Here is a 144,179-nt window from a genome sequence, read left to right on the forward strand (position 1 = left end):
TAATTGAATCTGAGTATGGTCAACTGTAGTACATACGTATATAATTCATTTTAATTTTTTTATGCTAAGATTGAAGCAATGCCTGTCTTGGTAAATGATAGATCAATGTGCTAAAATACCTATTTCTATATGCTATGAGAACAGTTTTAATCTTGGTAGCATTATTGTCACTGGAATCAATCATGAAGAGTATGGGGGCATTGCTGATTAGCTTATCAACTCTTGTATTGAGTTACCTAGAGTATATTGACTATTATCTCTTTGAATCCAATATCTAGGTTACTGTTGTATTAGCTACAAGCTTGCTTCCTAATTTTTGGGTAATCTATCATTTCATTATCATTAACATGTTTAAATTGTGTGACTTGTAGCTACTTTTAATTGTATGTTTCAGTTAATTCATGCACGCAAAAATATGCATCCCTGTCCTAACACAGTAAACGACACAATGCCTAGCTGGTGCATTTGTATCAAAGCTCTTCACTGGAGACTTTGATACTGCGATGCATTCCTTCTTTTGCTTTTTTTTTGAAAGTTGTATTGTAACAGCATTGCATTTTAGAACAAATCTCCTAGGCGCCTATTCCTGCACCGAATGGCACCGCCGTTGCTATTGCTGGTGCTCTCTTTGTTGGTGGCAACAACAACAATGGAGACATCAGAAAGGGAGCGGATGGAGAAGCTAAATAAGAAAAAAAAATAACACTCAGGATTAAAAAATTTGTGTTCTCTGCAAGGCATTTTATTCTACCCCACTGATGCTTGAAACTCGTTTGCAAAAAAACCTGATATAGGTGTCATGTACATCAGGAAAGGAATCGCGTTAATCAATGTGATATGATGTGACAGAACAGTAAAATAACAACCAGTCATCACATAATGCTAATTTCGCAATGAATGTGTTTAATGCCTCCTATTAACTGCTTTGTCCTCGGCCATATGCAGCATCAACAAATAGCTCGTAATACCTTACAGAAGGGTAGCGAAAGCATCGCGTGTCTGAAGAAAAATGATTAATTGCGTGGTGGGTGCTATTTTACTTCACAAAAAGTTATGATTTATGGCGTGGTCGATACCTTGCTAGATAGCTGAAGCTGCAAAGACAGTTTGCCTTGCCTCAACATGAAAATACCTTCTGAGTTCGCATTAAGTGGTGCACTCAACCTTCATATAACGAATATGTATATACTGAAATACCAGTTATAATGAAGTAAATGAAAAATAGTCTTGTAATAGTATTTGGAATTAACTTCTGTAACAAATTTTCAGATCTAATAAACTTAATTTCGTGTAATATGCAACTATGTTATAATGAGGTTTCAGTGTATTGTAATCATTGATTTTTTATGTACTTGTCACTTGGTTCAGTTAGTGCAACTTTTGACAAGAGCTATCTATTTGAGCAAGCTGTGAATGTTTAACTGTCATGTTTACTCCATGACATGCAGACCAAATGCCAGCAGTACTGGCCCTCTGATGGAGAGCTTATGTGCGACTACGTCAAGGTCAAGTTTGTGTCTCAAGACAATGGCAACTACTTCATAAAACGCGAGTTTGACGTCATCAATGTAAAGGTAATGCCAAACCTGGATTGTATGACTGCTTGTATTTTAATTATGTCCATTGTACAGTGATCTGTCATTGTACAGCATGCAACGATGTTATGGATGTTGTTAAAAAGCAAGAAAGTAAATATGTATTCTGTGATATGCGTAATAGGAAAGCAATTGACTCGAAACTTTCTGTTGTGCAGTATATGTAGTCTTGTTTTTAGCATTGAAATTACATGTGTGCTGAAATTTTTATTATGTTTTGAAATTTTCAGTTTAGTCAAGATTTCTTGAGAGTACTTTTGATTGTGTTGCAGCCTGCAGTATCGCTGAGCTGATCAAATTTTTTTGTTTGTTTTGTATGTTCTTGCAGGGGCCAAATAATTTACTTCACCTGAAATTTATTTTTTTATCACACTTATTACAAAATATGCCAACATGAAAGTTCATTCATTCATTAACGTTCTTTAGTAAGTTTTATGGCACCACTGCACAATTTTATCAAGTAGCACACCTATTATGAAAACTCCTTTGTTATGGATGATAATTATTATAACTGTATCTGTTACATGCCGATACCACATGAAAGTTCATTTTGCTTTGAAGTCTATGACGATTTCTTCCATTAATGTTGATAATGCGAAAGTGTGACTGTATCAAGAAATGTAGACATCTTGCCAGAACCGACTGTATTTCATGTACAGTAACTATTTCAAGCAAAGTATTCTCACAACATTCCTACATACCTGAGAAAGTTACCTGGTGTAAGTTGATGTCTGAAGGAATTAAGGTACCAGTGATGCATACTGTCATCGTAAAAATGCATTTAGGCATAATATAGTATGTTCACTCTTTCTGTGATCACTTCACCCTCTACATCCAACCAGAAACATAATGCTTCCTGCAAAATATGAGCCAGATATTGCACTGCTTTCTGCGGCAATTCACAATATCACATCAAAGTCGGTAGACTCTCAGCAGACAGAAAACTGTCAAATGAAGCAGTTGCTTAAATGAAACAGCTACTTCTGATATGGTTCGTTTCTTGCCTGAATGTTCATCTCTTAGAACCCCTGTTCATCTCTTAGTAAACAGTGCTCCTTTTAAACAGGGCATATTTTTTTCGTCCCTTCAGGTTCCGTTTAATGAAAGTCCACTGTACAGGGAGAAAGAATGGCAAAAGTCTTTTTGTTATTTAAAAATCTATATCATTGCTGGCGGAAGCAAGTGGGGATCGCAGGTGTTGGCTGATTTCATGAATTTTATGCCAGTATACATTCTCGGAGCTTACATGTTGTCAGTTGTCAAAGGGGAGAGAAAATTCTAGACACCACGACGCCCAGAAACGTAACTTTCAAGCTGTGCATCACAACTTGTTACTGCTGTTTATGCATTCTTTTGAAGATGAAAAAAAAAGTACCAATTGGTGTTGATAATTCCATTTAAATTTGACAAATTGGAAAAATGTTTGTGCTAGAAGATTTCTTAAGGAAACAGTGTTTGCATGTTAACTTTGAAAGGTGATGCAGGGTCCCTTTAAGCTCTGTGCAAGAAATCTTAATCTTCAGTATATATGTTGTCAGTTATTGCTTTGTTCCCACTAGATGAGTATGCACAGGTACACTAGCACAACTTGAATAAAGTGGTTGCATTAGAAGAGTGTTTGAAACAATGTGCCTTTAGTTGTTTTTTTTTTTTTGAGAAAAATGTTGTATCCTTTACAGTCTGGGGACATCCATCGTACAACACAATTTCAGTACCTGGGCTGGGTTGGGCAGCCAGTCATAGACGCTGACAGCACAGCGAGCATCATTGCCCTAATCGAGTGTGCCCAGCAGTGCCAAGCGCTACGTCCAAGTGGTGGCCCTGTCACGGTACACTGCAGGTGCGTCTCATGTGCTGTATTTGTGCAGTGCTTTTCCTGACTCCAGATTGCATCCTGAATGTACAACTGGCTCTTCCAACCATGAATGTTGGTAGGATTTCATCTTATGGGGTAGGGGGGGTGCAAAGCTATGCTACGTCGCTACTGGGTAAAGGTGACGGTGCGCCAGAGCATTGCAAAAGGGGCAAGTGCCGCTTTGGCACCCCATGCTTCCAATTATTATATATCTCTGGCTTACTTGTTTGCACAGTGGCATGAAGAATGCAGCGTGGAATACATGCCAAATTGCTTGTCTCTTTAATGACATTTGTAATGTGACTGAAACAAACATCTTTATTCTATCAATTTTAGTCTCTCTATAAGTACAGTACAGCCAAGTACAGTAAATTTAGGTTGAGATGTGAGCCTTAGCTATTCTCTGAAATGCATTTTTAGAAATTTCATTGAAGCAGCCAGATAATCTCACATATAGGCTAATTATTAATCAAAACAAATATGCATGACCTTGATGCACACTTTTATATCAAGTTTGAACATGTGCCTTCTGTTTGCCAGTACCATTTCTATTCTATTTCTTTCAGGCACTGCATTGAACTATACTAAAGTGCTTATTTGTGCCGATCGGTACATGGTCAACGAAGCGAAAAGCAGTGCCGAAACACAAGACAGTGAAAGCTTCATCAGTCTCTTGCACTGTCTTGTGTTTTCATGTTGTTTTTCACTTCGTTGAGCATTGCACCAAACCATGATGTTCGGGGGCTTAAGTTGCATGCCATTCGCCACCATTTTCTGTCTCATTTAGTGTAAGAACCAGCGGAGCAGCCCAACAAGTTGTGGTCTTGCACCAACTCTATTGTTTCCAGTTTTTGTGTAGGTGACACTAGTGCTACTATATTATGTGCTATAGAATAATTAGGTGCATCAACTGTGAATGAATAAGGTATCCTGGGATAAAGTATCCAGACACTCATGGGTTCAACTTTTTCCTGTGTTCACGTACAGTACCGAATTGACAATTAAGTGTGTTTTGACGTTATTACATAATATGTAAGTATCATCATCATCAGTCTGACAACATCCACTGCAGAACAAAGGCCTCTCCCATATTCCGCCAGTTAACTCGGTCCTGTGCTTACTGCTGCCAATTTATACCTGCAAACTTCTTAATCTCATCTGCCCACCTAACCTTCTTTCTCACTCTAACCCGCTTGCCTTCTCTGGGAATCCAGTTAGTTCCAGTTAGTTACCCTTCACGTGTAAGTATAGTAATTTTTAAAACATACCTTATTGTGCTGCTTACATTTCGAATCGCACTGCTATACAAATGTTGCTGGTATTATTTCCCACTTCATTTCAAAACAACAAAAAATGTCGCAGCGTATCCATGCAGTGAATAACAATAAATGGGCAAAGCTCTGGAGGTACAGATAAATGTTCACAAAGCGATAACAAGGTGTTCTAAGCAGCTGAACAGCAATATCGTCTTAATCCTCAAACAGCCAGAGGCTCACTACGTACGCTAAATCCCTTCATCGTCGTTTTTGTCCACATGTATACACGTGCATCATTTGTCGATCTCCCTCTCAAAAAGCATTGCCCCAATGCCAAATAAGTAGTGCAGATCTTTTTTGTTTTTTAAGTCTTGCGCAATCACTCGCTGACATGGGTTCATGCTCACGACATGAACGAGTTCAGAACGGTGCTTTTGATTCCTCACACTATACAAACTGTCTGAAATGACCTCGCAATTAACATCACTCAGTCGTTGCAGTACTAGATATGGTACAAAGTATCTACTTAACAGCGTTTGGAAGAGTCATTTTCGTATGGGCATTCAAACCCTTACTCTGTCACTGGTTTGGTGAACGACTATTCTGCGGTGAGCACTGTAGCGGCCTGCATCAAACTCTTGCTGCTGGCAGATCCGTAAGCATGCAAGTTGCCTAGCTTGTTCCGCGCATTCTGTAAACATCTCGTCATCCGAGTCAATGTCGTCACATTCGCGCGGTAGCATTGCATCTAGCATAGTTCGTACTTCCCGTCTATGAACAAGACTGAATGGGGTCATGCGAGGCTGAATGGGGTCATGCAAGGCTGAATGGGGTCATGCGGCTTGTTTCTTGCTTGGCCATGGTGTATGCAAGAGTGATGTAAGCCAAGATTTTGTACATCTTTCAATGTACGTCTACATACATTGAAAGCACGTCTTCGATTGTTCTGTTTAAACGCTCTGTCAGCCCGTTCGTTTGAGGGTGGTAGGCAGTGGCCTTACGGTTTGTTGTTCCGCTCCACATCAAGACATGATCCTAAAGAGCTGCCGTAAATGTGGTTTCTCTGTCTGTGATCAGGACAGTTAGTGCACCATGCCTCAGTACAACACTCTCGATGAAAAATTGTGCAATGTAACCTGCTGTACCTCTCTGGATAACGGGTAAGATAATCAGGCACGACGATAACCCAGCATTTTCCGGCAGTAGAAGTAGGAAGTGGGCCTGAGAATTTGGGCCTGATCATACCACAATGTACACATAACGTAATTTCATTCATAAATGGCAGCTTTGGGCTCTAGCTGTCGCCTGTCACACTAGCACACATCGGCGTGAGCACATTCATTCAATCAGTGCAGATGCGCCATCTAGTGGTCTTCTATCACATTAAAACACGTCCCTCACATATCAGTGGAGCAAGTTCCGCAGTGCCACTTAATTAGCACTCCGTGTACTAGAAGTGGCTACTACGATGGATGACGAGGAACTAGCTTACACCCTAAGGATTTTCACTCCTAAAATGTCGCTATCACACATACCTAGTTTTAATTTTTAAAGATATTGCCCAAGTTAGTGCGGGGTCATGACACAAATTATACTTTTTTTTAATATGTGACACATACTATTTGAACTATACAACTTAAAATTCAATCAAAAAAACTATTCACTTCAAATTAACTTCGAACCTTAAACTTGCTGTTCGTCCGTCCCAAGTGATACATTGTCAGCGAGTCTAATTGTGTGCTTGACTCATTGCCATTTTTTTCCACATTGCAGTGGTGGTGGCGACAGGAGCAGTGTGTTTGTGACGCTGAGTGTGTTGATACAACAGCTCAAAGCCGAGGAGAGGGTGGATGTTTTTCAAGCAGCACGCTACACTCGTTCCCAGAGGCACTGTATGCTACAGACACCTGTGAGTCAAGATCTTTTATGAATAATTAAAATATGTTTGAATTTGAAGTCTTAATTTGCACTGATTGATATTTCGAAGCAAATTCTCAAGAGATAATCAGGGTGCACTATTGTAAAATGTTTCACAGACAGCCGGTGTCATAAAAATTGAGTACAGGTTGTGTGCAGCTTTGTTTTAAGTTGTAATTCCCAATATAACTGGAATTTTTCTCTTTATTGTTTGCTTGAGAAAAAAAAGAAAAAAAGAAAAAAAAGCTATTGCATAGCTACCGTATTTACTCGATTCTACCGCGCCCTCGATTGTAACGCGCACTCGGTTTTCACGATGAAAAAAAAAAGGTAAGACATCCATTGCAATGCGCACCCATTTTTCTTGTTGGCCCGCACAATCGCACTACTCGGGAATACGACTCCTTTCGGGAGCGTCTTCCATTTAAATATGAGTTACGGGGGAAGCTTGTGCCTATCTGACGTGCAACGGAACATTGCCGTCACTCTTGTTTTACTGTGGCCCGATGTCAGCAAGCGAACTTGCTTCGCCCTCTTCTTTTCGATGGTTGTGGTGCCAGGCATGTCGAAGTAAAGAGGCGTCTGATCGGCATTCCGATTTGCCCAAGCAGGCAGCCGTTGTTGTGCCGCAAGTTTAGGACGAACCTCTGAAAACTATGAAGCTTTTCTTCGTACTCCTCCGGCAAGTTTTGGCCCATGCCCGTTCGCTTTCGGAGGGAGAAGCTTTTCCTCTTCATAAAGTTAGTTAGCCAGCACCTTCTCACTTTGAACTGGCTCCGCGATAGCCCTTTTTCTAAAGCTAACTGCATAGCCCGCACTTAGAGCAGTTCTGTCGTCACGGGCCGCTGTGCCGCTCGCTGCTCAAGCACATACTCAGCGAGCAGCTCTTCAATTTGCAAAAACCGACCCTGCTGTGGTCCACTGAAGCCATTGCGTGAATCTTTGCTGTCGACAATCTTCTGCTTTTGTTTCCGCCAGTCCTGCACCCACGTTTCGGGAACTCTAAACGACCGCGATGCGGCCCGATTTCCGTCTGTTTCAGCACACGCGATGACTTTTCTTTTAAAAGCGGCATCGTGGTGCCGCTTTTACACACAGGCATAAATGGCCGACGCGCCATGCCGAAGCACGTATGGGGCTGCCATTTTGGAAATGCCGATGGCAATAGAAGGATCGTATTCATTTTTTTTTTCGCACTCGATTTTAATGCGCATGCGACTTACGAACTCGCTTAACCGGAAAAAAGGTGCGCGTTAGATTCGAGTAATTACGGTAATTGTCAGTGATCTGAAAGAGACAGATCTGTTTTGCTGCCTGTGATAAGCGGGAAGTGCTGATGTGCAAATCAAATAATTATGTGCAGGGTGTCAAGTGGGATGCAGATCGGGAAATAACTTCATCTGGTTGCATAATATTATAGAAATGAAAGCACAGGTTCTTAAGGTAGGATGGAGGAAATGCAGGTTGCCATATATAGTTAAGCTGCTAACTTTGACTTCAAAACCTTCCACACTGTCAAAAAAATAGGAGGTGCCCTATGCACCAGGTGATTACGAGCGCATTTGTGATAGTTTATTCCATGTAGCTGAATAAAGGCCTTCCCTTCTAAATATACACTGTGTTTTTACGTAGTCTAGCTGGAAATATTCATTACACGAGGTGTTTGGTACTTCACATGTCAACTGACAAATTTGAATGAACATAAATATCCACAACACATTAATACACATAAGTGAAACAATACTTCAACAAAGCATCTACAAATCTACAAAAGTGTAATGAAGGTAGTGGACAGGAGGTTTGATTAAGAGAGAAGAGAAAGACGTGTGATCACTGTTCCTTCACTCCTGCCTCTAGATAGCCCTTGTAGCAGGCAAACCAGTGTTCAACTGTGACAACTATCATTAGAACAATTCTGTTTCAACTGGTGGAGTTTCGGGATTTTAAGGCCTTGTTTTTCATCGTTATACACAACCTTAATGAAAAAAATAACGAACAATGAAGCCAAGAAAGGTATGGAGGTCGTTATTTTAGTCTTTTGACTTTATTGCAGTAAATATGATTAAATGTGAAGAAAAAAAAAGTGGACAGCAACTTTCCCTGACCAGGGACGAAACCTTAAACCTTGGGATAATATGCCCGATGATTTACCAACTGAGCTTCAGTGCTGACTAATACTCCCAGGTTTGTATGTACAGAAATACCTGCTAAAGTGCACAGGATGATGACTGACACTGTAGCTCAATTGGTAGAGTATTGAGTATGTGATCCGATAGTTGCAGGTTTCTCCCTTTCAATGAGTTGTCTTTTCTTCCGCTTTAATTTCTTCGTGTATATTACATTCACTGTAATACAGTTAAGAAACTGCAATAACGTCCCCTATACCTTCCTTAGCTACATTTTTTGTTGGTTTTTATTGAATTACAGTTAAGCCCCTTTATATAAGGCACGCTATGAGCAACAATTGTCTTTTATATTATAAGATGTCTCTTGTGAGCAGGGCACCTCATATGCATTTTCTTATCAACTCGTGTTTTACTGTAGGCATACTAGCGTCTCTTATACCCATTGTATCTTATATCAGTATCTCTTATAAAGGGGTTCGACTGTACTAAATGTAAATGTCAAACCTAAGTGTAAATCGATCTCGCACTTCACCTCGAGTGCCCTGTGTTTTTCAGAACCAATACGAGTTTCTCTACCGTGGCCTGCTGACATACATCGAGTCGCACAATCTTTGCAACATGGGCGACACCCAGCTATGAGGGCTACACATGCTAGGATGTTCCAAGGTCCACCTTCACCATGAGGCACGCACCAGCAACTGTGACTGCGAGCCACATGTGCACGCGCCTCGCCCAAAGGGCATGCCCCTACCGCGGCACTGAGGCCAACTTCCGACCAGCTGGACTGGTGCTGGAAGAAAGGTGGCTTTTTTTTTTTCAGTTGTTGTAGGCTGCCGACAAGCAAGACACGCACGTCAGGACAGGAACTCGGAAGTGCGCGTTTTATTAGTTTTTTTTATGACCGTGTCGACAAAGAAAAAGTGGACAAACAACTCGCTTACGAAGAAGCCAATAACATAGTGCAAGTGTTGAAATGCAGTACACGAGTCTCTCCTGCCTTGGTAAGGCATTGGAGACAAAAGAATATGCTTGCTGAGAGACCTTGCAGCCCCTTTTTTTCTTCAGTAGCACAAGCTGAGGACATCTTGAGGCTTCTGCAAGAAAACTTCTTTTAAAAAAATGGCAAGCAGAAGATGCCATCACTTCTGAACTACACTTCTGTTGTGCTCTGCCAGTCGTCCATGTTCCGATTTGTTTCGTCACAGGTGGAGTGCTTTATGAGTGGGTATTGTGATAGTCAACTGTTTGCATTAGTTTTGCAGTGAGTCACTGAAGCCATCTGGAACTTTGGTGCCCATAAGAACAGTGTTTTTTAGGAAAATGCTTACAAGCTCTTCGAAGTGTGCATCCTAAAGACTGTGGTCACACAGGAGCACCCACACTGGCAGCACTTGGGAGCAGTGCTGTTTCGGCCTTGTGTATTCTCATGGCGTCCAAATGGCTTGAGAGCACCTTCCATCCTGAATGCTTCAAACAAAATGACAATGCAGTGTTTAGGTGGACTATGACCGACTTCCCCATGAGCTGTCTGTGCCCTGAAAACTCTGATCATAGGCCCACGACAAAATATTTGCAGCCTAGGTTGCACCTCTGGCTGTAGAGCTTGGGCTAGGTTTCTAGCTGACCTAGTTCAGGTTGTGTTGGCTCTGCCTGGGTCAAGCCTTAGGTGATGTTACTGTCAAGGTCACGGTTTGTTTTTGTGGACACTCGCATAATATTATACAAGACAACAAAAGGCAGGAACACGGAACAGTTTTTGCTACATTTTTGTTACGCCTGTCCGAGTTAATTTTTTATTCTAATCCAGAACCCACGTAAATGTATTTTATAAAAATGCAAGTTCACGTGAATGTGTTTCAGCATGGACAATTGTAATAACTATGTGTTAAGTGAGCTCATAATTACTTTGATGTTTCGGCCTCTCAGTGTGAGCATTTTTTTTTCATTGTCTCAATGGCAATTGAAGCTTTGTAATTTTACTTGTGTTGTGAAAGCATTTAATTTTACATTTTCTAATTTTTTATATATTGCAAACCAGGAATCATGGTTTGCCTGTGGAACAGGGAAACGTTGATTTCACATGTGCTCTTTTTTTTTTTGTCGTTTTGTAGATTACCATATGCCATCACACAGCTTTTATCTTTCTTTAGAGCTTAATGCTGGTTGCAAGACATCACTAAATACGGCTTCACAAAGTTATATTAGCAATCAGTCACATACTATTAAGTGGAAGATCTGGTGTTCCTTTTCGAGGTGGACAGATTGGTGCTAGTACTGTACTAGTATCACAATAACTTCTATTTATTTCTGCATATTAGATAGATGCCATTCTGAATTTATATGATGAAGGTGAAATTCAATTTTTCATTTCAATTTGTCTTCTTGCTGTGGTAAGTTTGACTTTTTTTTGGTAAGGAATATCGTTATGGTCACTGATACAACATTTGCCCGTTGCATTGCGTAAAATCTAGTGTTATCCAGCGCCTGCAAGTCCAAGAAGTGTATACTTTGCAAAAACAGGCATTTTAGTGTATGCGTATTTCACAAATGAGAACACACTTGTTTTTATGAGCAAACATGACTTACTCACGCCGTGAGCCAGCGTGGGCAAGCTCTTCAATATCCTAGGCAAAGTTGTACTAGTCACATGCTTTTTCGAGATCAACTTTCAGTCCTGGCTTTTTGTTAAGGGATTGTCTCTCAATCTTTGCATTGTTATACAGGTTCATGAAGTTTGTACATTTTGCTGGGAGACAAGCAATGCCATATTTCTTCAATCGTTGCACTGATTTCATGTACACGGTATGCATTTGTGTTTTGGTTTAATGTTTGCAATGTGTTCTCTTAACAACTTAAGATCCTGCTGGTGGGCTAGTTGGTTTCTCATGATAGCACACAACAGAATGACTAATGGAAATGAACATACTGATGGACAAACATAAGCGCTGAACTTCAGTTGTAGTTTATCGCTGGTGGACGAGCTCAAATGTGCGCTTCTGTGAATTCATTGTGTCGCTTAAAGAAACACCAAGAAGAATCGGGTGCACAGATTATAAAATCTAGCCATTTCGCGGTACTCTTCTCGCACACGAAAAATACGAAAGATAGGCAAGCCAGCTAACAGTGCCACGTTTTGCTGCACCGACATCTTATTCATCACGTTAGCAAATCGAGGGGCAACTGACTACTTAGCTCCCATAACGTTTTCGCTCAACCTACAAAAACTTGGCCGCAATGTTGATGTGATTTTGTGCTCTCTGCACAGTATGGCTTTCAGCACTTTGAAAAAGAACATTTTCTCTGAAAATCAATGGAAGTGTATTTAATTCATCAAAAGAGAACTTATGGCACCTGCATGAGTGTGTTTTACTCTGGGAAAATATGTTCCATTGAACAGGAGTTCCGTTTACTCAGAGGTGAACATGAGTGCAGAATACAAGCCCGAAACCAAGCATTGTAGAGGAAATAGTTCCGTTTAAGCAGTAGTTCTGTTTAGCAGATTTCCGTTTACTGAGAGTCTACTGTATAAAATGCCCAAAGACCACGACTATCGCTGCTCTTGGTAAAATAATGGCCACACTGTCTTCTGTTTCATGGATTGTCGCTAAGTATTAAATGAGGTGTCATGCAAACGAAAAAGCATATCAGTGCCATGTTTTGCTGCACCGGAGCAGTGTAGATTTTAAAATGAGAGAAAAGTTTCTCACCAGTTGCCCCTTGGTTGCCCAATCTGACTCGAGAAAAGACTTTTCTGCAACATGTGTCATTGTTAAATTACTCTCATAGCTTCCATTTCTGCTGGTACAGCATGATTGCTATTGCATGACTTTATTCTATAAATCTGTGCTTGTGATCTTCTCATTAGGTTTCTCTTTAGGCGATTCAATGCATGCACTGAAGCGAATTTCAGCTTGTTTACTAGCAACAAACAATGCTTCAAGTTCAGTGCTTTTGTTTGTAGATTCTTAGTTTCTGTATCTGTTTCTTCACAACATTGTGGTAGCTTCATGACCACTTAAGTAAGTTGTGGTTAGTTCACAAAAATAATAATGTTGAGCTAGTCTTACCTGTGAAACAGCATTGCCTGGTTCTTTTCACAATTTTGCTTCAAGACCCTCCAGTTAAGGTGGTTATTTTAAGCTCTTTTGAGGAACGCATCGAGTCAAGGCTTAATTTATCTCGGGGCATTTAATGCCTGCAAAATATTGACAACTATCTTATACATTGTGCCCTTTTAAATTAAGTCTTCTGTTCATAACTAAAAAGAAAGTAAAATGCCTGGAGAATTGTATGCACTTGGCTGCTTCATATACAGTATACACATCTGTATGTATACACCATTTGACACTGACAAGATTGAGGCTACAATGCTTTCGAGAAGTTGTGAGGCTTCAAGAATTGTAGCAAATTAAGCAAGAGCACTGTATTTTCGTTTTGTTTTTTAGAGTTCTTAGCATTCCTCTTGGCATACGACTGAATTAAATTAGCATTGTTATGACCTCTCACTGCACTAATGATGGACGTTCCAAAGAAAGGCCAATCATCTTGACTATAGACATTGCTCATTTCTTTTTCAGCAATGCCAGTACTTCAAACACAATCAGAACTACGCTTTGTATATTTATAACAGTACTATGTCGCAATCTATATTGACGGCTGTTGTGATCTTGGAACTCCTAGAACAAGGTCGTGTTCTTGTTTTTTCAAACCTTACGAATAATAGACAGAGAAAACAGCACTAGTTTAACATACACCAGGGCTCAAAATTATTCAGAATATTTTGTGAAATAGTGCTTGCTTTGAATAAATTATTATGCTTGCTTTATTTTTAATTTAGTAGGATTGACCAGCAAGTGTCAAAAGCAATGTTGAACAAAACTTGCCCGCTCTTGATACTGAACACTTGTCCTTGACAATGGCTGTATAAAACGAAATTGCAAAATAGAATGAATGGGTTGTCTAATAAAAATGAGCAAAGTATAATGTCTTCACTTATAAACATAAAAATTTTCAAGTGATAAGAGTTAAGCTGGTAAGTATATCCTTTTTATTTATTTTCACTTTAGCGCTAAAAAGCGGCTAAACCGCGTCTAGGCTCGGAGTACCAAAGAGCAAAAAGCGTATACTTGCTTTCGGCTTTACTGGGTGTCTCACATAACTTGAGCCAAGAATTTGAAAATGAAAGTCACCTCAGTGGCGATTTGAACCAAATGCAAACACTAGCCTGCTGGTACTCGGGCAATTTTTAATTTATTCCCATGCTAATAAATCAATAATTCTTAATTACTTTTTAAAATTATGGGCGGGTAACCCAGAATATGAACACTGATATGTAGAGCACTTTCATAAACCACCAACGAAATTGTTTCCTGTACACTACGTCTAGCGCTGTGATCTTTTCCGTGTTGTAAAGAAATTTAGCCTATAGCAGCACTATAGCAGTGAGTTAGCAGCCCGTCGCACGGCTTCTTTTCACATTTCGTGGGTTTTCTTTCATATTTCGCGGGTTTCCTGAACAGGCCAAATTGCCTGGTTCCAAAGAGAACGAGTGTCCCCGCTGTGGTTCAACCACTCACCGTTGGTGGCGCTATCTGTGACATGTTCCTATAACAGTGACATCAGTGGTCTACAGGCTGGCGATGCAGATTATAAAGGAAAGACTGCAGGCGTGGATAGAGGATGAGGGGGTGCTGGGGGAACTGCAGAATGGGTTTCGGAAACACAGGAGGTTGGAAGACAATGTGTTCTCACTGACGCAGTCCATCGAAATAGCAGAAAAGGAACACAGGCCCCTGTGGCTAGCATTTTTGGATATCAAGGGAGCGTACGATAGCGTGGTTCAAGAGGAATTGTGGGGAATACTGGGCACACTAGGCGTGGAACATGTAGTCACTAATCTTTTAAAGGGTATCTATAAAGGTAACAAGGTAGTTATAAAGTGGGAAAAACAGGTATCCAAGCCTGCAGAGGTAAAACGGGGGCTTAGGCAGGGGTGCCCCTTGTCACCCTTATTATTCATGATGTACCTACAAGGATTAGAGGCAAAATTAGAGAGAAGTGGACTGGGCTTCAACCTCTCTTTAGTCAAACAAGGAAAACTTATTGATCAGGCACTACCAGCATTAATGTACGCAGATGATATAGTGCTAATGGCCAACAACAAGGAAGATTTGCAGAGATTGATGGACATCTGCGGTAATGAGGGAGATAGGTTAGATTTCAGATTCAGTAAGAAAAAATCAGCAGTCATGATTTTCAATGACAACGAAGGTAGTGAGCTTAGAATACAGGAGATCACGCTAGAGATAACAGATAAATACAAATATCTGGGCGTATGGATAAGCAATGGGACCGAGTATCTGAGGGAACACGAAATATACGTGACGACTAAAGGTAACAGGAATGCAGCAGTCATGAAAAATAGGGCACTGTGGAATTACAATAGGTATGATGTTGTGAGAGGAATATGGAAAGGGGTCATGGTTCCTGGGCTGACGTTCGGCAATGCGGTCTTGTGCATGAGATCAGAAGTTCAAGCAAGATTAGAAATTAAGCAACGTGGAATAGGTAGGCTTGCTTTAGGAGCTCACGGGAATACACCAAATCAGGGAGTACAAGGTGATATGGGATGGACATCATTTGAGGGCCGGGAAGCTAGCAGCAAGATAAAATTTGAGAAGCGATTGAGAGAAATGGGGGAAGAGCGTTGGGCTAGGAAGGTTTTCAGCTACTTGTACATAAAGAATGTCGATACAACATGGAGGAAGCGAGCCAGGAAGTTGACTGGTAAATACTTAGAAAACAGCAGGTGGCCAAACCAAAAAGAACTATCGGTTAAGAAGAAAGTGAAGGAAACGGAGACTGACATGTGGAAAATGGGCATGATTAAGAAGTCCGCACTAGAGGTCTATCGAACGTTTAAGCAGGAAATTGCCAAGGAAAGGATCTATGATAATACTCGGGGTAGTTCTCTACTGTTTGAGGCCAGAACGGGAGTACTGCGAACCAAGACATATCGGGCCAAATACGAAGGGGTAGACACAGTATGCAGTGCGTGTGGAGAGGAAGAAGAAACTGCCGAACACTTGATAATGTTCTGTAAAAGGCTTCACCCTATAGTTCAGGATGATGGCGCAGAGTTTTTCAAAGCACTGGGGTTTAGGGACCGGGAGGGCAAAATAAACTTTAAGCGGGTAGACTTAACTAGAAGGAGGTTATCTGATTGGTGGCTAAAGTCAAGGCGCGAGTGAAAATTAAACTCTTCACTGCAAAGTACGAATCCTCAAACTCTTTTTTAAGGAAAAAAAAATAAATATAGTTTTTGGTTCATTAGATATTACGGCTTGGTGGCGCTAGCCACCGCCCGATCTAAAGGGTACAGCCATATTCATCCATCCATTCATCCATCGTCTGCTATGTTACGGCGGTTTGGACGGCGCCAGAGTAAGAACAGCTGCGCTCTGGGATAAACGGCCTGACTATATTTGATTATTTAGTCACTTAGATGACTGGTCAAGTACGCCGTGCGGTTATATAATTATTCCACGCTTGTTGACAAACGTAGGAACACGTAGATTTATAGAATGAAGGATGGCCTATGTGAGGTCACGTCCTTTGTAATGCAAAGAATTCTTGATGACTGAATTCTGAATATATCTATATATCTGACTTGTTTTTATTTGTGCATAATAATAATGCACTATGAGAGCTCTGTTGGCCAAAATGGGACCACGAACGCTCAAGGAGACGTCAGCGAACAGGTGTTGACTAGCGCCACACCGCCCGTAGGTTACGGCTCTAGCGGCAGAAGGTAAAACTAGACGTGGGCGCTCGAGAAGGGCTGCCTGGGCAGGTCAGGAGCCGAGTAGGTCGTGACCACGAAGACCGCTTCCCAGCTGGAAGTTCCCCTGGTTGGTTCACTTCTCCGCAATGAGCAAGGAAAACAAATCGAAAACTTGATGCTCGTATAAACCCCGATATGCCCAATTTTCGTCCTAAAGGACACTATGCGTTCTGGGAGTTAACCACGAACTTGGTTCGGCTTCTTGGAGCGACCGGTTCCGGATAAGTGTAAGCTCTTTTTAAACTTCGCGCCACCGCACCCATACTGCGCTACACTGCAGGTGGTTGGTTTCTCGTCATAACAGACCGTGGGAAAAAATGTTTGCCCATTTCTGACACCTTTGGACGAAAAATGAACAAGGGAGTATCGCGTAGTTTGAGCTTCCCGCTGGCATGTCGGCTGTGCGGAAATTTACACAAAACAGTTCATCAAGATAAGGGGCATTTAGAGTTGATTTTAATTAAAAGTACTGTACTCATAACTGCAAAGAATGATTAAGGCTATACCAATAACATACACATTGTATATTCTTTGCGTAAGCTTGCTGTACATTGGCTTACACCCGGCACCACCCAGAGGTCGCTTTGTGAGGGCTATATATAGCCGATTGCGAGTGTACCTTTTATCACCTTTCACTTCGCACTTTAAAACGTGCCAAAAACGCGTTAGGCTTAGCGTCAGAGAACGAAGCAATAAAAAGACAATACTTGCTTTCGGCTATATATATATACCCCGGCCTAAGCGACCTCCAAGCGGCCCCGGTTGCGTCAGTCGCGGACGCACGCTTTACGCAGTAAGGACCCCAGGTTTACCTCAATGGTTACGGCATACATGATCTATGTGATAACAAGCGTAGTATTTTATTTCAAACAAACCTCTATGTCTCCCGTTTCCTGGTGTTTCCGGCAATATGAGCCCACCAATGTTTGTGATCGTTTCCATAAATACGCCCTACTTGTACTAACCTGTCCAGATGGCGGTGCTCCTAAAGGAGCGAGTGTCCCCGCTTTCGTTCCACCGTGCACCGTTGGTGGCGCGAGGTAGAGCCGCCGAAGTGGCAGGTTGGATCGATGGAAGTGCCTGCTAAAACCTTTAGATCAGGCGGCGAGTAGCGCCACCTAGCCTTAATGTTAACTACTATCACTATGGTGGCTATAGGTAGCGTCGCTACGGCAAGCGGAAAACAAATGGAAAGAGGTGATGGGCTTATCAGCCCCGATACGCCCAATCTTTTGTCTTAGGGCCCACCAAGCGTTGATGGAGATAACTGCATACTTGGTTGGGCTTCTTGGTGCGATACGTACCGATTAAAGGCAAGGTTTTTTTTCTTTTTAAATTTCGCGCCACCGCACCCGTAATGCATTACAATGCAAGCGGTTGGCTTCTCCTCATAACAGACCGTGGGAAAAATTTTTTGCCCGTTTCTGGCACCTTTCGATGAAAAAAGAACAAGATAGCGTTGTGCAGTTTGGATTTCCCGCTTTCAAGCCCAATCAACGGAGATTCACACAGGGAAATTAATCAATATAAGGAACCTGTAGAGGTGTGTTTCATTAAAGGTAGTGTGCTGATAATTGCGTTGTATAACAGCGGCAAGGCCGTTATCATGCTCCTCGTATATTCTTTGCGTGAGCTTGCTCTACATATGCTTAAATCTGGCACCAGCCGGAGGTCGCTTTGTGAGGGCTATATATAGCCGATTGCGAGTATATACCTTTTATCACCTCTCACTTTGCACTTTAAAACGTGCCAAAAACGAGTTAGGCTTAGCGTCAGAGATCGAAGCAATAAAAAGATAATACTTACTTTCGGCTATATATAGCTCCGCCTAAGCGACCTCCAAGCGGCCCCGGTTGCATCAGTCGCGGGCGCACGCTTTACGCAGTAAGGACACAAGGTTTACCTCAATGGTTTCGGCGTACATGATCTATGCGACAACAAGCGTAGTATTTTAATTCAAACAAACCTCTATGTTTCCCGTTTCCTGGTGTTTCCGGCAATATGAGCCCACCAATGTTTGTGATCGTTTCCATAAATACGCCCTACTTGTACTTCTGACCTGTCCAGATGGCGGTGCTCCTATGGGAGCGAGTGTCCCCGCTTTCGTTCCACCGTGCACCGTTGGTGGCGCTATGTAGAGCCGCCGAAGTGGCAGGGTGGATCGAAGGAAGTGCCCCCTGAAACCTTTAGATCAGGTGGCGAGTAGCGCCACCTAGCCTTAATGTTAACTACTATCACTATGGTGGCTATAGGTGGCGTCGCTACGGCAAGCGGAAAACAAATGGAAAGAGGTGATGGGATTATCAGCCCTGATAAGTCCAATCTTTTGTCTTAGGGCGTTGATGGAGCTAACTGCGTACTTGGTTGGGCTTCTTAGTGCGATACGTACCGAATGATTGCAAGGTTTTTTCTTTTTAAATTTTGCGCCACTGCTCCCATAATGCATTACAATGCAAGCGGTTGGCTTCTCCTCATAACAGACCGTGGGAAAATTTTTTTGCCCGTTTCTGACACCTTTCGATGAAAAAAGAACAAGATAGCGTTGTGCAGTTTGAATTTCCCGCTTTCACGCCCAATCAACGGAGATTCACACAGTGAAATTAATCAATATAAGGACCCTGTAGAGGTGTGTTTCATTAAAGGTAGTGTGTTGATAATTGCGTTGTATAACAGCGGCAAGACCGTTATCATGCTCCTCGTATATTCTTTGCGTGAGCTTGCTCTACATATGCCTAAATCCGGCACAAACCGGAGGCCGCTTTGTCAGGGCTATATATAGCCGATTATGAGTATATACCTTTTATCTTTTTTCACTTTGCACTTTAAAACGTGCCAAAAAACGCGTTAGGCTTAGCGTCAGAGAACCAAGTAATAAAAAGATAATACTTTCTTTCGGCTATATATACCCCCGCCAAAGCGACCTCCAAGCGGCCCCGGTTGCGTCAGTCGCGGACGCACGCTTTACGCAGCAAGGACCCAAGGTTTACCTCAATGGTTTCGGCATACATGATCTATGTGATAACAAGCGTAGTATTTTAATTCAAACAAACCTGTATGTCTTCAGTTTCCTGGTGTTTCCGGCAATATGAGCCCACCAATGTTTGTGATCGTTTCCATAAATACGCCCTACTTGTACTCCTGACCTGCCCAGATGGCGGTGCTCCTATGGGAGCGAGTGTCCCCGCTTTCGTCCCACCGTGCACCGTTGGTGGCGCTAGGTAGAGCCGCCGAAGTGGCAGGTTGGATCGATGGAAGTGCCCGCTGAAACCTTTAGATCAGGCGGCTAGTAGTGCCACCTAGCCATACCTTTAAGTATCATCACCATGGCCGCTATAGGTGGCGCCACTACGGCGAGCGCAAAACAAATGGAAAGGCGTGATGGTCTTATCAGCCCCGATAAGCCCAATCTTTTGTCTTAGGGCACACCAAGCGTTGATGGAGCTAACTGCGTACTTGATTGGGCTTCTTAGTGCGATACGTACCAAATAATTGCAAGGTTTTTTTCGTTTTAAATTTCGCGCCACTGCTCCCATAATGCGTTACAATGCAAGTGGTTGGCTTCTTCTCATAACAGACCGTGGGAAAATTTTTTTGCCCGTTTCTGACACCTTTCGACGAAAAATGAACAAGATAGCGTTGTGCAGTTTGAATTTCCCGCTTTCAAGCCCAATCAACGGAGATTCACCCAGTGAAATTAGTCAGTATAAGGACCCTATAGAGGTGTGTTTCATTAAAGGTACTGTGCTGATAATTGCGTTGTATAAAAGCGGCTAGGACGTTATCATGCTCTTTGCATAATTTTTGCGTGAGCTTGCTCTACATATGCCTAAATCCGGCACCAACCGGAGGCCGCTTTGTCAGGGCTATATATAGCCGATTGTGAGTATATACCTTTTATCACTTTTCACTTTGCACTTTAAAACGTGCCAAAAACGCGTTAGGCTTAGCGTCAGAGAACGAAGTAATAAAAAGATAATACTTTTTTTCGGCTATATATACCTCCGCCAAAGCGACCTCCAAGCGGCCCCGGTTGCGTCAGTCGCGGACGCACGCTTTACGCAGCAAGGACACAAGGTTTACCTCAATGGTTTACGCGTACATGATCTATGCGATAACAAGCGTAGTATTTTAATTCAAACAAACCTCTATGTTTGCTGTTTCCTGGTGTTTCCGGCAATAAGAGCCCCCAATGTTTGTGATCGTTTCCATAAATACGCCCTACTTGTACTCCTGACCTGTCCAGATGGCGGTGCTCCTGGGAGCGAGTGTCCCCGCTTTCGTTCCACCGTGCACCGTTGGTGGCGCTAGGTAGAGCCGCCGAAGTGGCAGGGTGGATCGATGGAAGTGCCCGCTGAAACCTTTAGATCAGGCGGCTAGTAGTGCCACCTAGCCATACTTTTAAGTATCATCATTATGGTCGCTATAGGTGGCGCCACTACGGCGACCGGAAAACAAATGGAAAGAGGTGATGGGCTTATCAGCCCCGATAAGCCCAATGTTTTGTCTTAGGGCCCACCAAGCGTTGATGGAGATAACTGCATACTTGGTTGGGCTTCTTGGTGCGATACGTACCGATTAAAAGCAAGGTTTTTTTCATTTTAAATTTCGCGCCACCGCACCCGTAAGCATTACAATGCAAGCGGTTGGCTTCTCCTCATAACAGACCGTGGGAAAATTTTTTTGCCCGTTTCTGGCACCTTTCGATGAAAAAAGAACAAGATAGCGTTGTGCGGTTTGAATTTCCCGCTTTCACGCCCAATCAACGGAGATTCACACAGTGAAATTAATCAATATAAGGACCCTGTAGAGGTGTGTTTTATTAAAGGTAGTGTGTTGATAACAGCGTTGTATAACAGCGGCTAGGCCGTTATCATGCTCCTCGTATATTCTTTGCGTGAGCTTGCTCTACATATGCTTAAATCCGTCACCAGCCGGAGGTATCTTTGTGAGGGCTATATATAGCCGATTGCGAGTATATACCTTTTATCACCTCTCACTTTGCACTTTAAAACGTGCCAAAAGCGCGTTAGGCTTAGCGTCAGAGTTGGAAGCAATAAAAGGATAATACTTGCTTTCGGCTATATATACCCCCGCCAAAGCGACCTCCAAGCGGCCCCGGTTGCGTCAGTCGCGGGCGCACGCTTTACGCAGTAAGGACACATGGTTTACCTCAATGGTTTCGGCGTACATGATCTATGCGACAACAAGCGTAGTATTTTAATTCAAACAAACCTCTATGTTTGCCGTTTCCTGGTGTTTCCGGCAATATGAGCCCACCAATGTTTGTGATCGTTTCCATAAATACGCCCTACTTGTACTTCTGACCTGTCCAGATGGCGGTGCTCCTATGGGAGCGAGTGTCCCCGCTTTCGTTCCACCGTGCACCGTTGGTGGCGCTAGGTAGAGCCGCCGAAGTGGCAGGTTGGATCGATGGAAGTGCCCGCTGAAACCATTAGATCAGGCGGCGAGTAGCGCCACCTAGCCTTAATGTTAACTACTATCATTATGGTGGCTATAGGTGGCGTCGCTACGGCAAGCGGAAAACAAATGGAAAGAGGTGATGAGATTATCAGCCCTGATAAGTCCAATCTTTTGTCTTAGGGCGTTGATGGAGCTAACTGCGTACTTGGTTGGGCTTCTTAGTGCGATACGTACCGAATTATTGCAAGGTTTTTTTCTTTTTAAATTTCGCGCCACTGCTCCCAGAATGCATTACAATGGAAGCGGTTGGCTTCTCCTCATAACAGACCGTGGGAAAATTTTTTTGCCCGTTTCTGACACCTTTCGACGAAAAATGAACAAGATAGCGTTGTGCAGTTTGAATTTCCCGCTTTCAAGCCCAATCAACGGAGATTCACACAGTGAAATTATTCATTATAAGGACCCTGTAGAGGTGTGTTTCATTAAAGGTACTGTGCTGATAATTGCGTTGTATAAAAGCGGCTAGGCCGTTATCATGCTCTTTGTATAATTTTTGCGTAAGCTTGCTTTACATATGCTTAAATCCGGCACCAGCCGGAGGTCGCTTTGTGAGGGCTATATATAGCCGATTGCGAGTATATACCTTTTATCTTTTTTCACTTTGCACTTTAAAACGTGCCAAAAAACGCGTTAGGCTTAGCGTCAGAGAACGAAGCAATAAAAAGACAATACTTGCTTTCGGCTATATATACCCCCGCCTAAGCGACCTCCAAGCGGCCCCATTTGCGTCAGTCGAGGACGCACGCTTTACGCAGTAAGGACACAAGGTTTACCTCAATGGTTTCGGCGTACATGATCCATGCGATAACAAGCGTAGTATTTTAATTCAAACAAACCTCTATGTCTTCCGTTTCCGGGTGTTTCCGGCAATATGAGCCCACCAATGTTTGTGATCGTTTCCATAAATACGCCCTACTTGTACTCCTGACCTGTCCAGATGGCGGTGCTCCTATGGGAGCGAGTGTCCCCGCTTTCGTTCCACCGTGCACCGTTGGTGGCGCTAGGTAGAGCCGCCGAAGTGGCAGGTTGGATCGATGGAAGTGACCGCTAAAACCTTTAGATCAGGCGGCGAGTAGCGCCACCTAGCCTTAATGTTAACAACTATCACTATGGTGGCTATAGGTGGCGTCGCTACGGCAAGCGGAAAACAAATGGAAAGAGGTGATGGGATTATCAGCCCTGATAAGTCCAATCTTTTGTCTTAGGGCGTTGATGGAGCTAACTGCGTACTTGGTTGGGCTTCTTAGTGCGATACGTACCGAATTATTGCAAGGTTTTTCTTTTTATATTTTGCGCCACTTCTCCCATAATGCATTACAATGCAAGCGGTTGGCTCCTCCTCATAACAGACCGTGGGAAAATTTTTTTGCCCGTTTCTGACACTTTTCGACGAAAGATGAACAAGATAATGTTGTGCAGTTTGAATTTCCCGCTTTCAAGCCCAATCAACGGAGATTCACACAGTGAAATTATTCATTATAAGGACCCTGTAGAGGTGTGTTTCATTAAAGGTACTGTGCTGATAATTGCGTTGTATAAAAGCGGCTAGGCCGTTATCATGCTCTCTGTATAATTTTTGCGTAAGCTTGCTCTATATATGCTTAAACCCGGCACCAGCCGGAGGTCGCTTTGTGAGGGCTATATATAGCCGATTGCGAGTATATGCCTTTTATCACCTTTCACTTTGCACTTTAAAGCCTGCCAAAAACGTGTTAGGCTTAGCGTCAGAGAACGAAGCAATAAAAAGATAATACTAGCTTTCGGCTATATATGCCCCCGCCTAAACGACCTCCAAGCGGCCCCGGTTGCGTCAGTCGCGGACGCACGCTTTACGCAGCAAGGACACAAGGTTTACCTCAATGGTTTCGGCGTACATGATCTATGCGACAACAAGCGTAGTATTTTAATTCAAACAAACCTCTATGTTTCCCGTTTCCTGGTGTTTCCGGCAATATGAGCCCACCAATGTTTGTGATCGTTTCCATAAATACGCCCTACTTGTACTTCTGACCTGTCCAGATGGCGGTGCTCCTATGGGAGCGAGTGTCCCCGCTTTCGTTCCACCGTGCACCGTTGGTGGCGCTAGGTAGAACCGCCGAAGTGGCAGGTTGGATCGATGGAAGTGCCCGCTGAAACCATTAGATCAGGCGGCGAGTAGCGCCACCTAGCCTTAATGTTAACTACTATCACTATGGTGGCTATAGGTGGCGTCGCTACGGCAAGCGGAAAACAAATGGAAAGAGGTGATGGGATTATCAGCCCTGATAAGTCCAATCTTTTGTCTTAGGGCGTTGATGGAGCTAACTGCGTACTTGGTTGGGCTTCTTAGTGCGATACGTACCGAATTATTGCAAGGTTTTTTCTTTTTATATTTTGCGCCACTGCTCCCATAATGCATTACAATGCAAGCGGTTGGCTTCTCCTCATAACAGACCGTGGGAAAATTTTTTTGACCGTTTCTGACACCTTTCGACGAAAAATGAACAAGATAACGTTGTGCAGTTTGAATTTCCCGCTTTCAAGCCCAATCAACAGAGATTCACACAGTGAAATTATTCATTATAAGGACCCTGTAGAGGTGTGTTTCATTAAAGGTACTGTGCTGATAATTGCGTTGTATAAAAGCGGCTAGGCCGTTATCATGCTCCTCGTATATTCTTTGCGTGAGCTTGCTCTACATATGCCTAAATCCGGCACAAACCGGAGGCCGCTTTGTCAGGGCTATATATAGCCGATTGTGAGTATATACCTTTTATCACTTTTCACTTTGCACTTTAAAACGTGCCAAAAACGCGTTAGGCTTAGCGTCAGAGAACCAAGTAATAAAGAGATAATACTTTCTTTCGGCTATATATACCCCCGCCAAAGCGACCTCCAAGCGGCCCCGGTTGCGTCAGTCGCGGACGCACGCTTTACGCAGCAAGGACACAAGGTTTACCTCAATGGTTTCGGCATACTTGATCTATGTGATAACAAGCGTAGTATTTTAATTCAAACAAACCTGTATGTCTTCAGTTTCCTGGTGTTTCCGGCAATATGAGCCCACCAATGTTTGTGATCGTTTCCATAAATACGCCCTACTTGTACTCCTGACCTGTCCAGATGGCGGTGCTCCTATGGGAGCGAGTGTCCCCGCTTTCGTTCCACCGTGCACCGTTGGTGGCGCTAGGTAGAGCCGCCGGAGTGGCAGGGTGGATCGAAGGAGGTGCCCGCTGAAACCTTTAGATCAGGCGGCGAGTAGCGCCACCTAGCCTAAATGTTAACTACTATCACTATGGTGGCTATAGGTGGCGTCGCTACGGCAAGCGGAAAACAAATGGAAAGAGGTGATGGGATTATCAGCCCTGATAAGTCCAATCTTTTGACTTAGGGCGTTGATGGAGCTAACTGCGTACTTGGTTGGGCTTCTTAGTGCGATACGTACCGAATTATTGCAAGGTTTTTTCTTTTTATATTTTGCGCCACTGCTCCCATAATGCATTACAATGCAAGCGGTTGGCTTCTCCTCATAACAAACCGTGGGAAAATTTTTTTGCCCGTTTCTGACACCTTTCGACGAAAAATGAACAAGATAACGTTGTGCAGTTTGAATTTCCCGCTTTCAAGCCCAATCAACGGAGATTCACACAGTGAAATTAATCAATATAAGGACCCTGTAGAGGTGTGTTTCATTAAAGGTAGTGTGTTGATAACTGCGTTGTATAACAGCGGCTAGGCCGTTATCATGCTCCTCGTATATTCTTTGCGTGAGCTTGCTCTACATATGCTTAAATCCGGCACCAGCCGGAGGTATCTTTGTGAGGGCTATATATAGCCGATTTCGAGTATATACCTTTTATCACCTTTCACTTTGCACTTTAAAGCCTGCCAAAAACGTGTTAGGCTTAGCGTCAGAGAACGAAGCAATAAAAAGATAATACTAGCTTTCGGATATATATACCCCCGCCTAAGTGACCTCCAAGCGGCCCCGGTTGCGTCAGTCGCGGACGCACGCTTTACGCAGCAAGGACACAAGGTTTACCTCAATGGTTTCGGCGTACATGATCTATGCGACAACAAGCGTAGTATTTTAATTCAAACAAACCTCTATGTTTCCCGTTTCCTGGTGTTTCCGGCAATATGAGCCCCCCAATGCTCGTGATCGTTTCCATAAATACGCCCTACTTGTACTCCTGACCTGTCCAGATGGCGGTGCTCCTATGGGAGCGAGTGTCCCCGCTTTCGTTCCACCGTGCACCGTTGGTGGCGCTATGTAGAGCCGCCGAAGTGGCAGGGTGGATCGAAGGAAGTGCCCGCTGAAACCTTTAGATCAGGCGGCGAGTAGCGCCACCTAGCCTTAATGTTAACTACTATCACTATGGTGGCTATAGGTGGCGTCGCATCGGCAAGCGGAAAACAAATGGAAAGAGGTGATGGGATTATCAGCCCTGATAAGTCCAATCTTTTGTCTCAGGGCGTTGATGGAGCTAACTGCGTACTTGGTTGGGCTTCTTAGTGCGATACGTACCGAATTATTGCAAGGTTTTTTCTTTTTAAATTTTGCGCCACTGCTCCCATAATGCATTACAATGCAAGCGGTTGGCTTCTCCTCATAACAGACCGTGGGAAAATTTTTTTGCCCGTTTCTGACACCTTTCGACGAAAAATGAACAAGATAGCGTTGTGCAGTTTGAATTTCCCGCTTTCAAGCCCAATCAACGGAGATTCACCCAGTGAAATTAGTCAGTATAAGGACCCTGTAGAGGTGTGTTTCATTAAAGGTAGTGTGCTGATATTTGCGTTGTATAACAGCGGCTAGGCCGTTATCATGCTCCTTGTATATTCTTTGCGTGAGCTTGCTCTACATATGCCTAAATCCGGCACCATCCGGAGGCCGCTTTGTCAGGGCTATATATAGCCGATTGTGAGTATATACTTTTTATCACTTTTCACTTTGCACTTTACAACGTGCCAAAAACGCGTTAGGCTTATCGTCAGAGAACCAAGTAATAAAAAGATAATACTTTCTTTCGGCTATATATACCCCAGCCAAAGCGACCTCCAAGCGGCCCCGGTTGCGTCAGTCGCGGACCCACGCTTTACGCAGCAAGGACACAAGGTTTACCTCAATGGTTTACGCGTACATGATCTATGCGATAACAAGCGTAGTATTTTAATTCAAACAAACCTCTACGTTTGCCGTTTCCTGGTGTTTCCGGCAATAAGAGCCCCCAATGTTTCTGATCGTTTCCATAAATACGCCCTACTTGTACTTCTGACCTGTCCAGATGGCGGTGCTCCTATGGGAGCGAGTGTCCCCGCTTTCGTTCCACCGTGCACCGTTGGTGGCGCTAGGTAGAGCCGCCGGAGTGGCAGGTTGGATCGATGGAAGTGACCGCTGAAACCTTTAGATCAGGCGGCGAGTAGCGCCACCTAGCCTTAATGTTAACTACTATCACTATGGTGGCTATAGGTGGCGTCGCTATGGCAAGCGGAAAACAAATGGAAAGAGGTGATGAGATTATGAGCCCTGATAAGTCCAATCTTTTGTCTTAGGGCGTTGATGGAGCTAACTGCGTACTTGGTTGGGCTTCTTAGTGCGATACGTACAAAATAAATGCAAGGTTTTTTCGTTTTAAATTTCGCGCCACTGCTCCCATAATGCATTACAATGCGAGCGGTTGGCTTCTCCTCATAACAGACCGTGGGAAATTTTTTTTGCCCGTTTTTGACACCTTTCGACGAAAAATGAACCAGATAGCGTTGTGCAGTTTGAATTTCCCGCTTTCAAGCCCAATCAACGGAGATTCACACAGTGAAATTATTCATTATAAGGACCCTGTAGAGGTGTGTTTCATTAAAGGTACTGTGCTGATAATTGCGTTGTATAAAAGCGGCTAGGCCGTTATCATGCTCTTTGTATAATTTTTGCGTGAGCTTGCTCTACATATGCTTAAATCCGGCACCAGCCGGAGGTATCTTTGTGAGGGCTATATATAGCCGATTGCGAGTATATACCTTTTATCACCTCTCACTTTGCACTTTAAAACGTGCCAAAAACGCGTTAGGCTTAGCGTCAGAGTTGGAAGCAATAAAAGGATAATACTTGCTTTCGGCTATATATACCCCCGCCAAAGCGACCTCCAAGCGGCCCCGGTTGCGTCAGTCGCGGGCGCACGCTTTACGCAGTAAGGACACATGGTTTACCTCAATGGTTTCGGCGTACATGATCTATGCGACAACAAGCGTAGTATTTTAATTCAAACAAACCTCTATGTTTGCCATTTCCTGGTGTTTCCGGCAATATGAGCCCACCAATGTTTGTGATCGTTTCCATAAATACGCCCTACTTGTACTTCTGACCTGTCCAGATGGCGGTGCTCCTATGGGAGCGAGTGTCCCCGCTTTCGTTCCACCGTGCACCGTTGGTGGCGCTAGGTAGAGCCGCCGAAGTGGCAGGGTGGATCGAAGGAGGTGCCCGCTGAAACCTTTAGATCAGGCGGCGAGTAGCGCCACCTAGCCTAAATGTTAACTACTATCACTATGGTGGCTATAGGTGGCGTCGCTACGGCAAGCGGAAAACAAATAGAAAGAGGTGATGGGATTATCAGCCCTGATAAGTCCAATCTTTTGACTTAGGGCGTTGATGGAGCTAACTGCGTACTTGGTTGGGCTTCTTAGTGCGATACGTACCGAATTATTGCAAGGTTTTTTCTTTTTATATTTTGCGCCACTGCTCCCATAATGCATTACAATGCAAGCGGTTGGCTTCTCCTCATAACAAACCGTGGGAAAATTTTTTTGCCCGTTTCTGACACCTTTCGACGAAAAATGAACAAGATAACGTTGTGCAGTTTGAATTTCCCGCTTTCAAGCCCAATCAACGGAGATTCACACAGTGAAATTATTCATTATAAGGACCCTGTAGAGGTGTGTTTCATTAAAGGTACTGTGCTGATAATTGCGTTGTATAAAAGCGGCTAGGCCGTTATCATGCTCTTTGTATAATTTTTGCGTAAGCTTGCTCTACATATGCTTAAATCCGGCACCAGCCGGAGGTCGCTTTGTGAGGGCTATATATAGCCGATTGCGAGTATATGCCTTTTATCACCTTTCACTTTGCACTTTAAAGCCTGCCAAAAACGTGTTAGGCTTAGCGTCAGAGAACGAAGCAATAAAAAGATAATACTAGCTTTCGGATATATATACCCCCGCCTAAGTGACCTCCAAGCGGCCCCGGTTGCGTCAGTCGCGGACGCACGCTTTACGCAGCAAGGACACAAGGTTTACCTCAATGGTTTCGGCGTACATGATCTATGCAACAACAAGCGTAGTATTTTAATTCAAACAAACCTCTATGTTTCCCGTTTCCTGGTGTTTCCGGCAATATGAGCCCCCCAATGTTTGTGATCGTTTCCATAAATACGCCCTACTTGTACTTCTGACCTGTCCAGATGGCGGTGCTCCTATAGGAGCGAGTGTCCCCGCTTTCGTTCCACCGTGCACCGTTGGTGGCGCTAGGTAGAACCGCCGAAGTGGCAGGTTGGATCGGTGGAAGTGCCCGCTGAAACCATTAGATCAGGCGGCGAGTAGCGCCACCTAGCCTTAATGTTAACTACTATCACTATGGTGGCTATAGGTGGCGTCGCTACGGCAAGCGGAAAACAAATGGAAAGAGGTGATGGGATTATCAGCCCTGATAAGTCCAATCTTTTGTCTTAGGGCGTTGATGGAGCTAACTGCGTACTTGGTTGGGCTTCTTAGTGCGATACGTACCGAATTATTGCAAGGTTTTTTCTTTTTATATTTTGCGCCACTGCTCCCATAATGCATTACAATGCAAGCGGTTGGCTTCTCCTCATAACAGACCGTGGGAAAATTTTTTTGACCGTTTCTGACACCTTTCGACGAAAAATGAACAAGATAACGTTGTGCAGTTTGAATTTCCCGCTTTCAAGCCCAATCAACAGAGATTCACACAGTGAAATTATTCATTATAAGGACCCTGTAGAGGTGTGTTTCATTAAAGGTACTGTGCTGATAATTGCGTTGTATAAAAGCGGCTAGGCCGTTATCATGCTCCTCGTATATTCTTTGCGTGAGCTTGCTCTACATATGCCTAAATCCGGCACAAACCGGAGGCCGCTTTGTCAGGGCTATATATAGCCGATTGTGAGTATATACCTTTTATCACTTTTCACTTTGCACTTTAAAACGTGCCAAAAACGCGTTAGGCTTAGCGTCAGAGAACCAAGTAATAAAGAGATAATACTTTCTTTCGGCTATATATACCCCCGCCAAAGCGACCTCCAAGCGGCCCCGGTTGCGTCAGTCGCGGACGCACGCTTTACGCAGCAAGGACACAAGGTTTACCTCAATGGTTTCGGCATACTTGATCTATGTGATAACAAGCGTAGTATTTTAATTCAAACAAACCTGTATGTCTTCAGTTTCCTGGTGTTTCCGGCAATATGAGCCCACCAATGTTTGTGATCGTTTCCATAAATACGCCCTACTTGTACTCCTGACCTGTCCAGATGGCGGTGCTCCTATGGGAGCGAGTGTCCCCGCTTTCGTTCCACCGTGCACCGTTGGTGGCGCTAGGTAGAGCCGCCGGAGTGGCAGGTTGGATCGATGGAAGTGACCGCTGAAACCTTTAGATCAGGCGGCGAGTAGCGCCACCTAGCCTTAATGTTAACTACTATCACTATGGTGGCTATAGGTGGCGTCGCTATGGCAAGCGGAAAACAAATGGAAAGAGGTGATGAGATTATGAGCCCTGATAAGTCCAATCTTTTGTCTTAGGGCGTTGATGGAGCTAACTGCGTACTTGGTTGGGCTTCTTAGTGCGATACGTACAAAATAAATGCAAGGTTTTTTCGTTTTAAATTTCGCGCCACTGCTCCCATAATGCATTACAATGCGAGCGGTTGGCTTCTCCTCATAACAGACCGTGGGAAATTTTTTTTGCCCGTTTTTGACACCTTTCGACGAAAAATGAACGAGATAGCGTTGTGCAGTTTGAATTTCCCGCTTTCAAGCCCAATCAACGGAGATTCACACAGTGAAATTATTCATTATAAGGACCCTGTAGAGGTGTGTTTCATTAAAGGTACTGTGCTGATAATTGCGTTGTATAAAAGCGGCTAGGCCGTTATCATGCTCTTTGTATAATTTTTGCGTGAGCTTGCTCTACATATGCCTAAATCCGGCACCAACCGGAGGCCGCTTTGTCAGGGCTATATATAGCCGATTGTGAGTATATACCTTTTATCACTTTTCACTTTGCACTTTAAAACGTGCCAAAAACGCGTTAGGCTTAGCGTCAGAGAACCAAGTAATAAAAAGTTAATACTTTCTTTCGGCTATATATACCCCCGCCAAAGCGACCTCCAAGCAGCCCCGGTTGCGTCAGTCGCGGACGCACGCTTTACGCAGCAAGGACACAAGGTTTACCTCAATGGTTTACGCGTACATGATCTATGCGATAACAAGCGTAGTATTTTAATTCAAACAAACCTCTATGTTTGCTGTTTCCTGGTGTTTCCGGCAATAAGAGCCCCCAATGTTTCTGATCGTTTCCATAAATACGCCCTACTTGTACTCCTGACCTGTCCAGATGGCGGTGCTCCTGGGAGCGAGTGTCCCCGCTTTCGTTCCACCGTGCACCGTTGGTGGCGCTAGGTAGAGCCGCCGAAGTGGCAGGGTGGATCGATGGAAGTGTCCGCTGAAACCTTTAGATCAGGCGGCTAGTAGTGCCACCTAGCCATACTTTTAAGTATCATCATTATGGTCGCTATAGGTGGTGCCACTACGGCGACCGGAAAACAAATGGAAAGAGGTGATGGGCTTATCAGCCCCGATAAGTCCAATGTTTTGTCTTAGGGCCCACCAAGCGTTGATGGAGATAACTGCATACTTGGTTGGGCTTCTTGGTGCGATACGTACCGATTAAAGGCAAGGTTTTTTTCTTTTTAAATTTCGCGCCACCGCACCCGTAAGCATTACAATGCAAGCGGTTGGCTTCTCCTCATAACAGACCGTGGGAAAAATTTTTTGCCCGTTTCTGGCACCTTTCGATGAAAAAAGAACAAGATAGCGTTGTGCAGTTTGAATTTCCCGCTTTCACGCCCAATCAACGGAGATTCACACAGTGAAATTAATCAATATAATGACCCTGTAGAGGTGTGTTTTATTAAAGGTAGTGTGTTGATAACTGCGTTGTATAACAGCGGCTAGGCCGTTATCATGCTCCTCGTATATTCTTTGCGTGAGCTTGCTCTACATATGCTTAAATCCGGCACCAGCCGGAGGTATCTTTGTGAGGGCTATATATAGCCGATTGCGAGTATATACCTTTTATCACCTCTCACTTTGCACTTTAAAACGTGCCAAAAACGCGTTAGGCTTAGCGTCAGAGTTGGAAGCAATAAAAGGATAATACTTGCTTTCGGCTATATATACCCCCGCCAAAGCGACCTCCAAGCGGCCCCGGTTGCGTCAGTCGCGGGCGCACGCTTTACGCAGTAAGGACACAAGGTTTACCTCAATGGTTTCGGCGTACATGATCTATGCGACAACAAGCGTAGTATTTTAATTCAAACAAACCTCTATGTTTGCCGTTTCCTGGTGTTTCCGGCAATATGAGCCCACCAATGTTTGTGATCGTTTCCATAAATACGCCCTACTTGTACTTCTGACCTGTCCAGATGGCGGTGCTCCTATGGGAGCGAGTGTCCCCGCTTTCGTTCCACCGTGCACCGTTGGTGGCGCTAGGTAGAGCCGCCGAAGTGGCAGGGTGGATCGAAGGAGGTGCCCGCTGAAACCTTTAGATCAGGCGGCGAGTAGCGCCACCTAGCCTAAATGTTAACTACTATCACTATGGTGGCTATAGGTGGCGTCGCTACGGCAAGCGGAAAACAAATGGAAAGAGGTGATGGGATTATCAGCCCTGATAAGTCCAATCTTTTGACTTAGGGCGTTGATGGAGCTAACTGCGTACTTGGTTGGGCTTCTTAGTGCGATACGTACCGAATTATTGCAAGGTTTTTTCTTTTTATATTTTGCGCCACTGCTCCCATAATGCATTACAATGCAAGCGGTTGGCTTCTCCTCATAACAAACCGTGGGAAAATTTTTTTGCCCGTTTCTGACACCTTTCGACGAAAAATGAACAAGATAACGTTGTGCAGTTTGAATTTCCCGCTTTCAAGCCCAATCAACGGAGATTCACACAGTGAAATTATTCATTATAAGGACCCTGTAGAGGTGTGTTTCATTAAAGGTACTGTGCTGATAATTGCGTTGTATAAAAGCGGCTAGGCCGTTATCATGCTCTTTGTATAATTTTTGCGTAAGCTTGCTCTACATATGCTTAAATCCGGCACCAGCCGGAGGTCGCTTTGTGAGGGCTATATATAGCCGATTGCGAGTATATGCCTTTTATCACCTTTCACTTTGCACTTTAAAGCCTGCCAAAAACGTGTTAGGCTTAGCGTCAGAGAACGAAGCAATAAAAAGATAATACTAGCTTTCGGATATATATACCCCCGCCTAAGTGACCTCCAAGCGGCCCCGGTTGCGTCAGTCGCGGACGCACGCTTTACGCAGCAAGGACACAAGGTTTACCTCAATGGTTTCGGCGTACATGATCTATGCGACAACAAGCGTAGTATTTTAATTCAAACAAACCTCTATGTTTCCCGTTTCCTGGTGTTTCCGGCAATATGAGCCCCCCAATGCTCGTGATCGTTTCCATAAATACGCCCTACTTGTACTCCTGACCTGTCCAGATGGCGGTGCTCCTATGGGAGCGAGTGTCCCCGCTTTCGTTCCACCGTGCACCGTTGGTGGCGCTATGTAGAGCCGCCGAAGTGGCAGGGTGGATCGAAGGAAGTGCCCGCTGAAACCTTTAGATCAGGCGGCGAGTAGCGCCACCTAGCCTTAATGTTAACTACTATCACTATGGTGGCTATAGGTGGCGTCGCATCGGCAAGCGGAAAACAAATGGAAAGAGGTGATGGGATTATCAGCCCTGATAAGTCCAATCTTTTGTCTCAGGGCGTTGATGGAGCTAACTGCGTACTTGGTTGGGCTTCTTAGTGCGATACGTACCGAATTATTGCAAGGTTTTTTCTTTTTAAATTTTGCGCCACTGCTCCCATAATGCATTACAATGCAAGCGGTTGGCTTCTCCTCATAACAGACCGTGGGAAAATTTTTTTGCCCGTTTCTGACACCTTTCGACGAAAAATGAACAAGATAGCGTTGTGCAGTTTGAATTTCCCGCTTTCAAGCCCAATCAACGGAGATTCACCCAGTGAAATTAGTCAGTATAAGGACCCTGTAGAGGTGTGTTTCATTAAAGGTAGTGTGCTGATAATTGCGTTGTATAACAGCGGCTAGGCCGTTATCATGCTCCTTGTATATTCTTTGCGTGAGCTTGCTCTACATATGCCTAAATCCGGCACCATCCGGAGGCCGCTTTGTCAGGGCTATATATAGCCGATTGTGAGTATATACTTTTTATCACTTTTCACTTTGCACTTTACAACGTGCCAAAAACGCGTTAGGCTTATCGTCAGAGAACCAAGTAATAAAAAGATAATACTTTCTTTCGGCTATATATACCCCAGCCAAAGCGACCTCCAAGCGGCCCCGGTTGCGTCAGTCGCGGACCCACGCTTTACGCAGCAAGGACACAAGGTTTACCTCAATGGTTTACGCGTACATGATCTATGCGATAACAAGCGTAGTATTTTAATTCAAACAAACCTCTACGTTTGCCGTTTCCTGGTGTTTCCGGCAATAAGAGCCCCCAATGTTTCTGATCGTTTCCATAAATACGCCCTACTTGTACTTCTGACCTGTCCAGATGGCGGTGCTCCTATGGGAGCGAGTGTCCCCGCTTTCGTTCCACCGTGCACCGTTGGTGGCGCTAGGTAGAGCCGCCGGAGTGGCAGGTTGGATCGATGGAAGTGACCGCTGAAACCTTTAGATCAGGCGGCGAGTAGCGCCACCTAGCCTTAATGTTAACTACTATCACTATGGTGGCTATAGGTGGCGTCGCTATGGCAAGCGGAAAACAAATGGAAAGAGGTGATGAGATTATGAGCCCTGATAAGTCCAATCTTTTGTCTTAGGGCGTTGATGGAGCTAACTGCGTACTTGGTTGGGCTTCTTAGTGCGATACGTACAAAATAAATGCAAGGTTTTTTCGTTTTAAATTTCGCGCCACTGCTCCCATAATGCATTACAATGCGAGCGGTTGGCTTCTCCTCATAACAGACCGTGGGAAATTTTTTTTGCCCGTTTTTGACACCTTTCGACGAAAAATGAACGAGATAACGTTGTGCAGTTTGAATTTCCCGCTTTCAAGCCCAATCAACGGAGATTCACACAGTGAAATTATTCATTATAAGGACCCTGTAGAGGTGTGTTTCATTAAAGGTACTGTGCTGATAATTGCGTTGTATAAAAGCGGCTAGGCCGTTATCATGCTCTTTGTATAATTTTTGCGTGAGCTTGCTCTACATATGCCTAAATCCGGCACCAACCGGAGGCCGCTTTGTCAGGGCTATATATAGCCGATTGTGAGTATATACCTTTTATCACTTTTCACTTTGCACTTTAAAACGTGCCAAAAACGCGTTAGGCTTAGCGTCAGAGAACGAAGTAATAAAAAGTTAATACTTTCTTTCGGCTATATATACCCCCGCCAAAGCGACCTCCAAGCAGCCCCGGTTGCGTCAGTCGCGGACGCACGCTTTACGCAGCAAGGACACAAGGTTTACCTCAATGGTTTACGCGTACATGATCTATGCGATAACAAGCGTAGTATATTAATTCAAACAAACCTCTATGTTTGCTGTTTCCTGGTGTTTCCGGCAATAAGAGCCCCCAATGTTTGTGATCGTTTCCATAAATACGCCCTACTTGTACTCCTGACCTGTCCAGATGGCGGTGCTCCTGGGAGCGAGTGTCCCCGCTTTCGTTCCACCGTGCACCGTTGGTGGCGCTAGGTAGAGCCGCCGAAGTGGCAGGGTGGATCGATGGAAGTGTCCGCTGAAACCTTTAGATCAGGCGGCTAGTAGTGCCACCTAGCCATACTTTTAAGTATCATCATTATGGTCGCTATAGGTGGTGCCACTACGGCGACCGGAAAACAAATGGAAAGAGGTGATGGGCTTATCAGCCCCGATAAGTCCAATGTTTTGTCTTAGGGCCCACCAAGCGTTGATGGAGATAACTGCATACTTGGTTGGGCTTCTTGGTGCGATACGTACCGATTAAAGGCAAGGTTTTTTTCTTTTTAAATTTCGCGCCACCGCACCCGTAAGCATTACAATGCAAGCGGTTGGCTTCTCCTCATAACAGACCGTGGGAAAAATTTTTTGCCCGTTTCTGGCACCTTTCGATGAAAAAAGAACAAGATAGCGTTGTGCAGTTTGAATTTCCCGCTTTCACGCCCAATCAACGGAGATTCACACAGTGAAATTAATCAATATAATGACCCTGTAGAGGTGTGTTTTATTAAAGGTAGTGTGTTGATAACTGCGTTGTATAACAGCGGCTAGGCCGTTATCATGCTCCTCGTATATTCTTTGCGTGAGCTTGCTCTACATATGCTTAAATCCGGCACCAGCCGGAGGTATCTTTGTGAGGGCTATATATAGCCGATTGCGAGTATATACCTTTTATCACCTCTCACTTTGCACTTTAAAACGTGCCAAAAACGCGTTAGGCTTAGCGTCAGAGTTGGAAGCAATAAAAGGATAATACTTGCTTTCGGCTATATATACCCCCGCCAAAGCGACCTCCAAGCGGCCCCGGTTGCGTCAGTCGCGGGCGCACGCTTTACGCAGTAAGGACACATGGTTTACCTCAATGGTTTCGGCGTACATGATCTATGCGACAACAAGCGTAGTATTTTAATTCAAACAAACCTCTATGTTTGCCGTTTCCTGGTGTTTCCGGCAATATGAGCCCACCAATGTTTGTGATCGTTTCCATAAATACGCCCTACTTGTACTTCTGACCTGTCCAGATGGCGGTGCTCCTATGGGAGCGAGTGTCCCCGCTTTCGTTCCACCGTGCACCGTTGGTGGCGCTAGGTAGAGCCGCCGAAGTGGCAGGGTGGATCGAAGGAGGTGCCCGCTGAAACCTTTAGATCAGGCGGCGAGTAGCGCCACCTAGCCTAAATGTTAACTACTATCACTATGGTGGCTATAGGTGGCGTCGCTACGGCAAGCGGAAAACAAATGGAAAGAGGTGATGGGATTATCAGCCCTGATAAGTCCAATCTTTTGACTTAGGGCGTTGATGGAGCTAACTGCGTACTTGGTTGGGCTTCTTAGTGCGATACGTACCGAATTATTGCAAGGTTTTTTCTTTTTATATTTTGCGCCACTGCTCCCATAATGCATTACAATGCAAGCGGTTGGCTTCTCCTCATAACAAACCGTGGGAAAATTTTTTTGCCCGTTTCTGACACCTTTCGACGAAAAATGAACAAGATAACGTTGTGCAGTTTGAATTTCCCGCTTTCAAGCCCAATCAACGGAGATTCACACAGTGAAATTATTCATTATAAGGACCCTGTAGAGGTGTGTTTCATTAAAGGTACTGTGCTGATAATTGCGTTGTATAAAAGCGGCTAGGCCGTTATCATGCTCTTTGTATAATTTTTGCGTAAGCTTGCTCTACATATGCTTAAATCCGGCACCAGCCGGAGGTCGCTTTGTGAGGGCTATATATAGCCGATTGCGAGTATATGCCTTTTATCACCTTTCACTTTGCACTTTAAAGCCTGCCAAAAACGTGTTAGGCTTAGCGTCAGAGAACGAAGCAATAAAAAGATAATACTAGCTTTCGGATATATATACCCCCGCCTAAGTGACCTCCAAGCGGCCCCGGTTGCGTCAGTCGCGGACGCACGCTTTACGCAGCAAGGACACAAGGTTTACCTCAATGGTTTCGGCGTACATGATCTATGCGACAACAAGCGTAGTATTTTAATTCAAACAAACCTCTATGTTTCCCGTTTCCTGGTGTTTCCGGCAATATGAGCCCCCCAATGCTCGTGATCGTTTCCATAAATACGCCCTACTTGTACTTCTGACCTGTCCAGATGGCGGTGCTCCTATGGGAGCGAGTGTCCCCGCTTTCGTTCCACCGTGCACCGTTGGTGGCGCTAGGTAGAGCCGCCGAAGTGGCAGGTTGGATCGATGGAAGTGCCCGCTGAAACCATTAGATCAGGCGGCGAGTAGCGCCACCTAGCCTTAATGTTAACTACTATCACTATGGTGGCTATAGGTGGCGTCGCTACGGCAAGCGGAAAACAAATGGAAAGAGGTGATGGGAGTTATCAGCCCTGATAAGTCCAATCTTTTGTCTTAGGGCGTTGATGGAGCTAACTGCGTACTTGGTTGGGCTTCTTAGTGCGATACGTACCGAATTATTGCAAGGTTTTTTCTTTTTATATTTTGCGCCACTGCTCCCATAATGCATTACAATGCAAGCGGTTGGCTTCTCCTCATAACAGACCTTGGGAAAATTTTTTTGCCCGTTTCTGACACCTTTCGACGAAAAATGAACAAGATAACGTTGTGAAGTTTGAATTTCCCGCTTTCAAGCCCAATCAACGGAGATTCACACAGTGAAATTATTCATTATAAGGACCCTGTAGAGGTGTGTTTCATTAAAGGTACTGTGCTGATAATTGCGTTGTATAAAAGCGGCTAGGCCGTTATCATGCTCCTCGTATATTCTTTGCGTGAGCTTGCTCTACATATGCTTAAATCCGGCACCAGCCGGAGGTATCTTTGTGAGGGCTATATATAGCCGATTTCGAGTATATACCTTTTATCACCTCTCACTTTGCACTTTAAAACGTGCCAAAAACGCGTTAGGCTTAGCGTCAGAGACGAAGCAATAAAAAGATAATACTTGCTTTCGGCTATATATAGCTCCGCCTAAGCGACCTCCAAGTGGCCCCGGTTGCATCAGTCGCGGGCGCACGCTTTACGCAGTAAGGACACAAGGTTTACCTCAATGGTTTCGGCGTACATGATCTATGCGACAACAAGCGTAGTATTTTAATTCAAACAAACCTCCATGTTTCCCGTTTCCTGGTGTTTCCGGCAATATGAGCCCACCAATGTTTGTGATCGTTTCCATAAATACGCCCTACTTGTACTCCTGACCTGTCCAGATGGCGGTGCTCCTATGGGAGCGAGTGTCCCCGCTTTCGTTCCACCGTGCACCGTTGGTGGCGCTAGGTAGAGCCGCCGGAGTGGCAGGTTGGATCGATGGAAGTGACCGCTGAAACCTTTAGATCAGGCGGCGAGTAGCGCCACCTAGCCTTAATGTTAACTACTATCACTATGGTGGCTATAGGTGGCGTCGCTATGGCAAGCGGAAAACAAATGGAAAGAGGTGATGAGATTATGAGCCCTGATAAGTCCAATCTTTTGTCTTAGGGCGTTGATGGAGCTAACTGCGTACTTGGTTGGGCTTCTTAGTGCGATACGTACAAAATAAATGCAAGGTTTTTTCGTTTTAAATTTCGCGCCACTGCTCCCATAATGCATTACAATGCGAGCGGTTGGCTTCTCCTCATAACAGACCGTGGGAAATTTTTTTTGCCCGTTTTTGACACCTTTCGACGAAAAATGAACGAGATAGCGTTGTGCAGTTTGAATTTCCCGCTTTCAAGCCCAATCAACGGAGATTCACACAGTGAAATTATTCATTATAAGGACCCTGTAGAGGTGTGTTTCATTAAAGGTACTGTGCTGATAATTGCGTTGTATAAAAGCGGCTAGGCCGTTATCATGCTCTTTGTATAATTTTTGCGTGAGCTTGCTCTACATATGCCTAAATCCGGCACCAACCGGAGGCCGCTTTGTCAGGGCTATATATAGCCGATTGTGAGTATATACCTTTTATCACTTTTCACTTTGCACTTTAAAACGTGCCAAAAACGCGTTAGGCTTAGCGTCAGAGAACCAAGTAATAAAAAGTTAATACTTTCTTTCGGCTATATATACCCCCGCCAAAGCGACCTCCAAGCAGCCCCGGTTGCGTCAGTCGCGGACGCACGCTTTACGCAGCAAGGACACAAGGTTTACCTCAATGGTTTACGCGTACATGATCTATGCGATAACAAGCGTAGTATTTTAATTCAAACAAACCTCTATGTTTGCTGTTTCCTGGTGTTTCCGGCAATAAGAGCCCCCAATGTTTCTGATCGTTTCCATAAATACGCCCTACTTGTACTCCTGACCTGTCCAGATGGCGGTGCTCCTGGGAGCGAGTGTCCCCGCTTTCGTTCCACCGTGCACCGTTGGTGGCGCTAGGTAGAGCCGCCGAAGTGGCAGGGTGGATCGATGGAAGTGTCCGCTGAAACCTTTAGATCAGGCGGCTAGTAGTGCCACCTAGCCATACTTTTAAGTATCATCATTATGGTCGCTATAGGTGGTGCCACTACGGCGACCGGAAAACAAATGGAAAGAGGTGATGGGCTTATCAGCCCCGATAAGTCCAATGTTTTGTCTTAGGGCCCACCAAGCGTTGATGGAGATAACTGCATACTTGGTTGGGCTTCTTGGTGCGATACGTACCGATTAAAGGCAAGGTTTTTTTCTTTTTAAATTTCGCGCCACCGCACCCGTAAGCATTACAATGCAAGCGGTTGGCTTCTCCTCATAACAGACCGTGGGAAAAATTTTTTGCCCGTTTCTGGCACCTTTCGATGAAAAAAGAACAAGATAGCGTTGTGCAGTTTGAATTTCCCGCTTTCACGCCCAATCAACGGAGATTCACACAGTGAAATTAATCAATATAATGACCCTGTAGAGGTGTGTTTTATTAAAGGTAGTGTGTTGATAACTGCGTTGTATAACAGCGGCTAGGCCGTTATCATGCTCCTCGTATATTCTTTGCGTGAGCTTGCTCTACATATGCTTAAATCCGGCACCAGCCGGAGGTATCTTTGTGAGGGCTATATATAGCCGATTGCGAGTATATACCTTTTATCACCTCTCACTTTGCACTTTAAAACGTGCCAAAAACGCGTTAGGCTTAGCGTCAGAGTTGGAAGCAATAAAAGGATAATACTTGCTTTCGGCTATATATACCCCCGCCAAAGCGACCTCCAAGCGGCCCCGGTTGCGTCAGTCGCGGGCGCACGCTTTACGCAGTAAGGACACATGGTTTACCTCAATGGTTTCGGCGTACATGATCTATGCGACAACAAGCGTAGTATTTTAATTCAAACAAACCTCTATGTTTGCCGTTTCCTGGTGTTTCCGGCAATATGAGCCCACCAATGTTTGTGATCGTTTCCATAAATACGCCCTACTTGTACTTCTGACCTGTCCAGATGGCGGTGCTCCTATGGGAGCGAGTGTCCCCGCTTTCGTTCCACCGTGCACCGTTGGTGGCGCTAGGTAGAGCCGCCGAAGTGGCAGGGTGGATCGAAGGAGGTGCCCGCTGAAACCTTTAGATCAGGCGGCGAGTAGCGCCACCTAGCCTAAATGTTAACTACTATCACTATGGTGGCTATAGGTGGCGTCGCTACGGCAAGCGGAAAACAAATGGAAAGAGGTGATGGGATTATCAGCCCTGATAAGTCCAATCTTTTGACTTAGGGCGTTGATGGAGCTAACTGCGTACTTGGTTGGGCTTCTTAGTGCGATACGTACCGAATTATTGCAAGGTTTTTTCTTTTTATATTTTGCGCCACTGCTCCCATAATGCATTACAATGCAAGCGGTTGGCTTCTCCTCATAACAAACCGTGGGAAAATTTTTTTGCCCGTTTCTGACACCTTTCGACGAAAAATGAACAAGATAACGTTGTGCAGTTTGAATTTCCCGCTTTCAAGCCCAATCAACGGAGATTCACACAGTGAAATTATTCATTATAAGGACCCTGTAGAGGTGTGTTTCATTAAAGGTACTGTGCTGATAATTGCGTTGTATAAAAGCGGCTAGGCCGTTATCATGCTCTTTGTATAATTTTTGCGTAAGCTTGCTCTACATATGCTTAAATCCGGCACCAGCCGGAGGTCGCTTTGTGAGGGCTATATATAGCCGATTGCGAGTATATGCCTTTTATCACCTTTCACTTTGCACTTTAAAGCCTGCCAAAAACGTGTTAGGCTTAGCGTCAGAGAACGAAGCAATAAAAAGATAATACTAGCTTTCGGATATATATACCCCCGCCTAAGTGACCTCCAAGCGGCCCCGGTTGCGTCAGTCGCGGACGCACGCTTTACGCAGCAAGGACACAAGGTTTACCTCAATGGTTTCGGCGTACATGATCTATGCGACAACAAGCGTAGTATTTGAATTCAAACAAACCTCTATGTTTCCCGTTTCCTGGTGTTTCCGGCAATATGAGCCCCCCAATGCTTGTGATCGTTTCCATAAATACGCCCTACTTGTACTTCTGACCTGTCCAGATGGCGGTGCTCCTATGGGAGCGAGTGTCCCCGCTTTCGTTCCACCGTGCACCGTTGGTGGCGCTAGGTAGAGCCGCCGAAGTGGCAGGTTGGATCGATGGAAGTGCCCGCTGAAACCATTAGATCAGGCGGCGAGTAGCGCCACCTAGCCTTAATGTTAACTACTATCACTATGGTGGCTATAGGTGGCGTCGCTACGGCAAGCGGAAAACAAATGGAAAGAGGTGATGGGAGTTATCAGCCCTGATAAGTCCAATCTTTTGTCTTAGGGCGTTGATGGAGCTAACTGCGTACTTGGTTGGGCTTCTTAGTGCGATACGTACCGAATTATTGCAAGGTTTTTTCTTTTTATATTTTGCGCCACTGCTCCCATAATGCATTACAATGCAAGCGGTTGGCTTCTCCTCATAACAGACCTTGGGAAAATTTTTTTGCCCGTTTCTGACACCTTTCGACGAAAAATGAACAAGATAACGTTGTGAAGTTTGAATTTCCCGCTTTCAAGCCCAATCAACGGAGATTCACACAGTGAAATTATTCATTATAAGGACCCTGTAGAGGTGTGTTTCATTAAAGGTACTGTGCTGATAATTGCGTTGTATAAAAGCGGCTAGGCCGTTATCATGCTCCTCGTATATTCTTTGCGTGAGCTTGCTCTACATATGCCTAAATCCGGCACAAACCGGAGGCCGCTTTGTCAGGGCTATATATAGCCGATTGTGAGTATATACCTTTTATCACTTTTCACTTTGCACTTTAAAACGTGCCAAAAACGCGTTAGGCTTAGCGTCAGAGAACCAAGTAATAAAAAGATAATACTTTCTTTCGGCTATATATACCCCCGCCAAAGCGACCTCCAAGCGGCCCCGGTTGCGTCAGTCGCGGACGCACGCTTTACGCAGCAAGGACACAAGGTTTACCTCAATGGTTTCGGCATACTTGATCTATGTGATAACAAGCGTAGTATTTTAATTCAAACAAACCTGTATGTCTTCAGTTTCCTGGTGTTTCCGGCAATATGAGCCCACCAATGTTTGTGATCGTTTCCATAAATACGCCCTACTTGTATTCCGGACCTGTCCAGATGGCGGTGCTCCTATGGGAGCGAGTGTCCCCGCTTTCGTTCCACCGTGCACCGTTGGTGGCGCTAGGTAGAGCCGCCGGAGTGGCAGGTTGGATCGATGGAAGTGACCGCTGAAACCTTTAGATCAGGCGGCGAGTAGCGCCACCTAGCCTTAATGTTAACTACTACCACTATGGTGGCTATAGGTGGCGTCGCTACGGCAAGCGGAAAACAAATGGAAAGAGGTGATGAGATTATCAGCCCTGATAAGTCCAATCTTTTGTCTTAGGGCGTTGATGGAGCTAACTGCGTACTTGGTTGGGCTTCTTGGTGCGATACGTACCGATTAAAGGCAAGGTTTTTTTCTTTTTAAATTTCGCGCCACCGCACCCGTAAGCATTACAATGCAAGCGGTTGGCTTCTCCTCATAACAGACCGTGGGAAAAATTTTTTGCCCGTTTCTGGCACCTTTCGATGAAAAAAGAACAAGATAGCGTTGTGCAGTTTGAATTTCCCGCTTTCACGCCCAATCAACGGAGATTCACACAGTGAAATTAATCAATATAATGACCCTGTAGAGGTGTGTTTTATTAAAGGTAGTGTGTTGATAACTGCGTTGTATAACAGCGGCTAGGCCGTTATCATGCTCCTCGTATATTCTTTGCGTGAGCTTGCTCTACATATGCTTAAATCCGGCACCAGCCGGAGGTATCTTTGTGAGGGCTATATATAGCCGATTGCGAGTATATACCTTTTATCACCTCTCACTTTGCACTTTAAAACGTGCCAAAAACGCGTTAGGCTTAGCGTCAGAGTTGGAAGCAATAAAAGGATAATACTTGCTTTCGGCTATATATACCCCCGCCAAAGCGACCTCCAAGCGGCCCCGGTTGCGTCAGTCGCGGGCGCACGCTTTACGCAGTAAGGACACATGGTTTACCTCAATGGTTTCGGCGTACATGATCTATGCGACAACAAGCGTAGTATTTTAATTCAAACAAACCTCTATGTTTGCCGTTTCCTGGTGTTTCCGGCAATATGAGCCCACCAATGTTTGTGATCGTTTCCATAAATACGCCCTACTTGTACTTCTGACCTGTCCAGATGGCGGTGCTCCTATGGGAGCGAGTGTCCCCGCTTTCGTTCCACCGTGCACCGTTGGTGGCGCTAGGTAGAGCCGCCGAAGTGGCAGGGTGGATCGAAGGAGGTGCCCGCTGAAACCTTTAGATCAGGCGGCGAGTAGCGCCACCTAGCCTAAATGTTAACTACTATCTCTATGGTGGCTATAGGTGGCGTCGCTACGGCAAGCGGAAAACAAATGGAAAGAGGTGATGGGATTATCAGCCCTGATAAGTCCAATCTTTTGACTTAGGGCGTTGATGGACCTAACTGCGTACTTGGTTGGGCTTCTTAGTGCGATACGTACCGAATTATTGCAAGGTTTTTTCTTTTTATATTTTGCGCCACTGCTCCCATAATGCATTACAATGCAAGCGGTTGGCTTCTCCTCATAACAGACCGTGGGAAAATTTTTTTGCCCGTTTCTGACACCTTTCGACGAAAAATGAACAAGATAACGTTGTGCAGTTTGAATTTCCCGCTTTCAAGCCCAATCAACGGAGATTCACACAGTGAAATTATTCATTATAAGGACCCTGTAGAGGTGTGTTTCATTAAAGGTACTGTGCTGATAATTGCGTTGTATAAAAGCGGCTAGGCCGTTATCATGCTCTTTGTATAATTTTTGCGTAAGCTTGCTCTACATATGCTTAAATCCGGCACCAGCCGGAGGTCGCTTTGTGAGGGCTATATATAGCCGATTGCGAGTATATGCCTTTTATCACCTTTCACTTTGCACTTTAAAGCCTGCCAAAAACGTGTTAGGCTTAGCGTCAGAGAACGAAGCAATAAAAAGATAATACTAGCTTTCGGATATATATACCCCCGCCTAAGTGACCTCCAAGCGGCCCCGGTTGCGTCAGTCGCGGACGCACGCTTTACGCAGCAAGGACACAAGGTTTACCTCAATGGTTTCGGCGTACATGATCTATGCGACAACAAGCGTAGTATTTTAATTCAAACAAACCTCTATGTCTTCAGTTTCCGGGTGTTTCCGGCAATATGAACCCACCAATGTTTGTGATCGTTTTCATAAATACGCCCTACTTGTACTCCTGACCTGTCCAGATGGCGGTGCTCCTATGGGAGCGAGTGTCCCCGCTTTCGTTCCACCGTGCACCGTTGGTGGCGCTAGGTAGAGCCGCCGAAGTGGCAGGTTGGATCGATGGAAGTGACCGCTAAAACCTTTAGATCAGGTGGCGAGTAGCGCCACCTAGCCCTAATGTTAACTACTATCACTATGGTGGCTTTAGGTGGCGTCGCTACGGCAAGCGGAAAACAAATGGAAAGAGGTGATGGGCTTATCAGCCCCGATAAGCCCAATCTTTTGTCTTAGGGCACACCAAGCGTTGATGGAGCTAATTGCGTACTTGGTTGAGCTTCTTAGTGAGATACGTACCGAATAATTGCAAGGTCTTTTCTTTTTAAATTTTGCGCCACTGCACCCATAATGCATTACAATGCAAGTGGTTGGCTTCTCCTCATAACAGACCGTGGGAAAATTTTTTTGCCCGTATCTGACACCTTTCGACGAAAAAAGAACAAGATAGCGTTGTGCAGTTTGGATTTCCCGCTTTCAAGCCCAATCAACGGAGATTCACACAGGGAAATTAATCAATATAAGGACCCTGTAGAGGTGTGTTTCATTAAAGGTAGTGTGCTGATAATTGCGTTGTATAACAGCGGCAAGGCCGTTATCATGCTCCTCGTATATTCTTTGCGTGAGCTTGCTCTACATATGCTTAAATCCGGCACCAGCCGGAGGTCGCTTTGTGTGGGCTATATATAGCCGATTGCGAGTATATACCTTTTATCACCTCTCACTTTGCACTTTAAAACGTGCCAAAAACGAGTTAGGCTTAGCGTCAGAGAACGAAGCAATAAAAAGATAATACTTGCTTTCGGCTATATATAGCTCCGCCTAAGCGACCTCCAAGCGGCCCCGGTTGCGTCAGTCGTGGACGCACGCTTTACGCAGTAAGGACACAAGGTTTACCTCAATGGTTTACGCGTACATGATCTAGGCGATAACAAGCGTAGTATTTTAATTCAAACAAACCTCTATGTTTGCCGTTTCCTGGTGTCTCCGGCAATAAGAGCCCCCCAATGTTTGTGATAGTTTCCATAAATACGCCCTACTTGTACTCCTGAGCTGTCCAGATGGCGGTGCTCCCATGAAAGCGAGTGTCCCCGCTTTTGTTCCACCGTGCACCGTTGGTGGCGCTAAGTAGAGCCGCCTAAGTGGCAGGTTGGATCAATGGAAGTGCCCGCTGAAACCTTTAGATCAGGCGGCGAGTAGCGCCACCTAGCCTTAATGTTAAGTACTATCACTATGGTGGCTTTAGGTGGCGTCGCTACGGCAAGCGGAAAACAAATGGAAAGAGGTGATGGGCTTATCAGCCCCGATAAGCCCAATCTTTAATTGCAAGGTTTTTTCTTTTTAAATTTCGAGCCACCGCACCCATAAAGTATTACGATTCAACCGGTTGGCTTCTCCTCATAACAGACCGTGGGAAAAATTTTTTGTCCGTTTCTGACACCTTTCGACGAAAAATGAAGAAGATAGCGTTGTGCAGTTTGAATTTCCCGCTTTTAAGCCCAATCTACGGAGATTCACACAAAAAATGAACAAGGCAGCATCGCGTAGTTTGAACTTCACGCGGGCATGTCGGCTGTGCGGAAATTTACACAAAACATTTCATCAAGATAAGGGGCATTCAGAGTTAGTTTTACTTAAAAGTACTGTGCTCATAACTACACAGATTAGTTCCGGCTATACCAATAACATACACTTAGTATATTCTTTGCGTAAGCTTGCTGTACATTGGCCCTAACCCGGCACCACCTGGAGGTTGCTGTGTGAGGGCTGTATATAGCCGATCGCAAGTATATACCATTTAATACTTTCCACTTTGAGCTTTAAAAAGTGTAAAAATCACGATGGTCAGTGCACAAATGAGCAAAAAGGTCATACTTGCTTTCGGCAATGTATACCCCTGCCTAAACGACCTTCAAGCGGCCCCGGTTGGGTCATTCGCGGATCCACACTTCACGCAGTAAGGACACAAGGTTTACCTCAACGGTTTCGGTGTTTCTAATCTATGCGATAACGAGCATAGTACCTTAGACAAACAAAGCGCTATGTGCCCTGTTTCTAGGTGTTTCTGACAAAATGAGTCCGCCAAATTGCGTGATCTATGCCATAGACAGGACCTACTGAACTTATGACCTGCCCACATGGCGGGATTCCAATGAGAGCGAGTGTCCCCGCGTTCATTCCACCGCTCACCGTAGGTGGCGCCACCTGTAGCCACCAACGGCCAAAAGCATCGTTGTAATAGTACTAAACTTTATGGTTAGGTGGCGTGAGCCGCCGCCCGATCTAAAGGACACAGCTGGTACATCCATCGATCCAATCATCAGCGTCGGCGACCCTACCTAGCACCACCAACGGTCAACCGTGGAACGAGAGTGGGGACACTCACTCCCATAGAAACCCCGCCATCTGGGCAGATCAGAATTACAGTAGGGCGTCTTTATTGCAACGATCACGCACTTTGGTGACTAACTTTGCAAGAAACACCAGTAAACGGGACACATAGAGGTTTGTTTGCTTTAAAGTACTACGCTGGTTATCGCGTAGATTAGCCTCGCCGAGGTCTTTGTGGTCCACTTTTTGTCTTTCCTGTGCGAAGTGTACGTCAGCGAATGACCCAACCGGGGGCACTAGGAGGTCGTTTAGGCAGGGGTATATATCGCCGAACAGACAGACAGACAACTTTATTGGGTCCTGAGAAACGCTGCTCCTTTAGAGCAACGTCGCGGGCCGCTCATACGTAGGAACGGGGAGGCCTAGCCTCGCCGCCGCGTCGTGGGCTTTGTGGACAGCCCGTAATTGTGGTAGCAACTCTGAACTTCGTAAAGCAGAGTCCCAATCTTCTTCTGTGAGCCGATTAGGGCCCCGTAACGAGGGGCACTGCCCGAGCATATGTGCTAGGTCACTAACCTCACCACAATCAGGACAAGTAGAGTCAAAAGCCTCTGAGGAGACTATGGTGAGGAAAAATAGGCTTGGATAGGATCTGGCCTGGAGCATTATAAACGAGATGGCTTGAGGTCTAGACAACTTGTTGTGTGGTGGAGTAAATGACCGGCTACTCAACTGGCAGTGTTTATCCACTGAATGTAAGTAAAGCGTCCCTGAACATCTCACTGCCAACCTGCGGACCTACGTCCTCCCCAGCGCAGAGGGTTAGTGCGCGCGCCCGGGAGTGAGCAGTATCATTCAGGTTTACTGGAGAGTCCAGTAGGGGTTCGAGATGTGCAGGAAACCAAGTAATGGTATGTGGAGAAAGTGTCCGATTTTCAAGTAGTTTAAATACTTCAATACAGACGGAACCAGAGGCGAAAGTCTTGACCGCTAACCTTTAGACGGTGAAGATTTGCGATCTACTGTCATCCAAAAGGGCAAGGGCTACAGCCAACTGTTCGGCTCTTGAGAGAGTAGAGTCCGTAACTGACGCAGCATTGATAATAGAGCCCATATGATTGACGGAAATAACAGAAAACCTAGCTGAGCGACCGTACGGAGCGGCATCGAGAAAACAAACTGAATGAGAATCGTTCCTGGTGTTCTTCAGAAGTGTGATGGCCCTAGCCCGGCGCCTTCCTACGCTGTGCTGAGGATGGACGTTTCGTGGAAACGGAGAGACCTGGATGGCAGTACGCTGTTCATCTGGTATTTGAAGACGGTGATCCTTTACGAGCACCGGACTGAGGCCTAGGACGGACAGAATCTTCCTACCTGCCGGCGTAGACAACAGGCGCATTAGCTGTGCAGTCTCTTGGGCTTCAATGATCTCATCTAGGGCGTTATGAACTCCTAGCTGCTTAAGCCGTTCAGTGCTTGTTCGCACGGGGATGCCCAATACCCTCTTTACACTTTTTCTGATCAGAGTTTCCAGCTTCTTCTTTTCTAATCCATACCAAGAGTGCATGGGCAGCAACGTATGTTATGTGGCTCATGAGGAATGCATGACAGAGCCTCAGTAGATTGTCTTCTCTGAGTCCCCCCTTCTGTTCGAAACCCTATTAATCAACCTGATCATGTCCTCGGTCTTGGTTGAAATCTTAGCGACGGTTTGTCCGTTGTACCCGTGCGACTCTATAATCATGCCCAGCACTCTAACAGCGTCCACTCTCGGAATGGGGCGCCACTTCCGGTTTGAAGTACAATGTCTACCGTTGATAAAGGCTTCCAGTTTTTTGGCCTGGCTCCTTTTATATTGGGCCTGTATAGAAGCAGCTCCGATTTACTCGAGGAGCACCTCAGCCCTGTGCCAGCAAGGAAGAGCCCTGTCTTATCGATGGCTTCCTGGAGTGCAGTCTCGACTTTCCCTTCGCTACCTCCGGGACACCAGATGGTAATATCATCAGCGTAAAGCGTATGGTTGATGCCCTTCACGTTAGATAGCAGTGTAGACAACTTGCATACAGCGATGTTAAAGAAAAGCGGAGATATCACAGCTCCTTGCGGCGTGCCTTTAGGGCCCAGTGCTATGGGAGAGGACGTGAGGTCTCCGATATTGAGCGTGGCCTTCCTGGATTCGAGAAAGGAGCTGACGTATCTGTGGAAGGCTTCGCCTAGTCCAAGTTCTGAAATAGAGTTTAAGATGTGTGCGTGAGAGATGTTGTCAAACGCTTTTTCCAAGTCAAGACCCAGGATGCCTCTTACGTCCCTTGTGTTCACGTCTATGATTTGATGTTTGAGCAGCTTCATTGTTTCCTGTGCGGACAAAGACGGACGAAACCCAATCATGTTGTAAGGAAAAATATCTTCTCGATGTACTTAGAGACACGGTTGTAAATGACGTGCTCCGCCACCTTGCCGACACAGGACGTTAGCGATATAGGCCTTAGATTGCCTAAACCTGGAGGTCGCCCCGGCTTGGGAATGAAGACAACCGATGCCATTTCCCAAGAGTCTGGGACAGAACCTTCTCTCCATATGCAATTTATCGCTGCCAAACAGTACCACATGTAGGCACCGCGATGACAACACTAAAATTGTCAAAGTCAACGTTGCTCGCTCGTCGTCACTCGTTTCCTGAGGCACGGCCTAGGAGTTTGCTGAACACGTCAATATACTGTCGACGTCTTATGGCTGGAAACGAACCGATTAACCTTGGACGCTATTTGCGCTCAAAATAGAATAACTTCTATGTAACGGACGCGATTCATATTTCGCTCAAAAAAAAAAAAGAACTCGTGGGTACCACGCGATCGAATGAACGCCACACCTCGAGTTCAAAATTTGGTGTCACTGCACCTTTAAAGCTGCGAACGAGGGCATGTCGTTGCGACCCGGCCAAACGCGTTTTGAACCACTCATTCACAATGCAACATGCTCTGCCCACTTGACGTCACTGTGGCTGCTGATCTGATTGGCTGTGGAACGCGCGACAATGGCTTCATAAAGGCGGAGCGCTCGAAGGAAGAGTTGAGGTAGTTGAGGCCAAAAGGCGGTGCATAGAAGGAGGGCACCTATTTATTTCTCGTAGCTCCGGTAATAAGAAGTTTTCGGTTGAATTATGGTACCAATGCTTTGCTCTAGTAATGTTCTAAACAAAAACAGAATGTGAAAGAACCGTTTCAGCGACATTTTAAAGGAAAACAGACGCATTTGAGAGCACGAGATGAACACATGCATTTCGCACGGACAGCGGGTGTATCAGATGGAAGCGGCCTCCCTGAGCCACTTGGTGATGTACTTCTTCTCAAGTACCCTCGCTCTGACGACGGACTCTGGGTCAGCCGGGTTCGACGAGCGCAAGTCCAGATGATGGGCCGCTCCTTCCATGTATATCGCGATCAGGCTGTCCGAGATTGTCTCGAGGACCCCGCCTGCTGACCACGGATCCAAGTCTCCGTTGCTGTAAGAGCACACATAAAGCCATCAAGAAAAGTGAAAGAGCTAATCAAAAATTCGCAGATCACGCGTATCTTCGGAATCCATGTTATGCGAAGTATGCGAAGTATGCGAATGAAAGGTAAATGTGTTTCTTTTTTTTTTTATTGAGCGAGACGTTATGAAGTAGCGCTAAATATAGTGACACGTGCGGTTCTTTTGGTTTACGAAGGAAGACGCTATCACTTTCTGTTAAGCGCAACGCAGGCCGCGTTTATCTTGTATGCCACTCTGGAACGCGTTACGACGCGTGTATAAAAAACTGACACGTGCGGTTCTTTTCGTTTGCGAAGGAAGACGCTATCACTTTCTGTTGAGCGCAACGCAGGCCGCGTTTATCTTGTATGCCACTCTGGAACGCGTTACGACGCGTGTATAAAAAGCCGGCGCAGTGCGCCACTGGGGGTCTTTTCTTTTTTTTCCGTCGGCCGACGACTGTTCACGCCGCTGTTGCTATGAGTTGTGTTTGGCCCCGTTTTGCTGGGCACAAGTTCGCCCAATAAACAGTTCGCCTGACACCGCCCTGACTCCTGCGTGCTTCCTCTCAAGTGCTGCGTGTTTCACAACCTCGTGACAATATGTACAAATCCACGCACACGCATACGTTAAACAGCCGCCTATGTTTTATATTAGCAGTTGTTTAGAGTAGCGTAACGATACCAACAGCAACATGGATATTAGCAACACCACAAGCGGTAAGCTGAAATGAAGCACTGGTATTGACGCTGGTGCGCTATAGATGGTGGCCCTCAACACTGCTGTACAAATCAACTTCATCGGATGGCGCATAACTACAATTTACGTTAACACGACGTGACGGCTGTATCATAGGAGTACATATGTACAAAATTGGATAGCCGACAGTGCAACAGCAATTGACGTTACCCGAACATTAGGCTCTATTTGAAAAGTATATCCGAGGTCTGGCATGGCTCTGTGAATGAATACCTCATTGCCACGCAGAATGCTGGGGTTCGATTCCTGTTAGAACCATTTATTGTTTGCATTCTTCAGGTCAACTCTGCCATTGCAGCTTTTTCTTGACACTCAAGCGTTACAGTTACCCAAGTGTTAGATAGGTGGGTGATCAAAGGATGTATCGATTGATGGGATGGGATTTGATGGATGCGGGGATTGACGGACGGACGTACTGTCGGCAAAAGTGCTTGCAGTACGCAAAGAAATGCTTAGCATTTAATAAAGATTTTCTCTCCGTATAACTCTGTGGTTGCGCCGGTAACTTCTGGGGCAGAGACTAGGAGGTCCACTATTCATATGCTAAAGCGCACTCGCTAACACCGATGTGTTTTTTTTATTAAAGCAGCTTTGCAACACATTTTAATCAGTCAGAAAACGCTGCCAATCAGTAGTCGAAATTGTTGAGCGCATGTAAGCCATAGATTATAGCCCAGCGTGCTACCTGGAATTTTTATTTTCAAAGAGCTAACAATTGTTCCCTCATCTTTCTTGAAACTTTGCCATAAACCAAAATGACAGCACCATAAAGCGAACGCCGACGGCCATCGGCTGACTTGAGGATCATTAGCTGCATAGTTACCTTGGACAACGCATGATGGCGCAACGTGCCCGCGGGCAATCGCAATCCCCATAAATGTACGCTGCGCGATCGAGAGAAAAAAAAAGGGGGGCTGAAGGTCATAATCTCTTTCCCCTGCGCTACCCTTCCCTCCTTAGCTTCCAGCACGCTCGTCTGAATGAGAAAGAAAACGCCCACAGCGTGCTACGAAGCTCTGTAATCTCATACTATTAGGATTCTAAAATTTTTCTCCAGCGGTGCTTCGTGAGGCAATAAACGCCTTAAATGAAGCCATTTGAAGATTATTTGGAAAAGTGTTGCAGGGTCTCTTTTAAGAACCAATAAACCACCTCCAATATTTTTTCAAACGTTTTAAGTAAACACGGGCATCGTGCGCAGAATGCCGTCGCGATTAACGATCCCACACAAGAGGATATCCAGGAGGGTAGCGAAGGAGAGAAAGAAAAAGGAGGGATCGTCGCGGTTTCAGCAATCCGCTATTACGGCACCACTTCGAAAAATTCTCGCGGATCCATGTTTGTCATACACTCCTGCACTATTTCGCCACAACAACTGAATTTCGACCTCTGGATGGCTTACAGGCCCTTTAAACTCACAAGCGCCATTACAGGCATAGAAATACAACCAACAGATACGATATGATCAAAAGTCACACGCGCAACATGAACATGGAGGTACAAATGCGCTGTTTCAATCACATTATCGGCAGTAAAAAAAAAAAGAAAAAATTATTGTCAAAACATACTTCAATGAAACACAGAAGCTCTTCATCAAAACATTTCTCTCTATCTTTCTCTCTACACTTATAGCTTTTGGATACCGTGAGCTTCTCGTTTCTTTAAACATCGCGTCCTTTCCGGTCAAGTTTAATTGCTGATCATTTCTGAAAAATAATGCTAGAAAATCATGTGTTTTTTTAAAATTTTTTTTCAATCATTCGTCAGATTTCGACCAACCAGATTTTGTTCGTATTTTCGGCCAAAATGGTGAGCGTCTGGAAATGCACTTTCCTTCATTTTTTCTATTTCGTCAGGTTCCGACAAAAGTGCTTTTGTTCTAGTAACACGCGTTTAGGGGCTAGTTTGGCGCATTAGATGAAAGAAGGAAGGTTGTAAAAAAACAAATAAAAACAAGACAGCACAGAATGGAGAGAGACGAGTACACGTGCGCAAGTGTCATCGCCCTTTTCTACGTTGTGCCCCTTTACTTTTTGCGCAATCTTTGCTTCTAAAAAAATTGATTTCTTCCGTATTTTCTGCCAAAATGTTAAATTCCGAGAACTGCTTAACATCGCTCCTTTTCCGCCGGATAGCCGGAGACGAAAGGAAGACCATTGTGAGGTGCAAGCCATCGCGTTATTTTCCTTTTTGCATCTAACGCGAAGTTTCTCTTCTGACCCGACAAACAAGGGGCTGAACGACATGGGGACAGTTAAAGCTCAAATTTGACAGCTAGTGACCTTTCTCCACTAGCGTTCATCCTGTGTGCATCTTTCTATGTCCCTGTTTCGTTGCGGAAAGAAGTGAACTGCACGATGAAGAATTTATCTGGAGAGGGAAGGTGGGCATGAGTGAATCTTCGTTGGCGGTGAGAGGGTGCGCGGGCAGCCCTCCAGATAGGTGCTGCGGACTATCAACTAATGAATGCTCTCATCGCGTCAAGAATGTCTCATTCTCTGGACGTGTGGGTCGCACAAATGCGCATGTGCAAGTTTCACAAAATGTGGGTTCTCAGAAAGTCATTTTACGCAACGCGATGCTTGTGTTGACTGTTTTACAAGCACTCCACGACCATAAATGCGAAATAATCAGTAAACGCATGCATAAGATTGTTCTGTGTGAGCAGCACCGATAATATCGAAATATGTAATAAATGTGCGAGGGAAATTCGCGGAAATCGTAGGCCAGCGTGCCTGGTGATGATGATGATGATAATTATGATGATGATGATGATGCTGATGATGATGTGGTGCCGTTCCCTTTATAACGGGTCGCCGGGTGTGTGGAGGCTTGGCAATAAAAAAAGAATAAATGAGAAGTTGCAGTAGCGCCATCTGATGGCATCCATGCGAAACGGGCCTGCAGATGCAACCACATGTTTATGCCAGTACATCTGTTCTAGTTCACTGTAGTTCCGCTATGATACGTATTCGAAAGAAGACGAAGGGACCAACTAGGGAGAGATGGGGTGTGTGAACCTGGTTTCCCCTTAGGTACCCTATCTTAGATGTGAACCCCGCTAACATCTGTGGCGGTTACTACAACCCGTTGCTTCATACTTCAACCATTGCCAACCTGAAGATGATGTTGGACGCCGCTGCAATGTTCCTGCCGCCAAATATGAGCGAGGCCTTGTAGACGTCGGGAGTGACGTGGTAATCTTTCTCGCACCTTTTCCGGACCTCATTTATGTCCCAGTCCTGCTTGTCGAACATGTCGTTGACGCCGTCACTGCACAATGGCATCACCATCTCGCTACAGGCCTGAAAGAACCAGGGAACACATCGATTATTTTCATGTTCTGGCCCCGCACACGATTGGGATCAGTGTCCGGTGACACCTTTGATTCAGTTAATAGGCGTGCACACGGGTGGAAGAGGGGCTCTTCCCCTTGTTACCTATGAGGGGTGGACGGGCAAAAACTGCCCCATACACTGGCTTGTTAATGAGGAGGGAGGGGCACTCCAGTAAACATAGCCTCCCCTCCACCCCGCCTGATGGAAAACCCTGCGCAGTGTTATAATGTTAGTGTAATCATAACCGGTTTTGGGACGTAAAACATCACCAACAAAAAGTTTACGCTGTAAAACTAATCCATTTTCATTCATTAGATGTACAGAGCAAGTGCCATGGCAAAATATGGATCCACTTTGTTGGTCCACCTCTAAAGAAATGAGAGAGAGAGGCTTTAAGCCAGGCAGTATAGACTACACTGGCATTCAGATGACAGTGTAGTCGATGCGCATGGTAAACCCACAGGTCCGCCGCGGTGGTCTAGTGGCTAAGGTGCTCGGCTGCTGACTCGCCGGTCGCGGCGGCCGCATTTTCGATTGAGGCCCGTATGCTTAGATTTAGGTGCACGTTAAAGAACGCCAGATGATCCGAATTTCCGAAGCACTCCACTACGACACCTCTCATAATTGTTGGGGTTAACGTTCCAAAACGACCACATAGTTATTAATTATTGGTGAACCCACAATACGTACACAACTACTTGGTTTACACAAAGACGTTGGTTTACTTCGTTACCCTTGGCTCAAAACCAAACATTGAGGCATACGCATTTATTACAAAAAAATAGTAATCGTGATAATAACAATAATAATGTTTAGCGATTCGTCCACTCACTGCCTGCTCTGCATCAAGTCAATTCCCACATAGAGACGCATCAAATATAAATGAAATAAATATACTGAAATGTAGAACACTGTATCCGTTATCACGAAGTCAAGGCCTCGTCAGGCTTAGCATTTAGTCTTTGCCTCTCACAGGGTAGCTTATTTTGTATTGTTTTTTTTGCCGCAAATAAACAATGCACAATGTCCAACTCCACGGTATTGTTAACGGTTGGGACGCTAACCACAAGAGATGGCACAACTACTCCATAAAAGTATTAAAGAATAGTGATGACATTTCTGGTGTTTATCAAGGTGCAATAAACTGCATAACAAAGTACAATGGAGCGAAAGTATTGACAGCGCATTATTATTGCTCCTGAAAATTATTTAAATTATTTAAATTACTTTGATATTACCATGATAGAAAATTCATCATAAATGCATTAACTCTCATAAGCGTTCTTTTTACAGCGCATATACGCTGACATATTTCTTGAACCTTCCACATTTAAGTTGAATAACTAAGGACTTTTAGCCTGTGCGTACACTTTTTAACGTTACCGTGCTACCGGAATACCAGATTGCGTTTATTGTGTTCCAGAAACACCCGTTTTTCAAAGTTTTGACTCCCCATACGTAAAAGTTCGCGTACGTTAACGGAAACGCATACCTTTACGTTTGCGCAAACCATAAATGATGATAACTACATTTAAGCTATATTAAACTCACGTAATATTCGATCAATATTGCGACAAAATCTCGAGAGGATTTCTGTCGTGAAGAGTATGCTCGTATGCGCAAAAGAGAGAAGAAACACAAGGCTACTGCAACGTCCTGTGACACTTCGTGCAACCACAATCATGAATACGTTGGTGTGCGTCCAATATTTTTGAGGTGAAAAATGATCTAAAATGCAACTCATTTGCAATAATGCTACTGCGAGGCCTTTACACCAGACGCAGAATGCACGATACTTATGCAATAACTATGTGGTTGCCCGGTTCACCTTGACCCTGCTAGATGGCGCCTTCTATCCAGCCTGCCAGGGGCTCGCACGCTTACAGCTTCGGTGTTCTACGCCAGGTTTGTTAATCCGGCTGAAACAATATGATCGCTGTATAGGTGCTCGCACGTGGGCTTATTTTGACTCGACTGCTGCAGTCTCCGCAGTGCGGATATTGCGAGTCCCCACGAACGGAGGCAGGCAAGCGAGATGGGGCGAGACGTAAAGCCTATCTGGCGGGTACTTCGCGTTCCGTAAAAGTTCACAGCAACGTAAATAAGAATATGTACAAGCTAAAAGCTTATATTCGTAAAAGTCTTTGACACGACTTCTACGATCGTACAGATGGGCCTCCTGTGCCATGTTGTGCAGTTCAGCGCTTGTCCTGCCTTCTCTTCTCAGCCAGTTCTTTCTTTCCTTCCCGTTTGCGCTAAAGATATGACGTCGGGAAGCCCCTATTACATTGCTTTTTGGCAATATATTATGCCATCAAAGAAACTGACTTACCATATTTTAGTCCGAGTAATTTATAAAGACATGAACTTCTTGAAAATAACTTGGCTCACGTAACTCATTACGCTACAAAAATATCTGCCCACGAAATTGATTCATAACACTCATCGCAGCAAAATGTACGGTTACTGCGATATCTGGTAACCACGAGGTGAAAACGTCCCCGATTACGATGGTATTTCAAAGACTGCTAATAAGTAAAGCAGACAATTAAAGGTATTTGTATCTTTGGCACCAGTACTTGTATTCTGCTCACTTATATTTAAAAAAATGCCTGAAGTTTTAATATACATATTCGGTTCTTTTTTATTTAACGGACACACATAGAAAGGACCAACTCACCTGATAGTTCCAGCCATCCGCGTCCAGAGTTCCCGAACTCTTAGAAAGGTCGTTACACTGAGTTTGTCCTGTGTAATTTTGAAATATGCTTATTGCCTGGTATATACCTTGGAGCAGAGCGTTGTCGTTATCGAAAGTACGGTTCAAGAACTTGCAGGCCTCCTGCAATTGTTCAAAAAGAAAAAAAAACATTTCATTTACGGTGTTTCCGTCACCAACGCATAAATGGAGAAAGTTGGCTGACTGCGCTTCATCGTGCTACAGCTAGTTGTAGTAGAACAAACAAGAAAACAGAACAGCAGCGTGCCCTGAAGTTAAGCGCTCAAGTCTTTTGTCAATTCATCCATGGGTTACCGCTCCGTCACTCTTGAGCTATCCCGATAGCACGCTGCCATGAGCTATCACGACAAACCTACTGGATAGACCACCAGTACGCATATTCTACCGGATTCAGTAAAATCGTCACTCTATACTACTTACGTCCGTCCTAAACGGAGAAAAGCGGTATCCAAACGTTGTAAACTACAAAGTGTGTTCGCCAAATGCCTGTGCCCATGAGACGGGGTCGATCATACTGGAAAGCGATGAGCGCGCCCAGAACGAGTGGGCGGATTGTCGATGTACTACAGGAACACGTGCGCGTAGGAGCCATCCAACAAACTCGACTCTTTGATTGAGTGATTTTTGAGAAAAGGAAGAAGGCACCTAATTTCTGTCTGCCTCTTGGGCGACACGGCGCAGTGCCTTGCAGGGGAAGGAGGGACAAAAAAAAATAGTGGAAAGATATACATAGGACAGGGCAAGCGACAGAAAAAGAAGGAGATAGGACAGACGGGAGCCGTTCGAAGTAGTCTGATGCAACGAAACGCCAGACAAAAGAGTTGCCGCTATGCAATCACGTGATTGCTGAGAGAGTGTAAGCAGAAGAGAGCATTGATACTTTCACCACTCAGGCATTTCGTACAGATTATCAACCAGCGAAGCTGAAACATGCGGCGCCGGTGTTTACGACGGGCTGTGATCTATCGAAGTGCCTTCTGTTGTAGCTTTTGACATTTCGATCCCTTTCTCTATAGAAATCTGCGCTTCATACTTGGCATTTGGTGACTTTTGCTTAAAGGATGTTAAAACCACCTATATATGAGCTTTTTAGGAATGGCGCTTTATGCTGGGGTTGGTATCATTCCGAGCTCTGTATGGCAAACCCTAAAGAGAACCTAGTGCAAGTGCGGAGACTCTTCGGGGTAGCCTATGCTAGCATCGCGGGCACGGGTTGGCGTAGTCGATTACCGCCAGTATGAGATGTCTTTGACAAGGTAAAAAGAAGAGGCCTATTTGTACCTTCAGTGTGAGCGCGTTCGCGGTTTTTTATGTGTTGTTCACTAATTTCTTTTGTGATCACGTGTTCAGTTCTTGATTGATATGTGGGGTTTAGCATCCCAAAACCACCGTATGATTATGAGAGACGCCGTAGTGGAGGGCTCCAGAAATTTCGACCACCCGGGGTTCTTTAGCTTGGGCCCCAAACTGAGCACACGGGCCTACAGCATTTTCGCCTCCATCAAAAATGCAGCCACCGCAGCCGGCATTCGATCCTGCGACCTGCGGGTCAGCATTCGAGAGCCATAACCGCTATATACCACTGTGGCGGGGCTGGCCATTGGATATCTGACAAACTGTTTGTGTTATTTTTCATAATTAGGTATACCGACTGCGATTTGGAAATATTCGATATCACACAAGAAAGTGTTGCAAAAACTACTACATTTTTTACTCATTCAAAGCAACTGAGATTTTGAGCCCATTGATTCAGCAATCACTTTTATTTCGGTAACACAGCTTGTACATTTAGTCCTTTTAGGAAAAATTACAAAAGACAATACCATTTCGACCGAAGCGTAAGAAACTTCGTAATATTGCTCGAAACGACGGATTAAGTCAAGAATTCATGCTTTGATCTCAGCAATTACAATCTTTATAGTTCTTATTTACATTAACAAGAAAATGTTATTGCATTAAGTTATTCACACGACAACATCGCAGTTGTTCTCATACACGCGTGGCTACATTTGGTAACTTTTTACTTTCCTTAGGTAAAGCTGGCTACTTTTTTTTCCCCAATTTCTTGGCTGCTTTACGTCTTTTCTACCTGAACACTCTGGTTGGAGCAAAAGTTATTGGCGAGCACGATATTCCAAGCAAAGCACAGCGACCCTGAAGCAGAGCATAAACGAGCTGACTCACCCTTACTGGGTGACCGGGTACGGGCGCCAGAAAGCTGTTCTCGTAGGGGTAGTTGATCATGGCAAGGTTCGCGTACAGGTCCGTCAGCCAGTCCCGCAGATTCGTGTAGTTTTTTGGCGTGTAGTTGCCGCAAATGTGGAAGCGCTCGCCGATTGCTTGAGCACCTTCAACTGTTCGACAGAGGAAGAAAATAGTGGACAATATAAAGCGTCAGATGGCTTTGCACTTGGCGGACCGATGTGAAACAACGCTCGAGACGAGTTGCGACGCGGCGTCCATCGTCGAAGAGGCCTCCTGCATGCAGCATCAGCAAACGCTAAATTTATTTACCATCATCGAAACACATTATTCATTTAAGTGATTCCATCTTAGCTTGGCCCACAGAGAGCACACTCAAAGCGTTATAGCTCGCACTCCGAATCGACATGCGTAAGCCACCATGCACCAGGCCATTTCCACATCGTAGATGTTCTGTCGGCCGCAATCGTTTGCGAGATCTTCAGCGCGTGATAGAGTGGCGGAACACTGCATTGCTGCACAGCCTGCAGTGATTCGGCATGGTGTTGATGTTATCGTCCACGGCTTTCGAGATTAGATCCAGCCGCGGCGCACTGTCGTTACTGATCGCCGAGGCCGCATACGATAGCCCCAACCACAGCGGGCGGCGCCGCAATTGTTTTCCGCCACTCCACCACGCGCTGCAGATCCGGCAAACTTTGGCGGCCGATAGTACAAAACACTACATTCGACCATGATACAGGTAAGTCATGTAGCTGGGTCCTGTGAACGCACCTCACATACACATAACTTGCGAGCGACGCCAGTTCCTGTCTTCCATCTACCAACACCGAGCCAACGGAGCACATACGCCGCGGACCGTTAAGCGTATACCCCACGTGCTTTGTTCATTTGTCTTGCGCTTATGACAAACGAAAGTGAAAATCATTGAGGACATCACGCAGTTTTATTTAGTCTACTGTCATGTGCTCGGTGACAGCGGCCCATGCCGAGATCATTTCTCAAAGTTTCGCGGTGTGATAGAGCCGGCCAAATCTTATACTCCCACCCTGTTTGCAACTTGGCTCCGTCGTACGGCTCTGACGCAAAATAATTCGGCACTCGCGCACGATAGTTAAAGATATGGGCGGCTATACTTACAAGTTAGTCAACCACAAAACTTTACGAACCACACGAGCCTCTTCGCGACATATCTACTACTTCAATTACGATTGACAAGCGCGCAGCGCCCTAGACGCATCCCTACCTTAAACGATGGCCTGTGGCCTTTCTGAGTTTAAGCAAATACTCGTATTTTTCATCTCCCTCTCTTTTAGCACGACGCACACTTTGCCAGCCACGGCTACTTGCATGCTTCGTCCTCGAGAGTATAGCCTATCGGCATAACTGTTAGTAGTCACAATCATTCTCGCAAAATGATATCTACCCAATGACACACCGTTCGAGGCACGCCGTGATATCTTTGATCTTGCTATCAAAGTAGAAGTGCAAAGGTTATACCGCAGATGCACGCTTTACGTGAATTCTGCGAATTAACAATGTGCTGAGCGCGACAGCAGAAAAATGAAAGTCCTGTGAATAACAGTAAGACCCACTTCCGGCTAAATCATGCTGTCGACGGTAGATGACGCACCATTGGATGGCGCGGACAACCAGTTTCGCAGAGATTTATATCTCTGCGATACTAGTTATCGATATTTATGCGAAACTGATTGGTTTATATCTCCGCGAAGCTGATGGCGCGGACAACCAGTTTCGCAAAGACTGTTTATGCTCCCTACGGGAGCATAGTTGTGCATAGGTCCGCCATTATGTTCAACGGCTGTGCAGTGAAGCCACAAGACGCCAGCACAGGGGAAAAATACGGTGCGATGTTCCGGCGCGGGCGGCGTGCCGCCGACTTCTTTGCGCACGCTGGGCAAGATTGCAGTGTTGCGGTGAGGCGGTAGATTGCCACAGGTTGCGAAAAAGCTAGATGCTCGTGTGCTTAGACATAGGTGCAGGTTAAGAACCCCAGGTGATCGAAAATTTCAGAGCCCTCCACTACGGCGTCGCTCAGTTATGACTGGTGGTTTTGGGACGTTAAGCTCATTAATTAATTAAATGAGGTAAAAAATGATTGAAAAGGTAGCTCATTTGAAATACCCCAGCTGCGCGGTTTGTACACCAAACGTACTATGCACAATATTTCTGCAATAACAATTTTGTGATTGCCCGCTTGATTTTCACCCCGCTAGATGGCGCCACCTATCCAACCTATCTGGGCTAACGCGTTTGCGGCTACAATGTTCTGGCCATTCTAGCTTCGGCAATCCGTATTAAACAATGTAATCGTTATTGGTGCTCGCAATTCTGTGTATTTTGACTCAATGACTCGAGTCTCCGCAGTGCGGACATCGCGAGCTCCTACTAACAATGGTGGATTTGCGAGATAGCGCCGCAAAAGTAAAGCCTATCCGGTGGGCACTTTACGTTACGTAAAGGTTCACGTTCTGTAAAGACCCGTGCATGCGCGGAGTCTATCCGGTAACACGCAAACGCAAAGAAGCATATGTACAAGCTAAAAGCCCCTAATGGTGGTGACGAATGATGTCATCGTGACGTAAAGTTGGCTTCACCACGTGAAATTTAGCATTTGACGTCACTTTGCACCACGTCACAGCACTCGCAGAATAGCTGCGTTTGCGGTGGAAGGAAAAGGTATGTGCAACTTTGCTACCAGAAGGTAGATGCTATACAATACCTCTAGTTTGGCACGCTTCGCGTGGTCCGTAAACTTTTGTGGTTGACTGTATATCAAGTGCAACGCTGCGGAAGCTATGCAAAACGTTCGGCCAGCAATATGCGTGAGTAGGCACGCCTCGAGCTTGGCTTTCGTCGTTGTAAACGCTCGTGCGAGCCGAGCACGAACGCACGTGCCATGCGCCGCGACGGGCTGCAAATGTGACACCAAAAAAGCGTGAACAAAGAGGCTAAGCGATCCTGGACAAGTTACTGACAACAGTATAACGAGGTTTGCTTGTAGCTGAAGTGCAAAGCATCTTCATTTACAACTCCGCCTAAGGTCAAAAATAAATCATATAACGGGTGGTTAAATAATTGGACTATATTTCTTAATGCGAAATCACCTGCTGCAAGAGGTTTCGCTAGCGTCCACAGCGTTGCACCAGTGTGAAACGGAGTATAGCGTCAACACAGGGTAGTGGTCAAACATTTAATAAACATTAAGTGGTCCCAGAGAGGTGATTGGGTTGGGGTCTTATTGGCCTTCTCCTCTCAGAGCACTAAACTCGGCGACGACTTTTCTTGGCACTGAAGAAAAAGCTACGGAGGCGAAGCTTCTGCACATGTAGCGCTACACGAAATAGTCCGTTCTGGCGCGCGTCTCGTAATGTTGTGGAAATTGACGCGGGTCGAGGTCATGACGGGGGGCGCACCATCAGCGTTTCATTATGCAAACTCAGACGCCGCTTAGCGTTTGAGCTGCACGTAAAAAGGCGGCACTTTCTCACGCGTTTCAAAAACGCGAAGTCACAACGATTGAAATAAAAGAATTACGAATATGTAACTGGTGTGAGCTGCGTCCTGTCTTAAATAGCTCCACGTAGAAAATAAAGGAGGAACATTTATATTTCACGTTGAAAATCAGAGCACTTCTTTGGAACTACTTTCACTGGCGGTAGGATGTACGCGATGTGGCTCCGTAGCTTTCCCTTCGGTGCCAAGAAAAGTTGTCGCCGAGTATAGGTGGAACCCTTATTCCGAAGCTCCATAGGCCAGCAACGCCGCCCACGTCCGTTTAACCAGGGCCTCTAGGGCCTTCAGGTCTTGACAGCCGAGCAGGACTGCCTTCCAGTCTTCTCTCGTGTGGTTGGCGAAGGGGTTAGCCGTCTTTCCACAGAACTGGCACGTGCCAACAAAGGATGAATCGAAAGGTTTCACAAACGCTTGGAACAGTACAATACTGGTAAACAGTTTTAAAAGGGCCAGTCAACAGGCCGCGAAACGCGCAGGAAAAGATTGCGCATGTTTCTTGCACGTGACCAACCTCCTTCCACGCGCCGTGACGTCAACTCGGCGATCAGCGACGTGACGCAGCTCGTCGATTAGTCCAAACCATGCAGGTCTCAACAAACGGTAACGAAGTCAACGTCGCCGATTACCGAGTTGACGTCACTGTGCGTGGAAAGAGGTTGGTCCCGTGCAAGAAACATGCGCAAGCTTTCCCTGCGCGTTTCGGAGCTTGTTGACTGGCCCTTTAAAAGTAGGCGCTCATAAGCGCGACGCAGTTCCTTACAAGGGTAGCGACGGTGCTCCTCCTTGTAGTAACTGGTAAGATCTTCAAATGAAAGGGCCGAATTGTCTGATTGGGAGTAGGTTTCCAAAGACAGGGAGATATACACCGGGAACAAAGGGCACTTGAATCGCGCATGTACAAGTCCCGTTATGTATAAACGTGCTAGCACTTACACTTCAATAAATTTCGCATAGCATATGCTTGCACGCGCCTTGCCGTTTTATTATGGCGTCAGAGAGGACATTTTCACGTTCTGTTGGAAGGGTGAAGACGAAACAATGAAGGAAATTAGGTAGGCTTGAATATTAGACGTCTAGGTGCAGCGTATCCGGTTGGGCAAATCAGACGAGACACAAGCCAAGACCACACTCGTGCACTGATCCCTGCGTGCGTTCCTCGATCGTGCCTGGCCTGTGTTGCGCAATGCGATATCCAGGAAAGGAAATACGCCATCAGTATTCAAATCAAGGTGTTATATAACACCTTCATTTGAATATTTATGTTGTAAGGTGTGTTGGGACTCCGGGTCCTGCCGGTATCGTTTTCGGTAGCTGGCCCCGTCGCAGGATCCATCGTCCAACAATTCAGCGAGAAAGAAGCGCCCGAACAAACGACAGAGATTTATTTACATGTGGAGAAGTCATCAACTGAACCAAAGAGAGAAGAGTGAAGAGATACAAAACGTCTTCGGCATTTTATAGCGCCGCGTTGCCGACACTGGGCGCACTGTCCGCATCGTCAGCCAATACGGTGGCTCCGGCACCTCGGCCACGAGAGAGGGGGAAACACACCTCACAACACATGGAGTGGCACAACCTAACACGATGTCCATATATGGTCACGGCGCCCTAAAAAATGCCCAAACATGGTCACGAACGCACAGCAGATTCCAGAGTTCTCCCGGCGAGAGGGGGAGCCTGAATGGGGAGGTGGGGGTGGACGACACAGTCGGCCAACACCGGTTCTCCCCCAAACTCCTCTTGCTTGGTTCCCTAGGGCCGGTCGTAACAGTCGTAACAGTCTCTCGCGCGGGGGGGGGGGGGGGGTAAAGATCTCGATGGGCTGAGGTTTGCAGCCACTGTCCGGAGAGATCAGCGCCGGCAGTCGGTTTGGTGACGACCGTCTTTGATGAAGTAGAGGGCACCACTGGCTTCATTGTGGGCTCAACAGACATCACATACGCACATGAAAACACAACCACTCAGCCGGTGAGCGCCGGACAATTCCGCCAAACTCCACCAGGCGATTTTCCCCTTTAACTGATATTAAAGGAAATACACAATTTATTCAAAATGCTACTCATACGTTAAGGTGACACAAAACAACAACACTGGAAGCACACCGAACCCGAAACCCTGGATAGCCGTGTCTTCAACGTTTTCAAACAAGTACACCTAAAAGAGTAAAAAAAAACAATCACTAGCCCTTGTCTAGGTCAGGAAAAAAAAAATGCCAGAGTTCTCGAGACATCCTCTCGCGTCAGGGGCATCGGCTTAAGCCATCAGCGTTGCCATGGAGTACACCCTTTTTGTAGCATATTTCAAACGTATATTGTTGCAAAACGAGGCTCCAACGCAGCAGGCGGCCGTTCTTAGAGGACATGGTCTGTAGCCAGGTGAGAGGACAGTCGTCCACTTCCACAATGAACTTGCTTCCGGATATATAACAAGCCAGTTTCTGGACTGCCCAAACCAAGCACGCACATTCCTTTTCGCTAGCGCTGTAAACCTGCTCGCGAAGGATGAGTTTCCGGCTAACATAGAGGACGGGGTGCCCTTGATCCCCCTCATCCCTTTGACTAAGAACTGCCCCCATGCCTCTATCACTAGCGTCGCATTGGACTATGAAAGGCCTCGAGTAGTCCGGTGAACTAAGCAAAAGTTGGCTCGACAAGGCCGCTTTCAAAACGCGGAAAGCCTTTTCTTTCTCCTCATCCCAGTCGACCATTTGGGGCTCGGTCTTGCGCAACGTGTCAGTAAGAGTGCTGGCAATGTCGGAATATCTAGGGATGTACTTACGATAGTAACCAGCTATTCCAAGAAAAGCCCGAATATCGGTTTTCGTTCGGGGCTGGGGAAAGTCTCGGAAAGCTGCCACTTTAATTTCAGAGGGACGGCGATGCCCTCGACCGATAACATGCCCGAGATAGAGTACCTCTGCTTGTGCTAGCTGACACTTGGGCGCCTTTACCGTTAAACCTGCTTCGCGTAGGCGTGTCAGTACTGCTCTCAAATGCGCCAAGTGTTCTGGCCAGGACGAGGAAAACACGGCGACGTCGTCCAAGTAAGGCAATGCGAAGTCCTCTTGACCCCGCAAAACCTTATCCATTAAGTTTGAAAAACAGTAAGGCGCGTTCTTTAGGCCGAAACTCAACACTTTAGGGCGGAACGTCCCCAATGGTGAAATAAATGCAGCATACCGGCTCGCCCTCTCGGTGAGCGGCACCTGCCAGTAACCTCTCACTAGGTCTAGCGTTGAGATAAATTGCGCGCTGCTTACTCTCTCGACGCGTTCCTCAATGTGGGGAATTGGGTATGCCTGATCCTTGGTGATGAGGTTTAACTTACGATAGTCTACGCAAGGACGCGGATCTTTGCCGGGTACCTCCACAAGAATTGACGGGGAAGTGTAATCACTTTCACACGGCTCAATCACGGCCAATCCCAGCATCCTGTTAACCTCTGCTTTTATTAGCTCAAGCCGGCGAGGTGACACCCGATACGTCTTAGATCTTACCGGTTCCGACGAGGTAAGCTCTATGTCATGAGTGAGGATGGATGTCCGGCCTGGCTCGCTTACAAATCTGTCCTGAAACTCGGTCAAAAGACCACGCAATTCCTGCTTCTGCTTCATTGTCAGCTGTGACTTTGATACTAAATCCTCAACTCTTTTCTCGATCGGGACTTCGTCCGATTCGGGAGCTAATTCAGGGATTTCTGCCGGAACCTCTTCCGGAACATTTAAAGTCATGTTCACGATGGCTTCCCTCTCTTTATAGGGTTTGAGTAAGTTGCTATGATACACCTGGTGTACCTTACGACTTCCTGGTAATTTTACCACATAGTTGGTGTCAGACAATTTTCGAGTAATCTCGGCCGGGCCGACCCATTGCACTTCAAGCTTATTCTTTTGGGAGGGCCTCAACAACATGACCCTGTCTCCTACAGCAAAGTGTCGCGCTTTAGCTGTCCGATCGTAGTAAAGCTTAGCCTTCTGCTGTGCTTTGGTCATCGCACTCTCGGTCAGTTCTTGGGCTTTTGTTAGACGATCCAATAAGGTGAGAACATATTCCACTACTACAGGATCATCACCCTGACCTTCCCACGGCTCTCTCAGCATACGAAGAGGAGACCGCAGTCTGCGGCCGTAAACAAGTTCCGCTGGCGTAAACCCTGTTGTCTCATGTGGTGCAGTTCTTAGTGCAAACATCGTTGCAGGTAAGCACATTTCCCAGTCAGTTTTTCGTTCAAAACATAAGGCTCTTAACACTCGCTTCATCACGGAGTGAAGCTTTTCTATCGAGTTCGACTGCGGATGGTAGACTGAACTATGCAATAATTTCACGCCACACCGCTCTAGAAAGGTTGTCGTTAAGGCACTCGTGAAAATGGTGCCCTGGTCTGATTGTATCTCGGCAAGAAAGCCTACCCGGGCAAACACGGACAGAAGTGCGTTCACTACTTCGACGGAACTTAGCTCTTTTAGCGGGACCGCCTCTGGAAATTTAGTAGCTGGGCAGATTAAGGTCAGGATGTGACGGTAGCCTGAAGTTGTCTTGGGCAAAGGACCTACTGTGTCAATTACCAACCGACGAAAGGGTTCCGTGATTACGGGTACCAGCTTCATTGGAAATTTCGCCTTATCTCCCGGCTTACCCACTCGCTGACACACATCGCAAGATTTTACAAACCTCTCTACATCTTTAAAGCATCCGGGCCAGTAGTATTCCTGTAAAAGACGATTTTTCGTCTTTTTTACGCCTAAGTGGCCTGACCATGATCCTCCATGCACCAAACTAAGCAAATCCTGACGATACGCCTGAGGTACGACTACCTGGTCAAACTCTACTCCTCGCCTATCTAGATATTTTCGATAGAGTATGCCGCTCCTCTCTTGGAATCTCACATTTCGTTTGGCGATTCCCTCTTTCGAGCTGTCCTGGAATTGCTTAAGCGTCGGGTCCCCCTTTTGTTCGGTTATTAATGAAGCGGGACTCACCTGCAGCAGCCGACTGAAATTATCCGAAGTTGGCATGACACACAACTCTTTTGTATTTCCTAGTACCTGGAATGTGTCACCCTCTGTGCTATCCTCTGTACTACCAGGAATCGGCTTGGGAGCAACGGCATTTTCTATTTGCTCGGTCAACGAGGCGTAATTGACCCCTTCCAATTCGGGAGGAGGTTAAACGTCGCCTTTAGGAATGGTTGCCTCCGCGACTACGGCTTCTGCAGCCTGTTCTCGCACAAGTCGATTTGTTACCGTGGTGTCCAACTCGCAACCAGGCCCGTTGTCGATTTGAGGCTTGTTTGCCTCAGTGAATGTTGCTCTCGCAGCCAGCGCACGTGCCTTCGATCTAGTCAGTGCCCGCATTATGCCTTCTCCCAACGTTAGACCTTTCTCCTTCAGCATTTGATCTGACTTATTTGAAAATAAGTAAGGATACTGAGGGGGTAGATATGGCGATACCGCGGCTTCCGTTTCCAACGTACCAAATGCGCCTTTAAGGACAACTTTAGCTACGGGGAGGCACTGACTGCTTGCTTCTACGGCTTGTCTAATCCAGGCACAGTCTCCTGAATACTGTCCGGACTGAACAAAAGACGGATGAACTGCGCCCATAGTGGCTGCGGAGTCTCTAAGAACCCGACACTGCTTGCCGTTCACGGTAAGGTCGTACATATAGGGCTCTAACAACTTCATGTTCTCGTCAGCTTCATTTATATATAAAAAGGCCACCTTTTCTTTCGGGCAGTGTTTCGCGAAGTGCCCTGTTTCGTGGCAATTGAAACAAGCAGCCGGTTTTCTCGCCTCAAATTTCCTATTGCTTGCCTCTGCCGACGCCTCATGGTTAGATGAATTGTTTTCCTCACCCTTTTGTGCGAGACTTGTCGGTTGTTTTCTAAACGGCGCCTTATTCGGTAGTAGGAATTTTTCCCTTTTAGGCTCGCTGTTTGCCCCGAGGGCGCGGCGCGTAACGAATTCTTCAGCGAGCTCTGCGGCTTTCGTTACGGTGTTCACGTCCGGTCTATCCTGCACCCAGAACCTCACCTTTTCTGGTAACCTTTGATAGAATTGTTCCAGACCGATACACTCGAGCACCTTGTCATGATTCCCATACGCCTTTGCCTCTTTGAGCCACTCCCCCATGTTGGCCATTAACTTGTAAGCAAACTCCGGGTATGAATCATTGTTCTCTTTTATGGCGTTGCGAAATTTTTGTCTGAAACCTTCCGCTGACAACCTGTATTTCTTGAGAAGGCTCGACTTTACCTCACTGTACTCGTCAGCCTCCTCTTTCGTGAGGCGCGCGATTACATCTGAGGCCTCCCCCGGAAGTAGGGACAACAAGCGTTGAGGCCACGTATCCTGGCTGAAACCTTGCCTTTCACAAGTTCTCTCAAAGTTGACGAGAAACAGCCCAATGTCCTCCCCTAGCTTGTACGATCTCATTAGGTCCGTCATTTTGAACCTGACCCGCTCTGCGGTACCGGATGCCTCGCTGCCTCCTGTTCTACTATTATGGCTAATCTCTAGCTCGAGGCGCTTCATTTTAAGCTCGGGCATTCGCATCTTATCTGCCTCGGCTTCTGCCGCTTTCCTTTCGGCCTCGGCCGCGGCCGCCTTTCTTTCGGCCTCTGCCGCTTGCCTCTCCTGAATCTCCTCGACACATTCTGACAGCTCGTCATCCTCCGCCCCCAATGCGAGAATCGCCTCTATCAGCTCTGGCTTTCTTTGAGAGTCCGACACCTCCAGATTCAACTCCCTTGCAAGTAGCAACAACATGGACTTTCGCAGGGATTTCAGATTCATGGCTGCCTCCAGTACCGCTGTCTCTGTTCCACAAAGATTCCTGTCCTGCAACTAATTAACCTTGACGGAAACGACAGTTCTAGGTTCCTGCGTTGCCTCAAGTTTTCCGTTAACTTAGTCTACGAATAAAGCTTCAAACAGCTCTTATACGGAATCCTGCCCTGCCACTGTTAACCTTGACGCCACTGACAGAAAGAGCTTAACCAAGCTATCACACAATTTCTGCTTGACGCAAGTTACCTGTTAACCCAATGACCAAGACAGCCCCTCTCTACCAGCTTTTACTTAACACATAGAGTAAATGCCTGGTAAAATTTTACAGAGAAAGCCGGCACTCACCCAGTTCGCAGTCATGTCTCCGGCGTCGTGCCTCTCAGAAGTGCCGTTCGATTCCCTTTGGAAGTCGATGAGCTCGTGTCGTCCTTCTCCTGTCGTCCCGTTGTTGAACTTCGGGCTCACTCCGTCCAGTGGTCGCTTTCGGGGTTATCAGCATCCCGCCGCTGCCATCCAGTTGTTGTGACTCCGGGTCCTGCCGGTCTCGTTTTCGGTAGCTGGCCCCGTCGCAGGATCCATCGTCCAACAATTCAGCGAGAAAGAAGCGCCCGAACAAACGACAGAGATTTATTTACATGTGGAGAAGTCATCAACTGAACCATAGAGAGAAGAGTGAAGAGATACAAAACGTCTTCGGCATTTTATAGCGCCGCGTTGCCGACACTGGGCGCACTGTCCGCATCGTCAGCCAATACGGTGGCTCCGGCACCTCGGCCACGAGAGAGGGGGAAACACACCTCACAACACATGGAGTGGCACAACCTAACACGATGTCCATATATGGTCACGGCGCCCTAAAAAATGCCCAAACATGGTCACGAACGCACAGCAGATTCCGGAGTTCTCCCGGCGAGAGGGGGAGCCTGAATGGGGAGGTGGGGGTGGACGACACAGTCGGTCAAGAACCGGTTCTCTCCCAAACTCCTCTTGCTTGGTTCCCTAGGGCCGGTCGTAACAGTCGTAACAGGTGTTATATAACACCTTGATTTGAATATTTGTGTTGTAAGGTGTTATATAACACCTTGATTTGAATACTGATGACGTATTTCCTTTACTGGATATCGCTTTGCGCAACACAGGCCAGGCACGATCGAGGAACGCACGCAGGGATCAGTGCACGAGTGTGGTCTTGGCTTGTGTCTCGTCTGATTTGCCCAACCGGATACGCTGCACCTAGACGTCTAATATTCAAGCCTACCTAATTTCCTTCCTTGTTTCGTCTTCCCCATTCTAACAGAACGTGAATATACTGCCTTAGGCGTACAGGAATTGTCTTAGAATGTTCAGGGGTTAAGTAAAAAAAAAGTATTCATGTACTTGCTGTGGTGACTCAATACAGAACACGCTTTCTTCGAATGCTAACGTATCACCCGGGTGTTTTGTTTGGGCAGCTGGCTCCCATGGCACTCCTGGTTTTAAGGATAACAATGAAAAATAAACATGTTCTCGGTATATGCCGGATTAGTAAAGACCGGTAGTCAGCGCCGTGCTTTTGTCCTGTCGTGTTTGTTCAGTTTTCGCGCCGTTTTTTTTTTTGTCAAAAATTATTGTATACAATCAGTTCAATTTAAGACTCTAGCGGCTTTCACTTTCGACCGGTCTTAGGCAAATGGACAAGGCAATCTGCGAGTTGTTTCGCTCTGTTTACGCGACTCACCTGTGGAAGACATGTTCTTGATGATTCCCCACGACTTCCTGATGGCCTCTACGCACAGCTCTGAATCCTTCCTGAAGGCACCAGTGATTACGGCGCTCTGGGCCCCGCAGGGTGTAATGTCTTGAAACTGTAGAATTGGCGCGCTGGCCGCCAGTGCCCTGTGAAGTGAATTGTGAAAAATGAGTGATCTAGGCATTACATAGCATGGCATGCATGCTCTCGCAAGATATTTATTTCGTTTATAGTAGATTCACGCGTGTTAAGCAAACACCCCAAGACGAGTGATCATTATCGAGTGACGTTCAATGTTGATCACCATGTAAACAGCGTGCATGTATATTTTGATACGTGCAGGATACTTCACGTATCTCAAACCAAGTATTAAAAAAATGTCGTTAAACGCAACTGAATGAAACCAACTACATGTGAATTGTCATCATGTGGCGATAATTCAAATCTCTTACACTGCTTTTAATTATTTAAGTAATTAAGGTTGTTTTTGCAATATCTTTAATATTCAACTTAGGGTAATATACAGTTTTTCTCAAAAGTTCCCAGGCCACGCTTTGATAGAAATGCATGGGATACTGGCCTGGGAACGTTTGAACCCCCTGTACGTCTAGTTATGCTGCAGAGGACCCACCAGAGCGGCTGATCTAATTTTTAGTGGCAACGTCCTATGGCGATTTAAGGGAACCCGAAAATGCGGCACCTGCATTATCTGCTATTTGATGTTCTTTCTTCTAACAATTAGTGCCCGGATGGTTATAAAGAAAGCCAACAGAGTCATCCACGATATAAGAACCACGCCATCCTTCAGAGCGCAGCTCTCAGGCACTCGTTCCTGCTTTAGGCGGCATCACCGTATAGCCATCGCAGATGGTGGCGTAACCGATAGGCGTGAAAAAGAAATAAAAATGAGTAATATAGCCAAAATCGCATAGGATTCGAAGCCGAACCTTCTTCGTAACAGTCAAGGGCGCGGGCCACCAAATCATGCAATATGCAATATAGCGTGGCAGAAGAATGAAATAACAACCAGTCATCACACAATGTTAATTGTGTGCAACGAGTGCGTCGTTTCATCATGCTCACTGCAGAGTGCTCAGCCATAACTTTTCATCGTCATCAGCCACACGCAGCATCAACAATGTGCACATAATAGCCAACAGGTATACAGCGGGTACCTCTCTCAGTGCGCAGAAAGACGAATAATGGCGCAGTGCATGGGTGCTGTCCTATTTCACAAAAATTACGATTTATGGCGTAATCGATACCGTGCTGCTTGCCCCAACACGAAGCTGCGCACAGAATTCACATTAGACAGTGCCGTAATCGTCGGTGTATTTAGTTTTTTTAATTGATACCAACACCAGACCACGATGAAAACGGTGCACCGCGCTGTTCGCGTAGCTTTAATGCAGTCCTGCATATGCTGCGTGCTGATTTTTTCCACCGTTTAAAAAAAAAAGCGCAAAAAATATTAAATAACATCAAGTTACTGCGCACGTGCGCTACCGTACTGCAGCGCTCTCAAACGTGCTTCGAGCGAAACAACTGGCGCGCCGACCACGGCGAAACGAGCGGCATCGGCTTCCCAAGCAGCGCATCAGAATTAGTGACGGTACGAAGGACGCGTGCAAGGAAGCGCCGTCACCCTTTGAAGCGACTGTCTGATGGAACAGTCCACGCGCCGTCAAGCTATCGCGGACGAAGAGCTGAATGATGAGTGCAAGCACGTGTACAAAGTCAGCACTATAAGCGTTGAGCCTATCAGGGCTTTGCGCTTGTCGGCTACACGCTGTTGTCCCCGCTTGCGTACTCACGAAAACACACAAGTGAAATCAGTTGATCGCGCGCAATAACCATGCGTGACTAGGAGGTGGGCGGCTACATAGTGAATCAGTGCAGGAGGCAATTCGCACCTGATATTTTGCGTATCTGAATTAACCGAGAGTACGCACACTATAGACGTCACGTGAATCACTGTTCTTAGCCGAAGTGAGCCGAAAAAAACGAGAAACGCCAGGAAAGGATAATGCGCCTGTTTGTATTTTGTATTTTTATAGGCTGGTGAATAAATAGCCTTTATGGGGGTACCTACGAGAATTTTGTTGTTTTCTTCTTTTTTTCTTCTTGCGTCTTATGAAAGAAAATGTCCTCAAGATCTGACGATGTGTCCTGCCAAGCGTGAGGGAATTCTGTATAATCAATCACATGTTTGTAAAAGATAGTTTCGGTTCCTGCTGACGTCAAGACGCGGAACGAGCTTCTCGGTCACGCGGTCGCGCATCACACTGTGATCTCTCCACCCCTACTCCGCTACTTTTGTGGCGCACGAGCAGCCATTTTGATTGTTACAGTGACGCCGAACGGGCCATTTTGTACGTTGATGTACCTGACATCATCGCAAGTAGCCGCACTGGTGAGTGAACTCACCAGAATAGAACTCACCGACTTCACGCTAGTATCTATGTCTGTAGGTGCGCCCCAAAAAAATTGACTTCAATATCCTATTAAAAAAATTCGCACCACCTTCCCTTCCCCCCAAAATTGACTTCAATATCCCATTTCGAAAATTCGCACCAATATTCCTATTTCATTAGTGATATATACCAAATAGCCCGCTTATCAGCCCCTCAACAATTCCCAAAAAGAGCCTTGATGGAATGCGAAGCAGCAGCGTTACCCACGGGTGGCGTCACAGGTTGAACGGCACTAACGCGGGATACCGCGGTGAGCGCTGAAAGATTCCCTCGATGGCTGGCGTAGGTCTTGTCGTTTCTTGAGAGTGGACACAGGCGCTTGACAAGAGCTGGCGCGCGTTTAGCCTTGACTAACACGGCCTTGTGATCGGTGAAGTGCACGCTGAGAGGTTCCTGCAGACATTCGACGTCGAAGTTGGCAAAGAGCAGATATATGCACGTTCTCCTTACACGATTCACAGACGACGTTCATGTTTCAACGCGTATGATAGGTACGCGTAATGTTTATTGCGGGTGAACCAACGAGTCGGCGGTATAGCGAGGGGCAGTAGTGGCAGGCGTTGAGGGGGAACGGACGAGGCAGCACCTGCGGGCGCTGCGGCGAGCGCGCGGCAGGCGAGGAAGAGAGTGACGTCAACGAGCAGCTGCGGTGTGACGTACTTGGCACAGCTCTGAGAGCTGCGGTGAGGGGAGCGCGTTGCGGCGCGTTCGTACGGACGCACTGAGATACAGAGTTACACAGGCTGGGTCTAAAGAAATTCGCCAACGATTACGATACTGCCTAATGCGAATTCTGATCACAGCTTCGTGTTGGGGCAAGACCAACTATATTTTAATTTTTGGCTTTTCGTGAGGTACTGGCTGAGTAAGACAGCACCGACTATGACATTGTTCCTCCTTCAGCGTATAGGCGGGATAGCCACTACTTATCTATAAGGTACTATGAGAACTTTGATGTTGCATGTGATGGCTGATGACGATGAAGAATTATGAGAGCACTTTGCAGTGGGTGCGAAGCATTAAGCCACACACCCGTTGCGCAATTGGAATTGTGTTCTGGATGTTATTTGACTCTTCTACCAGTCTTTATTACATAGGTTAACGCCATTTTTGGCCCGATGGAACGCCTGTATAGGGCCTTTTTCAAAGTCCTTTTGAGTGCCAGCGTGACTTGTAGTAGAATACTCACCGGCCACGCAGAGGGCACGGGCTCGAATTCCGTTCAATCCTGGGTATTATTTTCTGATGTTATTTCTTCATGGCGCTTGGTTACACCACTGACGGCAACGGCGACGCCGCTCATCATAGGAAAGCGCGCATTTAAGTCCCCTATTGACGAGGCCTACTCGCCATCACCTAAATGCTCTGACCGCCTATTTTGCCCAAAATAACCTATTCAAATATTATTTTTCTCGCGTACCATTAATGATTAGAACAAATAACCCATGTAAATATTGTACCATTTATTTTACACACTTGTATTGTGTAAGGTTGGTTACCTTAGGATGCGTTTTTTTTCGGGGTTTCTCTTCCATTGTATCCCAAGGACTGTATAGTTCAACTAACAAGATTGTTTTACTTTTTAATCGCGTTCTGCCTACCTTGCATAGACTTCGTTTCAGCAGTATGTAATAAGTAAATAAAAACAAAATAAATAATAGCTTTGCTCTAAAATAGCTCATCAGCAAATACTGAGCTTCACACTTGCTCAGAGAGATTTTTATGACGGAGTAAAGTCAGTTTCGAAAATTGATGTCGGTAACTCTTTAACATCACTTTTTTTTTACTTCCATACCAAAACTGGCTTTTTTCTTATCTGTAAAAAATTACGGTGAAATGAAGTGTGGCAGCTCGGGCTAGTTGGTATAACATGACGATAGTTATAGCACGAGAACACAGCGACGACACAGAGACACGAAGGACACGAGCGCTAATGCCCTTCGTGCGCTCGTGTCCTTCGTGTCTCTGTGTCGTCGTTCTGTTCTCACGCTATGACTATAGATGAAATGAACTCAGACACTATGCTCACGCAGCTGTCACGTGTGGGTACTTCATTCGGAACCATGCTGCCAGCATGCCACCGTAGGAACCGCCGAACGAAACCACTTGGCTGTCTCGGGCTCCAGGCAACGTGTTGCGTATGTACTGCAACAGGTCAGCGTAGTCGGCCAATGCCTGCTCCACTGTGAGGTAGCCGAGGTGGACCGGGCTCTGGAAAGGTATACGCCCTACAGCTCAAGCGCTTCCCACCACCAAGAACGACGGCGTAATCAGGCGCTCCTATATCGCAGTAGGGGCTGGTTTCGAGAGGGATAATTATGAGATATATTGCGTAGTCCCTTGGGCCCGGAGAACACGTGTACTCGCGTGATCTCCCTGATAGACACAATGACACGTTCAAACGTTCTTGCAGAAGTTTTTATTATTGCGCAATTATATGGGCACTCTCGGCTGGAGTTTGCCAGCGACGTCAGCGTCACTCACCGTATATGTATATATATATATTTATGGACACGCAAGAAAGAAAAAAAAGTGCAGAAAAAGACTCAGGTGCGCAGAATCGAACTTGGTACCTCTGCTTCGTGAGTGCAAGGCATTAACCACTGAGCCACCGCGGAGAACGTCTTTCAGCATATAAGCGGGAACCTATTTATATCTACTGCTTGCCGCTAATAATGGGCCTCTCGGAAGAGAACTATAATGGTTTTGGCATTAACAGCAAGATGGCGCAATGAGCGCACAGCGACACGCGCGCGAGCCCTCATCTTCCACGCGTACTTTGCCTCGCGGAGAGAGTGAGTGGTCGTAAATTCCCTGAACGCACGTTCTTGCGCCCTTATCTTGCTGTTGGGAGCATCTTATGTCTTGGCTGTCCTTGAGCTTTCACCGTGTAGCTCTCGCATTGTGGCACCCCGCCCTTGGACTGCTTCGACCGGATCCCCACTTTCCTATCTCCTTCTTTTTCCTCTCGTTGGCTGTCTTCTTCTGCTTCTACTTTCCTTCTATTCTTTTTATCCCTCCTTCCCCCCACCCCTATAAGGCACTGCGCCGTGTCGCCTGAAGGCAGACAGAAATTAGGTGCCTTTTTCCTCTTCATTGTAACCACTACCACCACCACCACCGGAACGATTCTGCCGTAGTTACCGGGCGCACAAAGGTCACTGCAATCGTTGCACAGTCTCTGTTTGCGGAAAGAGCGCGCTTTTCAAAGACAGCGAAGTAACAACTGGGACGCTTATTCGCGTTTATCTGTACCTGCGAGTGCGCTTCGTGTGTTAATTGTGCGTGAGAATCGCGGAGCATGCTTCGATCTGCTTGCCATTCTGCGTGTGACCTTCTAATTTGTTGCTATCGCACTCATTGCTTCGCCTTTGCAGCAAAGCTGTAACGTTTTTTTTTTTGCTCCTTCACATTTTCAGTTTGATACATCTATTTGTTTTTGCATGCTACGTCAATAGCTTGCACGTGACGTCATGGACGCATAATATGGCTCTAACCGTGGAAGGCCAGATACGTCAAGGAAGGATAATCCCGTAGCCATCAACCTGCTTCAGTGAGATGACGACGTCGCTAGAAAGTTACTGGGATTCTGTGCATGAATAACAAAGGAACCAGCATGCGGTGAAGTGATAATACTAACGCGACAACAGAAATATTGCGTCCCAGCGTGTTGGTGCTTAAACGCGGCATTTTATGTGACGTCAGTGCAAGCCATCCATATTTTACGAACAGCGCAAGACATTCGCAGAAAATAGGCGGCGAAGACTACTGAATATAATGGAAGGGTGCGTTTTCAGTAAAACAAAAGGTTTTCTGAAATTGAGCTCTGGTATGGTTTGAAGTTCCAATGAAATTGATGATAGTGATGAGAGTGCAGCAGAGTTCAAACAAACTAAAATCAAAACATTGAACTCTAACTGCAGAAAAGTATATCAGACGTTTGTAGAACGATAAAGACTCGTAACACTCGCTTCACAGTAAAAGCCACGGTAAAAAAAAAAAACTTCACCTTGAACGAGTCCTTTCCATACGGCATTGATTTGCCATAGTACCGGTGCTCCGCAAATATCAACAGTGCCCTGAACTCGGGAGCCCAGTCCCACATCAGCCCCTGGAAAAAAGAAGATAGTACGGCGCATTTCCGTAACAAGAGCAGTCGGAGCAATGAGTAGACGCGTCGAATTATAAACATGTAACAGTTTATTACGCTGTTAAAATCGTATGGTCACATTAACCAAAACAACGATTAACCAACATTATTCAACACTGATATCAGACCAATGAAACCCCCGAAAGCCGGCTAAAGCTGGTGAACCGATCTGAGGCCGGGGTAGCGATCCATAGAATACCTAGACTCTATAGAGTCACTGTACATGATGCTTTTACATAGCATATACACTAAATGCAGTAATATGCAGTAACTCCAACTTGTATACTGCAGAGGCCGTCACCTTTAAGCTCAATGGGAAGCGTGGCCTTCACGATTGGCTCCGGCAGTTGTCGGAGCTGATAGCGGAGGCTATATGGTCGAGGAGGCCTCCCAATCAAATAATGTTTCGCTACAGGGCGTAAGTAAAAAAGTATAATGCACACACATATGTGTGAATAGAAGCTATAGAGTCTATTCAGTTGATAGGCCCGCGACACAACCCTTAAATGCTTCCTGCTCTGTGATTGTGCGAATAAGCGTGTGATGCCTGAGCAGGGAAGGTGATGTTTGCAACTAATTGAGAAACATTCCCCCCTACTACGCATTACGCACACTAAAGCAGAGAAAGTCATGTGCATTTAATGCACCTTTGTTCGAAACAGCTCCGGTCCAGCCGCGTATGCATGCAAAAGAGGTTTCATTTTTTTAACCATCTTACGCTGTTGTTTGCAAACGTTGTGATGCTGCCTTCGTTTCCTGTGTAGAAGAATATGGGTCCACCCTGGTGGTCCCAGTACTGATCGGCGAAGAGGTAACGCATCTTGTAAGTGTCATTGTTGGCGTAGCCGAAGTGGTCCACCTGAAAGTATACAATAAACGTGGGGCTGTAAAACTGCAGATGGAGTAGTTCCCATGACTAAGGCTTAACTGAAGAAAAACGAGCTGTTATTTCATCACACTGGCCTATACATCTAGTACCTTAGACACGTTAAAGACGTGTTGACGCAAAAAGTGCTGCAGGTCAATATTTTGTATACAGAAACCTGTGCCAGCTCAGCATAAAATGTCGTGACCCGAAATTATCCGCATCATTAGCAAGCTGCCGCATGACAAGTTCTACATAGCAGTCGCGCAACATTCAAAGTATAATCTTCCTCTGCCGTTGGCCTACATTTTCTTTAGAGTGCGTGTGTGAAATGAGAGTGAGGGGGAAATGTGGAGTAGGAAGAGAAAGGCATGACATAAATAGAAAGAGAGAGAGAGGGATGGAAAACAGAAACTTAAGATAAAGGACGACCGAAGGAGATCGGAAGATGTAGGAAGCGAGAAATAGACAGAGAGAAAGAGATGGATTAGTAACGGGAAATAGATATAGTATACAGAGAGAAAGAAATATAAGTAAGTAGATACAACAAAGACCCAGAAAAATGGAGATAAGAGGAGCAACGGAAAGAAATTCCAGATGTGAAGAAAGAAAGAGAAACAAAGAATACCACCATGCTCCACACTTCTTCGGGTTCGTGCGTAGCTAACTTGGTTTCTTTGCCCCAGAAGGAGCGATGGCCGGCCGCAGTGAGAAGCGCGTCATCACTTCCTTTTCATAAATTTTGCATCCTCCCCCCATTACGGGGATCATTTTCTTTCGGACTCTGCAAACCATGGCGGGTGCTGTAAAACTTGACAGCGCGTCTGTGCCAGCCTCTGATTTGCCCCGGCATGCTCTGGAGCACTTTGTGTCAAGCGGCTATTGGTCTGAGCCACTAAAAGAGGAATATGACATCGCGCTGACAATGATGAAGTTATTGTCAACTGTTTTTGGCAGAGATGGATTTACAGACAAATATCGCTTGGTGATGCGACGTCTCAACTGCCAGGAATTTCGCTGTTGTTATTCTTTCTCTTTTCACCTTCTTCTTTACATCGATAACCAACCAAGATCTTTCACGCAATATCAATGGCAATAGTAACAGGAAGTAAAGCGAGGCGAAGGAAACGAGGAGTGTGGAACAAAAAGTAGCGATTTGGGTCGAGAAAATGTAAAGCAGGGTGTCATGCGCAAGAGAGAAATATCAGAAGTCCACGCGTAATAGGATGGGTCCGCCACGGTGGTTCAGTGGCCGAGGTGCTGGACTGCTGAACCGAAGGTCGCTGGATCGATCTCAGCCACCGCGGTCACATTTCGGTGGAGGCCCGTGTACTGTGCGATGTCAGTGCACGTGAAAGAACACCAGATGGTCGAAATTTCTAGAAGTCTCCCACTATGGCGTCTCTCATAGACATAGCGTGGGTTTCGGGACAAAAGGCTAAGACAAAAGGCTAGGACAAGACAAATGGCTAGGAGGTGTTGCAACGCACACTGTATAGGATGCGGTCCGATAAGCACCGGCATGCACTCTGTTATTTTATTTTTGCGGGGGAGCGAGGGGACATTATGCTGCCGCAGTTCTCTCCTTAGCGAAACAGATTCAACACTGCCACATGAGCAATTAAAAAAAAAAGCTTTCTTTATTCTCAATGGGTCCATGTGCCACACGTCATCCCTTCAGCCTCTGGTGAACGAGATTTATACCTCAACCGTCACAGCGCTTTGGACACCTTGATGTACGCATCAATTTGCAGAATATCAAAAACGACTCCGACAGATGTGATAAACATCACGTTGGGGAACGAGAGAAGCACCGCCGTGGTATTTTTGTGGCTAGTGTATTGTGCTGCCAAAATAATGGGCGCGGTCTCAGGTCTACATTCCCGGGGGCTGCAGTCGCATTATCGACGGGAACCAAATGCAAGAAAACATCCATGAAATTGGATTCAGATGCCGTTAAGGTGGAGGTGATCCAAATTAGTTCAACGTCGCCTACAAGTGCGGGCCTCACCATCATTGTGGTTCTGGCACGTGAAAACCTGTGTTTTTTTTATTATTCACGAAAAATCGGTAGGAAGATTTAGCATAATGATCGTAGAAATGCGCTTAAAGACAAGGTCGAAAAGTGGGGACAATAGCTAGAAAGAGAAGTGTTTGAAAGAAAGGAACAGAAAGCGCGGACTTACAGAGCCTCTATCAGGCAATAAATCGGCAGAAACTTATCATATGAACCCAACGCTAACGCTATGTATGTGTTTCAGCAGAGTGACTTGTTAGGCTAGTTGATTCATTCTTACGTAGTTTTTGGTCCATCTCTCGTGTTTATTTCGAGCCAAAAGCTACGTTATGTATGTATGTATGCATGTATGTATGTATGTATGTATGTATGTATGTATGTATGTATGTATGTATGTATGTATGTATGTATGTATGTATGTATGTATGTATGTATGTATGTATGTATGTATGTATGTATGTATGTATGTATGTATGTATGTATGTATGTATGTATGTATGTGTGTGTATGTATGTATGCATGCATGCATGCATGTATGTATGTATGTATGTATGTATGTATGTATGTATGTATGTATGTATGTATGTATGTATGTATGTATGTATGTCATAATATTTGAGAGAGAGGTGTGATGATCCGTCCACCCACTCCTTCAAACTTTGTCTAAAGCCCTACACCCTGAGACCTCCCGATCTATTTTAGAAATACAGATCGCAGGAATAGAGAGAGCGCAATCATTACCTGTACTGTTTCCACTTCTTCCCAGCCCCCTTGTTTCCTTGGTCGCCCAATGTGCGTTATAATACATAACGATTATGCAGCGCCGTCTCACCTTCGTCTCGAAGTAGCGGGTCTCGTAGGCATAGTCCGCAGAGATCGGCACCACGCACACAGCTGCCGCTAACAAAACGATCTGCCAGGGTACGTGCATCGTACACCGTCGCACGCGGACAAAATGCGAATCCAGCGCAAACCGTCAACGGCACTCGGTTCGATCGCAACGGCCGGACGTGTAAGCCGAAGAAACCCGAGACGAAAGGATGGCTGCTTCGGGCTCGCACTCTGTGGGTGAGAGCGTAGCGCGAAGCACTTCACGGTCCAGGAATTGAACAAACAATGGCCTCTCAGCGACGACGCTGATATGACGGCCTCGTGCGAGACGTCTCCCGTTTCGCGCGGCTGCCAAAGATTACGGATATCGCCCGTGCATTGCATCCGTGCGTGCTCTCGGTAAAAGTGCGCAGCATTGTCAAAGCTACTGTAGCTTCCCCTCGGCCAATAACGGCGAGCTTAACATAGCGAAACCATCTCAAGCCGACGTGTAAGAACAATCGAAGACAAAATACAAGTCTCGCCTCCGGTGTGTACAGCGATGCGCCTGCCAATCATGTATGTCTTCAAGGGAGTAGTGCTATGTAGGTGGTTTTCATCGTATACTCATCAGTATTTTTTTGTCATTAATGTAAACACTACGCTTATCAATAATTGACCGTTAATAAGTCACCTTTTCTCTGTAATTACGGGTTGGTCGTCTCTGCTCAACATATTGCGCTTACCCGAACAGCGATGTCAAAATATTTGCTGAAACTTGCAAGTGTTCAAGTTTGTGATGGAAAGCCAGCGGCATTAACATGTGTCTGTATGAGAAAACCACCGATCTGATATCCGCGTATCGCGCTTGACGTCACAAAAATGAGCCAATTCAATTGGATGGGGTGGGACAGGGACGGCTGAGAACGAAGCTTGCGTTTGTGCTTAGGTTGTAACCGACTATAGACATTGTGTGGTCTACAAGATCCTGAACACGGGCGTAGCCAGAAATTTGTTTCTGGGCGGGGGTTCAACCATTCTTTACGTAGGTTCGTGCGGGCGTTTGTATATGTATACGCAAGCAAAACCGAAAATTTCCGGGTGTTTACCCCCACTCCCCCCTTCCGACCTTTGCCTACGCCCCTGATACTCAAAGTAGGTTATGCCCTTGAAAGGCATGACGTCAATGTATTGTCGCGAGGGCAATGTCTCGCGGAAAACTTTGTTCTTTTTCAGCTAGAGCTGGAGCTTGTTCTTTTTCAGCTAGAGCTGGAGCTAGAGCTGGAGCTTGTTCAGAATGAGCCTGAACAGAAAGGGCCGCGTCTGGTCGGTCACTGTGCGCTTCGCGCCAAAGCAGGCACCGCGCCGTGCTTTGGACCAGACTGCAGAAATTAGGTGCCTTTCTCCTTCTTCTAACCACTGTGCCCCCGACACTTCAAACGAGCGATTTTCGGTCCTCCGGGGCAAAAGGGGGCCGAAATTTGAGCGCTTGTTAGCTCGTCAAGGCCGTTTCAGAGAATGCAACCGTTTCCAGAAGCTGCCACAGTTGTCGCGAGGCAGGCTTCAGGCACCCACGAAAACTCATGTTGATTTGATTATCCTCGGCTTGCCTGATTCGTCCGCGCAACCGGGGACGCTAAAAAAAACCCTATTTAAGCAGCGACTCGGGCTCTTTTTGAAGAGAGCGGAGTCGGGGTCAACAGCGCATCTCACCACCGGAGACCAGTCATGCCAGCCGAGGGGTATGCCACCATTTTCTATGTTTTGTCTTTGTGACCTAGTGCATTTTGTAAATTGAAGTTGCGTTAGCTAAATAAACCCCCAATGAGTGCTCCCCGAAATCATCGTGTTGACTTCTCATCGATTGCCTCCGCGGAGTTTCACCCACACTTATTCGTCTCCCTGGTCTTCCGATGCGCCTAACTTTGAACAACCCCGACGTTTCGCTACAGTATACATAGAAAAGTAAGATTGCGTATAGTTTGGACATGCATAAAAACGCAGCGCAAGCGCTTCTGAAGCGTATCGCAGCGTAGGCGTATTGCAGCGTAGGCGTATAGCAGCGTAGGCAGATTGACGTGTTCACGTCATGTAACTTTATCGCACGCGGCACGATTCAGGGAGCACACCACTGTAGCGTTTGCCATAGACACGACTTCCCTAACTTCATGCACAAGCCGTTTTAACTCGAAGCACGGAATATGTTTCGAGTGGGATCATGTCAGGGATTTGGCGTCACTCAGCCATTTCTCCGGACGCTTCTGTGATACACAATGATCACCGTTAGATAGCCTTTTTTATTTATTATTATTATTTTTGCAAGTGTTGTGGACTTACACGAATACCATTTTCCTTTTCTCTATGCGAACGGGTCAGTACAATTTTCAGAGGGAGTAATAATGCCAAGGGTATGAAATTTCGACAGGTCTGTCATCTACAGAGTGAACAGAAGTACAGTCGTGAGCCATATGTGAGAATAAACACCAACTCCTTTTAATGTGACAGCGTTAAAGAGCTCGTTTCGCAGAAATTCCATCGTCGGTGGTAGTGGGTCAGTAATCACCATCTTGCACGTTTCCGAAAGGTCGAGGAAGATGATAATAAAGTAAATAATAAAAAAATATTCCGTTCGAGTAAGAATCTAACCCAGGTCGTCCTCGAGGCAAGCGAATATTCCACCCCAAAGCTACGCTCCGCCACGGTGATCTAATGGCTAAGGTATTCGGCTGCTGACCTGCAGGTCACGGGATCGAATCCCGGCTACGGAGGCTGCATTTTCGGTGGGAGCGAAAATGCTGTGGGCCCGTGTGCTCAGACTTGAGTGCACGTTAAAGAACCCCAGGTGGTCAAAATTTCCGGAGTCCTCCACTACGGCGTCTCTCATAATCATATGGTGGTTTCGGTAGGCTAAACCACACATATCAATCAATCATTAAGTACCCCAAAGTTACGCTACCACTTCAGCAAAAAAACAGTATGTGAGGGTTATGTAGAGGAAGGAGCCTCCTTAACGCATATAAAAACTTGGAGCACGCTTCAATTTCGCCTTCAAGAGTAGAACGCGATAGAGCGATGGGGCACCGTGGGCGTCGCCTTCTTAACTGGCTTGCCTCGACTCTCGGTGCATGCCTAGCCACAAGGATTGTGCGCGCGTAACATTGGCCGTTTCAAACTACTACAGAATGCCTACTGGAAGTAGTGCACAGCTGGTAAACGCCCACTACAAATCCGTAGGGCCACACGTGAACTTACGCAGCTGCTCGCTTTGTTGACACCACCATGGTTGATGCTTTTGCAGCTGAAGATGATCAAATGTGCCTGAGCGCTCCGCCATAGGCGGACCTTTAAAACACCCACTCGTTGCGCGAATCGCACGTTTTGACGCCTGTCGCGATTGTACGCTTCTGCCACGCAGACTTCCCAAGAAGACATTGATTTAGTTTTTTTTTTTTTTTCTGAAGCAGGTTCAAGCAATAGTGTGGCTTTGCGGTGGAACACCTCAATGCCGCGCAGACGTCCCTGGTTCGATTATCAGCCGAACCGCAGATTATTATTTTGGTTTATGTGCGCCTTCCTCGATTTTTCAGTCGCGGACGAGATGACAATATTTGAATCGCAACCAAAGACAGCGTCACCGGAATTTTCGTGAAACGAGCTGTTTAGCGTTACCGCGTTATTATTGCGTGGCAGAAGCGTGCAATCGTGCCAGGCGTCAAAACATGCGAATTGAGCAAAAAGTGAATGTGCAAGATGAGCAAGAAGTGAAGAAATTCAGAACCCAACGTATCTATGAAGAATGTGCCATGAGCACGAGAAACACGTCTGAGGACACACTTTTGTCAATTAATCTCTTTAATACAAAATCATCAAATATGTACAAGCAACACTTAAAGGGACACTAAAGATCAGAGGGCTTTTTCGCGCATTAGTAAAGAACGATTTCACCATCGCGAAAACTCCGCGCGCGGAGACGCCACCTTCGAATTCCCGCACCAAATACTGTGACGTTATCAATTTTTGAAGTCGTCTACTGGGTCCTATGAAGCTTCTAATAAATAAAATTGAAGGTCAGTATAATCAGTGGGTGACATAGACTAAGCATACGAAGTCTCAGAAAATTTTATCGAGCCAATGCCACGAAAATACGAAAAAAAAACATCGTGGAATTTCTTACGCCACTCACGGAGATTACGGCGCGAAATTTTAAAACAGAAACTTCAACTTCTCCGCTGATAATGAACTTATGGCAGTGATATTTCTGACATTGTTCTCAAAGTACAGTTCATCAATATGAAAACTCATTGTTTCTCTTTGGGGACCCTTTAATGGGACAAGTTGAGTGAGTTTCCACTGCCCCACTTAGAACTGCGCCTAATCGCTCTTTCAGATATGAACACACTCAAACTTCAGCAGATATCATGATACGGAATCCCCACTTTCATCGACAAAAGGCGGCGGTTCCTCTTCGTCACTGTCAAACTCGACATTCTCGTCTTTGACCCATTTGCCATCTCTGTCCAGCTTCCAGCCAGACCTGTGAACAAAAACATGTATCATCAGCTCAAGATACGGCTGCCCTTTATCACTGCTACTCAGGCCTGTAGCCAGAATTATCTTTTTTTTAGAGGGAGGGGGGGGAGGCACTTGCTGGCCTTGACTATTTAAAAAAAAAAAACACGTATCTTCCTAATTCATTTTCAATAAAACACCCCCCTCATGTATGTTTTGGGTTGGGGGAAAAGCCCAGGCCCCTAGGACATTCCTGAATCTACGGGCCATCTGCTACACGCTTACACACCTCATCCATCAAGAATATCAGCGGTAAAGCACTTATTCGTGTTGATATGCGAGTTTCCCACTCATTTTCTATTGCGCTCATAAAATAGCTGTTTCATAAGATTCTGCCTTTGAAGCCAGTTGCTCGCATTCCTCTGCTGCAATTATAACCACATAACCTGTACTGCATATACTCTTATTACAGCTGCATTTGTTAGCTCTACTACTATCAGGCAGCTGAGAACTATTTCGATAGCAATAATCAGCCACAAAGATTTGACTTCATGAGGAACTTAGTCTTCTTGAGCAAAAATTACACAAAGCTGGGACATGGTGACAGTGTTTAAAGCACAGTGAAAATACTTTTGTGTTTACAAAAGACTGCTTTTCTTACCTTGCTAAAATAGTCCGTCTATATATATATATGTGCACAGTACAAGCAATGACAGAGAAAATGGTGATAATGTGCTCATGAACGAGTAGTTTGCAAGACATCTTTAATGCCATTATGATAGTCTGAAAGGTTCTACAATAGCTTGAAAAAAAACACCAATGGAGTTGTTTACCATCAGCCATTTCTTCAAGAGCATATTATTTCAGGCCATGAACAAAGGCTCTGAAGTAGAGTATGTCACTTTGCTACATGCTTGTGCACAAGGCTGAAGTAAACTAAAGCACTGTCGGCCAAATCTACATGCTGAACAAAGTAATGTCAGTGAGTAACAGATTCCATCAGTTTTTGTGAAAAGCCTATCACATTCAGTAGCAGCAACAGATGTTGCCTTTTATAAATTTGCTTAAATATCACAGATGCTACTGTACACTGTCTCAAAAGTGAAAAATCAAATTGCTTCTTATTTTACAGCATTTATTCAAATGGCAATTTTTCTAGTAATGACTAAAAACACAGTCTACATATGAGACACGCTGTAGTGAGAAACTTCGAACCAAGTTTGAGCACCTCGGGCTCCCTAACAGTATTTATCCATGGTGCAATTAAACTATAAAAGAAGTAGCAATTTCCACACAGATGAGGACTGATACGATCTACGATATATTGGGTTTAACGTCCCAAAACCACCATATGATTACGAGATATGCCGTAGTGAAGAGCTCCGGAAATTTCCACCACCTGGAGTTCTTTAACATGGATTCAAATCTGAGCACCCAGACCTACAGCATTTTCGCCTCCATCGAAAATACAGCCGCCACAGCCCAGATTCAATCCTGCGACCTGCGGGTCAGCAGCCGAGAATCTTAACCACTAGACCACTGCAGCGGCGGCACAGATGAAGACTGAGTACCCACCTATAACGCTTGGTTGGCACTAAAAGGATACAACCTCATGTCTACATTATGCATGTGCTGCACTACCAGCTGGAGCTAGGACTGCAACTGCACCCCCCCCCCCCTCAAGACATTTTCTTGGCTAATTTAATTATGTATGCATGTGAGCAAGATTTGGCTTGAATGGGGTCAACTAGTGCCACTTTTACCTTAAGCCACGTTACCTAGTGCCACATTACCTATAGCCATTTACATTGTACACGTTTGCACAGGCATAAGTGGTGCTAGCTTATAAGCTATTGGCGAATTTGGAAAGTAGTCGGCAATCTTGACATGAATGCTTTGACACGTGATCTGGACAAATTTGACTGATGCCAGCCACGGAATGCTGGGCACTTTTGCCGAGGTAATAACTCAGTATGCTTGCATAGTAGTATGTCACCATGCATGAATAATATCTCATCAACAGAACCCATAGCTACGTGGCACTGGCATTAAACTGTTTCAGGACGCACTGAGGAGCATTCTCGTGTAAAGCTTGCTGACGAATGCACATGTACAGAAGGAAGGGGGGTCAAAATATCCCAGGTCACGCTGCCATAGGAATACATGGGATAGTGGTCTGGGAAGTTCTGACCCCCTCTCTACAGGCACATTTACACAGACATGAATTTGTAGATGGCAAGCATACTTGTCTTTTCAAGAATCATTATGTATGTATCAAAACATGAAGACTTGAGTAATGATATGTTCCAGACACAGTAAACTTAGTGTTCTGTTTACAGAAGTGAACTGAAGATAGAACTTCCATTTTCATGAAGGGGAAAGTTCATGCCAAATACTTAAAATGCAGGCTGCTCAATACATGGAGTTGCACAGGGTTAGAAGCAGAACTCCAACTTCTCTTTGAGTTTCCCTTTCGGAGCTGCTTAAATTACATGAAAAGATGCTTTCACCACAACAATTTTGCATCTCCTGAAGCCTGCCGGCCTTTGATTGCACATGCTGCACTGGAGGCCAATGTAGTAACCTAGCACTAGTAAGACAGATGGCACAAGTGTTCTAGTGCGGGATTACTTATGAACAAGAGGAGTTTTTGCCTATCAGTAATACTTCCTCTTGTGAAAGTTGGCTTACACATGCAGACCTCACTGCAGCACAAAAGAATGTAGTGTTCGTCATGTCCTGTTCCTTTGTCTGTCTTGCCCCACCGTGACTTCCGAATGGAAATTTATGCTCTGTTCAATATGGTGACGATGTTGCATGTGGATCACTCAGCTGGCTTACTTCACAAAAGGTGCAATCAAGAGAAATTTTGTTTGCTTACAAATTGTATTGCGGCCGCTGTTATTTTGAGTACTCGAGAAACCATCAAATGCTGTTGCTCATTGCTATGTAGTGGCAGCTATGCTTACCTAATTGAAATTTGTGGTTTATCATTTCAAAATAGCAAAATGGGTTTTAATGGGTAGCACTGTAGAGAATTCAGGTTTAATTTTGAACATTCACAATTTTCAAATAAACATGCAAAATCGATGCAAACTGGCATTTTTTGCAGTTTACTGGCATCAAAATACAGACGCCATAGCATCCGAGGCATAGTACATAAAATGGGACAAACCAAGAGACATGTACCACACATATAGAAATGCTAACTTATAGTTTAATCAAAGGATCAACCATAAATATGCGCCATAACTGGAGCGTAACAAGACATGTGCAAAAAAAGTCACAGGTCTGATGCACCTCTTCATGTCACTCTCAGATGTCATATTTATTTAGCTGATATTGAGATATGAATGGTTTACTGATGCATATGCTACCAAACATGGTGATAAATTGCACTTCAACATTAAAATGGTCATAGTGTTACTGGTGCTGTGTTTGCGAGGAATGTGTTTTTTGCTTTTTTTCCTACTTTTTTTCTACTGTATAGGTGCTCGCACGTGGGCTTATTTTGACTCGACTGCTGCAGTCTCCGCAGTGCGGATATTGCGAGTCCCCACGAACGGAGGCAGGCAAGCGAGATGGGGCGAGACGTAAAGCCTATCTGGCGGGTACTTCGCGTTCCGTAAAAGTTCACAGCAACGTAAATAAGAATATGTACAAGCTAAAAGCTTATATTCGTAAAAGTCTTTGACACGACTTCTACGATCGTACAGATGGGCCTCCTGTGCCATGTTGTGCAGTTCAGCGCTTGTCCTGCCTTCTCTTCTCAGCCAGTTCTTTCTTTCCTTCCCGTTTGCGCTAAAGATATGACGTCGGGAAGCCCCTATTACATTGCTTTTTGGCAATATATTATGCCATCAAAGAAACTGACTTACCATATTTTAGTCCGAGTAATTTATAAAGACATGAACTTCTTGAAAATAACTTGGCTCACGTAACTCATTACGCTACAAAAATATCTGCCCACGAAATTGATTCATAACACTCATCGCAGCAAAATGTACGGTTACTGCGATATCTGGTAACCACGAGGTGAAAACGTCCCCGATTACGATGGTATTTCAAAGACTGCTAATAAGTAAAGCAGACAATTAAAGGTATTTGTATCTTTGGCACCAGTACTTGTATTCTGCTCACTTATATTTAAAAAAATGCCTGAAGTTTTAATATACATATTCGGTTCTTTTTTATTTAACGGACACACATAGAAAGGACCAACTCACCTGATAGTTCCAGCCATCCGCGTCCAGAGTTCCCGAACTCTTAGAAAGGTCGTTACACTGAGTTTGTCCTGTGTAATTTTGAAATATGCTTATTGCCTGGTATATACCTTGGAGCAGAGCGTTGTCGTTATCGAAAGTACGGTTCAAGAACTTGCAGGCCTCCTGCAATTGTTCAAAAAGAAAAAAAAACATTTCATTTACGGTGTTTCCGTCACCAACGCATAAATGGAGAAAGTTGGCTGACTGCGCTTCATCGTGCTACAGCTAGTTGTAGTAGAACAAACAAGAAAACAGAACAGCAGCGTGCCCTGAAGTTAAGCGCTCAAGTCTTTTGTCAATTCATCCATGGGTTACCGCTCCGTCACTCTTGAGCTATCCCGATAGCACGCTGCCATGAGCTATCACGACAAACCTACTGGATAGACCACCAGTACGCATATTCTACCGGATTCAGTAAAATCGTCACTCTATACTACTTACGTCCGTCCTAAACGGAGAAAAGCGGTATCCAAACGTTGTAAACTACAAAGTGTGTTCGCCAAATGCCTGTGCCCATGAGACGGGGTCGATCATACTGGAAAGCGATGAGCGCGCCCAGAACGAGTGGGCGGATTGTCGATGTACTACAGGAACACGTGCGCGTAGGAGCCATCCAACAAACTCGACTCTTTGATTGAGTGATTTTTGAGAAAAGGAAGAAGGCACCTAATTTCTGTCTGCCTCTTGGGCGACACGGCGCAGTGCCTTGCAGGGGAAGGAGGGACAAAAAAAAATAGTGGAAAGATATACATAGGACAGGGCAAGCGACAGAAAAAGAAGGAGATAGGACAGACGGGAGCCGTTCGAAGTAGTCTGATGCAACGAAACGCCAGACAAAAGAGTTGCCGCTATGCAATCACGTGATTGCTGAGAGAGTGTAAGCAGAAGAGAGCATTGATACTTTCACCACTCAGGCATTTCGTACAGATTATCAACCAGCGAAGCTGAAACATGCGGCGCCGGTGTTTACGACGGGCTGTGATCTATCGAAGTGCCTTCTGTTGTAGCTTTTGACATTTCGATCCCTTTCTCTATAGAAATCTGCGCTTCATACTTGGCATTTGGTGACTTTTGCTTAAAGGATGTTAAAACCACCTATATATGAGCTTTTTAGGAATGGCGCTTTATGCTGGGGTTGGTATCATTCCGAGCTCTGTATGGCAAACCCTAAAGAGAACCTAGTGCAAGTGCGGAGACTCTTCGGGGTAGCCTATGCTAGCATCGCGGGCACGGGTTGGCGTAGTCGATTACCGCCAGTATGAGATGTCTTTGACAAGGTAAAAAGAAGAGGCCTATTTGTACCTTCAGTGTGAGCGCGTTCGCGGTTTTTTATGTGTTGTTCACTAATTTCTTTTGTGATCACGTGTTCAGTTCTTGATTGATATGTGGGGTTTAGCATCCCAAAACCACCGTATGATTATGAGAGACGCCGTAGTGGAGGGCTCCAGAAATTTCGACCACCCGGGGTTCTTTAGCTTGGGCCCCAAACTGAGCACACGGGCCTACAGCATTTTCGCCTCCATCAAAAATGCAGCCACCGCAGCCGGCATTCGATCCTGCGACCTGCGGGTCAGCATTCGAGAGCCATAACCGCTATATACCACTGTGGCGGGGCTGGCCATTGGATATCTGACAAACTGTTTGTGTTATTTTTCATAATTAGGTATACCGACTGCGATTTGGAAATATTCGATATCACACAAGAAAGTGTTGCAAAAACTACTACATTTTTTACTCATTCAAAGCAACTGAGATTTTGAGCCCATTGATTCAGCAATCACTTTTATTTCGGTAACACAGCTTGTACATTTAGTCCTTTTAGGAAAAATTACAAAAGACAATACCATTTCGACCGAAGCGTAAGAAACTTCGTAATATTGCTCGAAACGACGGATTAAGTCAAGAATTCATGCTTTGATCTCAGCAATTACAATCTTTATAGTTCTTATTTACATTAACAAGAAAATGTTATTGCATTAAGTTATTCACACGACAACATCGCAGTTGTTCTCATACACGCGTGGCTACATTTGGTAACTTTTTACTTTCCTTAGGTAAAGCTGGCTACTTTTTTTTCCCCAATTTCTTGGCTGCTTTACGTCTTTTCTACCTGAACACTCTGGTTGGAGCAAAAGTTATTGGCGAGCACGATATTCCAAGCAAAGCACAGCGACCCTGAAGCAGAGCATAAACGAGCTGACTCACCCTTACTGGGTGACCGGGTACGGGCGCCAGAAAGCTGTTCTCGTAGGGGTAGTTGATCATGGCAAGGTTCGCGTACAGGTCCGTCAGCCAGTCCCGCAGATTCGTGTAGTTTTTTGGCGTGTAGTTGCCGCAAATGTGGAAGCGCTCGCCGATTGCTTGAGCACCTTCAACTGTTCGACAGAGGAAGAAAATAGTGGACAATATAAAGCGTCAGATGGCTTTGCACTTGGCGGACCGATGTGAAACAACGCTCGAGACGAGTTGCGACGCGGCGTCCATCGTCGAAGAGGCCTCCTGCATGCAGCATCAGCAAACGCTAAATTTATTTACCATCATCGAAACACATTATTCATTTAAGTGATTCCATCTTAGCTTGGCCCACAGAGAGCACACTCAAAGCGTTATAGCTCGCACTCCGAATCGACATGCGTAAGCCACCATGCACCAGGCCATTTCCACATCGTAGATGTTCTGTCGGCCGCAATCGTTTGCGAGATCTTCAGCGCGTGATAGAGTGGCGGAACACTGCATTGCTGCACAGCCTGCAGTGATTCGGCATGGTGTTGATGTTATCGTCCACGGCTTTCGAGATTAGATCCAGCCGCGGCGCACTGTCGTTACTGATCGCCGAGGCCGCATACGATAGCCCCAACCACAGCGGGCGGCGCCGCAATTGTTTTCCGCCACTCCACCACGCGCTGCAGATCCGGCAAACTTTGGCGGCCGATAGTACAAAACACTACATTCGACCATGATACAGGTAAGTCATGTAGCTGGGTCCTGTGAACGCACCTCACATACACATAACTTGCGAGCGACGCCAGTTCCTGTCTTCCATCTACCAACACCGAGCCAACGGAGCACATACGCCGCGGACCGTTAAGCGTATACCCCACGTGCTTTGTTCATTTGTCTTGCGCTTATGACAAACGAAAGTGAAAATCATTGAGGACATCACGCAGTTTTATTTAGTCTACTGTCATGTGCTCGGTGACAGCGGCCCATGCCGAGATCATTTCTCAAAGTTTCGCGGTGTGATAGAGCCGGCCAAATCTTATACTCCCACCCTGTTTGCAACTTGGCTCCGTCGTACGGCTCTGACGCAAAATAATTCGGCACTCGCGCACGATAGTTAAAGATATGGGCGGCTATACTTACAAGTTAGTCAACCACAAAACTTTACGAACCACACGAGCCTCTTCGCGACATATCTACTACTTCAATTACGATTGACAAGCGCGCAGCGCCCTAGACGCATCCCTACCTTAAACGATGGCCTGTGGCCTTTCTGAGTTTAAGCAAATACTCGTATTTTTCATCTCCCTCTCTTTTAGCACGACGCACACTTTGCCAGCCACGGCTACTTGCATGCTTCGTCCTCGAGAGTATAGCCTATCGGCATAACTGTTAGTAGTCACAATCATTCTCGCAAAATGATATCTACCCAATGACACACCGTTCGAGGCACGCCGTGATATCTTTGATCTTGCTATCAAAGTAGAAGTGCAAAGGTTATACCGCAGATGCACGCTTTACGTGAATTCTGCGAATTAACAATGTGCTGAGCGCGACAGCAGAAAAATGAAAGTCCTGTGAATAACAGTAAGACCCACTTCCGGCTAAATCATGCTGTCGACGGTAGATGACGCACCATTGGATGGCGCGGACAACCAGTTTCGCAGAGATTTATATCTCTGCGATACTAGTTATCGATATTTATGCGAAACTGATTGGTTTATATCTCCGCGAAGCTGATGGCGCGGACAACCAGTTTCGCAAAGACTGTTTATGCTCCCTACGGGAGCATAGTTGTGCATAGGTCCGCCATTATGTTCAACGGCTGTGCAGTGAAGCCACAAGACGCCAGCACAGGGGAAAAATACGGTGCGATGTTCCGGCGCGGGCGGCGTGCCGCCGACTTCTTTGCGCACGCTGGGCAAGATTGCAGTGTTGCGGTGAGGCGGTAGATTGCCACAGGTTGCGAAAAAGCTAGATGCTCGTGTGCTTAGACATAGGTGCAGGTTAAGAACCCCAGGTGATCGAAAATTTCAGAGCCCTCCACTACGGCGTCGCTCAGTTATGACTGGTGGTTTTGGGACGTTAAGCTCATTAATTAATTAAATGAGGTAAAAAATGATTGAAAAGGTAGCTCATTTGAAATACCCCAGCTGCGCGGTTTGTACACCAAACGTACTATGCACAATATTTCTGCAATAACAATTTTGTGATTGCCCGCTTGATTTTCACCCCGCTAGATGGCGCCACCTATCCAACCTATCTGGGCTAACGCGTTTGCGGCTACAATGTTCTGGCCATTCTAGCTTCGGCAATCCGTATTAAACAATGTAATCGTTATTGGTGCTCGCAATTCTGTGTATTTTGACTCAATGACTCGAGTCTCCGCAGTGCGGACATCGCGAGCTCCTACTAACAATGGTGGATTTGCGAGATAGCGCCGCAAAAGTAAAGCCTATCCGGTGGGCACTTTACGTTACGTAAAGGTTCACGTTCTGTAAAGACCCGTGCATGCGCGGAGTCTATCCGGTAACACGCAAACGCAAAGAAGCATATGTACAAGCTAAAAGCCCCTAATGGTGGTGACGAATGATGTCATCGTGACGTAAAGTTGGCTTCACCACGTGAAATTTAGCATTTGACGTCACTTTGCACCACGTCACAGCACTCGCAGAATAGCTGCGTTTGCGGTGGAAGGAAAAGGTATGTGCAACTTTGCTACCAGAAGGTAGATGCTATACAATACCTCTAGTTTGGCACGCTTCGCGTGGTCCGTAAACTTTTGTGGTTGACTGTATATCAAGTGCAACGCTGCGGAAGCTATGCAAAACGTTCGGCCAGCAATATGCGTGAGTAGGCACGCCTCGAGCTTGGCTTTCGTCGTTGTAAACGCTCGTGCGAGCCGAGCACGAACGCACGTGCCATGCGCCGCGACGGGCTGCAAATGTGACACCAAAAAAGCGTGAACAAAGAGGCTAAGCGATCCTGGACAAGTTACTGACAACAGTATAACGAGGTTTGCTTGTAGCTGAAGTGCAAAGCATCTTCATTTACAACTCCGCCTAAGGTCAAAAATAAATCATATAACGGGTGGTTAAATAATTGGACTATATTTCTTAATGCGAAATCACCTGCTGCAAGAGGTTTCGCTAGCGTCCACAGCGTTGCACCAGTGTGAAACGGAGTATAGCGTCAACACAGGGTAGTGGTCAAACATTTAATAAACATTAAGTGGTCCCAGAGAGGTGATTGGGTTGGGGTCTTATTGGCCTTCTCCTCTCAGAGCACTAAACTCGGCGACGACTTTTCTTGGCACTGAAGAAAAAGCTACGGAGGCGAAGCTTCTGCACATGTAGCGCTACACGAAATAGTCCGTTCTGGCGCGCGTCTCGTAATGTTGTGGAAATTGACGCGGGTCGAGGTCATGACGGGGGGCGCACCATCAGCGTTTCATTATGCAAACTCAGACGCCGCTTAGCGTTTGAGCTGCACGTAAAAAGGCGGCACTTTCTCACGCGTTTCAAAAACGCGAAGTCACAACGATTGAAATAAAAGAATTACGAATATGTAACTGGTGTGAGCTGCGTCCTGTCTTAAATAGCTCCACGTAGAAAATAAAGGAGGAACATTTATATTTCACGTTGAAAATCAGAGCACTTCTTTGGAACTACTTTCACTGGCGGTAGGATGTACGCGATGTGGCTCCGTAGCTTTCCCTTCGGTGCCAAGAAAAGTTGTCGCCGAGTATAGGTGGAACCCTTATTCCGAAGCTCCATAGGCCAGCAACGCCGCCCACGTCCGTTTAACCAGGGCCTCTAGGGCCTTCAGGTCTTGACAGCCGAGCAGGACTGCCTTCCAGTCTTCTCTCGTGTGGTTGGCGAAGGGGTTAGCCGTCTTTCCACAGAACTGGCACGTGCCAACAAAGGATGAATCGAAAGGTTTCACAAACGCTTGGAACAGTACAATACTGGTAAACAGTTTTAAAAGGGCCAGTCAACAGGCCGCGAAACGCGCAGGAAAAGATTGCGCATGTTTCTTGCACGTGACCAACCTCCTTCCACGCGCCGTGACGTCAACTCGGCGATCAGCGACGTGACGCAGCTCGTCGATTAGTCCAAACCATGCAGGTCTCAACAAACGGTAACGAAGTCAACGTCGCCGATTACCGAGTTGACGTCACTGTGCGTGGAAAGAGGTTGGTCCCGTGCAAGAAACATGCGCAAGCTTTCCCTGCGCGTTTCGGAGCTTGTTGACTGGCCCTTTAAAAGTAGGCGCTCATAAGCGCGACGCAGTTCCTTACAAGGGTAGCGACGGTGCTCCTCCTTGTAGTAACTGGTAAGATCTTCAAATGAAAGGGCCGAATTGTCTGATTGGGAGTAGGTTTCCAAAGACAGGGAGATATACACCGGGAACAAAGGGCACTTGAATCGCGCATGTACAAGTCCCGTTATGTATAAACGTGCTAGCACTTACACTTCAATAAATTTCGCATAGCATATGCTTGCACGCGCCTTGCCGTTTTATTATGGCGTCAGAGAGGACATTTTCACGTTCTGTTGGAAGGGTGAAGACGAAACAATGAAGGAAATTAGGTAGGCTTGAATATTAGACGTCTAGGTGCAGCGTATCCGGTTGGGCAAATCAGACGAGACACAAGCCAAGACCACACTCGTGCACTGATCCCTGCGTGCGTTCCTCGATCGTGCCTGGCCTGTGTTGCGCAATGCGATATCCAGGAAAGGAAATACGCCATCAGTATTCAAATCAAGGTGTTATATAACACCTTCATTTGAATATTTATGTTGTAAGGTGTGTTGGGACTCCGGGTCCTGCCGGTATCGTTTTCGGTAGCTGGCCCCGTCGCAGGATCCATCGTCCAACAATTCAGCGAGAAAGAAGCGCCCGAACAAACGACAGAGATTTATTTACATGTGGAGAAGTCATCAACTGAACCAAAGAGAGAAGAGTGAAGAGATACAAAACGTCTTCGGCATTTTATAGCGCCGCGTTGCCGACACTGGGCGCACTGTCCGCATCGTCAGCCAATACGGTGGCTCCGGCACCTCGGCCACGAGAGAGGGGGAAACACACCTCACAACACATGGAGTGGCACAACCTAACACGATGTCCATATATGGTCACGGCGCCCTAAAAAATGCCCAAACATGGTCACGAACGCACAGCAGATTCCAGAGTTCTCCCGGCGAGAGGGGGAGCCTGAATGGGGAGGTGGGGGTGGACGACACAGTCGGCCAACACCGGTTCTCCCCCAAACTCCTCTTGCTTGGTTCCCTAGGGCCGGTCGTAACAGTCGTAACAGTCTCTCGCGCGGGGGGGGGGGGGGGGTAAAGATCTCGATGGGCTGAGGTTTGCAGCCACTGTCCGGAGAGATCAGCGCCGGCAGTCGGTTTGGTGACGACCGTCTTTGATGAAGTAGAGGGCACCACTGGCTTCATTGTGGGCTCAACAGACATCACATACGCACATGAAAACACAACCACTCAGCCGGTGAGCGCCGGACAATTCCGCCAAACTCCACCAGGCGATTTTCCCCTTTAACTGATATTAAAGGAAATACACAATTTATTCAAAATGCTACTCATACGTTAAGGTGACACAAAACAACAACACTGGAAGCACACCGAACCCGAAACCCTGGATAGCCGTGTCTTCAACGTTTTCAAACAAGTACACCTAAAAGAGTAAAAAAAAACAATCACTAGCCCTTGTCTAGGTCAGGAAAAAAAAAATGCCAGAGTTCTCGAGACATCCTCTCGCGTCAGGGGCATCGGCTTAAGCCATCAGCGTTGCCATGGAGTACACCCTTTTTGTAGCATATTTCAAACGTATATTGTTGCAAAACGAGGCTCCAACGCAGCAGGCGGCCGTTCTTAGAGGACATGGTCTGTAGCCAGGTGAGAGGACAGTCGTCCACTTCCACAATGAACTTGCTTCCGGATATATAACAAGCCAGTTTCTGGACTGCCCAAACCAAGCACGCACATTCCTTTTCGCTAGCGCTGTAAACCTGCTCGCGAAGGATGAGTTTCCGGCTAACATAGAGGACGGGGTGCCCTTGATCCCCCTCATCCCTTTGACTAAGAACTGCCCCCATGCCTCTATCACTAGCGTCGCATTGGACTATGAAAGGCCTCGAGTAGTCCGGTGAACTAAGCAAAAGTTGGCTCGACAAGGCCGCTTTCAAAACGCGGAAAGCCTTTTCTTTCTCCTCATCCCAGTCGACCATTTGGGGCTCGGTCTTGCGCAACGTGTCAGTAAGAGTGCTGGCAATGTCGGAATATCTAGGGATGTACTTACGATAGTAACCAGCTATTCCAAGAAAAGCCCGAATATCGGTTTTCGTTCGGGGCTGGGGAAAGTCTCGGAAAGCTGCCACTTTAATTTCAGAGGGACGGCGATGCCCTCGACCGATAACATGCCCGAGATAGAGTACCTCTGCTTGTGCTAGCTGACACTTGGGCGCCTTTACCGTTAAACCTGCTTCGCGTAGGCGTGTCAGTACTGCTCTCAAATGCGCCAAGTGTTCTGGCCAGGACGAGGAAAACACGGCGACGTCGTCCAAGTAAGGCAATGCGAAGTCCTCTTGACCCCGCAAAACCTTATCCATTAAGTTTGAAAAACAGTAAGGCGCGTTCTTTAGGCCGAAACTCAACACTTTAGGGCGGAACGTCCCCAATGGTGAAATAAATGCAGCATACCGGCTCGCCCTCTCGGTGAGCGGCACCTGCCAGTAACCTCTCACTAGGTCTAGCGTTGAGATAAATTGCGCGCTGCTTACTCTCTCGACGCGTTCCTCAATGTGGGGAATTGGGTATGCCTGATCCTTGGTGATGAGGTTTAACTTACGATAGTCTACGCAAGGACGCGGATCTTTGCCGGGTACCTCCACAAGAATTGACGGGGAAGTGTAATCACTTTCACACGGCTCAATCACGGCCAATCCCAGCATCCTGTTAACCTCTGCTTTTATTAGCTCAAGCCGGCGAGGTGACACCCGATACGTCTTAGATCTTACCGGTTCCGACGAGGTAAGCTCTATGTCATGAGTGAGGATGGATGTCCGGCCTGGCTCGCTTACAAATCTGTCCTGAAACTCGGTCAAAAGACCACGCAATTCCTGCTTCTGCTTCATTGTCAGCTGTGACTTTGATACTAAATCCTCAACTCTTTTCTCGATCGGGACTTCGTCCGATTCGGGAGCTAATTCAGGGATTTCTGCCGGAACCTCTTCCGGAACATTTAAAGTCATGTTCACGATGGCTTCCCTCTCTTTATAGGGTTTGAGTAAGTTGCTATGATACACCTGGTGTACCTTACGACTTCCTGGTAATTTTACCACATAGTTGGTGTCAGACAATTTTCGAGTAATCTCGGCCGGGCCGACCCATTGCACTTCAAGCTTATTCTTTTGGGAGGGCCTCAACAACATGACCCTGTCTCCTACAGCAAAGTGTCGCGCTTTAGCTGTCCGATCGTAGTAAAGCTTAGCCTTCTGCTGTGCTTTGGTCATCGCACTCTCGGTCAGTTCTTGGGCTTTTGTTAGACGATCCAATAAGGTGAGAACATATTCCACTACTACAGGATCATCACCCTGACCTTCCCACGGCTCTCTCAGCATACGAAGAGGAGACCGCAGTCTGCGGCCGTAAACAAGTTCCGCTGGCGTAAACCCTGTTGTCTCATGTGGTGCAGTTCTTAGTGCAAACATCGTTGCAGGTAAGCACATTTCCCAGTCAGTTTTTCGTTCAAAACATAAGGCTCTTAACACTCGCTTCATCACGGAGTGAAGCTTTTCTATCGAGTTCGACTGCGGATGGTAGACTGAACTATGCAATAATTTCACGCCACACCGCTCTAGAAAGGTTGTCGTTAAGGCACTCGTGAAAATGGTGCCCTGGTCTGATTGTATCTCGGCAAGAAAGCCTACCCGGGCAAACACGGACAGAAGTGCGTTCACTACTTCGACGGAACTTAGCTCTTTTAGCGGGACCGCCTCTGGAAATTTAGTAGCTGGGCAGATTAAGGTCAGGATGTGACGGTAGCCTGAAGTTGTCTTGGGCAAAGGACCTACTGTGTCAATTACCAACCGACGAAAGGGTTCCGTGATTACGGGTACCAGCTTCATTGGAAATTTCGCCTTATCTCCCGGCTTACCCACTCGCTGACACACATCGCAAGATTTTACAAACCTCTCTACATCTTTAAAGCATCCGGGCCAGTAGTATTCCTGTAAAAGACGATTTTTCGTCTTTTTTACGCCTAAGTGGCCTGACCATGATCCTCCATGCACCAAACTAAGCAAATCCTGACGATACGCCTGAGGTACGACTACCTGGTCAAACTCTACTCCTCGCCTATCTAGATATTTTCGATAGAGTATGCCGCTCCTCTCTTGGAATCTCACATTTCGTTTGGCGATTCCCTCTTTCGAGCTGTCCTGGAATTGCTTAAGCGTCGGGTCCCCCTTTTGTTCGGTTATTAATGAAGCGGGACTCACCTGCAGCAGCCGACTGAAATTATCCGAAGTTGGCATGACACACAACTCTTTTGTATTTCCTAGTACCTGGAATGTGTCACCCTCTGTGCTATCCTCTGTACTACCAGGAATCGGCTTGGGAGCAACGGCATTTTCTATTTGCTCGGTCAACGAGGCGTAATTGACCCCTTCCAATTCGGGAGGAGGTTAAACGTCGCCTTTAGGAATGGTTGCCTCCGCGACTACGGCTTCTGCAGCCTGTTCTCGCACAAGTCGATTTGTTACCGTGGTGTCCAACTCGCAACCAGGCCCGTTGTCGATTTGAGGCTTGTTTGCCTCAGTGAATGTTGCTCTCGCAGCCAGCGCACGTGCCTTCGATCTAGTCAGTGCCCGCATTATGCCTTCTCCCAACGTTAGACCTTTCTCCTTCAGCATTTGATCTGACTTATTTGAAAATAAGTAAGGATACTGAGGGGGTAGATATGGCGATACCGCGGCTTCCGTTTCCAACGTACCAAATGCGCCTTTAAGGACAACTTTAGCTACGGGGAGGCACTGACTGCTTGCTTCTACGGCTTGTCTAATCCAGGCACAGTCTCCTGAATACTGTCCGGACTGAACAAAAGACGGATGAACTGCGCCCATAGTGGCTGCGGAGTCTCTAAGAACCCGACACTGCTTGCCGTTCACGGTAAGGTCGTACATATAGGGCTCTAACAACTTCATGTTCTCGTCAGCTTCATTTATATATAAAAAGGCCACCTTTTCTTTCGGGCAGTGTTTCGCGAAGTGCCCTGTTTCGTGGCAATTGAAACAAGCAGCCGGTTTTCTCGCCTCAAATTTCCTATTGCTTGCCTCTGCCGACGCCTCATGGTTAGATGAATTGTTTTCCTCACCCTTTTGTGCGAGACTTGTCGGTTGTTTTCTAAACGGCGCCTTATTCGGTAGTAGGAATTTTTCCCTTTTAGGCTCGCTGTTTGCCCCGAGGGCGCGGCGCGTAACGAATTCTTCAGCGAGCTCTGCGGCTTTCGTTACGGTGTTCACGTCCGGTCTATCCTGCACCCAGAACCTCACCTTTTCTGGTAACCTTTGATAGAATTGTTCCAGACCGATACACTCGAGCACCTTGTCATGATTCCCATACGCCTTTGCCTCTTTGAGCCACTCCCCCATGTTGGCCATTAACTTGTAAGCAAACTCCGGGTATGAATCATTGTTCTCTTTTATGGCGTTGCGAAATTTTTGTCTGAAACCTTCCGCTGACAACCTGTATTTCTTGAGAAGGCTCGACTTTACCTCACTGTACTCGTCAGCCTCCTCTTTCGTGAGGCGCGCGATTACATCTGAGGCCTCCCCCGGAAGTAGGGACAACAAGCGTTGAGGCCACGTATCCTGGCTGAAACCTTGCCTTTCACAAGTTCTCTCAAAGTTGACGAGAAACAGCCCAATGTCCTCCCCTAGCTTGTACGATCTCATTAGGTCCGTCATTTTGAACCTGACCCGCTCTGCGGTACCGGATGCCTCGCTGCCTCCTGTTCTACTATTATGGCTAATCTCTAGCTCGAGGCGCTTCATTTTAAGCTCGGGCATTCGCATCTTATCTGCCTCGGCTTCTGCCGCTTTCCTTTCGGCCTCGGCCGCGGCCGCCTTTCTTTCGGCCTCTGCCGCTTGCCTCTCCTGAATCTCCTCGACACATTCTGACAGCTCGTCATCCTCCGCCCCCAATGCGAGAATCGCCTCTATCAGCTCTGGCTTTCTTTGAGAGTCCGACACCTCCAGATTCAACTCCCTTGCAAGTAGCAACAACATGGACTTTCGCAGGGATTTCAGATTCATGGCTGCCTCCAGTACCGCTGTCTCTGTTCCACAAAGATTCCTGTCCTGCAACTAATTAACCTTGACGGAAACGACAGTTCTAGGTTCCTGCGTTGCCTCAAGTTTTCCGTTAACTTAGTCTACGAATAAAGCTTCAAACAGCTCTTATACGGAATCCTGCCCTGCCACTGTTAACCTTGACGCCACTGACAGAAAGAGCTTAACCAAGCTATCACACAATTTCTGCTTGACGCAAGTTACCTGTTAACCCAATGACCAAGACAGCCCCTCTCTACCAGCTTTTACTTAACACATAGAGTAAATGCCTGGTAAAATTTTACAGAGAAAGCCGGCACTCACCCAGTTCGCAGTCATGTCTCCGGCGTCGTGCCTCTCAGAAGTGCCGTTCGATTCCCTTTGGAAGTCGATGAGCTCGTGTCGTCCTTCTCCTGTCGTCCCGTTGTTGAACTTCGGGCTCACTCCGTCCAGTGGTCGCTTTCGGGGTTATCAGCATCCCGCCGCTGCCATCCAGTTGTTGTGACTCCGGGTCCTGCCGGTCTCGTTTTCGGTAGCTGGCCCCGTCGCAGGATCCATCGTCCAACAATTCAGCGAGAAAGAAGCGCCCGAACAAACGACAGAGATTTATTTACATGTGGAGAAGTCATCAACTGAACCATAGAGAGAAGAGTGAAGAGATACAAAACGTCTTCGGCATTTTATAGCGCCGCGTTGCCGACACTGGGCGCACTGTCCGCATCGTCAGCCAATACGGTGGCTCCGGCACCTCGGCCACGAGAGAGGGGGAAACACACCTCACAACACATGGAGTGGCACAACCTAACACGATGTCCATATATGGTCACGGCGCCCTAAAAAATGCCCAAACATGGTCACGAACGCACAGCAGATTCCGGAGTTCTCCCGGCGAGAGGGGGAGCCTGAATGGGGAGGTGGGGGTGGACGACACAGTCGGTCAAGAACCGGTTCTCTCCCAAACTCCTCTTGCTTGGTTCCCTAGGGCCGGTCGTAACAGTCGTAACAGGTGTTATATAACACCTTGATTTGAATATTTGTGTTGTAAGGTGTTATATAACACCTTGATTTGAATACTGATGACGTATTTCCTTTACTGGATATCGCTTTGCGCAACACAGGCCAGGCACGATCGAGGAACGCACGCAGGGATCAGTGCACGAGTGTGGTCTTGGCTTGTGTCTCGTCTGATTTGCCCAACCGGATACGCTGCACCTAGACGTCTAATATTCAAGCCTACCTAATTTCCTTCCTTGTTTCGTCTTCCCCATTCTAACAGAACGTGAATATACTGCCTTAGGCGTACAGGAATTGTCTTAGAATGTTCAGGGGTTAAGTAAAAAAAAAGTATTCATGTACTTGCTGTGGTGACTCAATACAGAACACGCTTTCTTCGAATGCTAACGTATCACCCGGGTGTTTTGTTTGGGCAGCTGGCTCCCATGGCACTCCTGGTTTTAAGGATAACAATGAAAAATAAACATGTTCTCGGTATATGCCGGATTAGTAAAGACCGGTAGTCAGCGCCGTGCTTTTGTCCTGTCGTGTTTGTTCAGTTTTCGCGCCGTTTTTTTTTTTGTCAAAAATTATTGTATACAATCAGTTCAATTTAAGACTCTAGCGGCTTTCACTTTCGACCGGTCTTAGGCAAATGGACAAGGCAATCTGCGAGTTGTTTCGCTCTGTTTACGCGACTCACCTGTGGAAGACATGTTCTTGATGATTCCCCACGACTTCCTGATGGCCTCTACGCACAGCTCTGAATCCTTCCTGAAGGCACCAGTGATTACGGCGCTCTGGGCCCCGCAGGGTGTAATGTCTTGAAACTGTAGAATTGGCGCGCTGGCCGCCAGTGCCCTGTGAAGTGAATTGTGAAAAATGAGTGATCTAGGCATTACATAGCATGGCATGCATGCTCTCGCAAGATATTTATTTCGTTTATAGTAGATTCACGCGTGTTAAGCAAACACCCCAAGACGAGTGATCATTATCGAGTGACGTTCAATGTTGATCACCATGTAAACAGCGTGCATGTATATTTTGATACGTGCAGGATACTTCACGTATCTCAAACCAAGTATTAAAAAAATGTCGTTAAACGCAACTGAATGAAACCAACTACATGTGAATTGTCATCATGTGGCGATAATTCAAATCTCTTACACTGCTTTTAATTATTTAAGTAATTAAGGTTGTTTTTGCAATATCTTTAATATTCAACTTAGGGTAATATACAGTTTTTCTCAAAAGTTCCCAGGCCACGCTTTGATAGAAATGCATGGGATACTGGCCTGGGAACGTTTGAACCCCCTGTACGTCTAGTTATGCTGCAGAGGACCCACCAGAGCGGCTGATCTAATTTTTAGTGGCAACGTCCTATGGCGATTTAAGGGAACCCGAAAATGCGGCACCTGCATTATCTGCTATTTGATGTTCTTTCTTCTAACAATTAGTGCCCGGATGGTTATAAAGAAAGCCAACAGAGTCATCCACGATATAAGAACCACGCCATCCTTCAGAGCGCAGCTCTCAGGCACTCGTTCCTGCTTTAGGCGGCATCACCGTATAGCCATCGCAGATGGTGGCGTAACCGATAGGCGTGAAAAAGAAATAAAAATGAGTAATATAGCCAAAATCGCATAGGATTCGAAGCCGAACCTTCTTCGTAACAGTCAAGGGCGCGGGCCACCAAATCATGCAATATGCAATATAGCGTGGCAGAAGAATGAAATAACAACCAGTCATCACACAATGTTAATTGTGTGCAACGAGTGCGTCGTTTCATCATGCTCACTGCAGAGTGCTCAGCCATAACTTTTCATCGTCATCAGCCACACGCAGCATCAACAATGTGCACATAATAGCCAACAGGTATACAGCGGGTACCTCTCTCAGTGCGCAGAAAGACGAATAATGGCGCAGTGCATGGGTGCTGTCCTATTTCACAAAAATTACGATTTATGGCGTAATCGATACCGTGCTGCTTGCCCCAACACGAAGCTGCGCACAGAATTCACATTAGACAGTGCCGTAATCGTCGGTGTATTTAGTTTTTTTAATTGATACCAACACCAGACCACGATGAAAACGGTGCACCGCGCTGTTCGCGTAGCTTTAATGCAGTCCTGCATATGCTGCGTGCTGATTTTTTCCACCGTTTAAAAAAAAAAGCGCAAAAAATATTAAATAACATCAAGTTACTGCGCACGTGCGCTACCGTACTGCAGCGCTCTCAAACGTGCTTCGAGCGAAACAACTGGCGCGCCGACCACGGCGAAACGAGCGGCATCGGCTTCCCAAGCAGCGCATCAGAATTAGTGACGGTACGAAGGACGCGTGCAAGGAAGCGCCGTCACCCTTTGAAGCGACTGTCTGATGGAACAGTCCACGCGCCGTCAAGCTATCGCGGACGAAGAGCTGAATGATGAGTGCAAGCACGTGTACAAAGTCAGCACTATAAGCGTTGAGCCTATCAGGGCTTTGCGCTTGTCGGCTACACGCTGTTGTCCCCGCTTGCGTACTCACGAAAACACACAAGTGAAATCAGTTGATCGCGCGCAATAACCATGCGTGACTAGGAGGTGGGCGGCTACATAGTGAATCAGTGCAGGAGGCAATTCGCACCTGATATTTTGCGTATCTGAATTAACCGAGAGTACGCACACTATAGACGTCACGTGAATCACTGTTCTTAGCCGAAGTGAGCCGAAAAAAACGAGAAACGCCAGGAAAGGATAATGCGCCTGTTTGTATTTTGTATTTTTATAGGCTGGTGAATAAATAGCCTTTATGGGGGTACCTACGAGAATTTTGTTGTTTTCTTCTTTTTTTCTTCTTGCGTCTTATGAAAGAAAATGTCCTCAAGATCTGACGATGTGTCCTGCCAAGCGTGAGGGAATTCTGTATAATCAATCACATGTTTGTAAAAGATAGTTTCGGTTCCTGCTGACGTCAAGACGCGGAACGAGCTTCTCGGTCACGCGGTCGCGCATCACACTGTGATCTCTCCACCCCTACTCCGCTACTTTTGTGGCGCACGAGCAGCCATTTTGATTGTTACAGTGACGCCGAACGGGCCATTTTGTACGTTGATGTACCTGACATCATCGCAAGTAGCCGCACTGGTGAGTGAACTCACCAGAATAGAACTCACCGACTTCACGCTAGTATCTATGTCTGTAGGTGCGCCCCAAAAAAATTGACTTCAATATCCTATTAAAAAAATTCGCACCACCTTCCCTTCCCCCCAAAATTGACTTCAATATCCCATTTCGAAAATTCGCACCAATATTCCTATTTCATTAGTGATATATACCAAATAGCCCGCTTATCAGCCCCTCAACAATTCCCAAAAAGAGCCTTGATGGAATGCGAAGCAGCAGCGTTACCCACGGGTGGCGTCACAGGTTGAACGGCACTAACGCGGGATACCGCGGTGAGCGCTGAAAGATTCCCTCGATGGCTGGCGTAGGTCTTGTCGTTTCTTGAGAGTGGACACAGGCGCTTGACAAGAGCTGGCGCGCGTTTAGCCTTGACTAACACGGCCTTGTGATCGGTGAAGTGCACGCTGAGAGGTTCCTGCAGACATTCGACGTCGAAGTTGGCAAAGAGCAGATATATGCACGTTCTCCTTACACGATTCACAGACGACGTTCATGTTTCAACGCGTATGATAGGTACGCGTAATGTTTATTGCGGGTGAACCAACGAGTCGGCGGTATAGCGAGGGGCAGTAGTGGCAGGCGTTGAGGGGGAACGGACGAGGCAGCACCTGCGGGCGCTGCGGCGAGCGCGCGGCAGGCGAGGAAGAGAGTGACGTCAACGAGCAGCTGCGGTGTGACGTACTTGGCACAGCTCTGAGAGCTGCGGTGAGGGGAGCGCGTTGCGGCGCGTTCGTACGGACGCACTGAGATACAGAGTTACACAGGCTGGGTCTAAAGAAATTCGCCAACGATTACGATACTGCCTAATGCGAATTCTGATCACAGCTTCGTGTTGGGGCAAGACCAACTATATTTTAATTTTTGGCTTTTCGTGAGGTACTGGCTGAGTAAGACAGCACCGACTATGACATTGTTCCTCCTTCAGCGTATAGGCGGGATAGCCACTACTTATCTATAAGGTACTATGAGAACTTTGATGTTGCATGTGATGGCTGATGACGATGAAGAATTATGAGAGCACTTTGCAGTGGGTGCGAAGCATTAAGCCACACACCCGTTGCGCAATTGGAATTGTGTTCTGGATGTTATTTGACTCTTCTACCAGTCTTTATTACATAGGTTAACGCCATTTTTGGCCCGATGGAACGCCTGTATAGGGCCTTTTTCAAAGTCCTTTTGAGTGCCAGCGTGACTTGTAGTAGAATACTCACCGGCCACGCAGAGGGCACGGGCTCGAATTCCGTTCAATCCTGGGTATTATTTTCTGATGTTATTTCTTCATGGCGCTTGGTTACACCACTGACGGCAACGGCGACGCCGCTCATCATAGGAAAGCGCGCATTTAAGTCCCCTATTGACGAGGCCTACTCGCCATCACCTAAATGCTCTGACCGCCTATTTTGCCCAAAATAACCTATTCAAATATTATTTTTCTCGCGTACCATTAATGATTAGAACAAATAACCCATGTAAATATTGTACCATTTATTTTACACACTTGTATTGTGTAAGGTTGGTTACCTTAGGATGCGTTTTTTTTCGGGGTTTCTCTTCCATTGTATCCCAAGGACTGTATAGTTCAACTAACAAGATTGTTTTACTTTTTAATCGCGTTCTGCCTACCTTGCATAGACTTCGTTTCAGCAGTATGTAATAAGTAAATAAAAACAAAATAAATAATAGCTTTGCTCTAAAATAGCTCATCAGCAAATACTGAGCTTCACACTTGCTCAGAGAGATTTTTATGACGGAGTAAAGTCAGTTTCGAAAATTGATGTCGGTAACTCTTTAACATCACTTTTTTTTTACTTCCATACCAAAACTGGCTTTTTTCTTATCTGTAAAAAATTACGGTGAAATGAAGTGTGGCAGCTCGGGCTAGTTGGTATAACATGACGATAGTTATAGCACGAGAACACAGCGACGACACAGAGACACGAAGGACACGAGCGCTAATGCCCTTCGTGCGCTCGTGTCCTTCGTGTCTCTGTGTCGTCGTTCTGTTCTCACGCTATGACTATAGATGAAATGAACTCAGACACTATGCTCACGCAGCTGTCACGTGTGGGTACTTCATTCGGAACCATGCTGCCAGCATGCCACCGTAGGAACCGCCGAACGAAACCACTTGGCTGTCTCGGGCTCCAGGCAACGTGTTGCGTATGTACTGCAACAGGTCAGCGTAGTCGGCCAATGCCTGCTCCACTGTGAGGTAGCCGAGGTGGACCGGGCTCTGGAAAGGTATACGCCCTACAGCTCAAGCGCTTCCCACCACCAAGAACGACGGCGTAATCAGGCGCTCCTATATCGCAGTAGGGGCTGGTTTCGAGAGGGATAATTATGAGATATATTGCGTAGTCCCTTGGGCCCGGAGAACACGTGTACTCGCGTGATCTCCCTGATAGACACAATGACACGTTCAAACGTTCTTGCAGAAGTTTTTATTATTGCGCAATTATATGGGCACTCTCGGCTGGAGTTTGCCAGCGACGTCAGCGTCACTCACCGTATATGTATATATATATATTTATGGACACGCAAGAAAGAAAAAAAAGTGCAGAAAAAGACTCAGGTGCGCAGAATCGAACTTGGTACCTCTGCTTCGTGAGTGCAAGGCATTAACCACTGAGCCACCGCGGAGAACGTCTTTCAGCATATAAGCGGGAACCTATTTATATCTACTGCTTGCCGCTAATAATGGGCCTCTCGGAAGAGAACTATAATGGTTTTGGCATTAACAGCAAGATGGCGCAATGAGCGCACAGCGACACGCGCGCGAGCCCTCATCTTCCACGCGTACTTTGCCTCGCGGAGAGAGTGAGTGGTCGTAAATTCCCTGAACGCACGTTCTTGCGCCCTTATCTTGCTGTTGGGAGCATCTTATGTCTTGGCTGTCCTTGAGCTTTCACCGTGTAGCTCTCGCATTGTGGCACCCCGCCCTTGGACTGCTTCGACCGGATCCCCACTTTCCTATCTCCTTCTTTTTCCTCTCGTTGGCTGTCTTCTTCTGCTTCTACTTTCCTTCTATTCTTTTTATCCCTCCTTCCCCCCACCCCTATAAGGCACTGCGCCGTGTCGCCTGAAGGCAGACAGAAATTAGGTGCCTTTTTCCTCTTCATTGTAACCACTACCACCACCACCACCGGAACGATTCTGCCGTAGTTACCGGGCGCACAAAGGTCACTGCAATCGTTGCACAGTCTCTGTTTGCGGAAAGAGCGCGCTTTTCAAAGACAGCGAAGTAACAACTGGGACGCTTATTCGCGTTTATCTGTACCTGCGAGTGCGCTTCGTGTGTTAATTGTGCGTGAGAATCGCGGAGCATGCTTCGATCTGCTTGCCATTCTGCGTGTGACCTTCTAATTTGTTGCTATCGCACTCATTGCTTCGCCTTTGCAGCAAAGCTGTAACGTTTTTTTTTTTGCTCCTTCACATTTTCAGTTTGATACATCTATTTGTTTTTGCATGCTACGTCAATAGCTTGCACGTGACGTCATGGACGCATAATATGGCTCTAACCGTGGAAGGCCAGATACGTCAAGGAAGGATAATCCCGTAGCCATCAACCTGCTTCAGTGAGATGACGACGTCGCTAGAAAGTTACTGGGATTCTGTGCATGAATAACAAAGGAACCAGCATGCGGTGAAGTGATAATACTAACGCGACAACAGAAATATTGCGTCCCAGCGTGTTGGTGCTTAAACGCGGCATTTTATGTGACGTCAGTGCAAGCCATCCATATTTTACGAACAGCGCAAGACATTCGCAGAAAATAGGCGGCGAAGACTACTGAATATAATGGAAGGGTGCGTTTTCAGTAAAACAAAAGGTTTTCTGAAATTGAGCTCTGGTATGGTTTGAAGTTCCAATGAAATTGATGATAGTGATGAGAGTGCAGCAGAGTTCAAACAAACTAAAATCAAAACATTGAACTCTAACTGCAGAAAAGTATATCAGACGTTTGTAGAACGATAAAGACTCGTAACACTCGCTTCACAGTAAAAGCCACGGTAAAAAAAAAAAACTTCACCTTGAACGAGTCCTTTCCATACGGCATTGATTTGCCATAGTACCGGTGCTCCGCAAATATCAACAGTGCCCTGAACTCGGGAGCCCAGTCCCACATCAGCCCCTGGAAAAAAGAAGATAGTACGGCGCATTTCCGTAACAAGAGCAGTCGGAGCAATGAGTAGACGCGTCGAATTATAAACATGTAACAGTTTATTACGCTGTTAAAATCGTATGGTCACATTAACCAAAACAACGATTAACCAACATTATTCAACACTGATATCAGACCAATGAAACCCCCGAAAGCCGGCTAAAGCTGGTGAACCGATCTGAGGCCGGGGTAGCGATCCATAGAATACCTAGACTCTATAGAGTCACTGTACATGATGCTTTTACATAGCATATACACTAAATGCAGTAATATGCAGTAACTCCAACTTGTATACTGCAGAGGCCGTCACCTTTAAGCTCAATGGGAAGCGTGGCCTTCACGATTGGCTCCGGCAGTTGTCGGAGCTGATAGCGGAGGCTATATGGTCGAGGAGGCCTCCCAATCAAATAATGTTTCGCTACAGGGCGTAAGTAAAAAAGTATAATGCACACACATATGTGTGAATAGAAGCTATAGAGTCTATTCAGTTGATAGGCCCGCGACACAACCCTTAAATGCTTCCTGCTCTGTGATTGTGCGAATAAGCGTGTGATGCCTGAGCAGGGAAGGTGATGTTTGCAACTAATTGAGAAACATTCCCCCCTACTACGCATTACGCACACTAAAGCAGAGAAAGTCATGTGCATTTAATGCACCTTTGTTCGAAACAGCTCCGGTCCAGCCGCGTATGCATGCAAAAGAGGTTTCATTTTTTTAACCATCTTACGCTGTTGTTTGCAAACGTTGTGATGCTGCCTTCGTTTCCTGTGTAGAAGAATATGGGTCCACCCTGGTGGTCCCAGTACTGATCGGCGAAGAGGTAACGCATCTTGTAAGTGTCATTGTTGGCGTAGCCGAAGTGGTCCACCTGAAAGTATACAATAAACGTGGGGCTGTAAAACTGCAGATGGAGTAGTTCCCATGACTAAGGCTTAACTGAAGAAAAACGAGCTGTTATTTCATCACACTGGCCTATACATCTAGTACCTTAGACACGTTAAAGACGTGTTGACGCAAAAAGTGCTGCAGGTCAATATTTTGTATACAGAAACCTGTGCCAGCTCAGCATAAAATGTCGTGACCCGAAATTATCCGCATCATTAGCAAGCTGCCGCATGACAAGTTCTACATAGCAGTCGCGCAACATTCAAAGTATAATCTTCCTCTGCCGTTGGCCTACATTTTCTTTAGAGTGCGTGTGTGAAATGAGAGTGAGGGGGAAATGTGGAGTAGGAAGAGAAAGGCATGACATAAATAGAAAGAGAGAGAGAGGGATGGAAAACAGAAACTTAAGATAAAGGACGACCGAAGGAGATCGGAAGATGTAGGAAGCGAGAAATAGACAGAGAGAAAGAGATGGATTAGTAACGGGAAATAGATATAGTATACAGAGAGAAAGAAATATAAGTAAGTAGATACAACAAAGACCCAGAAAAATGGAGATAAGAGGAGCAACGGAAAGAAATTCCAGATGTGAAGAAAGAAAGAGAAACAAAGAATACCACCATGCTCCACACTTCTTCGGGTTCGTGCGTAGCTAACTTGGTTTCTTTGCCCCAGAAGGAGCGATGGCCGGCCGCAGTGAGAAGCGCGTCATCACTTCCTTTTCATAAATTTTGCATCCTCCCCCCATTACGGGGATCATTTTCTTTCGGACTCTGCAAACCATGGCGGGTGCTGTAAAACTTGACAGCGCGTCTGTGCCAGCCTCTGATTTGCCCCGGCATGCTCTGGAGCACTTTGTGTCAAGCGGCTATTGGTCTGAGCCACTAAAAGAGGAATATGACATCGCGCTGACAATGATGAAGTTATTGTCAACTGTTTTTGGCAGAGATGGATTTACAGACAAATATCGCTTGGTGATGCGACGTCTCAACTGCCAGGAATTTCGCTGTTGTTATTCTTTCTCTTTTCACCTTCTTCTTTACATCGATAACCAACCAAGATCTTTCACGCAATATCAATGGCAATAGTAACAGGAAGTAAAGCGAGGCGAAGGAAACGAGGAGTGTGGAACAAAAAGTAGCGATTTGGGTCGAGAAAATGTAAAGCAGGGTGTCATGCGCAAGAGAGAAATATCAGAAGTCCACGCGTAATAGGATGGGTCCGCCACGGTGGTTCAGTGGCCGAGGTGCTGGACTGCTGAACCGAAGGTCGCTGGATCGATCTCAGCCACCGCGGTCACATTTCGGTGGAGGCCCGTGTACTGTGCGATGTCAGTGCACGTGAAAGAACACCAGATGGTCGAAATTTCTAGAAGTCTCCCACTATGGCGTCTCTCATAGACATAGCGTGGGTTTCGGGACAAAAGGCTAAGACAAAAGGCTAGGACAAGACAAATGGCTAGGAGGTGTTGCAACGCACACTGTATAGGATGCGGTCCGATAAGCACCGGCATGCACTCTGTTATTTTATTTTTGCGGGGGAGCGAGGGGACATTATGCTGCCGCAGTTCTCTCCTTAGCGAAACAGATTCAACACTGCCACATGAGCAATTAAAAAAAAAAGCTTTCTTTATTCTCAATGGGTCCATGTGCCACACGTCATCCCTTCAGCCTCTGGTGAACGAGATTTATACCTCAACCGTCACAGCGCTTTGGACACCTTGATGTACGCATCAATTTGCAGAATATCAAAAACGACTCCGACAGATGTGATAAACATCACGTTGGGGAACGAGAGAAGCACCGCCGTGGTATTTTTGTGGCTAGTGTATTGTGCTGCCAAAATAATGGGCGCGGTCTCAGGTCTACATTCCCGGGGGCTGCAGTCGCATTATCGACGGGAACCAAATGCAAGAAAACATCCATGAAATTGGATTCAGATGCCGTTAAGGTGGAGGTGATCCAAATTAGTTCAACGTCGCCTACAAGTGCGGGCCTCACCATCATTGTGGTTCTGGCACGTGAAAACCTGTGTTTTTTTTATTATTCACGAAAAATCGGTAGGAAGATTTAGCATAATGATCGTAGAAATGCGCTTAAAGACAAGGTCGAAAAGTGGGGACAATAGCTAGAAAGAGAAGTGTTTGAAAGAAAGGAACAGAAAGCGCGGACTTACAGAGCCTCTATCAGGCAATAAATCGGCAGAAACTTATCATATGAACCCAACGCTAACGCTATGTATGTGTTTCAGCAGAGTGACTTGTTAGGCTAGTTGATTCATTCTTACGTAGTTTTTGGTCCATCTCTCGTGTTTATTTCGAGCCAAAAGCTACGTTATGTATGTATGTATGCATGTATGTATGTATGTATGTATGTATGTATGTATGTATGTATGTATGTATGTATGTATGTATGTATGTATGTATGTATGTATGTATGTATGTATGTATGTATGTATGTATGTATGTATGTATGTATGTATGTATGTATGTATGTATGTATGTATGTGTGTGTATGTATGTATGCATGCATGCATGCATGTATGTATGTATGTATGTATGTATGTATGTATGTATGTATGTATGTATGTATGTATGTATGTATGTATGTATGTCATAATATTTGAGAGAGAGGTGTGATGATCCGTCCACCCACTCCTTCAAACTTTGTCTAAAGCCCTACACCCTGAGACCTCCCGATCTATTTTAGAAATACAGATCGCAGGAATAGAGAGAGCGCAATCATTACCTGTACTGTTTCCACTTCTTCCCAGCCCCCTTGTTTCCTTGGTCGCCCAATGTGCGTTATAATACATAACGATTATGCAGCGCCGTCTCACCTTCGTCTCGAAGTAGCGGGTCTCGTAGGCATAGTCCGCAGAGATCGGCACCACGCACACAGCTGCCGCTAACAAAACGATCTGCCAGGGTACGTGCATCGTACACCGTCGCACGCGGACAAAATGCGAATCCAGCGCAAACCGTCAACGGCACTCGGTTCGATCGCAACGGCCGGACGTGTAAGCCGAAGAAACCCGAGACGAAAGGATGGCTGCTTCGGGCTCGCACTCTGTGGGTGAGAGCGTAGCGCGAAGCACTTCACGGTCCAGGAATTGAACAAACAATGGCCTCTCAGCGACGACGCTGATATGACGGCCTCGTGCGAGACGTCTCCCGTTTCGCGCGGCTGCCAAAGATTACGGATATCGCCCGTGCATTGCATCCGTGCGTGCTCTCGGTAAAAGTGCGCAGCATTGTCAAAGCTACTGTAGCTTCCCCTCGGCCAATAACGGCGAGCTTAACATAGCGAAACCATCTCAAGCCGACGTGTAAGAACAATCGAAGACAAAATACAAGTCTCGCCTCCGGTGTGTACAGCGATGCGCCTGCCAATCATGTATGTCTTCAAGGGAGTAGTGCTATGTAGGTGGTTTTCATCGTATACTCATCAGTATTTTTTTGTCATTAATGTAAACACTACGCTTATCAATAATTGACCGTTAATAAGTCACCTTTTCTCTGTAATTACGGGTTGGTCGTCTCTGCTCAACATATTGCGCTTACCCGAACAGCGATGTCAAAATATTTGCTGAAACTTGCAAGTGTTCAAGTTTGTGATGGAAAGCCAGCGGCATTAACATGTGTCTGTATGAGAAAACCACCGATCTGATATCCGCGTATCGCGCTTGACGTCACAAAAATGAGCCAATTCAATTGGATGGGGTGGGACAGGGACGGCTGAGAACGAAGCTTGCGTTTGTGCTTAGGTTGTAACCGACTATAGACATTGTGTGGTCTACAAGATCCTGAACACGGGCGTAGCCAGAAATTTGTTTCTGGGCGGGGGTTCAACCATTCTTTACGTAGGTTCGTGCGGGCGTTTGTATATGTATACGCAAGCAAAACCGAAAATTTCCGGGTGTTTACCCCCACTCCCCCCTTCCGACCTTTGCCTACGCCCCTGATACTCAAAGTAGGTTATGCCCTTGAAAGGCATGACGTCAATGTATTGTCGCGAGGGCAATGTCTCGCGGAAAACTTTGTTCTTTTTCAGCTAGAGCTGGAGCTTGTTCTTTTTCAGCTAGAGCTGGAGCTAGAGCTGGAGCTTGTTCAGAATGAGCCTGAACAGAAAGGGCCGCGTCTGGTCGGTCACTGTGCGCTTCGCGCCAAAGCAGGCACCGCGCCGTGCTTTGGACCAGACTGCAGAAATTAGGTGCCTTTCTCCTTCTTCTAACCACTGTGCCCCCGACACTTCAAACGAGCGATTTTCGGTCCTCCGGGGCAAAAGGGGGCCGAAATTTGAGCGCTTGTTAGCTCGTCAAGGCCGTTTCAGAGAATGCAACCGTTTCCAGAAGCTGCCACAGTTGTCGCGAGGCAGGCTTCAGGCACCCACGAAAACTCATGTTGATTTGATTATCCTCGGCTTGCCTGATTCGTCCGCGCAACCGGGGACGCTAAAAAAAACCCTATTTAAGCAGCGACTCGGGCTCTTTTTGAAGAGAGCGGAGTCGGGGTCAACAGCGCATCTCACCACCGGAGACCAGTCATGCCAGCCGAGGGGTATGCCACCATTTTCTATGTTTTGTCTTTGTGACCTAGTGCATTTTGTAAATTGAAGTTGCGTTAGCTAAATAAACCCCCAATGAGTGCTCCCCGAAATCATCGTGTTGACTTCTCATCGATTGCCTCCGCGGAGTTTCACCCACACTTATTCGTCTCCCTGGTCTTCCGATGCGCCTAACTTTGAACAACCCCGACGTTTCGCTACAGTATACATAGAAAAGTAAGATTGCGTATAGTTTGGACATGCATAAAAACGCAGCGCAAGCGCTTCTGAAGCGTATCGCAGCGTAGGCGTATTGCAGCGTAGGCGTATAGCAGCGTAGGCAGATTGACGTGTTCACGTCATGTAACTTTATCGCACGCGGCACGATTCAGGGAGCACACCACTGTAGCGTTTGCCATAGACACGACTTCCCTAACTTCATGCACAAGCCGTTTTAACTCGAAGCACGGAATATGTTTCGAGTGGGATCATGTCAGGGATTTGGCGTCACTCAGCCATTTCTCCGGACGCTTCTGTGATACACAATGATCACCGTTAGATAGCCTTTTTTATTTATTATTATTATTTTTGCAAGTGTTGTGGACTTACACGAATACCATTTTCCTTTTCTCTATGCGAACGGGTCAGTACAATTTTCAGAGGGAGTAATAATGCCAAGGGTATGAAATTTCGACAGGTCTGTCATCTACAGAGTGAACAGAAGTACAGTCGTGAGCCATATGTGAGAATAAACACCAACTCCTTTTAATGTGACAGCGTTAAAGAGCTCGTTTCGCAGAAATTCCATCGTCGGTGGTAGTGGGTCAGTAATCACCATCTTGCACGTTTCCGAAAGGTCGAGGAAGATGATAATAAAGTAAATAATAAAAAAATATTCCGTTCGAGTAAGAATCTAACCCAGGTCGTCCTCGAGGCAAGCGAATATTCCACCCCAAAGCTACGCTCCGCCACGGTGATCTAATGGCTAAGGTATTCGGCTGCTGACCTGCAGGTCACGGGATCGAATCCCGGCTACGGAGGCTGCATTTTCGGTGGGAGCGAAAATGCTGTGGGCCCGTGTGCTCAGACTTGAGTGCACGTTAAAGAACCCCAGGTGGTCAAAATTTCCGGAGTCCTCCACTACGGCGTCTCTCATAATCATATGGTGGTTTCGGTAGGCTAAACCACACATATCAATCAATCATTAAGTACCCCAAAGTTACGCTACCACTTCAGCAAAAAAACAGTATGTGAGGGTTATGTAGAGGAAGGAGCCTCCTTAACGCATATAAAAACTTGGAGCACGCTTCAATTTCGCCTTCAAGAGTAGAACGCGATAGAGCGATGGGGCACCGTGGGCGTCGCCTTCTTAACTGGCTTGCCTCGACTCTCGGTGCATGCCTAGCCACAAGGATTGTGCGCGCGTAACATTGGCCGTTTCAAACTACTACAGAATGCCTACTGGAAGTAGTGCACAGCTGGTAAACGCCCACTACAAATCCGTAGGGCCACACGTGAACTTACGCAGCTGCTCGCTTTGTTGACACCACCATGGTTGATGCTTTTGCAGCTGAAGATGATCAAATGTGCCTGAGCGCTCCGCCATAGGCGGACCTTTAAAACACCCACTCGTTGCGCGAATCGCACGTTTTGACGCCTGTCGCGATTGTACGCTTCTGCCACGCAGACTTCCCAAGAAGACATTGATTTAGTTTTTTTTTTTTTTTCTGAAGCAGGTTCAAGCAATAGTGTGGCTTTGCGGTGGAACACCTCAATGCCGCGCAGACGTCCCTGGTTCGATTATCAGCCGAACCGCAGATTATTATTTTGGTTTATGTGCGCCTTCCTCGATTTTTCAGTCGCGGACGAGATGACAATATTTGAATCGCAACCAAAGACAGCGTCACCGGAATTTTCGTGAAACGAGCTGTTTAGCGTTACCGCGTTATTATTGCGTGGCAGAAGCGTGCAATCGTGCCAGGCGTCAAAACATGCGAATTGAGCAAAAAGTGAATGTGCAAGATGAGCAAGAAGTGAAGAAATTCAGAACCCAACGTATCTATGAAGAATGTGCCATGAGCACGAGAAACACGTCTGAGGACACACTTTTGTCAATTAATCTCTTTAATACAAAATCATCAAATATGTACAAGCAACACTTAAAGGGACACTAAAGATCAGAGGGCTTTTTCGCGCATTAGTAAAGAACGATTTCACCATCGCGAAAACTCCGCGCGCGGAGACGCCACCTTCGAATTCCCGCACCAAATACTGTGACGTTATCAATTTTTGAAGTCGTCTACTGGGTCCTATGAAGCTTCTAATAAATAAAATTGAAGGTCAGTATAATCAGTGGGTGACATAGACTAAGCATACGAAGTCTCAGAAAATTTTATCGAGCCAATGCCACGAAAATACGAAAAAAAAACATCGTGGAATTTCTTACGCCACTCACGGAGATTACGGCGCGAAATTTTAAAACAGAAACTTCAACTTCTCCGCTGATAATGAACTTATGGCAGTGATATTTCTGACATTGTTCTCAAAGTACAGTTCATCAATATGAAAACTCATTGTTTCTCTTTGGGGACCCTTTAATGGGACAAGTTGAGTGAGTTTCCACTGCCCCACTTAGAACTGCGCCTAATCGCTCTTTCAGATATGAACACACTCAAACTTCAGCAGATATCATGATACGGAATCCCCACTTTCATCGACAAAAGGCGGCGGTTCCTCTTCGTCACTGTCAAACTCGACATTCTCGTCTTTGACCCATTTGCCATCTCTGTCCAGCTTCCAGCCAGACCTGTGAACAAAAACATGTATCATCAGCTCAAGATACGGCTGCCCTTTATCACTGCTACTCAGGCCTGTAGCCAGAATTATCTTTTTTTTAGAGGGAGGGGGGGGAGGCACTTGCTGGCCTTGACTATTTAAAAAAAAAAAACACGTATCTTCCTAATTCATTTTCAATAAAACACCCCCCTCATGTATGTTTTGGGTTGGGGGAAAAGCCCAGGCCCCTAGGACATTCCTGAATCTACGGGCCATCTGCTACACGCTTACACACCTCATCCATCAAGAATATCAGCGGTAAAGCACTTATTCGTGTTGATATGCGAGTTTCCCACTCATTTTCTATTGCGCTCATAAAATAGCTGTTTCATAAGATTCTGCCTTTGAAGCCAGTTGCTCGCATTCCTCTGCTGCAATTATAACCACATAACCTGTACTGCATATACTCTTATTACAGCTGCATTTGTTAGCTCTACTACTATCAGGCAGCTGAGAACTATTTCGATAGCAATAATCAGCCACAAAGATTTGACTTCATGAGGAACTTAGTCTTCTTGAGCAAAAATTACACAAAGCTGGGACATGGTGACAGTGTTTAAAGCACAGTGAAAATACTTTTGTGTTTACAAAAGACTGCTTTTCTTACCTTGCTAAAATAGTCCGTCTATATATATATATGTGCACAGTACAAGCAATGACAGAGAAAATGGTGATAATGTGCTCATGAACGAGTAGTTTGCAAGACATCTTTAATGCCATTATGATAGTCTGAAAGGTTCTACAATAGCTTGAAAAAAAACACCAATGGAGTTGTTTACCATCAGCCATTTCTTCAAGAGCATATTATTTCAGGCCATGAACAAAGGCTCTGAAGTAGAGTATGTCACTTTGCTACATGCTTGTGCACAAGGCTGAAGTAAACTAAAGCACTGTCGGCCAAATCTACATGCTGAACAAAGTAATGTCAGTGAGTAACAGATTCCATCAGTTTTTGTGAAAAGCCTATCACATTCAGTAGCAGCAACAGATGTTGCCTTTTATAAATTTGCTTAAATATCACAGATGCTACTGTACACTGTCTCAAAAGTGAAAAATCAAATTGCTTCTTATTTTACAGCATTTATTCAAATGGCAATTTTTCTAGTAATGACTAAAAACACAGTCTACATATGAGACACGCTGTAGTGAGAAACTTCGAACCAAGTTTGAGCACCTCGGGCTCCCTAACAGTATTTATCCATGGTGCAATTAAACTATAAAAGAAGTAGCAATTTCCACACAGATGAGGACTGATACGATCTACGATATATTGGGTTTAACGTCCCAAAACCACCATATGATTACGAGATATGCCGTAGTGAAGAGCTCCGGAAATTTCCACCACCTGGAGTTCTTTAACATGGATTCAAATCTGAGCACCCAGACCTACAGCATTTTCGCCTCCATCGAAAATACAGCCGCCACAGCCCAGATTCAATCCTGCGACCTGCGGGTCAGCAGCCGAGAATCTTAACCACTAGACCACTGCAGCGGCGGCACAGATGAAGACTGAGTACCCACCTATAACGCTTGGTTGGCACTAAAAGGATACAACCTCATGTCTACATTATGCATGTGCTGCACTACCAGCTGGAGCTAGGACTGCAACTGCACCCCCCCCCCCCTCAAGACATTTTCTTGGCTAATTTAATTATGTATGCATGTGAGCAAGATTTGGCTTGAATGGGGTCAACTAGTGCCACTTTTACCTTAAGCCACGTTACCTAGTGCCACATTACCTATAGCCATTTACATTGTACACGTTTGCACAGGCATAAGTGGTGCTAGCTTATAAGCTATTGGCGAATTTGGAAAGTAGTCGGCAATCTTGACATGAATGCTTTGACACGTGATCTGGACAAATTTGACTGATGCCAGCCACGGAATGCTGGGCACTTTTGCCGAGGTAATAACTCAGTATGCTTGCATAGTAGTATGTCACCATGCATGAATAATATCTCATCAACAGAACCCATAGCTACGTGGCACTGGCATTAAACTGTTTCAGGACGCACTGAGGAGCATTCTCGTGTAAAGCTTGCTGACGAATGCACATGTACAGAAGGAAGGGGGGTCAAAATATCCCAGGTCACGCTGCCATAGGAATACATGGGATAGTGGTCTGGGAAGTTCTGACCCCCTCTCTACAGGCACATTTACACAGACATGAATTTGTAGATGGCAAGCATACTTGTCTTTTCAAGAATCATTATGTATGTATCAAAACATGAAGACTTGAGTAATGATATGTTCCAGACACAGTAAACTTAGTGTTCTGTTTACAGAAGTGAACTGAAGATAGAACTTCCATTTTCATGAAGGGGAAAGTTCATGCCAAATACTTAAAATGCAGGCTGCTCAATACATGGAGTTGCACAGGGTTAGAAGCAGAACTCCAACTTCTCTTTGAGTTTCCCTTTCGGAGCTGCTTAAATTACATGAAAAGATGCTTTCACCACAACAATTTTGCATCTCCTGAAGCCTGCCGGCCTTTGATTGCACATGCTGCACTGGAGGCCAATGTAGTAACCTAGCACTAGTAAGACAGATGGCACAAGTGTTCTAGTGCGGGATTACTTATGAACAAGAGGAGTTTTTGCCTATCAGTAATACTTCCTCTTGTGAAAGTTGGCTTACACATGCAGACCTCACTGCAGCACAAAAGAATGTAGTGTTCGTCATGTCCTGTTCCTTTGTCTGTCTTGCCCCACCGTGACTTCCGAATGGAAATTTATGCTCTGTTCAATATGGTGACGATGTTGCATGTGGATCACTCAGCTGGCTTACTTCACAAAAGGTGCAATCAAGAGAAATTTTGTTTGCTTACAAATTGTATTGCGGCCGCTGTTATTTTGAGTACTCGAGAAACCATCAAATGCTGTTGCTCATTGCTATGTAGTGGCAGCTATGCTTACCTAATTGAAATTTGTGGTTTATCATTTCAAAATAGCAAAATGGGTTTTAATGGGTAGCACTGTAGAGAATTCAGGTTTAATTTTGAACATTCACAATTTTCAAATAAACATGCAAAATCGATGCAAACTGGCATTTTTTGCAGTTTACTGGCATCAAAATACAGACGCCATAGCATCCGAGGCATAGTACATAAAATGGGACAAACCAAGAGACATGTACCACACATATAGAAATGCTAACTTATAGTTTAATCAAAGGATCAACCATAAATATGCGCCATAACTGGAGCGTAACAAGACATGTGCAAAAAAAGTCACAGGTCTGATGCACCTCTTCATGTCACTCTCAGATGTCATATTTATTTAGCTGATATTGAGATATGAATGGTTTACTGATGCATATGCTACCAAACATGGTGATAAATTGCACTTCAACATTAAAATGGTCATAGTGTTACTGGTGCTGTGTTTGCGAGGAATGTGTTTTTTGCTTTTTTTCCTACTCGGATGCTCTACACCTTTGGATGCTATAATCACCAGCAACTCTGCTGTGAAACCTTAGTCTACTACAGATGGCATGGCTGGGAAGTTAACGAGTGCTATGCAGCAAAATGACACAGCAACTAATTCAGTGCAGTAAGATACAAGGTTGTACTCACATTCGCAAGTTGAGAAAGTACTGCGCTTTCGCCTTCTCCTTGGCCTCTTCTTGAGTAAGATCTTTTTTGACATCCTTAGATACAGTCTTCTTTGGTCGCGCTGTGCTTTCACCATCGTCGCACCTTTGACTACTGTCACTGAGCCACAGACTTCTGGAAGACGGTGTCGTACTGCTGCGCTTGCTTTGTTCAACGACAGCAGTGAAGCTGTTTTTTCGCTGGGTTTTCTTGATGTATGCCTTGACTAAAGGGTTCTCTGCATTTTGCAAAACAGCTGGTGTCTTTGCCTCATTGATTCCTAAGGGTGAAAATACAACGTGCAAAATTAATTGCTGTTTGTAACAGGTGCTTTTATCAGTGTTTAGTACACCAATATCACAGAAATTCATCCATGTAGAACTTTAATTTCAGCTTGGATGTGCCAAATTGTCACAACAAATTTCTAAGAGAAAAACTGCCAGCCCTGCTCAGAATGCACAGCACAGTCACAAAAAAAGCTGGAAGAGCGGCCTTTCATAGCCTTTACAAACGCTTTTGTTCCATCCTTCGACATTCTTCGGAAAACTGTGGCATGGTATTCAATACACACTTGCAAAAAATTTCGTGCAATTTTCTGGTGCTCTGACTGATGACGATGAATATTATGCTTGAAGCTTTCATAAGGGGTTGAAGTATTCAATGACACACTCATTATGCAATTTACATTGTGTGATGCCTAGCTGTTCCTTTGCAGCTCTAAAATGCTTTATTACTCATATTTATGCAATTCCTTTCCTGATATCAAGCCTGCCTAAAGCCAGTTTACAATGAAGTTTCAAGCACTGGTGTGGCTCAGTGGCAGAATACTGGGTAGGCACGCAAGGTTCGAATCCCATTCTGTCTATGGCGTTGTTTACTTACTAAGCTTTTTTTCTTAATTTGCTCGACCGTGGTTACGAACACCGGCGGCGGCAGGCAAATATGCCACACACAACCCTCGTTCTGATCTCATAACAGCTTTCCCTGTAACATAAAAGGAAGCTCAAAGTAAGAGATGTAGAGCTTGGCCAAGAATGGCAAAGGGTTCGGTAGAGCAACAAAACAAATTTGCAGGCGTAAAAGAAAATCAGCTCATGCAGGGCAGGGTGGGCTGAAAATAATTGGAAGAGGTCTTCGTTCTGCACTGGACATAAAATATGATGATTATGATGAAGAAAATGAAATGTTAAATCACCATGCATTGTTACAGTCATCACGGTCACCATCCTAACTACGCCCGCTGCAGGGCAAATGTTTTGCCCTACATAGGGTACCCTACGTCTGATGTTCCACCAATCAACCCGGTCCTGTGCTTTCTGCTGCCACGTTATACCTGCAAACTTTTTATTATCATCAGCTCGCCTAATTTTCTCTCTCCCCTTCGTGCCTTTGCATTCTCTGGGAATTCAGTCAGTTGCCCTTAATGACCATCGGTTATCCTGCCTACGTGCCCAGCCCATGTCCACCTCTTCTTCTTGATTTCCACTATGTTATTTTTAACCCCCGTTCATTCCCTGACCAACTCTGATCTCTTCCTGTCTAGTTTAAGGTTACACCTGTCACTTTCTTCTCCACCGCTCGCTGCACCATCCTCAATTTAAGTTGAACCATCTTTGTAAGCGTCCAAGTTCACCCTTAGGTAAGTACCAGTAAGATGCATATGTTACGTACCTTCCTCTTGCGGGATAGTGATAGACCACAAATCATGATCTGAGAATGCTTGCCTAATGTGCTCCACACTATTCTAATTTTTCTGGTAGTTTCACTCTCATGACATTACTGTGCAGTTACTCCCAAATGAATACATGAATTGTTACAGCAGTCTTTTGAAATTCCACATTCTATAATTTGTGCCAACAGGCTGACTAAAAGAGATGAAATGTCAATTACGCTTGTGAATGTCACATGAAAGAGTAGCCTAGGTAAGTGAATGGGACCCCACATGATGAATTTTTTCCTGCATTTTTCTATAGTTATTCCAAAATCAAAGTTACTTAAAAATACAGTTTAAAGTCCTTGGCTTTTTTACAATACAATGTAGCCTACTATTAAAAACAGTGAACTTATAGATAAACCTGCAAATATAATGTGACATTCTGCGAGACATCAAGCTACCTATGCCACCTGGCTAAAGCCATACACACAATGAAAAAACACCCAACCCACCCAGCGATCTTTGTCAGAGCGAGATGTACAGCGGTGCCGAAGATGAAAGCATTCTCAATAAATCTTTCATGACTTGTAACAATACAGCTAATCTGGTTTCATATGCCAAAACCACGGCATGATTAGGAGAGGCGTCACAGTGTAGGGTTTCGGAAATTTTGACCACCTGTAGTGTTCCTTAATGTTCACTTAAATTGAAGCACACGAGCCTCTGAAATCTCGCCTCACTCTATACAACAAGGATTCGATCCTGAGACCATTGGAACAGCAGTCAAGCACAGAGTGAAACCAGAGAACAGACCATAAAAATCTATGACGTCAATATGAATTAGAGTGGAGCTTTACAGCTGGGACTTTCCCTCTTCATTCTTAAGTATGGACAACCACTGAAGCACCATCGACAAAACTCACAGCCATGGTTTTTCTAATGCTTTGCCTGCAGCTGGTGAAACGTGTCCCACCCTCTCTAACGACGGGGCACTGACTGGAGGAGAAAGGTGCGCCGCGTCTGCTGAAAGATGCATGGCTAACGTACTTAGACATACGTGGCTTTGTAAATTTCACAAGAGGAAAATGGCGGCAGACACTGGCTGCCTGTGAGAGAGGACCGGGAGAGGAGGCAGTTGTCGGTACTTAGGTAAAAGAGAAAATCTAGGGACTTTAGGTGGGACCTCTAAGCCTTGACCCCAGTACCACCTAACCTTTTGCTGAGTGAACGATGTGAAAGCTGATGATGGCCCAATGTGCACATCTGCTTTCTCTTGCACACATAGCCCTTTTTCCTTTTTACGCATTGGGGAATGGCGGCATCTGAATCTAAATAACATGTACGCAAAAATTTTGTATGCAAGCACTTCTATATGTGATCAGAATCTGGCTACATCGCCTAGATGTCAAATCCACCCTTGCACCATAGCTTGTAGGATATGTTATAGCTACAAAAAATGTGCACTCACCACTGGCACCTGTGCCCTCCTGGTCACCTCCTTTCTTTTTACAACAGCTGCTATAAGGTGCTGACTTCATAAGCTTGAGACGCGGTGCTTTCCTTGTGGCTTTTACTGGTGCAGAGCCTAAAAGCTGAGAGTAAATTATGGAAAAAAACATAAAGGTCTTGTTCAGTAAAAATAGTACTAAGTGGTCAAACATTGTGCACAATATGAAAATGCATGCAAGTTGTCAACTGCTAATCAGTTAGAAGTCAGAGGCAATCAATTATGCTACAAATGCTAAAAGCATACATCCAACAGCAGGTCAATTTGTCTAGATCTGTTCATTAATAATGAACCATCAAAGGACCGAAGTAATTGGGGACCTTAAGTCATTATTTTATGAAGCTTAGCGCCATTTCTGTTATCGTAGCACTACTTACCTTGGATCGATCAAAGCTTGTAATTACTGTTCCAGCGGCTGCATTTGCTTCCTGTAGCCTTTTTTCCAGTTCACGCTCCTTCCATTTTGTATGTGATAAGTGCCGTGTCAAATCTGAAAAGAACAGTGAAGGTACTGTCATTGGTAACACACAGATGTACGCCTAAATTTTTGTTCCTTATGTCTAAATATACTTAGTCCACATAGTTTTTCAACACAATAACATTCCTCACTCCCAACAAAAATGAAGAAGGTAAAATTGGCTCTTGATCACAAAAGTGAAATTGGCTCTTGGTAATTTTCTCGTGGACTGAGGCTCGATCATTATGACAACTTCTGATCATTTTCCTTTCTAAACAGCCACTCATCGTCGCTTGCTCGGAGTTAACTTCGATGTTAACTCTGATCTTAACTGTGAGAAAATGAATAGAATTGTGAGAAAAAGTGAAAGAATGAATAGAATAGCATCATTACATTATCAGAGTCTTGGTTTCTCAAAGGGACACTCTAGTGAAATATAAAAGCAGTTTAGATGAATAAATGATTCTTTTGAAAACTCTATAGTCATTAATTCTGTGACACGAGGTTAGCAGGTAGAGGATGGAATGAAAGTTAGAAGTGTTGTGCTGGAATTTCACACCATAAGTTCAATACATGAATATCAGTGTAATGTCATGGATTACAAAGTATTTTTGCATATTTTGGTCACATTGATTCGTTGAATTGACTATGGTAAGACTTTGTGGTCCTTGGAACAATAAATAAAAAAATATACCGAAAAGTAATTACGTAGGCCCCTTTGGGGATGCCATCAAAATATAGGAAGTCATGGTAAGCTGGTGTGAGAACTTCAAGGCTGCGTCGCTGCTCATAGTTTCTTCGGGTGAAATTTTTTGCTCGACAAACGCTTCCTTGCAGTAAGTTTGTGCATTCGGTATTATGAAACTGCTATTTACTAATACGCCAGAGATCAGTTTTTCGTTTAGTGCCTTTTTAAGGGCTTTTCTGAAGATGGTGGGTGAATAGGTTTCCTATGAATTGCAGAATACCAACTAAGTTAAAGGAAACCGGAGACAGCACGAAACACAGGTCAATGACCGAGAAGGACCAAGCGCTGTTCATACCTTTGATTGACCTGTGTTTCGTGCTGCTTCCTAGTTCCTTGAATATGTATGAACCCCTCTAAACAAGCACTCTAGTGGAGATCAACAAAATGATGCATTTTATTCCTAGACCATGAAGAAACAGCAAATGTGCTTCCTTCAGTTGTGAGCTGCCCTTTAACACCACACATTAGCATTGGGCGTCCATTCTTTGCACCCAAGGTATGAAATAATGTTTATATTGTAAAGCAGTCATGACACCATCACCCACCAATTTGTAGTTTTCAGTGAAATATAGAGTCTATTGGTGCCTGTACATGTTTGAAAAATGGACTGTAAGAAATATTTCATTGGAAAATTAGCCCTACAAGTAGGCTGCTATAAACACCACCCACTGCTAGCAACCACCATTCTGCCATGGCCTCTGTAATATCATTGACGATTCTCAATAAGACTTCCACTAATTCAGGATCCTCAGAGTAACCAATACAATCTGTCCACCCACATTAGACAGTTCATTTAAATACTGTCGATAGCTGTCGGCTCAATTTTATGTGTGCATGTCGCATGCCAACAGCACATGCAGATGAAGCTGTCCTTTTTTTTAGCTAGATTAACAGACGTTGATGAGACTAAGGGTTTGTGTTCACATAATCACAAGCTATTACCGTTTTCTTTTACAATTACGAGAAACCAACAAGACCATTTGGTAGGGATTTGGTAGGTTAAAAAAAAGTAACTGCGGCCTGATAATTTCTTTCCTTCTTTCCACTGCATCTTTCTAACTTCATTTCGTTTTTGTTATCTACGGCTTCAAGACAAGTAGTTTTAGAAGCACTTGTATGGTTAGGCGCCAACTTAGGCGTTATACGCGAAATTTATTAATCTGTAATATGATGTATCGAAAAGGTTAGGATTGAGGATCGAGAATCAGCCCGACGCTGGGTCTTTCGCCCGGCATCGAAGAGCACCATAGATTCAGAAAAATGCCTTACTTATCAAGTGTCGTTTTCCTTTTCTGTGCATGGCAAGCATTTCAATGGTGTCGAGGACAGGTCGGTGTGGACACAGCGTGCACGCGTACCTGAAATAGAAAGAAGGTTATCAGGGTCAACAGACATAGCAGCTTCCACAGCACAGCTCACCAACGCGCTGTGGAAACTTTCGCCAGCCCTTACTTTCCATTCTTGAGTAGAAGTGCTTCGTCTTCCGGTATGTGGCTCACAAGAATTTCACTAACTCGACGTTTCTGCACAATGAAAACAAGAGCAAGGAAGTGGTGATGACGAGTTTGAAAGCTGATGCACATGCGGCTAGTTTCGCTGTGTGGGCGCAGCTTCGTACCAACGTGCTCGTGTATAACGATAACAAAATGATCAGTGAGAAAATACATCTGTACATATCACCATTAAAAAACAGTGTGACCAATTAAAGAACGCTCACCTGCAAGTCTTGCAACAGCGCTGTATCCGTGCCCTCTCTTTTAAACGCCATTTTTTGTTTACAAAATGCACAGCATGGATTGTCTACGGATTGACTCGTAGTGGATACGTGGTTACATTGTTGGCAACAAAATTTACGATGACGTCAAACTTTTCGTTGGCTTTCGGCCAATGAGCTTTTGTGTAAAAAACAAACAAAATCGCAGATCATCAAGCAACCCCCCCCCCCCCCCCCAAAAAAAAGGAGATAAACTATCACAGAGCAAGCCAAATGTTTTTTTTGTTTTGTTTTACGTAATCACACGAAGCCAGATTCTGAAATTTAGTGTTTAATTTCCAGCCCACGCATTTTAAGCGTCACTGTGCTCTACGTTCGGCTGCGTCGTTGAGTTTCGACATATAACGCCACGTTCCTTCCTCAAGTTTTCTTATCACCCCGTTACGTTGTACGCGATTCTCAGCGCAAACTGCGCCTACAGTGTTCCAGAAGCTTCAGGCCTGTCGTAAATCATTTTGTTGAGATTACGCCCACGTCGTGAGCATTCCAGATTATTCTGGAACCTACGTTGCCACTAGCTATAACGCTAGAATGTTCGAAGGCGAGTGTATAAATTCCGTCACGCTTCGCCGCTTGTCAGTTGATCGACGGCCGACGCTCTGCTCACCGCTATACCAGTGCCAGTGTCTCGCTCTAATCTAACTTTCCTTTTACGTGGCCACAAGCTCGGCCCGAATAAACAGTTTAACATTCCACCTGCAGCCTGCTCCCTTCGTCCACGTCACGACCCCGTGACAATATGATTGTGCAAAACACTACGGGCTGCCTTTTCTTCTTTTTTGCAACCACTAGTCGCCCGCGTGCCCCCTTGGCTTTATTGCTTAGGTGAGCAAGCTTTATATCGTGAAAAACGTGAAATTGAAAGAGAGAAATGAAAGGAAATCACGAGAGCTGGTTACTTTGATACCGCACTGAAAACCAGCAAACAATAAAGTCAAGAAAAGTATATAGGGCTTGAACTGTACTCTCCTACGTGCATTGTAGTAATTCCGACACACATGTGAAGAAAGAAAAGTGGACGAAAAGACAACTTGCCACCGAACCTGCAACCTTCGGATTACGAACCCGATGTTCTTATCAATTGGGCTGAGGCGGCGGTCGGTCCCCGGGTCCACTTATCGGGTATTTATGTGCATGAAAACCTGTAAGCGCCACTGGTATCCACGACGGTGAATGTTTCTCTTTCTTTTTGCCAGGCAGTGTCACGCAGCACGTGAATCTTTAAACCAGTATTAGGCCTCGTATACTACCACAAGGCTTAAAGTATGCCGGAACGAGATCCTAGGCATGAATGGATGAAGGAAATAAATTTTGAGAGCTTGCTTTTTCTTTCTCTTTTTTCCCTTTTTTCGCGTAACCTTTGACACAAGTGGACTTACTACTGAAAACCAGCTATGAACCAGTAATGTGTAAAAAAAAATCGAGCCCTCAATATTTCCAGTCCCCCAGAGCGGGTGTGAGCCATGCACTTAGGTCATCGTCATAATAATAATAATAATAATAATAATAATAATAATAATAATAATAATAATATTCCCTTCATTCCTTTGTGACGAGTGTCTACCCCATCCCCCCAACCTAGCGCTGACTATAACGCTGGGCTGTTAGCGTTGATCCGTCTCTGTTATTTGTCCTGTGGTTCGCACTGTTTCTCGCTTACTTGAACAAACAAAAACCAGCCCAAATAAGCACGCTAGTGATGGTAACACACGCGACTGTTTCTACTTTAATTGATCAATATTAACGGTGTTCCTGTCACTCACCTTTTCGTCTGTGGCACTGCAGATGTAACAAACCTTCTTCACATTCCTCTGCCCCTTTTCGCGCCGTGAGCCATGTTTTCTTTTATCATCATAGTCACCGTGTTTTAGTCCACTGCAGGACAAAGGCCCCTCCCAACGATCTCCAGTTTACCATATCCCGTGCAAGTCAATTCCATTTTATCCCTGCGAACTTCCCAATTTCGGCACTCCATCCAACTCTCGGTCTTCCCCGGCTGCTTTCCCCATCCCTTGGCAACCACTCTGCAGCTCTTCTTGGTCTATTCTACGCATTACGTGGCGAGTTCATTTGGTACACGCCACTCCTTGTCGTTCTCTTACTAATACTGTCGTCCTTCGATGACTTGATGTTTCTCTTATCATTTTGCTACGTGTGTACGTGGTCCTCAACATTATTCCCAGTTGCTTTCTTATCCCCCATGTTTCGGCCCCAAATGTTATAACCTGCAGTATGCTGTGACTGCACACTTATCGTATTATTGACGACACCTTTTCTTTAGCAACGCTTTATTCAAGAATTCAATTCACGAATTTGTTGAAAAACCGAGCGAAGTCCAACTTCCTGTGAGGATAGAGGTGGTTGTGGTATTGGACGGAGAAGAAACAGACGTAGCACGCCAGGATTGGCACGATGCCGCCCAAGACTATCATAACGCGACACCGGTACGACACGGGCGCGTGCTTGTTGAGCCGTCCAACGAAGAATACGGTGCTTGTGGAATGGCTCGAGCGACTGCCAGGTTGGCGGCGATCTCGGAGTCGTCGTCGCGTCTCGTACACGGCAGTCTGGAGGGCCTCCCTGCTCCTGTCCCTTTGGAGCGCGGCGTGCGTGAAGCCGAGCACGAGACGGCAGCCCTTTGCGTTCGGGAGTGGCCGGTAGCCGTGGGGCTGGTCGCTGGCTGCGATCACGGCCCGCCCGCACTTGGCAGGGACGACGGCCTGCACGACGGGAAGGTCTGGACGAAGGCTGTTCTGCAATACTTCCTCACGACCAACAACTATCGTGAGCAAGTTAACTTCAGCGCTCGAAAGTGATAACCAAAATGGGGAAATAGGACAGATAACGAGATAACAAAAGCATACAGACAAAGCAACTGAGATTGCATGTGCAATGCGAGAATATAATTTATTTCACTCTCAAGAGAATGACGGAAAAATATTTCTATTACAACAGCAATAACGTACACCAACCAACACGCACCCTCGTTAGCGATCATCTCTCAGAGTTAGGTAACGTCTGTCAATAGACCTTGTGACAGCTGAGAAGAAACACCGCCTTTCTGGACGGTGGAACGTGAGCACAATGACTGACGTCATAGCCTCAGCAGTGCACTTTTAAGAGTCATGTCTATTTAGCAAAGTTCAAAGAAGATAACGGCGGCGCCCAAGAAGCTTTCTGTCAAAAGCAAGCAAACACTATAGCAAACGTTAGAAGGCATGCATTAGCCGACATTTAAGCCATGAGCAGACCGAAAGACCAACCCCACTGTATACTCATCACTCAGCCAACACCAGCCGACATTAGCTGTCTCTTTAACTACGACCTAAGCCGGTGATATTTAGCAATGAAAGCTTTCATTACGCGCGTAAGTGTGGTAAAATAGTAAAAAGCGCGGAGCGTTTCGTGCCACATGACGTATACGTTGTTGCGACCCAAAACAACGACGAATTCTTACTCGTATTTCGGAGCTCAAGCGACTGGTGAAGACGAAGTGGCCGCCTTGCGAACCCTCGCTCAGGAAGAGTGTGGCACTGCAATGAGTAATAGTGACCAACGTTGCATGGTTAATTAGGCTTTCGCCTCTCGCAATAGGCGTGCATATATGGGTTCACCGTCGGCGGGTGGGGTGAGGGCATAGTTTTATCTCAGCACCCGCCCCGTTGGTTGATTACAAAGAACAGCATGTTTAACAATGGACGAAGCAATGAGGATGAAGTGATGACGGGTTTCTCACCGATGGCCTGCATTTGGTCCTTGAAGTTTCGGGAGTAAACATATGAGAAGTACGGTAAACAGCTCTTGTAATGTAACATGAGGGGGGCCTTCGACCGCAAATATCATCCGAAACCTGGGTAGCCGTATGGCTTTTTGAACAGTGACGAAAGAGGTCTGACCATATGCACGCGGACAACTTCTCTCCCCCCCCCCCCCGACTGTTCCCTTTATCAGAGAGCCGCACTGAGCAGAAGATTCTACTGCAGTAAAAGTTGACGATGAACAAACTGACAGGACAGCCAGCTTGCCAATTGAGCAGACTCGACAGTGACTTAACTCAGTGGGGAAATCTCATGAAAGTTATGCAGCAATACTAAACTAGTGGCATAGGTGCGGAAGCTGCACGTAAGGGTCTGAAAACCTTACATTACATACATTACAGATGTAATATGCGCCCATAAGCTGCATATCACTGTCCTCACGGTTCAACATAGCGAAAAACGGAAGTCTTATGATCACCTGAGTAATCCATAATGATATTTGCCTGCAGTAAAAAAGTAAGTGCCAAGAAAGAAGCTTACATGATACGCTAATCTAAAGAAAATGCCCACACACCTATAGTTCTGCCATTTTGCAGGTGCATTCCGCTGAAGGCAAGCGCCGTCCATGTGACGGTCACAGTGGACCGTTTCACTTGATTTGCGCTCGTCTCTGTCAGCAGATGGCTCTGCGTAAGAATGATAAAAAAAGGCTTTCTTGGTGCTCAGGAAGAGATTAGTTATAGTGGACAGCGCACAAAAAGAAAACACACAAAAGAAAGAAACAGGACACGCGCTTGTCCTGTTTACTTCTTTTGTGTGTTTTCTTTTTGTGCGCTGCCCACCAGGGATAAGTTCCAACTCGCCCGCCTTTCGGTTCTACTTCAGAAAATATTACACTTGCTCATTACCGCTGCGCAGTTATCGATGTACAGCCAGTGACAACATAAAATAAAAGGTAAAAAAACTAAAAGAGCTCGTATACTATTTAAAAATTTAGCGAAATTCATTTTTTTATTGTCCCGTGAAGAGAAGACAGAGACCACAGGCAATATCCGGAGGGCAACCCGAGCCAGAATTTGCGGTATTCGCACGCATACGAACGAAACCTCTCACAATAAAACAAAAATATAAGAACCTAAGTCAATAAGCAAAATGAAGAGGAAACACCAGAAATCACTGGTCACCAATATACAACAATGCAGTGAACGCTTACAATTAGGCAATACAAGCACAACGCCTTAGCCATGAAATCATTTTTAACAACAAGCAGATATATTAAACAATTGATTATATGGCCTGTGTGTTGTAGCATAGTCAGACCTGTGTTTCAGTTTAATATAGTCCGACGTGTAAATGTACACTTCCCGCGCTGAGTAAGAGAGAGAGACGAGGTGGTTCTTTAACAAGCAGTCACTGAACACTCACTTCGAGAAGAAGCCCCGTGACACTCTAGTCGAGTCGTGTGGAAACTAAGAGGAGACCGTAACGCGAAGTAGGCCTCTGCGTAGCGGCGAATTTTGCTCGACGACGCCAGGACAAGGTTGGCGACATCTAGAGTGCTGGGCGAAATGTGCAATGCCTGCAAGAAGATATAAAATAGATTAGGATAGACCAAACTAAAGTGCACGAAGAGCTGCAGGGAGAAATTTTTTTAGGGGGGGGGGGGAGGGGGGCTTTGTGACTCGACCATCGTTTACAGAAAATCGCATAATTCGGACATGCTATCTGGTCCCGGCCATCATATGTATCGTTCAATGTTATCAAGCTCGGCTTAACCACAGTGGTTGTTTAGAGCCCATATCGATTCAATTAAGAAACAGGGGTATTGAGAAGTGACCACATCGTGTACGAAGTTGCGAATGACGGAAATAGCTGCTTTTATGCAATATAAGTACTACAATTACGTGATCGTCAATTAAAAAGGTGAAAGTGCATGAATGTAACAGCCACTTGTGGCTATCATAACGTGATGAAGACACCATAAGACGTCATCATGACGCCCCATTCGCCAAGCCTTGTGATATCGTTAGGGCGTTATGACGATTCAGTAAGTGAATGCCCGTGTGCTCATTTTTCATTGTATTTAAACCCACTGGCTCAATACGTAGCGCATAGCACGGGGTAAGCAGAACATTGCACAAAACATTCACGCCTGTCATTAAAGGGGCCCTGAAACACATATTCAAGTAACCATGGAATGACTTCACTAAAAGAGCTTTTGCCTCACGAACTCAACGCCGCAAAAATTTCAAGAGTCCGTCCAGTACGAGTGGAGTTACAGAGATTTGCCACACGCTGCAATCACATTCTCTCTTCTCTCGTACCGACGAAAGCGCTGGAAGCTAAGCAGTGAGGGATGGCATGGGCAAAGAAAGAAAATACGTCATGCGCGCCTGGTGACCTTGAGGACTTTTTTTTTTGTTCTCTTCGAATACACGACTTTCTCAGTGCGATCACACGCGTGGACAAGTCACGGCTCTCCTCAGCGGTCCCTTTAACGACCGAGCGCGCCATGTTCAAATCAACCAATGGGTGATTGAAGGTCTTTTACCGAGTCATTTTTGAGCTTCTTCCGTCATTTGTCGAATGAAGATAAATCATTTTTTAGCTGACCTTAAAATTTTGTTGCGACTTCCAAGCCACGTGCTGCGCTATAATGTTTGGCTCGCGTGTTCTCGGGAGCCTCTACTACCGATCGGCAGCATTTTCTGACCATGCCCATAAAAGTGTTGCAGGGCCACTTTAAGAAAATAATGAAAGCCAATTGTTAGGCTTACCTCAGTGAGCCATTCCGCATCAGCACTCCAAACTTGGACGCCTCGAGACAAAGACAACGCTTTCTTTCGCAGGTGACTGCTTTGCAACGCTGTCACCTGCAAGTTTTTTTGTTTTTTAGCACGAGATTATTTATTTAGAAAATGGTTTTCATCCTGCCATTTAACAATACACGCCACTGTTCACTCTTTATTAAATAAATTAAGGCATGCAAACACGTACGAAAGAGACAATTGACCAAAAATATTCAAAGAAAGAGGTCAGCGCCCGTCCTTGTGTTTTCTTTTCTTCGTCCCATTTTTGCGCCATTATTTCCTTATTTGAGATGTGTACCAATCCCGCCGCCCGGGCTTTTGCAACAAATACCTTGTTTACTTATCTAATGCCCGTATTTGCACGCCCTATAATTTATTTATTTATTTTTACATACTGCAACCCGTAAGGGCTATGGCAAGAGTGGGTAACAGGCCGGTACAAAACATGGTGTAATACTTTGCGAAGGAAAGCAAAATACAAAGTGGCAATACATGGCATCACATGGTGGCATAATGAAGACATGGTGGCAAGGAAGAGAACACAGTAAACACAGTAAACAGTGAAACGGAAAAAGACAAACTGTCAAAGGGTATTTATGGATAACAAGAACTCATTTAAGGGCAAAGAACGTATGTCATCGGATAAGTTATTCCAAAGTTCAACAGTTCGTGGAAAGAAGCTAAATTTAAACGTGTTAGTACGGGCGTAGAATGGTGTCATATTCAAAGGATGGTATTGGCGTGTTGAAGAAGGTCTGGAACATGTTAAGTAGCGATCTTTTGAAAGTTTGCACGTCGAATAAATTATAGAATGTAATAACTTGAGAGACTCAATGTTCCTTCGCGATGAAAGTAGAGATAGGTTCAAAGATGGTAATGCTGACGTAGGTGAAAAAGCAGAGTCATAACGCCTGAAGATGAATCTAATGGCCTTTTTCTGTACCGATTCTATTTGTTTTATTTCGCACTGGTTGTAGGGGTTCCATACAAGTGACGCGTATTCAAGCACGGGGCGGATAAGGGTCTTGTACACAGTTAGTTTTGTATCGCTAGGGGCCGCAGATAGTGTACGCCGGAGGTAACAAAGATTTTTAGCGCTTTAGAAGTAATGTAATCAATATGGTGAGACCAGGACAGGTTAGGAGTGAAAAGCACGCCAAGGTATTTATATTGGTAAACTCTCAGCAAAGACAGTCCATTAAATGAGTAGTGGAAATCTGAAAGAACTAATTAAAGAAAAAATGTTTTTGAACATTCATGTGTTTTAGACTGAGGTCCACCAGGAGTTCGCTGGCATATTTACATGACGAAAATACATCATAAAAATACAGATGACAAAGAAATACGAAGAAAAGCAAACGTTTCGTTGATATGAGTGACCTGATACTTGAGAGTTGAACCGATGGCCTCTCGATCCACGGCGATAGATGTCGAACACTGCACCAAATCACTCTGCATGAGCCTTCACAAATGCACCTCGTCTCTCACACTTTCTCTCTTTTCACAGTGAAAGTTTGTTGGCGACGATTGGGGGGGGTGGGATGTCGCTGTCACGTGTCGGTAAAGTACTGCGTCATGACTCATGACACTAACGAGCATCGGGACGAGGTGCATCGATAGTGCCAGCTTTCGGTTCAGCGAGCCAACAATATCTAGTGTCTTATGTCCCAAAACTGCAATATCAGGGACGCCATACCGGAGGACTCCGGAAATGTTAGCCACCTGGTGTTCTTTGACATGCACCGCGCGCCTGTAGCATTTCGCCGTCATAGAACGCAGCGGCCGGCATGGAAGCAACGTCATTCGGGTCTATTCGGGTCAGCAGCCGAGCGCCACCATCGCGCAGCCGCGGTCCACAGAGAACACACCAACGGAGAGCGCCGCCTTCCCGCGTTCATGGCTGAGCCACGAACTCTGACTCTGAAGCGCTGTGTGGTACAGGCATGGGCAAAGGCGCAGAACACGCACATTGTAGTTTTTCTCTCAAAATGAAATGACTTCATATTGAGTACCAGTGATACTGCGCGGGATTCAGCATATGCTGAGTCAGGATGTTTGTTAACTTCTTCCTCAAGTAGTACCGTACTTACGCGATTGTAGGTAAACCAATTTTGTCTTGCTTTGAAATTGGGTAATCGACCTAGAATCGAAAACGAGTTTCGGTTGTGAAGTCTTTCTTAAAATGACGTCCCCGTGTTTACGCAAACCTGGCTTTTTTGCATAGTTTTTAAGTACTGCCGTAAAGCCACCTTCGCACATCGGTGGCCTTACGTTGTGTTATTATTATTTTTTTATAACAAAACGTGCTCGTGCCCCTCTATTTTTTTATGCAGTGCCATTCTCGGAGATCGACCTACATTCGAGTCGACTTCCAATCGTGTAAATAAGGTATGTGTAGTTTTACGTCACAAAACTACAATATGATTGCGAGGGACGCCGTAGCGGAGGGCTCCAAAAATTTCGACCATTTGGTGTTCTTTGACGTGCACTGACCTCCATCAAAGCTACTTCCACTACCACAAAGGTTAAGTTACAATTATGCAGTCTGCAGTGTATTTGAAAGCTGTACAATTTTTAATTTTGTTATAGTTGAGTATATTTGCTGCCACTGCCTTACGTATATAGGGGGTTGAGAACATAGTATATTCTCACCCCTTCCATCAACTATGTACTTGTGAAAATAAAAACAATTATTATTATTATTATTATTATTAGTCGTCGGGATAAAGATGGGTCACCCAATTAGCATCAACGTGGGTGAATCTACGTCAACAGGAGCTATAGGCGTTCAAATCCAATAAACACTCTGCAAGCACGCTTACATCAATGCATAATAAACAGTCAACTATACTCCTGTGAAGAAACGTCTACTTTTCTACTACACAGATTCATATAACGAAGGGATCAACCTTTTTTTTTTCAGATTTTTACTATGAATCCTTATCGAATAGGTCACTTTTCTGAGGTTTTATTCCTGTAAGCAGTATGTCAGTTAAAGGGACCAACAACCAAGCTTAAAGGGTACCTGCTTTCTTCAACGCACCGAAAAGCTTGCAGGTCAGAGTGGCTAATTACGAACGACTAACGCGGAAAGCGGCATGAAATATGTGTAATCGAAACCTTCGGACCTGAGGCGACCGTGCATCAAGTCGCATGCACTTGACGCGGAGAGCGGTTCATGTTTTGCGCACGGCAATTTTGTGAGCATGCGTGCACCTGTTTATTGGTGTTAGACGCATCCTTGAAAGCGGTGACATGGTGACGAAAAAAAAATTCTGCTCTAGTACAGCGCTAATTTTGCTATCAATGTAGCACTAATGTAGTTCTTGTGCAGGTCTTGGTCGGTTAGTCCTAGATCTCGCGCTTAATACAGCTCCGAATGCGCGTAGCCAGGGAAGGAGGGGGGGGGGGCTGCAAAACTTTTCCGAAATTTTTCAATTTTGCGTGCGTGTATATAAAAGTGCACTTACGAACGCACGCACGGACATACGCAAAGTATGATTGCACTCCCCCCCCCCCCCCGCTCTCAATAATAATAATAAATTCCGGCTACATTCCTGCAGCTCCGCTACCGAGAAAGCCGAGGGTGTGAGTAGCACGAGCGACTTTAACGATTCCCTTGGCAATCGCGCATTTGACTAAAGCCGCTCTCTATACCTTCAGAAAAGTACAGGATTATTTTGATTTGCGCCCCTTCCTCTTCTCCCCGTCGAAGCAAGGTCGCGGCGCGTTACAGGGGGCGCCACTCTCGCAATCTGAAGAAATAAAAGCAACGCGCCAGAGAGATTGCCAAGGCAGGCTGCATGACGTCATGCTCCCTCCTTTCTTTTTTAAAAGAAACACAGAACCTACGAAGTTCCTAGTAATCTGGCTGCAGTCTCGCGGAGAGAGGAATCCTTCGGCCACCAGCCTCTTGGGTCCGTTCAGGCACCACTCGTCCCTGGTCAGCCTGATGCCGTCGTCAATGAACTCTGCGTCGCAGTGCTGCCACTGTCCCTGCGCCGTTCAAGAAGGCCAGCCGCGTGACACCAATGAGTTTGCCTCTTGATGTCGAAGTTAAACTTGAGATATGTTTATAATTGACGATCGGAGCACACCAATAGAGACACCACGATCGAGGTTTCACAGTGACAAAACCTTCACCAAAACAGCGCACTTTACAGAGGCAACCTTACAAAAGTAGTGTATGACGTGGTGTTACATTATGGTGAGAGAACAATACTGAGCAGCACCCTCCCCTTCGTTTATTTATTTACTGCACAGTACTGCAGGTCATAACAAGCCCAAACAGAAGAGACAAATCAAACAAATCAAATTAAAAAAATTGGTTTACGAACTGATAAGACCATTAGTAATAGAACAGGGTTTCACGGCTAAACATATATAATAAGGACTAGGTAAGGGGCACATAAAAATTATATAACTAAAACGACAATTTTTCCAGTGCCACTCCAAAATTAGCCTGCTCAAAAATGGGCTTAGACTTCGAGACCGCCTTTTAAGCTCCTGACGGACTGTTAGTTGGATCAAATATTTCGGAGCAAAACCTCGGGGACACCAGTACATACCACGAATGCTGTACATGCAGGACGCTTTTTTTTTCATTTAAGGCATTATTAGAGATACAGCTTGCTTGTGCTGACCAATACCTGCACAACCAGTATGCGCACATTCGAGAGCGTTCGGGCTATGACAGTTCGTCTTGGGCTACCGCGATGTTCGTCAACAGCTGAGACCATCGCGATAGCAAACTACCACCTAGACAACACGCATATTGTAATACCTTGCAGGCCCGCCTGCTCATCTTTTAGCCTGACTGGGTCCGACGACTCTCACATGAGGGTATTAAGACCCCTGAAGAGAGTTGACGCGTCTCTTTAAAAGGAGTAATGCACGTGGCAAGCAAGAACTCTAAAAAAAAGGCTCTTTTTTGTTTGTTTGTTTTTAGAGTGCTGCAGGAGACCGACCCCGTGCCTAATTTTGTCAATTATGTCCTACCTTGCGTACCTACAAAAAAAAAAATACAGCTCCAGCGAGAGCTCCAACTCTCTCATAATACATAACTTGTCCACAGGTTCCATTGATAATTGCGAAAATGCGGTCAAAACCACAGCTCTCACCTCCACGCTCAAGCAGCATTCCCTGCTCTTGTAGTTTGAGACATAAGCGAGCGCAGCCCCCTCTATATACTGATGCCTCACTGTGAATGGGTCTGCAGGACCGATGATCTTCCCAGCAAGAACCACCACCGTAAAATAGACGGAGACACTGTCGTATGAGCATGACTGTATTGGACAGCTGGCGCTTTAGGTCATCATAAATAAATTTTTAGTCGTTGTTTTACCATCATAGATACCCGTCGCGCACGTATTGGTTTGAAGTTATTTGCAGTCAGGTGAAAAAATATTGTCTACATTTGCGATGTTTCATGACGAAAACGTTGCTTTGACTGCCTATTTATGGCACCTAGAATACACTTTTTAGTGCCTATAAATCAGGACTCTATTCATGGCTGTTGCTCAAAAAATCAATACATTGGTGAATGAATAAACGAATCAATCAATCAATCAATCAATCAATCAATCAATCAATCAATCATTTATACTGTTGTCGAAATACCTTCAAATATCTTTTTAGTGCCTATAAATTAGGACTCTATTCATGGCCGCTGTTCAATCAATCAATCAATCAATCAATTGCTGAATGAATGAATGAATCAATCAATCAATTCTACTGCTGTCTAAATACCTTTGTACAGACCGCGGCGGTACAGTTGAAGAGAGGCGGCGGGAGGAGCTCCGTGACTTCGTGGTGGCAGCCCGAGTTGACGGCGTCATCGAGTTGCAGGCGGTCGTCGGCGCAGAACTTGTCCCGCCGTCCGCGGTGCGCACACGGAGGCGACTCGGCGACGCCTTCGAGACGGCGCGAAGTTGACGACGCGTGGTCTTCGAGGTTGACCAACGCGAGACGCTGAGATGGCGAACGCCGAACAACGCACGTCGCCGGCAAAATGAGAAGACAGACCGCCAGACCGTGCAGCAAGATTCGAGCCATGCGAGTCGATGTTGCTTGCTTGTCAGCATTGACGCCTACCCACTACGGGGGATTGGCCAAGAAGCCGGAGGCTTATCGGAGTGTTAACATTCTGACAGGACAAAGGGAAAATTCATATATTTCAATATAGAATATTACGTTGTTTGAAATAGAATATTGGGTTCGATTCTTTCACCCTCTGTTCCGTTTTCGCGCTGTTTTGGTCCCCCTATAACATGTACAGGAGGGGGGGGGGGATAAACTTAATGTTTCTAGGCCACGCTGACATAGGAATCCATGGGACAGTGGCCTGGCAACTTTTGACCAGTGCATTACAAACTGGCATACCGAGATACCCTTCTATAATATATAAATATAACACCATCACCGTTACTACGCTGAATAAAACAAACCACAGAGCGCATGAAAATTCTAAAAAGTGTCCTTTATTCGGCACTGATTGTGAAATCTACAGGTACACAATTATATTTTTTTTTTCAGTACAGCCGCATGCCGGTACAAACACGGCGGCAGCGCCATCTACAAAAGAGAAGAAACAGCACCCTGACATACGATAGCATCTGCATAGAAACTCCAATCACCGGTGCGAGAAGACAAAGGAATCGCGCCGCCCCAGGCGTGCGGCACGATTACAGGTTATACACAACGCCTGCCAAGCTACTAGTAACATTATTACTACTATACGTCTCCACGAGGTACGCTATACAAGAGTACCGTGAACATTGTTTAGTACTTGATTTTAGAGCGCAAAACACAAAACACACCCTGCGGTTCCAAACGAATGGTGTGTGGGGCCGCATGTCGTGCGTACTCCCATGCTAATCAAAATGCTTCCGAGCGCGCG

The 144,179-nt window shown here is 45.7% G+C and overlaps 4 protein-coding genes across 5 annotated transcripts in view; 1 reads left to right on the forward strand and 3 right to left on the reverse strand.

Moving 5' to 3' along the window:
- The window catches only part of LOC119181903 (tyrosine-protein phosphatase 69D), a 710,121-nt gene extending 696,389 nt beyond the window's left edge, over positions 1 to 13,732 (forward strand). For both annotated transcript variants that reach the window (XM_075874953.1, XM_075874954.1), the window contains exons 26-29: positions 1,449 to 1,574; positions 3,275 to 3,435; positions 6,480 to 6,615; positions 9,305 to 13,732. In XM_075874953.1, coding sequence (XP_075731068.1) covers positions 1,449 to 1,574; positions 3,275 to 3,435; positions 6,480 to 6,615; positions 9,305 to 9,388 — 507 coding nt within the window. In that variant the 3' untranslated portion in view covers positions 9,389 to 13,732. The remainder of the gene's footprint in view (positions 1 to 1,448; positions 1,575 to 3,274; positions 3,436 to 6,479; positions 6,616 to 9,304) is intronic.
- Positions 13,733 to 51,209: 37,477 nt separating this feature from the next.
- Positions 51,210 to 116,738, reverse strand: LOC119180737 (lysosomal Pro-X carboxypeptidase). Its single transcript, XM_037431871.2, has 15 exons — positions 116,441 to 116,738; positions 113,445 to 113,585; positions 112,586 to 112,687; positions 110,606 to 110,787; positions 106,091 to 106,248; positions 94,032 to 94,201; positions 91,788 to 91,949; positions 80,079 to 80,219; positions 79,220 to 79,321; positions 77,240 to 77,421; positions 72,725 to 72,882; positions 60,666 to 60,835; positions 58,422 to 58,583; positions 55,521 to 55,708; positions 51,210 to 51,633 (listed from the first exon to the last, which is right to left on the reverse strand). The coding sequence occupies exons 1-15, from the start codon at positions 116,537 to 116,539 to the stop codon at positions 51,432 to 51,434; spliced, it is 2,319 nt and encodes a 772-aa protein (XP_037287768.2). The 5' UTR covers positions 116,540 to 116,738; the 3' UTR covers positions 51,210 to 51,431.
- A 3,918-nt stretch (positions 116,739 to 120,656) lies between these two features.
- LOC119181901 (sodium channel modifier 1) lies at positions 120,657 to 130,775 on the reverse strand. Its single transcript, XM_075874955.1, has 7 exons — positions 130,657 to 130,775; positions 130,392 to 130,462; positions 130,209 to 130,297; positions 128,112 to 128,224; positions 127,696 to 127,819; positions 124,556 to 124,853; positions 120,657 to 120,952 (listed from the first exon to the last, which is right to left on the reverse strand). The coding sequence occupies exons 1-7, from the start codon at positions 130,705 to 130,707 to the stop codon at positions 120,835 to 120,837; spliced, it is 864 nt and encodes a 287-aa protein (XP_075731070.1). The 5' UTR covers positions 130,708 to 130,775; the 3' UTR covers positions 120,657 to 120,834.
- A 2,209-nt stretch (positions 130,776 to 132,984) lies between these two features.
- The window catches only part of LOC119180892 (uncharacterized), a 20,893-nt gene continuing 9,698 nt past the window's right edge, over positions 132,985 to 144,179 (reverse strand). Inside the window, exons 3-8 of the mRNA XM_075874978.1 lie at positions 141,134 to 144,179; positions 137,249 to 137,344; positions 135,897 to 136,050; positions 135,046 to 135,157; positions 134,171 to 134,246; positions 132,985 to 133,433 (exon numbers count right to left, since the gene is read on the reverse strand). The exon at positions 141,134 to 144,179 is cut by the window's right edge and continues 3,252 nt beyond it. Of these exons, the coding sequence (XP_075731093.1) occupies positions 133,014 to 133,433; positions 134,171 to 134,246; positions 135,046 to 135,098 (549 nt within the window). The 5' untranslated portion in view covers positions 135,099 to 135,157; positions 135,897 to 136,050; positions 137,249 to 137,344; positions 141,134 to 144,179 and the 3' untranslated portion in view covers positions 132,985 to 133,013. The remainder of the gene's footprint in view (positions 133,434 to 134,170; positions 134,247 to 135,045; positions 135,158 to 135,896; positions 136,051 to 137,248; positions 137,345 to 141,133) is intronic.

The sequence above is a fragment of the Rhipicephalus microplus genome, chromosome 10 (assembly GCF_043290135.1).
Source record: "Rhipicephalus microplus isolate Deutch F79 chromosome 10, USDA_Rmic, whole genome shotgun sequence".
Lineage (NCBI taxonomy): Eukaryota > Metazoa > Arthropoda > Arachnida > Ixodida > Ixodidae > Rhipicephalus > Rhipicephalus microplus.

Bases quoted from the DNA above. Each gene is read 5' to 3' on its own strand.
- LOC119181901 (XM_075874955.1), bottom strand. From the start codon at position 130,707: ATGGCGTTTAAAAGAGAGGGCACGGATACAGCGCTGTTGCAAGACTTG. The intron at 130,463-130,656 runs GTGAGCGTTCTT...TTCATTGTGCAG, and splicing joins CGCTGTTGCAAGACTTGCAG to AAACGTCGAGTTAGTGAAAT. The intron at 124,854-127,695 runs GTGAGTGCACAT...TTTCACCCTTAG, and splicing joins GGAGGGCACAGGTGCCAGTG to GAATCAATGAGGCAAAGACA.
- LOC119180737 (XM_037431871.2), bottom strand. From the start codon at position 116,539: ATGCACGTACCCTGGCAGATCGTTTTGTTAGCGGCAGCTGTGTGCGTG. The intron at 106,249-110,605 runs GTGAGCATAGTG...TTCACTTCACAG, and splicing joins TACCCACACGTGACAGCTGC to GGCACTGGCGGCCAGCGCGC. The intron at 77,422-79,219 runs GTGAAGTTTTTT...ATACCTTTCCAG, and splicing joins ATGGAAAGGACTCGTTCAAG to AGCCCGGTCCACCTCGGCTA.